Source organism: Rhipicephalus microplus, chromosome 4 (genome assembly GCF_043290135.1).
Source record: "Rhipicephalus microplus isolate Deutch F79 chromosome 4, USDA_Rmic, whole genome shotgun sequence".
In the NCBI taxonomy this organism is placed as follows: Eukaryota; Metazoa; Arthropoda; class Arachnida; order Ixodida; family Ixodidae; genus Rhipicephalus; species Rhipicephalus microplus.
Window position 1 is genome coordinate 44,340,830 of NC_134703.1, and position 144,179 is coordinate 44,485,008.

General features: G+C 43.9%; 1 protein-coding gene across 2 annotated transcripts; it reads right to left on the minus strand.

Moving 5' to 3' along the window:
• Positions 1 to 39,140: 39,140 nt before the first annotated feature.
• LOC119172631 (uncharacterized) lies at positions 39,141 to 114,550 on the minus strand. 2 transcript variants are annotated; one of them, XM_075892656.1, is made up of 8 exons: positions 114,138 to 114,550; positions 65,340 to 65,545; positions 63,456 to 63,591; positions 47,964 to 48,097; positions 45,636 to 45,846; positions 44,591 to 44,724; positions 43,338 to 43,560; positions 39,141 to 39,666 (listed from the first exon to the last, which is right to left on the minus strand). In XM_075892656.1, the coding sequence occupies exons 1-8, from the start codon at positions 114,241 to 114,243 to the stop codon at positions 39,590 to 39,592; spliced, it is 1,227 nt and encodes a 408-aa protein (XP_075748771.1). In that variant the 5' UTR covers positions 114,244 to 114,550; the 3' UTR covers positions 39,141 to 39,589. The 2 variants fall into 2 exon arrangements, with proteins under 2 accessions (XP_075748771.1, XP_075748772.1); XM_075892657.1 differs by lacking the exon at positions 114,138 to 114,550 and adding an exon at positions 71,300 to 71,420.
• Between the last annotated feature and the right edge of the window lie 29,629 nt (positions 114,551 to 144,179).

Here is a 144,179-nt window from a genome sequence, read left to right on the forward strand (position 1 = left end):
TATGTGGAAATTTTGTACATATGTATCTAGAGGGAACCGACATTGTATGTGAAAATTGTGTACATATGTATCTATCAGGCGAATATGAACTGTCGTGGGAAGAGAACTGAGTTTGCGTGTGGAATATATGAACCTTTTAACTGTATGTGAACTGACCTGTCAAGTTTCGTTAATGTGTACTTTCACATCGTATGTTGTACAGACTCCCATTTGGTGCCCTTATTGTTGATCTTACGGCGTATTTTGCCTATACGAAGAGAAAAGGAGTAGCCGGTGCCAATATAATTGCACAAACCTCTCCTATTTCGTTATTTCAATAAAAAAGGGGGAGGAGGAAAGAAGGAAAGAGAGAACATATACACTGCACGTATAGCAACGTGTACCACGCATCCCCTGAAGGTTATAAAGATGCGGACATCACCTGTATTATACAAATTAGATTGGAATCCATGATATTAAAAAGACTTGCAAGGACTAGCTCCAAAGTATTTAGACCTTACAGAGCACTTCGAGCTGATGGGGCGCTGATGAGATGCTGATGGGGTGCTGTAGGGTGCTGTGGGATACTGATCGTGGAGGCAGTGTAAAACCCAGTAAGGTGTCTTCAATCTTAGAGGAAATGAGAAACCAGGTTAAGGTTTCTCATTTGATGAAATACCAGGTTAAGGGAAGAAAGCTAATTATAGTCTAATTGTTCTATACGGAATTTTCGTTTCCTTTTGTTTAAAGCGATCCATCTTTGTGCAAACCCATTTTGGAATCCACACAATATTGAAATAAATAATATGACAACTTCGCGCGGTAGTAGTGCAGGCGGTGTGCCCAGCAAGTGGGCTTGCTCTGGGAAGCATATCGTCAAACACAGAGGAGGTTAGGTAATTTGCATGGGTGCCGCCTATAGAAGCCTTAGTTTTTGCACGAGCGTGAAATGCATTATGTCGCTGTTCCTGCATCAATGGATCTATATTGAAACGCCCTCGTAACCAAACTGCTTTTTCGTCACAATTTTCTTGCACATGCGATTGCTAGTTCTATCATACCGGAAAATAATCGTTGTAATAGTTAAAACTTCAGACGCTCCTCCAGTTATATTAGTGTATAGAATTTTTTTTTTAATTTTTCGTTCGTCGTTTATTGGCATTACTAAAGTAAATAGCATCGATATTGCGTTAAGCGTATACTGTTTCGTGCATGTTTAGCTTTACTATTAAACGTTAAATGATTAAATTGAAGTGTGGTTCCATAATATAAAAATTGTCATTGATAATATTTCTCAGAGTTTATTACTTATTTGTTGTTCTTTCCTGTAAAGTTATTGCTCATGAATGTACAAAAAATGATAGGACCGCATGCCTTAATATGTTTATGAGAGAAACGAAAATACATTCTCAGCTTTCAGTACTTCCACACTGAACGCTGAGGGAAAGTTTGCGCGAACTTAATCGAAGCGAAAATCTCGGGCGGCGAACATCTGCCGTTGAGGCGTCTTGCAGGCGTTTTGTTTGTCTTTGGCTGTAAAATAAAACGACCATCGGGCATGATCTTGGCGTGGCTGAGCTCCCTTGAGCAGGGACGCACTTAACGTTGAACAAAGCGTGACTCGTGAGTTAAGTGTAAAACAACGGCGCGGATGTTAGAAAAAATGAGAAGGTTTTCTTCAAGCAAAGTGAGGAAAACAAGTAACGCACAGCATCATCAAGCAAAGATGGGAAAGATAGGACAACAGAGAGATTGTACTGATGTTGTACGCATAAAACTTCGAAATATTTGGAGAACTCCAAAGGAGAACGATCTAATAAACAAGATAGGTCTTTTATATTCGAACAACAGTCACTGAAGATGCATCGTGTGTTGCTCCTAGTTTGCGCAGTGTCCCGGGTTTCTCGTTTGCTGCGTATTTCTACATGAAGGGGATTTGAATATATTTAGAAAACTATCTACAGCCATCGCTGTCTTCGTGCGCATGCTGACTGCAGTAAAATGCTGTCGGGTATGCACTCATGCCTTCTGCGACATATACGCGTGTGAGGACGCATGTCCGCTCAAATAAGAACAAGGAAGAAGAGAACGAGAGAGAAGTAGGTACACTCACGTATACGAGCACATTACGGTAGCACAAGCTTCAAACAAATGTAAGAGGATTCCAAGCAACGAATCGCAAAAAAAACCAAAAAAACTCACACCTATGTTTCTTAGTAAGGGAGTCGTTGAATTGCCAGAAAATAATAAAAAAGTGGATTTCGAGACCTTATTAGTCGGTTAATAATTTATAAGCATTCGTAAAGGTAGGCGAACTTACGTAGCCTTGAAGAGAAAGCGTGTTGCACTGCTGACCAACGTTTATAAACGCATGTAATCATCGTGAGATGTATAGAAAAGGAACGCATAGAAAGCTACACATAACCACCAGTCATCGAGCAATAACGCACTTCCCTAATGGCTTCTTTACAAATACTGTGCCAGTTCGAAAAAAGTTGCTATCCAGGACCCCAAGCGCCATGCTCCACAAAGCGGTGCGGCACACCCCCGATTAATAACTTGACTGCAATGTTTTCGTAAAAAGACGAAAACGATGCTAGTGTATTGTGAATTCGACATACATACATACATACATACATACATACATACATACATACATACATACATACATACATACATACATACATACATACATACATACATACATACATACATACATACATACATACATACATACATACATACATACATACATACATACATACATACATGCATACATACATACACGCATACATACATACATACATGCATACATACATACATGCATACATGCATACATACATACATGCATACATGCATACATGCATACATGCATACATGCATGCATACATACATACATACATACATACATACATACATACATACATACATACATACATACATACATACATACATACATACATACATACATACATACATACATACATACATACATACGCCCCGCCGTGGTGGTCTAGTGGCTAAGGTACTCGGCTGCTGACCCGCAGGTCGCGGGTTCGATTCCCGGCTGCGGCGGCTGCATTTCCGATGGAGGCGGAAATGTTGTAGGCCCGTGTACTCAGATTTGGGTGCACGTTAAAGAACCCCAGGTGGTCAAAATTTCTGGAGCCCTCCACTACGGCGTCTCTCATAATCAAATGGTGGTTTTGGGACGTTAAACCCCACAAATCAATCAACATACATACATACATACATACATACATACATAGATACATACATACATACATACATACATACATACATACATACATACATACATACATACATTTTATTTTCTGCTTTCAGTATTACGCAGACAGAGGGCGAAAAAACTGAGTCCGGTTGGAGAGGCGTTAGTATCGCCGCCGGCAGCAAGGGCCTCCTCTGTCTCTTCGAGGCGGGCGCTGCTAAGCTCAGCATATTGCACAGTGAAACGCTAAAGTATGAACGCTAAATCTTGAGCAACATTGTTGGGCGCTGCGGATGAGGTCGGCCGTTTCAAGTACCTGGTGCCGTTAAGAGTGTACAGACAGACAGGCAGACAGACAGACAGACAGACAGACAGACAGACGGACGGACGGACGGACGGACGGACGGACGGACGGACAGATGGACGGACAGATGGACGGATGGACAGATTTATCCCAACGACAAAGCGCTGCGCTCACGTTTGCCGTACGATTTGGGTACGACGATCGCTGTGGCATCACACAGTTTGCGGCACGTGATATCTCAGCACAAGAGCGTTAAAAGTGAGCATAAGAGCGCTCCAAGCAAGAAGCTAAATAAAGAAAAGAAAAAAATTCGTTTCGGAACCAGGAGTTGGGCTGCTATGCAAAGTATGCGGCCTAGAGACAGCAGAACGAGAAGAAACTATGCGGACCACGCGTTAGAACCGGGCGAGGCTGCAAGCTCCTTTCGGTCATGAATAGCGCTTAAGCGTTGTTGTTTTTTGCCTTGCTCGGCGGTGCTTGAACTTCTGGAACCAAATAGAAGCGCCGAATGAACTTTAGTTTCTCTAGTAGCTTGCTATACGTCTGACGCAGTGCTGCACAAAGAAGAGAAAAAAAAACAGGAATGAAGAAGCAAGGCAGGAGGTTAAAGTGGCACACTTGGTCGTCCACGTTTCTGAGGAAAAAAAAATAATATATGAACGAAAATCAAAACAATAAAGGGCCAGGAAGAACATTATCGTCATGCCCAATCATTGTTGGCTATAGTCTCAAGGTTTCACTCTGCTCCCCTTTTCGTAGTTGCATCAGTTTTCGAAAGTGCGAACAAACCGTTTAAGTGGTCACAGAGACCTGTTGAATCGCTGTGCGTCAGTTCCACTGCTCCATTTTATTGCGATGAAATCTTGCCCCAAAGGCGTTATTCTTGATGTGGATATTACATTTGTGCTGTGAGGTCTGTCCTGTGTATAAATGGAAGCAGTATTTTGTATATTTTCTTATGATGCATCCAACAGTCATAGCTTGTCGTACCGTTAGCGGAGGTCATTTTAAAGTTTGGGACGGGAGCATTTGGATTGTAACACTGCATGGGTACGTTGATTTCCGAGACAAATACGTTACAAAGCACCGTTTAGAAGGTATTAGCAGATATTGAAAAAATGCTATTGCTCACTCCTTATGCGAAAGGTTTTTTTATTATAGTAGCTATCCCGGTGAACAAAGTTACCTGCAGAATTAACTTTAGCACTAGCCCGTTTCGTTACTTAATACGAGTTTTAAATGTGGTGGTCACATTTCGATGGGGCAATCTTTCTTGTGCTTTGTAACACTGTGTTTCATGTTAAAAAAATCCGGGAACAAGAATACTTAAATTTTAAGAGCTTTCCACTGCCTTGCAACTATAGACAAGAAGGAAAACGTAATTTGACGTTGCTTTGCCAAATGTACTCGCAGCTGTATTACTTCAACTTTGCTTTTGAGCTCACTGCATTCATAGAATAATTAGCCTGAACATCACAAGAAAGGGCCTACAAAGATAGGCTACTGATTATTACCACACGTACTTCTTTCACAATTTTTATGTAGCCGATCCGTTACATTAATGCCTTACCTAACCGACCAGCGTAACTACGCTCTTGCGGAGGTTAAGTTGAAATGCGTTGGAACGTTACCAATTGTTTGAGACTGTATTGATTAAGTTACTCTCGCAAAACGAACTATGTAAAGTAACACGGCCGTCAGTGATCGCGCTGGAATCTTCGATCCCACTCGTATGATTCCCAGTGGGTCTCACAGCTGATCAGGTTATTGACGGCCGATCATTACAAGACACGCTGTAGTGGAAGACTCTGGCAATTTCGACCACCCGGGGTTCTTCAAATGGCACTGCTAGCACACAGTACACGGGCCTCCAGTATTTTTCCTCCATTATAATGTAATCACCAAGGCAGGGATTGAATGCACGACCTAAGGATCAGCAGTGGGCCACCGTAACCACTACACCGCCCTTGGCAGGCTTGCTTTAATCAGTGTACAGCGTGTATTGCTTTACCTTCGCATTTTAGTTTCTTGGCGCGAGTTCCCCATGAAAAGTTTCGTGCTTAACAGCCTGACTTCTTCCTTCTTCAACATCATGACCAGTATAACTACGCAGATAAAAATAACCTAGTGCACAAATATTTTATTGCTGAGGTGACGCATGAGGCAATCGATGGCAGAGCAGCACCTAGTAGCACGGACTTGGCCGCAAGCATGGTGGACAAGTATTCGGGATCCGATATAATCCACTCTGTACAGGGTTAAGCCAAAAACGGTCACGCCCGGATTACTTACGGTGTAGCTGTGCGTCCGACGTAGATCCGGATTTCCGGAAGATTTCGAAGTGTTACGCGTCGGTAAGAAATTGCGTACGAGTCGTTTACGCCAAAAAGCAAACAAGCAAGGCAGAACCGCGATTAAGTCTAGAGTGACAAAGTCGACGAAACAGGTCACTTCCCTTTTTCGGTCGTAACTTCCTTTTATTGCGATACATTTATTGGCACTAGACTACAGTAGACAAATAACAAGATGTAGCAAATGGGCAACGGGAGTTTTGTTTGTTTCATGGCATGCTTTTACTTAATCGCATACATCCTCATTTGGAGTTTAGTTGGTACTAACTGCGTGTTACTATTTAACAGCGGATTACGTTAGGGGTCCGGGAGCTTCCACATGCTGTCATCTCACGTCTACGCTTGGCGTCACGCAGCCAGAACGTTGCATAGCATGACCATGTATAGTTATGGGTCAGGAAAGGTCAGGAGGAAGGTAAAGGGTATCATATCAGTATGTGATACAGTACAGCAAGGGAGCGGAAAGTGATGGTGAATAGGAGCGTTGTGAGTGTGAGGAGGATAAGAAAAGCACAGGAGGGTAAAGCATAGCTTAGCCATGTGTAGTACAGCATAGCACGGAGGGAAAGAGAATTATGGGTGAGGCAGAAGTGGAAGAGGTGGTTGGGGGGTAGTTCATATCATAGTCATCTGTAGTAATGTATACCAAGGGGATGGTAAAGCGAATCGAGAGTGAGGAGGATGAAATGAAGGAGGGCATAGCGTAGTATAGCCATGCGTAGTATAGTGTAGCTAGAGTGTGAAAATAAAATAAAGGGGAGAATGAGGGGGTTATGGTTTGAAGGAGGATAGGAGTAGGAGAAAGGGCATCACTGCATCCCGAATGATGGTTTGCTTTCCCGCCATGGACGGCGAGCCGGCTGGCATATTTGAAAGGCCAGCGCACGTGCACCCGTGAAAGTGAACGCCGCTGAAGGGCAGGCGAATGACCGCTTTTGCGCTTCCTCCAGCTTTCACGTTGAGTGAAAGTGCATACGCCTGAAGTGCGGACAGCAGTTTGGCAGACCGGCTTGTCGTCCATGCGTGCGCCCCCAGATGGCATGATCACACTCGAAATCAGGTTTCAATCAGGTTTGATCACACTCAATCAGGCCTTATACAAGTCAAGCAATGCTGAAAACCAAGTCATAATAAACGAACAAGGTCGAAAAAAGCACAATTAATAAAAACAAAATGTGGAAATATATGAGCGCACAAGGTAGAAGGAAAAGGACTTGACTTGGGTTTCTATAAGAAAAGATTAGAGTGAACGCAAGCAAGTGTATCAGTGTTTCTTCGGTAGCAATAAGTGAAAAAGAGGTGTCTTTTCTGAGCTGTTGAAGTAGATAAACGTATACGTTCTTTTCTTTTGGGGAAGGGGGAGCGCGGCACCTTGAATTGACAGTTGGTTGCGCCTGCGCGTTTGTGTTCTCGTGCAATGAATGTTTTCTAATAAAAGTTAAGTTGTAAGTTGAGTGTCTTTCCTGTCAAGTCCTTTACCTTCTATCTTGTGTGCTCATATATTTCCACATTATGTTGTACCAACTGGCCCAGCATTCCACTTTATTTAACAAAAGCAACTAAGCAGTAATCGCAAATATTCCTAAGAATCGCTAAAAGCGCTTCGGGAACATGCAGCTGGTTTTCTTGCTGTGCGAGAGAGGGTGCCGATTCAACTTGCACCAGCGCTTCTCCGACGCTGCATCTGAAAGGTGAATCAACCGGACAAAACTCGCAGCAGACTACACGTATCTCAACCACCATAACAATCAGGATGTCGATAAAGCGCAGAAAGCATCGCCCATGTCACACGCCAACTTTGCGAAGCTCCCTAACAAGATTCTACGCGTACAGGAGAAACTTCACATACTTACCTCAAACGTTGACGTCATCAAAGATTTGTTAAAGTGATCAGTGAGAACTTTACTAACGGAAATCGGTGGGTGCTCATGGTACGCACTTTTTGAGGTTTTGAAATGGTGGAGCTTCATTCAGCGTAGAATTTACAGCTACACCAATAGCTACACAACAACGACATTTTTTTTTCAAGTTACGTGTGAGCTATTTGCTGATGAAAGAAAAAAAAATGGGTGAGACAGAAGAACCCATTGATGATCTCTTTGTGCTGGCCATAGTTGCCATCTGTCAACTAGTGCCTTTTCCTGGTGCTTTATTGGACGCTTATTCAATACGAATGGCGGATATAAATATATGTCTAATTACCAGAACTGGCTTCAGGCCTTGTGACGAGGACGATAAGGTGAAATTTTGACAATGCCGAGACGCCTGCATTGTTTGCAAAAGTTCTCTATTATTTAGTAGCAGAAGCCAGCCTGGTCCTCCGAAGTGCAGTGCCTGTATAAGTTGCGGATATTCGTCGATGTCGAGAAGTGCATCTGTTCACGGCTGTGGAAAGGACGTGGTAACCAACATTGGATAAGCACATAGCTGAACGACAAAGTAAGAGCAGCAAAAAGGCTCACTGTAATACAAATAACTAGAGATTCGCCGGCAAGTGGGATACCCAGAACCGAGATACAATAATCAATCGTCTTAATACCGAACTTTGACGTCAGAATAGGATATTTCACAGACTTTAAGAACCTAGGCTTCAATTTAACTCGAAGAGAAGAATTATAACCCCCCCCCCCCCCACTTGTTGCTTCAAGCCAGATCCGACAAGCTTCAGTAATGGGCCTCGCGACGACAGAAGTCCAACTTTTACAGTCTACTACCTATTATCATGCTCTGCGTCTACAATATTCGGGTAATGGCATCTGCGTGCTTAAATATCAGCCGTTCGAACTGCTGCCACTTCTATGGGCGGCCACTGACTCTCTATCGGCGAGCACTCAGGCGGGGGCTTTAATATGGCTGCATCAATAAAGCCTTCCTGTTTGCACAGTTTTAATGCTCAGCTCTTATCTCAAGCGCTTCCGCCGTCGTTTTAATTTGTTAGGAACAAAGAGAAAGTACATTATTTATTTATGCAAAAATAAAGCCAACAATGTTATGGCTTGTCTGCCAGGCTACAACGTACGCCTTTGAAGCTAAACTTACTTTATTCTTCTATATTTGGTACACTCAGCGGTGTTTATCAAGTTAAACAATCTAGATATTCACTCATCCTTGAAAAGATTGTTCGTTGGCTGTTGTTTTAATTCGCATACCTAGCAGCTATAACGTGGGCTGCGCATTAAGTTTGAAGCAGAAACATCAACACAGCCATGAAAAGCCTTGTTCGTTAGTCAAGGTCCAGCCCACTGTGCGTGGTGAGAAAATCCTAAACGTACACTGAAACCTTCACTTCGATGAATCCGGATGATAAACTAAAGGTAGCCCATAATGTTTGCGCACGTGCACTTCCAAAGTACTTTGCTACTTTGTGCTAAGTTTATTTGTTGCGTTGACTTCACATCAACCTATCTTCCTTTATTTAATCTTGCGTTTTACCTGAACTGGTCCTTAACGATCAGCGTTACGGTTGTGGATGACATTTTGCGAAAAAAAAAAAACACGGACAATAAAAAGGAGAGACCACAGACACCCCTCTCTGTGCTCTCTTTCTTCTTGTCCATGCTTTTTTTTATTATTTTGCCAAAATACCATTCACAATGGAATACCAACTCGGCCAACGCTCGGTTCTTCTAAAAAGCATTACTGTATTCCCAAGCATTGCTGCACTCGGAACTCCTCCTATACACTTTGTTTAGATGCGCGTAGCGCCATCTTTCGAATGAAGGAGTCAATCATCTTCTGAATAATTGCAGACTTAAGTGAAGCGCAATGATTGTTTCGGTCGAGAGGCCACGACGCCGTCGAGGAAGGGACAGCATATATATATATATATATATATATATATATATATATATATATATATATATATATATATATATATATATATATATATATATATATATATATATATATATATATATGTGCAGGCCTCGTATTTTAAAGAAGAACGATAGATGGATGTCATACATGGGAAAGAAACATTTACACTGTTGGAAGAGAGATGTGCGGATAAGTAATCATGGGGATCAAACTGAAGTTGTTACAAGAGTATAATCGTCGGTAGATCATCAAAATAACCCCGGTGCGGTGGTCTAGTGCATAAGGTACTCGGCTGCTAACCCGCAGGTCGCGGGATGGAATACTTTCTGCGGCGACTGCCCGTGTGCTCAGTTTTGAGTGCACGTTAAAGAACCCCAGATGGCCCAACTTTGCGGAGCCCTCCACTGTGGCGTCTCTCATAATCATATTGTGGTTTTGAGAAGCTAAACGAGACATTTCAATCAATTATCAAATCATAGAATTAGTTCTTTTCTCAGTAAATAAAATAAATGAACAAATAGTTCAGAGATAGCCAAAGTGCATCAAAAAAGCACTTGATTTTCTAAATAACATATAACTGTATAGTTTTGTTGACGACTAACCACCACTACATTTCAAATGGGATTTAACAAAAAGTTATCATGGGGATGAGTGTAGTTTTCATAATAACAATATTATTTACGTAATAATATAGCTGGGTTTGTTATACGCGTAAATAACCTTACATTATTTGAACGAAACTCATGCACTCTAGAACAAATTTCCTGGTGGTGTCATCAATGGGCCGTTTTATAAATAGCACCACCACTAGAAGAAAAAAGCCTTTCAAATGCTCTTTAGATATGCTTCGTGAGAGGTTACATTTTTGTATACATTGACACAACTTGGCAGCACTGTGTTAGTAGACGCGATAGAATTGTTTCAATGCAGTACAATTCTACTTTTATCAAATTATTAAAATATTCCCAATAATAAAAGTGAGCAAATGTTGTCCATATATGAATTCGTGTTGGGGAGAATACATTAAGATATTTTTATCATGTAGTCTTAGAAAATTCCAAGCACACTCCCTTTGAAGGCGGGAGCTGTGCCCTACATCTGTCTACATTATTCTGTACTGAAACATGAAAAAATCAGAGAACATGAATAGTACTTCTCACAGCTCAAAGAATAGGCACATCTTTATGCCCACGGCTGAGGCATTTTTTACTGCTAGCGTAAATGCTATGCAAGTGCCTTTCATTAGAAGTTCGGATATTTGCATAACACGGGGACCGGGTGTCCGGCATAAGGAAGGTATTATAATGCTACGAAAGCTCCTACAAAAGTCGCTTGTTACATGAAACAAAGGCAGTGTGTATCCCATAGTAGGGCTGGATTATTAGGGGAAATTTTTCCGTCTTCTTTCAAATTGACAGTCTGTAGGAAGTTTCGACTTGCTACTTTGTACCACACTGCTATCATAATATCACCTTGATGCACTTCAAAGCACATATTCTGTGATAACACACCTGGAGATTAGTAGTCTGTACGTCAATTTGTCATAAAAAAGCAGATATGAATTTTTAACATGAAATATCGTAGTGTATTCATCTCGTTTCTCGGTAATAACGTACAGCGTCGCAAGTACATTTTAATTGTAAACTTCCGTTGTACGCAGTGAGGGGGCAGCATTCGTATTAATCTAAAATAATGAAGTAAGCTACACTTCAACAAATGCTGGGCTCTAAAACAACAGACCACCGTCGAAATTAGGTAGTAGACATAACTAACCTGTGTGCATAGCAACTCTGAAGTGCTAGGGTAACCAAATAGATGGCAAATTTATTACCTGTCCGTGAGATGAATAAACGTTTTTCCCTTCACGTTTTCCTTACCGTTAAAAGCTCTTTGTATACTGTTTTTAAAAGAATGTACATACATTACATCAGCGCTTGCTATTCTGTGACGCAGTTTGAAACTTACGTCTCTCTTTATTTTACGCAAAGGATTTCAATACTTCTAAAATAGGAAGGAAATGCAACATGCTGATGGCAAATTCGCTGCCATCAATTGCAAAAATCGATTACAGAACTCAGCCGCAAAAGCGTCCAATAAAACGTGCGTCAAGTTAATCGATGGTGAAGATCATGCACATTGTATCTGTATGATTCCCTTTCTTGAAGGTGTTCAGGAGAGTATCTGAGTGCATGATGTTAACCTTCTGCTTTTCTCATGAAAGTTACTGGCTAGCAACCTTCTAGCTGCTTGGTTGATTAATTGAGTGAGCTAGTAAGTGAGTGAGAGTTTGGTCGGTCGGTCGGTTGGTCGGTCGGTCGGTCGGTCGGTCGGTCGGTCGGTCGGTCGGTCGGTCGGTCGGTCGGTCGGTCGGTCGGTCGGTCGGTCGGTCGGTCGGTCGGTCGGTCGGTCGGTCGGTCGGTCGGTCGGTCGGTCGGTCGGTCGGTCGGTCGGTCGGTCGGTCGGTCGGCCGGCCGGCCGGCCGGTCGGTCGGTCACAGTAAAGAAGTAATTTTGAGTACACAGAGCCATGTACACAGTAAAGTAATTTTGAGTACACAGAGCCATGTAATTTCTAAGTGCACGATCACATAAACGCTTACTGCAAAATAAGCAGTTATCTAGCACTCAGCATAAGAGTGCCCGAGACCTTCAGGTCATAGCGTTGAGGACGAAGACTAATAGAGTCAGCGCACACCTTGCAACGTTTTTATATCAAGCTATTAGATTATGCGCGGCACAGTTTCGACACAACAAAGGCGTGCCAACCTGAGCTCACTGTGACAGTATACGTATTCGCGAACGATGCACCTATTCACGCCTTCATCAACGCAGCGGTCGAGCGATTAAGCACACTTGACCAACATACCCCACGCTCATGCTTTCATTAAGAAGACAAGATGGGGCAGAAAAAAAACATGGCAAGCCCTGCGTGACGCGTTTCAACGGAATGAGTCAAGCATAACTAATTCAATAGTGCCGAGACAGTCGTAGCACTCGTGAATGGTGCTTTTCCGTTACAGGCAGCGTAACACACAGATGAACATGCAGTAGTTGAGGCACGCCCGCGCCAAGCAATTTGTGGCCCGTATTTGATCACTGTATTACTCCACGTATATTTAAGTATGGGGTAGCGCACACACTTATATGAAAAACACAAGAAGGTGGCAGGATAGGCGCTGTTTTGTTCCCTTTTTTTTTGCATTTCATCAATGTGTATATTTAACCAAACGGCGAATAAGTTCCAACTGACCCGCCTTTCAGTTCTATCACATACAGGTTAGGCATTGAACATTTCTAAGCACATCGCACGCGAAAAACAAAATGTTCTGGGATTCCACGTATGTACTTTGCACGCATTCATATACTCCAGGTGCTTTGTATCTTAGCTAAGACGAAGTAAGAAAACAAGGAGCGTTAAAAACATGGCGTTTGCTGTTCACGGAGAAAGGTCTAGCGAATCGACACCTTTCCGTAGAATCACAAGTTCAATATTTGAACTAGGATTGACTTGTTTTGAAGTCGATAGCCTTTCTGTTGGTAAATACGAAGATGCTCGTTTCGGTTTGCCTTACATTCGGTTTATTATGCAAAAATAGTAATGTGTTTTGATAGGTAAAAACATGAAAAGTACAAGTGTAACGATCTATTGCCGAGAAGTAGACACATTTGAAGCTTCTCTTGTACGCTGGTTTGTTGAGTGCCTGCGAGAGACCCTCACTCTTGCAGGCAGCCTCCCTTCCTTTTGATGGTTTTATCACGTTGTGCTCTTTTACCTATAAAGCTTTCCTTGTGGGTTAACTTCCACGCGGCTTTGCCATACATTCGTCCCCACAGAACATTTCTGTCTTCGCTGATGCTATAATTTCTCTTTTCAATAAAATAATTCTTACGTTGCGACATATTTGCAACTTCATATTAGCGTTGCTGTACATTCAGTAATCCGAGATCTAAATCAGCTCCAGCACTCTGCTTCAGTTTGCCAGCACCGTATCTTCAATACGAAAAAAGAAAGTTTCAGTAAACCATTCGCAGCAGTCAAGGGAATATGGAGGCATCACTAAGAGCACATTAAGCGCAAACGACAAGTGACATGACATGACAAGAACTTTATTTAGGTCCTGAAGGACAGACATCTCGGGGAGCTATAAGCCTCCCGCCATATCAAGTCGGTGGCTCCACCCACGGTGGAACCGGAAGTCTAAGTTCCGTCGCAATGGCGTGAACCCTCTGGACAATCTGGAGTTGTGTATGAAGGCTGCTGCTCTTTAGAGATGCATCCCATTGCCCCTTGATGGGCGGAGAGGGGTTAAGGGCTGGGCACAGCCAGAGCGTGTGATTAAAAGAGCATGAGTCGTGGCCACATTTGGGGCACGACTGTGAATGGCCGGGGTCTATTCGGTTAAAGAAGCGACAAGTGAAGAGCTTTTGTTTTTCGAATTTGTTTCAGCTATACATATGGCACTGCTAGCTGCACCGCTTGTCACTGCGTTCACTGTCGGAAATGAAGCAGCGATTGGACGGCGTCGTCCTCCGCTTCGCCGCGTTGAAGACGTCCGAGCCTCTCACCGTCACAGCAGCGCTCCGCGAGCCGGCGCGGGTCCTCGCACGTCGCCGTGTCTCCTGTGCACGCGGGCTTCCACTGGACGAGCCCAGCAGCGGCGGCCCTTCGAAGCGTGAAACAAAGACGGCACCTTTCTTTGAGCCTTGCACGCAAGGGCTGTGAGCGGACGGAGTGTTCCTGACGCGTGGATTAAGCTTTACTTTCTTCCTTCCCTGACGACGACGGCTCCTACCGGACAGTTGAAATCGGATTAGAAGTGTCCGCGTCTCGCCGCTTCAAGTTCTCTCTTCTCGGAGAGAGCTCCAGTTTTCCCGTGTCAAGGGGATTAGCCTGGCCCCTTCTTCCGGGATGGGAAGGAGGAGGGAAACTCAAGAAACAAGTGGCCAGCTTGTTTGTTTGCGTTGTGCGACAGCTGCTTGTTGTCGCTACCTGGCTCGGTCTGGATGTTATCTCTTGCGGACTCCTTTCCTAGGCGCTGCTCTCACGTGCCTTCTCGTAGTGTAAAGTGGACGTAAGCGTTACCTGGAGGCAGCTGAGAAAACGTGAGGGTAAATGGGTGGGAATGAAAGAGGACTTACCATGTTTTCGCTGTCGTGCCCCCGTTCGCTTGGTCTTCGTAACAACCTTCCGAGGTTTTAAGGACGCTAACGTAATTTCGAGGATATTTTTGTACATTTCTTTCTGGAGACCATTTCTTTTTCACTGCTCTTTTTTTACGTAAAGTGGAGCCTGTGAACTGCCTCCTGACAATTCTTGAGCTGCAGTTGTCCGAGAGACGCTGAACTTTAGATCCAGGCTTAAATCTGCTCCTGCTTCGCGCGAATTTGTTTTAGTTCACCTGAATTCTCTTCGGAAATGGTCCTTATTTTGAGCCATTATTGCTCACCTGTACACCGACTTGTGTTTTAAATTTGTTTCTTTTGTTCTCTTTAAGCCACGTGGCCTTTGCAGCCACTAATTGGGCTTATTTTTTCTAGATCCGAAGTCAGCGCGCGAAGATTTGATCCCGACGTGGGCCTAGGCTGTTACACAATTTCACAAAGACTAACGTAACGGCTAATCACAGTCAAGGTATTAACGTAAGTGGGATAACGCAATTGCTTATCGGTGGTAAAGCGAATGGCTGATGAGGGAGAGCGTTCGCGTCGTTGTTCTCGCTTTGATACGTTGACTCATAAGAAACTAAAGTTTGATATTTTGAATTTGTAGATGTGCCAGCATAAAACTTTTCCGAGAAGGAATAGCATATGCATCCATATGATTTACGAATGATGGCTTTCTGCATACGATGTTCTTGTCATTTATGCTACTGGCCTCATCACATCACAAATATTAGCCCTGGCTAGAAAACGTCCCGTAGGCTTCTACAACTTGCTCATTTCTTGCACATCGGTGACAACACCACAAAGATTCGTCACCACGGTGTTTTAAAGCCGCGTACGTGTTTGCCTACGCAGTGCATCACGCAGGTCGCGGGTTCGAATCCCGGCTGGGGCGGCTGCATTTCCGATGAAGGCGGAAATGTTGTTAGGCCATGTGCTCAGATTCGGGTGCACGTTAAAGAACCCCAGGTGGTCGAAATCTCCTGAGCCCTCCACTACGGCGTTTTTCATAATCATATGGTGGTTTTGGGACGTTAAACTCCACATATCTATCTATCTACGCAGTGCATCAGTTGAATGAAGTGAAAAAAAAAAGCAACCATGTTTACCTTTGTCACGTATGTACGTACATCAGAGGCATTAACAGCCGGACCTCGAACTTCTAGTCGTGTTTTTTGTAAACGAGTATTGTTGCCAGTTGCAACCAGCATTTCCGGGATATTAATCGCTCGTTGGTCGAAGGATCGATACATTGTCCGCTGCTTCGACTGTGATGTGAGCGACTTCACCAAGTGCACCTAATCGAGCCAGGCGGCAACACCTGTTCACTAACCGTTTTATTCTATGTTAACAATAAATTACCAACAGGTGTTCTGAATACTGTACAACGCTTCAGAGGTTACATGTGTCAAATATTTTTCTAAATGGGACTTCTGATTATACAATGGCATAATTCTGGATCTCTAAACTGAGGTAGTAAGCAGCGGTCTTCTGCCCCTTTTCTGTCCACGGTCGGCAGTCGTTAGGGGCAAAGCCAGAAATTTTTTCGAGGGTGAGGAGGGAAGCATTCAGCCACGTATATTACATGTTCTTGCGCCTGTTTCATGTATGCGTTATATGTACACTCGCAAAATGTAAGTTTTTGGGGGGTGGGGGTAGGGGGAGGGGAACTTGCTTATAAACGTCCTTTATAAAGTGCGCAGTTGTACTATCACTTTGCCGATAGAGGTTCACTGTACCGATCAAGTTATAAGAAGAGCTGTGGCTCAACCAGAAATTTGTCAAACTTTCTTAAATAAATAAATAAATAAATAAATAAATTCAGAGCGCGTAAATGCAGAGAAAGCCAGAATAACTGTAACAAGACAAATGCATACTGAGTGGTACAATGCATCGAGGACACTTTCATACACCTTAACAATCGGGCACCCGACTTTAATGCAGCCAACCTTCCCATGTTTTGAGATCTAAACAAAAAGAATCATAGAGTGAAAATTTAATCTGTTATGCACCGTACAGTAGTAAGGAACTCATGCCAATTTGTTTGTTATATAACGACATTATTTCTCCTGTGATAGATGGTAGAGCTATCTTTGATTTACACGTGCACTTTTTCGCTTCGGTCTATGTTGTGCCCTGAGGTAAAAAGAAGCCATAGGTCTGTTTTGGCCGTAGGTGCTATCTTTCACCGATAGATGAGAATGTTGTGACAGGCCTCAGAGTCGGCTTTCACCTGCGGTTGTCATTCCAACCCACTCTTTGTTGTCGCTCGAAGGCTTTCGTATTTATAGTGAGGCCTGACGCACTGCTCAGATTTCCGCTGGCTTCCACGAATCTTGACTCTCGTGCTTCCGGCAGTACTAATCAGAAAAAGCACAAGGTCAAATAAAAAAAAATTAGGCCTAGTTCATCAACCCTTTTAATAAACCCGCGGGGAAACCCCGAGCGGTGTCAGGCATTCCATTACCGGTAAGTCACCCGTTGCCCTTCTTTTTTTTACACATTGCAAACTTGAGCTTGACAGTTCACGACCACTAAAGCAAAACAGGATCGAGGCGTTCAACACTGGAATTGTGTACTTACCTGTAGTAGTTGACTGAGTGTTGGACTCAGCCACTTGAGTGCCAGAAGGAAGACAACGAGGCTTTTGGTGCAGAAGGACTGAGCCGAGCTTTTCTACTTGGATCATGAGAACTGCCGTTTTTTATTTTATTCGTGTTTTTTTCCTTTTGCTTCTTTTGAAGACCGACCAATACAGATCTCCCTTTCAGCGTTCGTTTCAGCATCGGGCTTGTGCCGCACCCAGTTACAAGGCACTCACCAAAAGATCCAGAGAGTGAAAGGACACGATACTTATCGGACTCGTCCCCCAAAACTGTTACGACTCTTTTCTCGCGGCGCACGTCTCTGGCAACAGAGAGCTGACGGTGACGTACCATGGGACAGACGAGCGTAAGAAACAGCATAAACAGGTCTCAAACAGATCTGCGTGGCCCGAGGGAATTTGCACGAACGCCAAAAGAGCTAGCCTTTCGATCCCTGTTATCGGTGGCGGGAAAGGTACACAGAGACGGTCCGCAATCGTCGCTTCACGGCAATGCTGCTTCCTGTCTCTTTATACTCTTTCTGTTTGGAGGGCAAGCTGAAGAGATAACGGGACGGTGAAACAGGATCCAGGGTGGCACTGGAGTGATAGCGTTTGCTTCTTTCACTTGGGGTGGCAGGTGATTCGCGTGACACAGTGTATAGCGTACCAGTTGTGCTGACTTCTATACACGAATGCTACACCAATGCTTTTTTTGATCAAGTTGGTCCATCTAGAAATAAGGAAGCACTGTCACAAACGGATACTCATAAGAACGACGACGCGTACCGGTTTATGTGTTGCCTCTATTGCGCGCGCTGTCTCATGTACTTGTGTTCGTACCCGTGTCTTCTTTGTCGGCATTGCTTTAAAACAGTGCATATACAACACTTCACTGAGGTTCGTTTGCGCTAATACTTCCCTATTTCAACACACAAAGAGGCAGCCTCGAAAAGAAGGACTGACTGCCATGTGCGGTATTAGTAAAATAAAAAGTTCATTGAATAGTATCAGTCAAACAAAGACAGAGCGAGAGAAGAGAGCAAAGACAGGGAGGTTAAACCAATGCACGTCTGGATTACTGCCCCGAACAGAAAGAATAGCCGGATGAAAAGAGAAGTAGAAGGAAAGACAGAGAGAAATTGTATCGCACACGCACTTGAAGCCGTATACCGAGTCTGTACGAGCTGTCACAAAGACTTGTCAGTCTCAAGTGCGGGGTGAAAGTACACCTAAGCCTTGCCTTCTGCGCAAGAAAAACATGGTTTTCTGAAAATGGCCTTGATGTTGCTGTACGTGGAAAGTGGTGCCGTGTGTCATGCTAAAACAGACGGACAATACCTGTGTAAGGAAGCGATTTGACTCGTAGAGGTTCTTGAAGGAAAAAAATGAAGAAAAAAGCTCGGAGCTGTTACTGTCTTCCAATACGAAGGCACTCCGCTAGAGTAGCGTTTTGGTGTGTCAGACATTTCAACACGCGAGAACTATACGTGTTCGTGAACTGAACCTTTTTGCACAGGTGGCGTAGCAAAGTTGCATAGGCAGGAGGTAGCTCATGTTTTTTTTTTTTTTTTTGAAGGTGAGCTACCTCAAGCTATAGTAACATGAGTGGCACTACTGAAAACTTCGACATGGCGAAAAAATGAACTGTGCGTGATAGCTTGAGCAGAAACCAGCTTTACATGATATCAGCCACATGCGTCGTGATCAGAACCATTTCAGTTTCCCTATATATAGGCTAACTGGGCCGCTTCTTCAACAAGCTCACTTTCATTCCTAAACAAGGTCGCCAGAGAAGAATGAAGACAATTATGAAAGCTCATTTTTTTATTTGGCGCAACGTTAATGAAAACCGGCAGATAATGAAGGACACGTTAATTGTATCACACTATTTATTGTAGATGTAAAGAAAATTAATTGGGCAAAAAGACAATTTGCCGGCGGCAGCAGCCGAATCTGCAACCTCTTTGTTATGCACCTAGTGATCTTATTATATGCTAGTTTTCATTCGGATTATGTCAGTGTGTCCTGGTACCACTCATTATTTCTATCTGGCACCCAACCCAACGGTAGCCGCCCCGATGACTACTGCAGCCCGACGAAGCACACTGAAGTGTTCTTCCCTAGTGATGCAACCATTTCGTTTTTGATCCATCCATATATCAAAAATATTCATCAGGCAATGTTCTGGATGGGGCAGGTCACCAGACCATCCCTTAGTTCAGACAAGATGTCGGTCTAAGTATGTCCGTCATATTGAGTTATTGCCATAGATAAGGAATCATTGTCATTTATCTACGTCATCATGATCATCAAACTCAACCTTTAAGTCTGTGATTTGTGAAAACTTTTGCCGACCCTCTCACTTTGTGTGACGTTCTACCTCGCGTGTCCAATGACTGAAGTTATTACTTTTCCCATTATCCTCAACCAGCCAATCAGCACACACTAAATGTGGCATCACCGATGAGTGATGATCTCATATCAACTCAGTTTCACGCTACCAAACAAGAGGCCGCGATTTCCAGGCTCGGCAAAGCCTCCACCATTCCAACGGACGCAAAATGCAAAACTGCACTTGTGTCGTTCATTTAGTGCACGTGAATGTTCATTGTACATAACCTTGTAGTAACTAATCAACAGTCTCCCGCTACGGCACACTTTGTGCTTCCATTGTACTTTTACCACACGAAACATTCGAACTGATTTTATTTTTCTGTTACTGGCTTCTAGAACATTTATCACAACGTTTAGTTGCCACATTCATGCGATCAATCCCCTCGCGTGTATTTCACTGTATGAAAGACTACAAAATGGCAACAGGTCTTTTGTCATTGAAATGGGCCACTGTTCATTTCATCAATTCCGCTATGGTGTCGAAAATCAGCTTGTTTTCCGATCCAATACCCCTTAACAAAGGATTCACGAAGAGGACTGGGAAGGGTCGTTCACTTCGAGACGCGGCCAGCTTTTAGGTCGTCAGCGGTAGGGTTGAGCGGTGAAGAGGAGGAAGGGGGGGGGGAGGGGCTTTTGCGGCAAAATGTGGTGATATGCATCTCTTATGGCAACGAGAAATTTAGATTCCAAAATGTTACGTCTGGATTGGGTACGCATTCAAATAAAGCTTGGTTTAAAGCAACCGTCGTATACAGAGTTGTATTGTGTTGGTGAAGGGGAATAACAGGGTGTTTCACAACTCGTCCCGACTGGAGATACAGATTGCAACCAACAACTGAATAAAAGGGGGTAGGCGCGTTCTTTTTTACGTTTCTTCTGTTTTTTTTTATATATTCGAGAGAGATAGAGTGAACGCACCCATGGGTCGTTTGAAGTTGTGGTTTTACATCCTGCTTTCTTATTTGCCATGCCACAACATTGGTTTTTCTTTAAATAAGTTTATTTGTCAGAAGTTCATCTCACTTGGCACATGAAGTGAGGTCTTCCGTTATACAACCAATCAGCATCGCGGTGGCCGATGTGGGAATGAATAAAAAAAAGAAATTGTAATAAATGTGTAAAGACATAATACTTACTCTGTAGAGGTTCCACATTCCCAATGCCTGTAAGATCACTGCCACCGAGCGTTCATCCGCATTGCATGGTTCCTCGAAGCGAATCACTGATATGAATTGATTCCGACTCGCCACCCCACTGACTACAAGTGCTCGGTGGCCGACTTTTTATACGTTTGTTTCGCGCCAACTCCAAGTCAAACTCTGGCTCTGAGAGCAATGAGGCATGTAGCACTGTGAGCATCCATCAAGCGTCGACAAAGATGACTCGGGACGCGCTTGTCTCTCTTTCCACATTCACTCTCCGGTAGGAAAATGACAATGATGAGGATAAAGCTGACGGAAACAACATAAACGAAGCTGTTCTAGCTCTAGGGGCGTTCTTGCTTCGATGCAGTGCGCCATGTTTGAACCTCTCACAACAAAAAACCACTGTTTCTCAGCCGGTTTATTAGTAGTTTTGTAGTGAACATTGTTTTATGTCCCTAAACTACGACATAATAATGAAAAACGCCGTAGTCAAGGGCTCCGGAAATAATGACTACCTGGAGCTCTTTAACACAAACCTAAATCTAAGTACAACAACCACGGTGGTATAGTGTGGCGGTTACGATGTTTCACTGCTGATGGGAAGGTCCCAGAATAGAATAACAGCCGTGGCGGTCGTATTTCGATGGAGATGAAATGCTAAGGGCCCGTCTGCTTAGCCTCGGGTGCACGTTACAAAACACCAGGTGGTCCAAAATTTCTTGAGCCCTCCACCACCACCTTCCTCATTATCGCTTCGTTGTTTTTGAACGTAAAATCTCAGCATTTATTATTAATATTATTAAGAAAACAAAGCATCGGGTCATCCATGATTATGTCTCCATGAGAATTCGGCCGCCATGGCCGGGATTCTACCCCGAAGCCTTTAGGTTCGAAGTACAGCAAACCTAACCACTGGACAATCGCGGCGGGCACCCTGCCGCCTTCTGTGATTTATCATTGTGAAATACATAAAAATGATGATTCTTATTCAGTTCGTAAATTATTTTGCGAGCAGGCTACTATGTGGTATCATTGTATATGGACACTACCACGTATGCCAGTGCGATAAAGGTACATCCAAACATTTTTCGTCTGGTTTACTGAACATGTCCAGCATTTAACCACGACCTTATCAATATTGTATGGCTGTGACCAGTATGTTTGTTGTTCGCTGTCATGGCTTGATAAACACAGTGCCTGTGCGATCAACAATGGCAAACAAAGAGTGTAAAAATGTGTTGATCGGCAAAAATGATCCTATCAACGGTTTGCTTAACTTGAAAGCACGTTGCTCCAGGTGACAAATGGTATGATAGACGAGCATACACGCCAACTGCGGTACGCTGCCCAATGCCTGCAAGCTGGCCGTTCTTGATTCGAAATGCCACTCCTGCCTCACTCGAATGGCATCAGACCTATACACAAGTCGATTTTGCTCCCGATTGGGTATATGTGAATGTGAGCTTCCCTTCGTGCATGTCCTTGCCGACCTCAGAGAAACGACAAGATGCAGCACCCTGAAAAAATGCCACTTAGGAGCGTTGCTTGCCTTTATAGCCCGACACTCTTCCCCTCCCGGTGGCCACGTTATCTCGAAAGCGGGGCCATGTCGCGCAACGAGCGCCTATGCTAATCAATTTGTTGTCCATGTGTGTGTGTGGGAGGGTATTTTTTGGAGAGAAATGTTACCTCCGTGCGTGCTCACCACCACCGCTACCGCAGCTTGGTGTATAGTCCTTGCATAATGGATGAGCATCGCGGGGGCCGTGGCCTGGACTCACGGGAACAATGCTTTGTAAGAGGTTCTCGGTGTCGCGTCCGCGGGTCTCAAATCAATAGCGACGACACGGCGACGACCACTGTGCACCCTCCTTCCCCACGCGTGGGCAACCCTCGTGCCTCTCTTTCTCGGCATGCAGGCCTAGTTGGTGGATGGTGCTCGAGCCACGAGGATGCGGAGTTCTTCAGAGTCGCGTTGTCTCGCGCTGCGGGGGGAGTGATGCAGCGGCCGCGAGACTAGAGAGTGGGCTTGTTTGTCCATCGCAAAGCACGGAATGTGGACGGTCGCTTGTTTGCCACGACTGGGAGATAGAAGGGGGGGGGGGGTGAAACGTTGAAAAAAAAAGAAAGAAGGCCACACCAAAAGTTTCGAAATCGCACTGGCTCTTAGAATCCCAACTACCGAACGCTCTGGCAAGCCTTCAAACTAGAGTGCTGCAGCTGCAACCGACCCCCGACCCCCCCCCCCCCCCTTCCTCCCGGCCCGCTTCCTGCCAACTCTTCCCTCCTTGCGCTATACACTTCGCCTGGTCAACATTCGCGGACGTACTACTCTGAAAGAGCGTATGCAGGCGGCGTAGTGCAAACTTGCCCATTTCCCTAGGAATGCAACGAAGCGAAGGCGTCGTAGCTAATTTAGACGCGAGCGGTGTTAAACGTGGTTTCGTTAGAGGACATCTACGCCATTGAGATGTGAACTGACCCGACCAGAGCCATTTCTCAGCGTGAAATTCAGCACACGAGATAGAAAGCAAGAGAGCAAGACAAAGAGACCGAGAGAGAGCTGTGTTCACATTAAACTCCAAAGAGAGCTGTGCATGCGCGGTCTCTATACAACGCAAGCACACAAGTCGAGCCCGCATAATATTCAGTTGAGGCCCCATTGTTGCTGAGTGTCTGTCAAGGTGATTTTGGTCGAAGATAGCTATCACGCTTATTTTAAACTTAAGCATCGTCCTTAAAGTTGAGCTGCTATTACGAGAAGACATTTTCTTTTTTTCAATCATCGTTGCATTTTGTCCCGCTACGTGACTTGTGGCAAGCTCAGACAGTAAATGTGTTCATATTCATAGCACGTTTATTACTTTTTTGTAATATGCTAATGTCGGACTTTCCTTGTTGTGAAAGTATAATTTCTGTCCCATATTTTATGTAGAATTGTTGGGCCCTCATATAACAAAATAATCTGGGTACTTTTAAGGATGCCAAGAGCACAAAGTTGGTGATATTTTTTACATGTACTGTAGTGACAATACACCTAGGCGTAACAATTTTGCAACAGTTATATCTTATATTAGATTTATTTCAAGACCATTCAGTGGTATTTTCTTTTCAATCGCACGCTTCAGGGCCTGTGTCATCATGTTTGAAAGTTCTGTCCTGTTGTTGCTCTTTATTTTTCGTTTGCGTAAAAACACAATACGGACGATTGTATGCTATCATGATTGTATACTATACTCCAACACTCATTCAAAATCATTTTGCCCATTCTGTGGATCGTGCTTCATGTTTCAGGTACAGGGACATTCAATTCGCCGTACCTTAATCCAAACGTTCTTTTCGGGGTTTTCAATGTTAGCTCCCAGTTTCAATATTAACCACTGTTTGGGCAACCGCAGGCAACTTTGTATGGTTGTTGTATGATGTATGGCTGTGTAAATCTTGAGAAAGAATGATTGTTTTCAGGTATGAATGGTCATCTCAGAGAAAGTCTTCAGACATGGCAGGGTATGAAGTCTACTGACCGTCGACTGAGGCGCTCAAAGAGCGCCGTAAAAAACCATGTAATTTCCACGTATAGTCATTCATTGAGGATCAAGAAATTTCTTACTTTCGTAGTGTCCTATCAACCTTTCTCTCTGTTGATCTCGTCGACTTTCCGTACTTTCCAACCATCACTGCGGTCGAATGGATAGCAGGCCTCACCAGTGAACAAGTGTTTCACTTGCCTGCAGCCAAAGCAAGAAAGATGTATAGCCCGATAATTCTTGCCCTTGGAACAACCTCTTTTCGAAAAAAAAATACGCCTTCTTCTTATCAACAAGCGCTATAGCTGAAGGAGATATTGAGACTACCAGCCCAGCCCATTACACCTACAGCACCATTTTGGCCCAAAAGCTCTAAGGAACTAAATGATAAAATTTTTAAATAAGACGCAGTGGGCTGAAAACTAGTTTTACCTGAATATCATATACCTATTTTTTTCAACATGAGTTACGTATTTAATGGGAGTCAGGTTGCCAGGAAGAGGTGAACAAAACGTATCGTAAAACGAGCGCCTATACCTGCCATTCGTGGGTGAAAGTACAGTAAAATCATTGCAGAAACGCTGCAAAAGATAAGGGTTTCGATAAGCGAAAGAGTATACGTTCTCCCCTGTTCTTCTTTACTTGTGCCAGAGTGGTGCTTCAGAAGCGTCGGCTGTATGCAGAGGGATCCACATAAAACTCTCTGCCGAGCGCATGAATGTGAGTGGGTGATTACGAGGCGGGTGCCGCGACGAAAATTGAGTGCACTTTGATGGCGCGGTGCGCTTTCGACGACGCCGACAACAATGACGCCAACACAGGTGCGCGTCGAGGCGACAATTTTTACGGTCTGCGTCAGATTGAAAATGTAGAGCGCGCTAAGGACGCCGGCTATCGCGCTGGCCGCCCGACGCGTATAAGTTGGCAATCTCTCTCGTCGGTCTCAATGTATATGAAGGGTGTACATATAGTCCACGTGAACGCGCTTTCACCTTGCTGAAGCGCCGGCTTGTTCACAAGTACCAGGCCGCGATTGGAAGAGATGTCGCGATAAAATAAAGGCTATATTGCGTGGGCTTCGTGGTACGCTGCCGCGGCAAGCAATTTTCGAGTATTTTACTAACAGTGGGCGTTGATGCGAAAAGGTTTGTGTAGCGCCATCGTCGCTTGTCCACGAACAACCGTCTGCGTCCTGTGCCTTGTGTGAGCCAGTTCGTGCCTTTATGCGCGTACAGTGACCGTTCTCAATACAAGAAAGTACCAGAGAAAGAAACATGGCGTTATAAAAGCACACATTCAAAAACGTTTGTCCGCTTTTTAAAAGCAGGATGATATGCAGAGAGAAAGGCAGGTCTCCTTGACAAGATATGAGGCTGAGAGAGACAAAGTGCTAAATATGCTGCATGGGCACCGACTTCGGGCTTGTGTGGCTTGCGAGCTTTTGTGCAGAAGCACAAGACATTTTCTGGCAGGACAAGTTACGTCAGATTGCTTTAAGTGTGTGTTAAAAGTGCTTGGAACGTACAAGAAACAATGCAGTTGCTTTGATCACAGGAACGTTACTCTGCTTGAACCTGTGAAGTTTTATCACTGAAGAGCCACTCGTGCACACGTTGTTACGAGAGGGCACAGCAAAGAAGACGTACAAACGTTAAAAAGAATGACTGCATATTCACAAAGTGATTGGTGATAATGGCGTGAAGCTGAGTTCTAAGGTGTATAATGTCTACGTTAGGTCGCGGATTGTATAAAGGACGGACAGATGTACAGAAAGATGGCCGCTTGGACGGACAGACGCATGGATGGACGGACAGGTGGAGGGGAGGACTGATGTAGTGACGGATGGATGTATGGATAGATGGTCGGGTGGACGGACGGATGATTGGGTGGACGGACGCACGCATGGATGGGCAGATGCATGGACGGACAGATGGACGGACGCACGCACAAATATACAGACGCGCGGATGAACGGATGGATTCACGGACACATAATGGTGCATATTTAAACAATATGCGTGCTATGAATGTTGTGTATAAGATCTTCACAGCACCGATGTTAGGGCACGCCGGGGACCTGCGAATATGACGGACATGGTGAGTGCTAAAGATAGATGCCCCGCCACGGTGGTCCAGTGGGTAAGGTACTCGGCTGCTGATTCGCAGGTCACGGGATCAAATCCCGGCTGTGACGGCTGCATTTCCGATGGAGGCGGAAATGTAGGCCCGTGTGCTCAGATTTGGGTGCACAATAAAAAACCGCAGCTGGTCGAAATTTCCGGACCCCTTCACTACGACGTTTCTCATAATCATATGGTGGTTTTGGGACGTTAAACCCCAGAAATCAATCAATAAAGGATGGATGGATGCAGGAACCTTATTTAGAGTCCAGAGAGACGCGACTAGCACGCAGTGGGCTTTTCCCACGTTGCGACGGGCTTAAGGAGCTTGGCTCCTAAAAAATAAGAAAGAACTGTGCACGTATCTTGGTCAAAATCTTCTCCGGAAGTGCGTGAAAGCTCTGTTTGCCCTAGCCAGTTTCATCTTCCCTACGTTATTACTCTGGATAGACCACTAAACGGGCGTGAACTATAAACTGATTAAGAACTGCTGTGATTTCAATTTTTGTTTTCTTGGGGCCCTTGCCGAGAATACTGTGAAATTCAGGTTTCTATAGGAGTCCAGAGAAAGAGACATTGTCAAAATTTACTGCATGAATAGTATTCCTCTCTGCATCATGAACTAATACACTGGTCCCACTTTAATATGAATGCCACTTATGGTTTTCACGGTGGTAAGACATGCTTTAGGTGGATCTTTACAAGATTTTTTGAGATCGTTACTCACTGACTGCGCTGTTGAGAATGACGGGATTGATGATCAAGTCTAATAAATATTCTGCGGGCGAGCCATTAAAATAGGTGTCCGGTAGTTACATTCGCACATCGGTGTTCGTGTGGCCTGTTGTGTAGCCGGTGTTAACTTAGTGTATCAGGTGCTGGCGAGGTGGATCTCAGAGGCAACCTATGAAAAAAGCGCGAGGTTGACATTTGCGCCACCAGGTGCCATGACTATCCCGGCCGCTCACAGGAAGAGCGCTTGGTTTTTTTTTTAATGAACTCATTCAAATAATTTTTCAAAACCTATCTCAGTAAACTGCCCCCTATTTTATTTACACTTATGCTTCGATATCATATGCATCCAATTAACCTCCTATATTCAAACAAAACCGCGGATTCTGTGTCATTTTTATCGATCAAAGCACTTTTTTTTAATTATTACAGCAACCACAAGTGCTAAACGGTAATTGCTTGGAATAGAAAGAGCCACTCAATGCTCGTTCCTATAAACAAGATCCATATAACATTCGGAAAAATATGGAAGGTCCAATCAGGGCTGGAGCAATACACATTTTTGCCTGGGTAAATTGAAACTCTGAGATGCAGCAATTTCAGCAGGGAAAACTTGCAAATCAATTTCGCACTTTTTTATAAATGTATACACGGAGAGATTAGTGTCAATGTGGGGTGGTCGGTATTCCTCTTTTCATTCACAATAATTGTCGTTGCGGAGCAGAAAACAAACACAGAGCCATACAAAGGCACGCAGTACAACGCTCACGGCCTCTGTCCAAGCCCGTACTTTAGATGCGAAGTAATGTTTAAGAAAACTTAAGGAGCCTAGTTTGCATCTAAAGTATGGACTTGGACGCAGGCCATTAATTTAGATAACTCAAGCAGCCTGTTTGGAAGCAACTGGACTATATGCGCGGCTACCAAATTTTTCTCAGCTAGAAATAATTCTATATACTCACCTCTCTATTCATTTGTTTTTCTTCTCCCCTTTCCCCTGCCCCAGTGTAGAGTAGCAGGCTAAAGCAAGCTATCGCTCAGGCCGACCTCTCTGCCTTTCTGTAAATAAACCTGTCTCTCTCTCTCTCAAGCAGCCTGCGCAACTGACCAATCTAGATTTTAGGCCTGAAGGACTTTTCTTCTAACCGGTGCCTAAAAAATAAAAAAAAACTACAACCTCGTCTGTCAAGACTATTGTCGAACGCAGAAAAAAGTGGGAAGGCAGAGGCGAGACAAACTTGGCGAAAGGTCAGGTCACCGAGTCAGAATAAAAGTTGTACCTTCAAGAGTTCTCACACCTCGTGGCTCCCTCGACCACCCCAGGAAACACCTGTTTGTGACGAGCAAAGACAGCAGCCTGAAGTTTACCGAAAGTCTTACCTCGCGGACCGCTCGGAGCATTGCGAACACCGATGCCAAGGCAGGGCTCTCCGCAGTCGTTATGGACAACATTCGCCGCAGGGCTTCTCTTAATGCGTCACTGCTTCGTTTCTGTGAACAACTGTTCATCAAAGCATTTGTGGCACGTGTGTACGTGTTCCTATTGTTTGATGTTCCAAGTCCCTTGTTGTAAATATAAGTAGCTTTGCATAATTTTTGTGTGCTTTGTTGCTGTAGTTGCCGTCTATTGTTGTTTATTTACCTATATTCTGATCCAAAGATTTGCTTTCTATAAGTTCTATGAATAAAATTAACACATGCAAACAAAGAGGAACGCTAAAGAAAGAACATTTTGCACATTGAAGCAAAATCACGTGACAATAAACTGTGAACAACTTCCCTGAGTACAACACACTTCTTGATTTAAGCCTGAGTCGCATGCGTAAGTGTGCAGTCAATGTACACAAGGTGAACTTTATTATTTCGGGATGACAGAGAACGCTTGATATTCAGGCAGCGGTGCATAATGGCATGTGAAGCTGGGCAACATTACGTCGCAGTGACGTGGCCAGGGGGTGGCACACTAGATCCCGACCCTCACACCTGAGCTTTTTTTCATTGGCATACATGCAGAGCGAAAAATGACCGTTTCAAAAGTGTGCCCCCCTCCAAATCAAAGAGGTCTCCTCTTTCCTCCAGAAAATATTTCTGCCTACGCCTCTATTACGTCATTAATCAATACAGATCAGTAATGCAAGAATCCGGTCGGGTGCAAATGTTTATTGTTTATCTGCCTGTCTTCATACTCTTCACTATGGCCCACGTTTAACGTCTTAGTAAAAGCGTTATCATCGCATGGCGTCTATCGTGCCAAATTATTTTGCACGTAATCTTATATCTTGAAATGTAGATTGAATCGCCAGAATTGAAAGCATTGCCTTTATGAACTTCGTTGATGAGCGGGAGCAAATGTTCAAGCAGATTTAGATAGCCTAGCAAATCCATTTCTAATGTTCACCAAGTCGGCATTTACAAGTCAAGGTGCATTCAGTTATTGTCTTGCGAGCGTGCAACGTTGCTATCCACATCTACGAACAGAACACTGTGGATGCACGCACATAAACACGCAGCCGCGAACGTGAGTATGTGCGTGGAAACGGTAAGTGGGGGCATGTGCGTGCGCGCACGCACATGTAAAGGGCGCGAAAAGAATAATACTCAAGAAACAAGCAGACTCAGCGCTGTGTCGGTGTGTTCGAGTATTCGGTCTTTTCTTGGGCTGCTTCAGTGTTTCTTGAGATGTGTTCAAGAAGAACTATCTTTCTCTAAAGTGGAACTGTAGAAGAGGGGTGAATGCAGTACAGGTTTGACTTCCGGAAAGGAGGAAAGGCCCTACCATTTCTGGTCGCATCGTAAGACTGACTATTTTTGTGCTAATTTAGATACTCCGGCTTTCTCTGGCATTATCGCCTGCAAACAAAAGCAGCGTAGAAAGCGAGGGAGTAGCTACTCTAGGAGATAAAAAAGGGAAGTAGTATCCAGGGTGTGCTCTCTTTATTGGCCATTTGATTAGCGCGGTGATGACGGGGGACACCACTGTACCGTGTAACCGCTTTTACGATCCCAGTCGTCGGGAAAGCGCGCCGTGCGTCTTTATTAGCCTCATGCTATCGGCTTCACTCTCTTTTCATCGTTCTATTACTTATTTTTCTTTTAGTATTGCCCGTCTGGGCTCACCGTATCTTCAGCAGCACTATTTCCGACGTGGTACATCTGAATCTCTTATTTGCCTTGCGGGTTCTTGGTGAGCTAATGAAATGACTTGGACCAGCTCGTCTGATTGTTCTGAATGACATTTTCAACGTTTTCTTGCGGTAACTGTTGTTGCACATTAGTATTATTCGGCCTAGCGACAAATAGTGCCTTGTGCGCAAAACCACCTCAGCACGATTTTTTAGTTAAATATGTAACAACAACAACAACAACAACAACAACAACAACAACAACAACAACAACAACAACAACAACAACAACAACAACAACAACAACAACAACAACAACAACAACAACAACAACAACAACAACAAGAACAACAACAAGAACAACAACAAGAACAACAACAATAACAACAACAACAACAACAACAAGAACGACAAGGAGAAGAATTCCGCAGGTGGCATCGTGCAGGTGGCACCACGAAGAGCCTGGGAAAAGCACTGCGGTACCATGTTATGCCGCAATCAAAGAGGTAGGAGTGAAATAGGTGCATTATAAGTAGTTTTTGCCTGTTTCTTACCTGCAGATTATGCATCAGTTGTTGCAATATTGTGTTGTGGAAAAAAAAAGCTTGTTTATCTCTTCGTACAGCAGATGTTTTATTACTTTTCCAAATAAAACGCCAGTAGAGAGTTTTAACCATGATTATTTTTTTGCTTCAAAGCCCACCAATCGATGAAAGCACAACACATTTGACAATACAGATCAAGAAAATAAAATACCGTTAGTCATTATCCTGTACCACAATCCAACACTTTCAGTGCTTTTCACATCCGGTCCTTTTGTGTAGGCCACGCTTTTAGCGCTGGCCGGAACGAGACGAGAAACGTGTTTCTGACGGGACGAGCAGCCTTCAAAATTTTCACTTGGTTTGATTCGCCGGTTTTGTATTCCAACGTCGTCTCTGTTGTGTGGCTCATTCGAAATTCCTCTTTCCGTGATGATTGCGTGGCTTAGACAGCAGAAGCACGTTTATACAACTGCGGCGATGAACATTCGAGCTGCGCTGTGTCTGTGTCTGTGTGATCTTTCGAATCACGCATTAGGCACAAAATGAAAGCGCGGACGCACTTGGCGCAGTAGAGTGCACGTGACTAAATTGTAGATATTCAAGAATAAGAAAGTCCTGCCCAAAAACTCAGGATGTCTTTACATATCTGCCACGTGCCGCTCGAGTTTTCATAAAAAGAATATTACGTTGTATTGCTATTTGATCTTCTTTGGCTCCTCAAATCCTAACATTCCAAAATATATGAATATTCAAGTAGTTCTGCGAGGTCAAGCGTGGAGCTGTACGTTTCATTTGTTCAACGATTTCTAGAGAAACACCGTAATTTTTTCGAAAGGCACTGCAATTATGTTTCAAAAAATCGTCTAGTGGCTTCATTGAAAGAGCTTATCGCCGCCCCATGGGCTGCCGTAGAAATGCTTACAGACCATCAGGTACGGGAGGTACAAAAATCTTTCACACACTTCCAGCTCTTTCTGTCTCCTTGCGTATCCTATTTCTCTGAAAGCTACGCTGGGAGTGTAATGACAAAATGGACGGCAGATGCCTCCCTTCATCAGCACGCGTCGTGATCTTTAGCCCCCCTTTCCTCGCTTTCTAAAGGGGAAGCATTCTATCTATCTATCTATCTATCTATCTATCTATCTATCTATCTATCTATCTATCTATCTATCTATCTATCTATCTATCTATCTATCTATCTATCTATCTATCTATCTATCTATCTATCTATCTATCTATCTATCTATCTATCTATCTATCTATCTATCTATCTATCTATCTATCTACCTACCTACCTATCTATCTATCTATCTATCTATCTATCTATCTATCTATCTATCTATCTATCTATCTATCTATCTATCTATCTATCTATCTATCTATCTATCTATCTATCTATCTATCTATCTATCTATCTATCTATTTGGCATCATAGCACAGCGCATGCTATGTATAAATTGTACGCCATGACGACCATGATGATGACTATCATGATGATTATGGCCACGAACAACGACTTTTTTTTGCAGTATATGGCGATGACACCACGATATGCTCTACTATGCATTTCGTATGACTGGAAACAACCAACAAACACCAGGAGAACGTACGCAGACCTCGTATTTGCCAACTTAAGGCTAGATACACTACCACAAAGCTGTAATAACGAAGGCAAAATTCAAATTATAACTCAACACAGCATATAATTTATGCGCAATAAACGTCGTATATGACTTACCCCGCTTTGTCACCTATTTTCATGCGTGCGTGGCCAATGTCACGGGTGAGTTACGGTAACACGGAACGATCTTACTGCTTCACCCACTCACCAACATTCACTCTGTGGATATGCCATGATTTTTTCTTCGAATGCGTGTCTTACCTCCATCGTGAACGAGCGCTTGGGCACGTGGTGACATCTCGTGGTGGCAGCAGTAGCTATGCAGCTCCTAGTGCTCAAATCCAACAGCCGTGGTGTTGGGGTAAATGGCGTGGTCATTAGCGTTTATGGCCACATTAGTCAAAAAAAGAGGGAACAATTTAAAGCTGACTTTGGTAATAAATATTTGTGAATTTCAGGCCACGCTGCAAGGCTTCATTAGAACCTCACGTAGCCACAGTTTCGGCTGGGTAGCCTCGGCATACGGAGATCACGCAGTGCTAAGTTTTAACATTTCATTCTCGTATGAGTAAAATATAACAACTATAAACACAAATGGGTATTTTCAGTGAATACACTGATCTGTGGCGACATTATACCGGAGAAGGTTGGAAGGGCTAACTTACCGCCACTTCATACTTTTTGATGAATGTCCAACACGAGTGCGTGCTTATGTTACGCATACGGCATCTAGACTAATGAATGGGCTGCATTGCTAAGAATAATCGCAGGGAAATTCGAATAAAAACAGTTCACACCCAACAGTAAGTTAACGCACGTGTGGTCGCCTATCTATCTAGCAATATTTTCTGGAAAACTAAGTGGCTGGCAGGACAAAATGATTTCTTCAAGTCCAGGAAAAAGGTAATTATGTATGGAGAAAGTTAGGACAGCTTACTAACCTTCACTTCTGCCACAAAGAGTACATTTAAATGTTTATTATAAATGAGCAAGAGAGAAAAATATTAGCATAACAGAGTATGTCCTACATTAGCTCAAATTAACCCGCCACGATCATGTAGTGCTGGGGTCGGGAACCTGCAGCCCACGGGGAAGATTTATGTGGTCAGCGTTACGGTACGACAACGCTCACAATTTCTTTTTCACTCCCCATCTGAAGGCCTACATCGCGCTTTTAACCTCAAATGCGATTCTCGCTTACAACTTACGCACATTGGGACTTTGTGACACGCATGCAGAAGATGAAGATCGTTTTCCGTGCAGTTTTGACAGTATTGCGGCTTCACTGAATTTTTCTCCTTGCCTGCACAGCCGCTCTCCCTTCTCCCTCCTTCTCTGATTGACTGGAAGGCCTCTGATGCGTCGGCTTAATCCAAACATTGTCCGCCACCTAAAAAGGTTGTCTAGCCATTAAGGTGTTCGACTGCTAACCTACAAAGGTCACGGGATCGAATCCCACACGCGGTGGCTTCATTTTGAATGGAGGCGAAAACGCTTGAGGTTTGTGTGCTTATTCAAGTGCGCGTTAGAACCCCGGGTGCTCTAAATTTCCGGAGCCTTCTTCTGGTGCGTTTCCCATAGTACCTGTAATTATATCGAGGGTTTCGTATGTTAAACACTGACAATTATTGTAGCATTTTAGCCGACATTACAAAACAGTATATGACAATTCGGTAGTGAACAAAAGGCTACTATAGCGGGCGTTTTACTTTGTAAGCCAGTTCTGGTACACATTTAGCCAACCATTAAAATATGTGTAGCCAGCATTACATATATTAGCTGGCCAACATTCGTAACCAGTGCGGGCTACAAGTATGAGTGCTAACATGGTAGACCAGGACAATGTGGTCCATTCGCCAATCGCATAGTAAGTGCAAAAACAATTCACTCGCGTATTAAAATTAAACAATCTCGTTCATAACACCCCCAGACAAACATTCGCCGGTATTGCAGACGATCGTGACTCGTACGGCCCAAACGAATGTGCTCTGCATAGAGAAGAAGACAAGTGCAAAAGTGAACGCATACGATTCGGAAGGCCGCGCGGCGCACAGCGGCAGCAGCGGAGATTTCTCAGGGGCCCCATAAAAACCCAGCCGAGGTGATTTGGTACGAGCGATGCTGCAGCGGGGGGTGCCATCGACTCGCTCTGACAATGCGGCGGAACCACCCTGTGAACGACGTTCCGACTATCGGCTATTCAGCTCCGTCTGCTGCCACCGACGCTGCCGTCGAGGACGTTAGCAACGTTAGTTAGCTTAAGAGTTTTTTTTTTTCACTCTTACTTCGCCTTCACGAGGAAAACTGAATATCTAGCAGCTGTAATGGTTCGAAAATATATACAGATGGGTGTGGCAGTTCATAGAAAAAAACTGCTCCCAGTACTACTTCATGCACAACTTCCTCATTTTTCTTTCTTCCTCGGGCTTCCTTTGTTTCGCTGTGCCGAATAACCTCCGAGGACCGAGAAAGTATGCAAATGACATTTAGCTCACACTCCCTTTTCTTCGGCATTTACGCAAAAAGGGACGAGTGCTCATGCACTTCTTGTTTTCTTCTAGTGAATAGCTGTTATTCTCTTCATTATTTTTATTTATTTTTGCGAGCGAACCTCTGGTATGTTTCAAAGTCTTTCATGCCACTTCGATTGACATCCTTCCCTCCTCCACTTCAACCCTTCTCTTCTAGTTTTAGTGCCTGTTTCGTCATCGTCGTCTCCCAACTTGTCGAGTGGAAATGACGCTCTTGCCCCGAAGACTATTTCCGTGCAAGGTTGTCTAATAAGAAACCCGCAGAGACTGACGAAAGCGACATTGACGACGACTACTGCTGAGCTTCAAGCCTGCGAAACCGCTTGGAAGTACAAAAAGAAAGAGAGTGAGTCCCCTAAACAGGCCTGCAGTCCGTTGTCAGATCTCTATTCGCGGCCACTCGGCAGTAAAAAGAAAGATCCCGGGTATTCAGTGTTGCCTGCCTATCGAAGTGAACGAAAAAGGGCGAATAGAACGAGACAAAGGAAACGGGTCGGTTGGTCTCCGAGAAATTGTGTGGAACAAAGAGCGAGAGACGGAGAACCTGGAGGAACCCTCTTTTTGCAGCTGAAAGACTGCTGCGGTTTTGTCTTTAACAAACCGCGATGATTGTTTAAAGCCTTCACCATCCTGGTCGCCGGTGGTGCCAGCTGTACCCCCCCTTAATGGCGCTGACAGGAGAAGTGAACGGCTAGGAGCTATTTCGCTGAGTGGTGAGGCTTTGGAGTTTGTGCGAAAAACGCCCCCGGCAGATCCTCGAGCCTAAACTATGTTTACTGACACGTTCCGTTGACACATATCGGGGCACTATCTCGCTGGAAAGTCCTGCATATCACTGCAGTATTTAACTGCATCCGTGAACGTCAGATGATGGGTGAAAACTATTTCCTGCGCAACAACACTGGCAAGTTTTTTTTTTTTTACTGGTGATGGGGGGAGATAGGTGGGAAGAAAGAATGTAGCACGACATCGACATAACAGAATGACGAACAAGACACGCGAAGCTCGCAAGTAGGATGTTGTTTCCGTGTGAATATGATTCATGTTTTTCTGTTTTGTTGTAATGTTCTTTTATATCGTCCCTGTGGTTTTGTGGTAACAAAGACAGCTCGTGGTGCTCGGAGGCTGACGCGAAAGTGGTGGGTTCGACACCATGCGTAGCGGCTGCATTTCAATGGAAGCGACATGCTAGAACGCCGTCTGCTGTGCGATGTCAGCGTCGTACGTTAAAGAACACTATATGGCTGAAATGTTCCGTGCCTTTCGCTAAGGCGTATTTCATGCTATTATCGTGGTTTTGGATCGCAAACCCCTTCAAAAAAGTTAAAGAGTGGAAGAGCTTGCGTATAGCTCCGTTCTTGTGAGCCTCAAGAGGTAGGTCCTCTTTTCTGTTTGTTGTTACATAACGCAAGTCCTCCCTGCCACCAAACAGCTTAGGGGATGTAGAAACGCACACATATGCATTTTGAAATGTCGTTGACTGCCTACTGCTTCAAATGGGCCGACAATGTGTGTTTAGAAAAAGTGGCTAACGATTTGAAGTACTTGGTACTTTACCATGAGAGATCATAAAAGCTGTCCCTCTTCGGCCTTACTTGAAGTTTAAATTGGAGTAAACGCTCTTCTTACGGGCGCGTGGCAATATCCTATAAAACTAGCAGTGCGTGTTCGAAGGTCTTGGAAAAATTAGTTGAGGGCTGGTGTTCTGGTATGTAGACAGATGAGAAACATAACAGCTCATTTCTTTATTGTTCAGACGTAATGACACTTTTTACACTTGCACAGTCATCCACGCAGCATCCAAACGTAAGTGATAAGACAGGGAGACAAACGTGAAACGCCGAAACTCAATTATAAAAAGCAGTCGTTTTGTTTTCTAAATTTATAGAACCAATCAGGCACACTGTGAATGTTTTGACATCATACAAAAAAATAACGCAGTTCTTTTACAAATGTAGCCCAACACACGATATTTGGTGACGTTGGCTGTCCGACAAATTTCATTTCTCACCATTACCATTTAAAGAAATGAACAACATAGTAAAGTGATACTTGTGACATTCACAGTACTAGATTTCGCATAGAGATATTTACATTATCGCACATTCAGTAACACATTCTCTCCGCATAACGTTAATACTCCCTGCTACCTCAACGTGTATCCTGGAATCAGATATTTCTGCTTGTTTCGGGGCACGTGACGTATTTGAATCAACATTTCAGGTGTTTTGCACAGTAACCTGAGATGAACGGAGAAAAATGATGCAAGCAGCAAAACCACTGGCTTCCCGTAACAGAGCTGCGTAGCATTTACTTGGGTTTTTATCTCGAACAGTGATTGTTTTTTTTTTTGCAACTTCTGGTGATTAGATGCAAACACTCTGAAAGCGCATGATGATGGATGGTAGCGCAGACAACGAACACGGACAAGAGAAGGCACATAGACACAACACTCTTGTTGTCCGTGTTCGTTGTCTGCGCTACCATCCATCATCATGCAACCATACCAACAAGCCCAAATCGCCACCCTCTGAAAGCGCGACAACACAAGCGGCGGCTCGTTACACATGCGTCATACGGCGAGCGTTAAAGTTCTCGAGAATAGTTAGTTTTGCATGGCAGGCTCGTTATTGGACCTTCTGGTCGTTATCATGAACAAACAGACGAGAGGAATGATTTTATACTTAGACGAAAACATAAAACTAGTTTAAATTTAGTTATAGAACAGGAATTTTCTGAGGCATTGCACTCTGGATTACGCGATGATGCATAAGTGGTTTCTCCGAAAACGGCCGGAAATACAAGGACCGAAAGTACAGGGGCGGCACGTGTTCTTTACCAAATCGGAAACACGACAGAAATATATTTTTACTGGGTATGTTCAAATGAGAAGGTACGAAGTATCCCAAAAACGTTACCGTTGACACAGGCGCCCATGCCACTTTGGGAAAACGTAGCCATACATAGGGGTGGTAGATAGGTACTCTTATAAAGAGCGCCGTCCAACCGACGAGGAAGCGCGTGCGAGGACAGGATGTAATTCCCATTGCGAAGTTCGGCGATTGAGGAGAAGTGAGGCGTTGTTCGATTTCCGGCAGCAGGAGGTGTCGAATCAACCACCACTCATCGCCGCATGATGGCCATATACAAGGAACACTGCTTCTCCGACACGTCTTTGTTAAAATAGAGCGCCCGTTTTCTAGAAGATCGTAACAGCTTGGTTGACGACCGGTGATCAGGCATACAATCACGGCTGATCGCATCAACAATGTGGGCGGCTTAGGGAGTAGTGGTTGGCGGATTACATTGCGGATGTTGACGGTACAAAAAAAAACACGTGAAAAAAGTATATGAAATAAACAGGAAGAAAATCTGGAATTGAAGCGTTCAGCTTGGCGACGAACTCGAGGACGATGTGAGAGACTGGGGTCACCGAAATCACAGGAACTGAAGAGAAAAAATTCTTTCGGCTCGTTTATCATTGAGATCTTTGTGCTCAGGCCTATACGGTGTATACTTTGAACAAAGTACTCATTTACGCCCACAGTGTTGTTTCGTACCTCTTCATTTGAACAACCCTTATATGTACATTGTAGCAGTACCGCAGTACATCATTATGTTGTCGTTCAAATAGTGTGTTTCTGTATGGTGGCCCATTACTGACCCCTTTTTTGTGTTTCCATTTGTGCGCTACCCAACGATAAATCATACTAGATGTTCCAAGAGTTTAATTCATTGCAACTTCACCACAAACTATGATCCTTCTTTTTTATTACGACTCCGGAAACTTTTAATTTGCCGTTTGTGTCTTCTTTGTAAAGCTTGGGTGAAAATTATGTATGCGCACTTAGGAAACTCGAATAATGTTCTTCATGTATGCAAACCACCAAGAAAAGACAGAAGATATCTTTTAGATGTTTGCTCATACAAGTTCCCGTTTTTTTTTTCTTACTGCCATCTTCCTAACTGCCATAATGCTGCTTCTGTGAAGTTCGCCAAAGTTATAAATGTATAGCATTGCACAAGGCGACCGTCCGTACTGCGCTTACGTCACTAGCAAGCACATCGTCTAATTCTCACAATGTTTGAGCGACGAAAATTCAATAAATTTGTTATAACAGCTCAAAGATACGACGCTGGTACTGTGCATCGCGGTTTTCCAAAGCCTGACGTGCCCTCTCGAACAGGAAGCTTACGATGAATACGCTTTTTAGCGCATTTTAACAATTCATCACGACACATGGCACATCCTTTGTAGGCAGCGTCTCGATCTATAGGTTGGCACGAACGGAGAGGCATGAAACGGTTTTGGTGGTCGCAGGGAATCTCGCAAGGTCTCAGCAGAAGAAGAACCATGGCTATTGCACGCGGTGAGTTTTTTTTTCTTGTACATCCCGAATCCAGGCATCGTCGCAGCAGTGTCCATCATAGCTCCAGAAGAACAAAGCAGAGAAGTAGACTGGACAGAAAAGGTGCCAGTATGGACATTCCTTCGTTGGACGCTGCAAACATTGTGGAACCCGGAAAAAAAAAGGGAGAAGAGAGAAAAAGAGAGCAAAAAATTGTCAGTGCGATTGACATATCACAAAGGACAATAGCGCTGTTTACAGTTCTCAGTTCCCTAACGAAAAGATCTCATTTAGTGTTTGTCAAGAAATTTTGTCGCAAGGCTAAGAAACAGACGTTAGCGCCAGACCGTTATGCAAGGCAGCTTCACCTCCGAGCCATCTTTCTCGGTATCAGAAAGTGTTTACGAAAATGCACATACATGTGTCTTCTTTCAATTTTTCGTTTCTGAATCTCTAAAGTGTCCTGACAGACAACTCAGGGATAGCCGACTTCACTGGCTAAAGTTCTTAACTAGTTGGAGCCACAAATCTCAGACTTTTGTGTACTGAAAATGCTGGATGCTATCCTAGGTGCTCCATATATGATGCGGTCTCCCTGCTTTACACTACCACGAAAAATAGGCCTTCTACTTAACACGCTATAAAAATAGGTGCATCATGGTGAACCACAATACATATTCAGCCATCTCTACTTACGTCCCAGCCACAACCAAAGGAAAAAAAAAAATGACAGCATATCCACTGGGTGAATGATGGAGAGTGCAGCGAAGCTGGGTCCGAAAGCCTCTGCCGCGCCGCTTCGGCATCCCTTTCTCGTACTGCGGGGTCTTGTCGGCGCCGCCGCACAGCTTCACGGCACGCTTCTGCCTCACGCGCTCGCACATCAGCACTCCGTCTTCGAGCACGAGCCGCCGCCGCCTTGTGCGTGTGATACTTTTTATCGGCAGACCGTGAATAATCTGCTGGCCGCGTCCGTCCATCGTCTGTCTGTCTGTTTGACGCACAGACGAACGGACGCATAGGGACGGATGCGCGGATAAACACACGCATGGATGAACGCATGGACGGACGGATGCATGGACGGATGCATGAATGGATGTACGTACGCATGTACGCACGTACGGACGTATGAACGCATGGACGGACAGATATACGGGTGAATAGACGCATGGATGGACGCAAGATCGTATACGGATGAACGCATGGACGGATGCACGAATAGACGGACGCACAGATGAATGAATGGACGCACGGACAGACGCACGGATGGACGGAAGCAAAAACGAATGGACGGCCGGAAGCACGGATGGAATGATGGACGCTTCGCCCCACTCATTAGCCTTCACTCCATGGATATGCTGTGATTTTTTATTATTTATCATACGACAAGTAACGTCCTCTAGTATCATACCATTTGCATTTGTCAGCGTATATGCATTTTGTTATGTGTACAAGTACCACCCTCTACGACCAGTTCAAGAACTAACGAGAGATGGCTACATACGATTACGACGGGACGCTCAGCCCACGCCATCAGAAGATTCGCTCCTAAAAAAGTTTTCCCCCTTCTCCCGCAAGTCTAGAAGAGCAATGCGGGCTTGTTGGTGAATCTTTTAAAAAGTTTGATGTAGCGTGCACGACACGCGGACACTGGAAAGTGCATAAGTGCTTTGTGGGTCCTTATGCGCCCCCTATTGACCGTGTGTCGGTTCACATTACGTTGAAGCAAAAAGTAAAAAGCTCTTATATCTCAGGCTCCTTCTTTGCTTTATTCGGAATATATTTCGAGAGTTACGCACAGTTGAATAACTGTCAAGTACTTTCGTATTTCCCTGCAGTGATTGAAACCTATTGTGAGCACCCAAAAAGGTAGATATATAGGTCCCTGTAGGCTTACAGGTGCTATAGTTCAATCAGGACACTTGCTTGAGTCAAACGAAAAATGATGATTTGTGATTTAATCCGCTTTACATTACATTAAACAAGAGGGTTACGGACGCACTCTACGAATTTATGTACTTGAATGTAAATATATCTTTATTTCCCCTTTGCGACTCACCGTCTGACTTTTCGCTTCACTCTCGTTCAGAAACATCGTACATATATACTGCAAAGCAAACTATTTCTTACTTATGCTCATCTCGTGGCATCATAATTATGTAGTTGTTTACATTAGTCGAGTAATCATTTTATCAACTATGATTGAGACCTTGGAAAGCATTTTCTCTGCTTGATATTTTTTATTTTTGTATTTACTGTGGTTAAAAGGCCAGGATGTGATATGAATTATACGATTGGCTAGTTACAACAAAAACTTTTACATATTTGTCGGTGAAGCGCTAAGTTAGCGCTAAATTAGCACTAAGTTAGCACTAAGTTAGCATAAGTTGGCACTAAGTTGGCACTAAGTTAGAACTAAGTTAGCACTAAGTTAGCACTAAGTTCTGCAAAACTTTGCTCAGCAAAGCTCGTTGGTCCACACACCTTCGTGCTGCAAAACGAGAATGAAAACACCAACGGTGAATGGACTCTGCGCGCTTGACCAAAGAAGTGGCAATAAAGAGATGGTTTTGGTTGCGTACGCAATACACTGAAGCCTTGCCACTCTGGATGTGTTGGAATCTCTGTTTCTGAGCCATGGTGTATTGAATTGTTAAAGCAAAGCTATGGCGCGGCGTTGGCTGGGCTATTTTAAACGTAGGTGGAGCGCACATAGGGTGGTTGCGGCAATGCGGTCTTGTGCATGAGATCACAAGTTCAAGCAAGATTAGAAATTAAGCAACGTGGAATGGGTAGGCTTGCTTTAGGAGCTCACGGGAATACACCAAATCAGGTAGTACAAAGTGATTTGGGATGAAGATCATTTGAGGGCAGGGAAGCTAGCAGCAAGATAAAATTTGAGAAGCGATTGAGAGAAATGGGGGAGGAGCGTTGGGCTAGGAAGGTATTTAGCTACCTGTACATGAAGAATGTCAATACAAAATGGAGGAAGCGAACCAGAAAATTGACTGGTAAATACTTGGAAAACAGCAGGGGGCCCAACCAAAAAAGAATTATCGGTTAAGAAGAAAGTGAAGGAAACTGAGACTAACATGTGGAGAATCGGCATGATTAAGAAGTCCGCACTAGAGATCTATCGAACTTTTAAGCAGGAAATTGCCAAGCAAAGGATCTATTATAATACTCGGGGTAGTTCTCTACTGTTTGAGGCCAGGACGGGAGTATTGCGAACCAAGACATATCGATCCAAATACGAAGGGGTAGACATGGTACGCAGTGCATGTGGAGAGGAGGAAGAAACTGCCGAACACTTGATAATGTTCTGTAAAGGGCTTCACCCTACAGTTCAGGATGATGGCGCAGAGTTTTTCAAAGCACTGAGGTTTAGGGACAGCGAGGGCAAAATAGACCTTAAGCAAATAGAATTAACTAGAAGGAGGTTATCTGATTGGTGGCTAAAGTCAAGACACGAGTGAAAATTAAACCCTTCACTGCAAAGTACCAGTCCTCAATCTCACTATTTAAAGGAAAAAAAAGAGAAATCTAGTTTTCGGTTCACTAAGTATTACGGCTTGGTGGCGTTAGCCACCACCCGATCTAAAGGGTACAGTCATATCAATCCATCCATCCATCCATGCTATGGAAATTGCGCAGCCGAGTTCTTTTGTTAACGGACGTCAAACTGGCAGCATTAACAGCTTCATTGTTAATGAAACAAAGGATGCATTATAAACCAGAGAGAGAGAGAAGGGCAGGGAGTGTAACAAGTTTGAAATAACACTACAATGGGGAAAGGCACGAGGGAACAGACGGGAAAAGTTTACCATCATCCGTGGGCGCCCTAAGTCCCGACATGGTTCGGTGTTTGTTCTTGATGCTGGCCTCGGCGCTGCTGGTGTTCAGGACGTGCGACAGAGAGACCATGCAGCGCAGGTGCATGCGCTCATCCTCGAAATGCTCTGGCCGCACTCTGAAGCGCAGACCGAGGGACGCAGCGTACCTCGGGTATCTCTGCAACTCGTACCTCACCAGGTACTCAGGACGGGCCTGCAAGCGGGAACAGTGACTCTGATGTTTATTTTACTCGAACAAGTACATAAAGATATGCAACAGGCTAACGAGGCATAGATGCCACAGAGAGGCCAAGGGTGACTACACACAGGGCAAGAGAAGCTTGGGTATTACTGTCAGTTCAAGCGCATGAATAAACAGAAAGAAAGAGAGGACGCTTGAACGTGCGCTTGAACTGGCAGTTATACCATGCATATCCAATTAGCCCAACTTTCGATTCTGTCGCAGGAGAAGCTTTGATCACGTCAAAGAAAACACATGTAATCGTATTCCTATGAGTAGACTTTCAAAGTACGTTGAACTTGGCGCCTATATGGTGGTAACATTTCATTATACAAGACACAGTTGACCTGGGGAGCAGTTATTGAGGAGTAGCCATTGCGTAGCTAGCACGACTATGCAAACATGAAGAGGGCTGTCAATAATGACAGATAGATATAAGTTGTCCCATCAACAGTTAGGACCTCCAACAAAATTATTGCGACAAAAGAAGAAAAGAACGAGAATGCATTTATTACTTACCATTTGTCGCCCCTATAGTAGAAATAAAAATCCTTGAACATGCTACAGAAGTCCAAATTGACGGTTGTGGAAACGGAACATTATGAAGAGTAAACTTATTTATTAATTTCTATTCGCTAAGCGTAAGGACGTTATCACTTTGGCTCTGTCGAGTAGAATTCTAAATAAAGCTGGGGATGGTGAAAAATTGTAACTGCAGACGTTAAAGCTAGTCGATACCTAATTGCACTAATTCATTATGCGAACAAAAGGAAGACAAGAGAGCCATGGCATCGAATCCTTTCCACGGCGAAAATGTTTTGAAGCGAAATTGCTCGAGGGTCGTGTACTTGGATATATGGGCCTATTAAATAACCCAGGTACTCAAAATTTCCGGAGCCCTTCACAACGCCGTCAACAACAATTATATCATAGTTTCAGGACGTTAACTTTTGCAATTATTATCAGGAATCAAGAATGATAAAATGATCTGTGTTGAACTTACCTCTTTGTCGTTTATGAACCACGTCAACTCCGGCGGCGTGTCGTACTCTGCCGATCTGCAGGTCAAGTTCACGAGTTCGTTGATCAGATATTTTTGCTTGCCGCCCTCGATCACTGGACTGTCGGGACTCTTTTCTGCAGTTGCCATTCCCAGGAAGATTGGGGTGACACAAATAAAATAAATGAACAAATACTCGTAAGAGAATGCAGTCTACAATAATCAATCGGATGTAACGTGCCACACACAAAAAAACATAATATGTAATTTCAGCACTGTTTGGTTGTTAATATAATTGTCCCATTAAAAATTATGTAGAGGCAAACTTTCTAAAATTTCACAAGTGTTCAAGATTCAGCGAGTTTATTTGTCGTATACTTGAAATCGTATAGCACATTACGTCAAAAAGAAAGAAACGCCCGAGTGGACCGACACAAGAGTGCTAACTTCCAACTGAAATTTAGAAGTGTGGCAGTTTGGGCGTCTCTCATAATCATATGGTGGTTTTGGAACGTTAAACCTCACATATCAATCAGAACACAACGATGACCTTCTTGTCTCTTTCTCGTTGTTCTGATATCGCGATATAACTATCGTTCTAACTGAAAGTTGGAAGCTAGCGTTTTTTTTTTCTCTTGGGTCAGTGTGCTCATCCGTTTCTTCTTTACTGTAATGTGCTATACCAGTTCAAGTATTGCCATAATTGTTATTTAATACCTAATAAAATTGCTTAGTATAATATAATCATAACAGCCCCAGAACTGATTGAGAAGAAAGTTTACTTATGTTGATTATTTAGTGGCCTAAATGACACATTTGCATCTTCAAGTATTTCTCTGAAACAACACAAAAAAGTGGCTTACTCTGCTAGACAATCACTCGCGATTTCGCCTAACAAATCTTAACAGTATCTTGTATTAGGCAGACGTCACTTGCTCTGAGGCAAAACTTTGAAGAACATTTTGTTAAGTTCACCTAGCGGGACTAAAACTTTCGCGCATTTCAACACGCGCTCCGATAAGATGATGCAGTGATCTCAGTAATTTACCTGGGTACGGTATGGATGGCTCCGTGTTGCCAGCAATGAGCTCTTCGCTGGACGTGAGATACACTTCGGAGATGACGCTCACGCACTTCAGCCGCAGCCAGCTGCCCGCCATGTGGTGTGGTCGCAGGGTGAACGACAGCACAGCGCCCGAACTCTGCAGCCCCTCCGAGTCGTACAGGGTCTCCAACTCCCGCACGTCTGTGAACGGAACCTGCGCCGATGACCCACGTGTTTTTATCACGTGTGTATGCCCCCACGTGTTTTTATCAAGCTGTTAAAAGCTAGACAAAACATTCAAATTATCATCTCTCGCCAGGTTTATTCATAGGTTTACATTTTGGGTCTATGCATCTTTACGTTCGTGCGAACGATGATGGCTGAGAATAGTCATCCCATCGCCCTTCGCTCCATCCACTGTAAGTTTGGATTTTGTAAGTTTGGCACTTTTCATGGGCTGAATACACCAAACCTTTTCATTTAGCTTTCATATACTGCAAATTGTCGTTCTACTGGGTAAATATATGAGCAGTTTAAAAGCTCTAAGTCGACAAGGAGTACCTAAATCCTTTGTCAATACCTTAGTCGATATCTACAGAGGCACCAGAGTTACTTTAGTTAATTACAAGAAAAGCGAAAAAATTGTGATCAACAAAGGACTCTGTCAATAAGATACCTCACCCCACGTTGCCTACCGCCTGCTTGGAGTGTTTAAACACCTAGAATGGGAAGAAAAAGGAATCGAGGTGAACGGAGAATGGCTCAACAACCTTCGCTGCGCAGTTTTAATAGGGCTCTTCAGCAACAATAGCAGCGAATCGAAAAAATTGATTGACAAATTAAATCCCAGAATTACTTTAAGTAGGGGTCAAAATAAGTTGACGAAGACAAAGATATTATAAATAGCCTGGCTATTCAAGAAGACTTCTATATCGAAAATCGTACATAGGGGTGTATACAGGAATATATATACCCGAGACAACTACTCAAAGCTACTGCTCACTGACGAACCTAATCACACACACACACACACACACACAAAGAATTCACCGAAAAATACCAATAGGCTAGAACGCTTTCGACATGAATTCCCAAAAAATTGAAGGAAATCTGGCACTGCCATGAGGGTTAAAAGTATACATCTGCGGAATACTGCCAGTTCTAATGTGTGGGGTTCAAACATGGGGAAGTAACAATACAACTAGAGCAAAAGCTGAGGGCCACGCAACGTGCAATGAAATGTGAAATAGTGAGAATAGCATCAAGAGATTGGAGGATGGTAAAAGGAGTTAAGGAATCGACAGGTGTTTCTGATATCTCAGTTGACATACATGGGCCTCGGCGGACCACGTGGTGCATCGAACGGACAATCGGTGGACAATGAGAGAACCAGAATGGTTACCAAAAGATGGGAAACGCAGTTGAGGGCTCAGAGTAAGAAGGAGTGGTGAAAGTAAGTTCGCAGGGATAAAATGCTATCGGTTCGCACAGGATAGGGTGAACTGGGTGTCAGTGGTAGAGACATTTGTTTTGCAGTGGACAAGAGCAGGCTCATAGTTATGAATAATGTGTTGCAAACGCCCAAACAAACGTGCTTAGTCCTCTATAGTTCTAGTCCCCTCCCAATACGTTTTGTACAATGTGGCTGCAGGCTTTTTTGATGGGATTTATGTAAAAGCCGTGAGCCATTTGCGCAACAGTCGATCTATTTCTCTTGCGGGGTTCATAAACGGCCTCAATGATTTATAAGACCAGTAATCAAGCTTGGTAGTTAGGAGCTTCTCTTATGGCCACCTAAATCTTTGAAAAGGGGAGGGGGGGGTGACTACTGTCTGTCTGTCTGTCTGTCTGTCTGTCTGTCTGTCTGTCTGTCTGTCTGTCTGTCTGTCTGTCTGTCTGTCTGTCTGTCTGTCTGTCTGTCTGTCTGTCTGTCTGTCTGTCTGTCTGTCTGTCTGTCTGTCTGTCTGTCTCGTGACCACTCCCAATATCCTTGTAGCAGGGCGGTTCCAAATAGTCATGACTATTTTGACTGTGTGCATAAGCGCTCAACGCTGCCGCGGTGTTCTAGTGGCTAAGGTACTTGTCTGCTGACCCGCAGGTCATGGGATTGAATCGCGGCAGCCTCGGCTGGATTTTCGATGGAGGCGAAAATGCTGTAGGCCCATGTGCTAATATTTGGGTGCACGGTTAAGAATTTCAAGTGGTAGAAAACTCTGGAGCCCTCCACTAAGGCGCTTCATAATTTTATGGTGGTTGCCGGACGTTAAACCCACATATCTATTAATCAAATCAATAAAGCAGAAACGCTTATCCATTTTCCCTAACACTTACCTCTTGGTCGTTTACGAGCCATACGAGCTTGGCAGGTGGGAGTGAGTAAGGTGCTCTGCAAGAGACATCAACGCGCTCGCCGACACCGTACTTGGACCGCGTGCCTCGAATGGTGGGCGGATGATCTGGAATCACTGTCAAAAAAAAGAAAAATGTAAAAAATGCAGGTTAAAGAGAAAAAAAGCACGTGATTTGCACGAGACGTCCGCCTACTTGGCCGCTCTTCACAAAATGACCAGAAAATTGTAGTAGAGAGAACGTTAGCCTGGTGTGTGCACGGATGTTTATTTGCATGTTACTTACAAGGTACAGTGCATCGCATTCACAAACTGCCACTTATGCGAGTCGAGCATAAATAGTAGCGCTCATTTACTCATATTATATTATGCACAGGCCACGGTTGTTACGAACTTGGTTCTCGGCATGAACAGTAACTGCCAAGATCACAATTAATGACCTCCGGCTGGTTGCAGTCTGTCGGTAATCCCAGCCATAGAACACCCTTTATAGAGCAATCTTCTGTAAGGTTGAAGAAATTTATGTGAAGTTAAGCTTGTCAACAGTCTATTACCAAAGATTAAAAAAATTAAAATGAAAGTGGTACCGCTCGAATGATCCCAATGATATACGTGTACAGAGGGCTCTAGCTGGCTTAATTTTCATTGCACATCATCGCATCATGTTTCGTTCATCGATATTCAAGTTCGAGGGAGACGATATTTTGCACACAGCAATAAAATTAGTCATACATCTGGCGTTTTACCACTGCTTTAGAACATTTCGAATGCAAGCGCTTACGAGTATTTTGTGCTATTTGAAACATAAGCGTTAGAACTTTCAATGTTTTAAAAAAGAAGCATTGCGTGAAAAACACAGCACACTATAGACAGAGACGACGACACCTGTGTTGTTTGCTGTGAACAATTCACCAACTAACTCCTAAATGTCTGGTACTGAATTTTCCGGGTGTTTATTTTGCCAATATATCTCTTTCCACAAGCCTGTCCGATGTATTGGCGTTAGGGAACCATTCTTAAATGCTATTATGGTCGTTGTTGACTGACCAATCTGTAAGTGGTAACGTAATTTCACAAAGAAACGTACTTCCGTATGTCACTTCGGCATAATGCGCGAGGACGTGAATATAAACAAAAAGTAAAAAGAACGGAAAAGCCCGAGCTGGCGAAAGCAAACATCGCGCCATCGAGGAACAAAACAAGGAACTGCGATCAAAGTACATGCAAGGCGCAACGGCTCAAAACTCAATTTCCACACGCTACATTAGGTTCGCGATCGCGATTAAGCAAAGTGCCCACCCAAGAAAACTCGTTCGAGCGACTTAGCTCTCGAAGAGCACTATAGAACAGCGCGTACGAGTTGGAGGGCTTCGGAATCTCGTTTTACCCAGTTTTCATTACTTATTTTTTTTCTCGGTGTCCCAACTTTGTCGTATCTGCGTGGTCTCGCGTTCAGATGCAAATTCCGGGGATCTGAGAGATGTAATACAAACGTGAATTTCGTTACAAAAGAAAGAGAGGCCGAGACAACCGTTGTACCGCGTGCCAAAGTGACATGCAAAAATCAGAAGTTATTAGGGGACCGCGGAGCGGCGGCTTTGAACCTAGCTACTGTGACGAGAAAGGATAAGAAAGAACAGAACAGAAAGAAAGTTGTTCTGGGTTGAGAGGTCTTCCGGACATTGATGAAAGTATAATATAAAATGGGAAAGGGTGCTCAGTGGAAGCGAAAGAAAAGCGAAGCTCACCATTTCTGTACGTTTTCGTTTTTTTTCGTTTCTTTATACTCGTTCAATGTACTTCCGCTTCCCGTACAAAGGCGAATTCCCTTATTCATTTTTCTCCGAAGATGAGAGGAGGGCTCCTTTAGACTCTCGCGGTTTTTTTTGCCACGGCGCTGCTTTCTCGCGCGATCCCCGTAAATAATCAAATATAGCGTCAAAGACATCAACTCTCAGCCAGTAAAATACACTAAGTTATAACAAAAAATTGAATGCAACAAAAAAAAAGTAAACGAGAAAAGGCCAAATAGCAGCAAAAGTTCCCGGCAATCTCCACGCAGCAAGAATTCACGTCCCTAAAGCAGAACTGAACTTGCAGCTTTAAACACCGTCGTGCTTTTTTTTTTTAATTCATGAGCTCACTGACCTGCGCGTCTGTTTTCAGCCCTTTACTGTATCTGTGGCACTCCTCTGCGGTAATGATTCGTACCGCGAAATGAAGCAAATTTGCGTAGAGGCACCGCAAAAAAAAAAATGGACATATTCAAATGACCGCACCGCTAACCACGACGACTTTCGGAGCCAGTGCGTATGCGGCGGCTGTGGTTGCTGCGGAAAAAAAAATACGGGAGCGGAAGATAAATTGCTGACTGCTGCAGGAAATGTGGGACGGTCAGATAGATGCTGTGAAAAGTCATCGTCTCGCGAAACCTCGCAACGATTACACGATGATAAGGACATTGCGAACTTTCGAATGATTTTCTTCTTTTTTTTTCTGCATGCCTGCACTGTGTGAAATGCATCCCGAGATCTCTTAACGAATGGACGCCGTCTAGTTGAGGCTCCATCGACCGTGGTAGCTGTTTCGTTCTGCTGGCATTTGTTTGTTGGTGTGAGGTTGCAGAACCCACGCTCTCGCACACACAGCGTGTGTCCTAGGAGCTATGGGGCTCGACTGCTCACCCGAAGGAAATGGTACAGAAACCCGGCAATGGCGGCCCAGTTTTCTGTGGAGCGAAAGTGCTAGACACCCTTCTACTTGTATTTAGGTACCCATTAACCGCAGGTACTCATAACTTCTGGAGGTCTCCACTATAGCTCTCTACTACGCTCATGACTGTAACGCTGTTTTGAAACGCGAAACCGCAACAATTATTACAAACCTCGCCCTTCATATGCTTAATTATTTGAAACATTTGAACGGAGAACGTGGCTTCTCTGTCCTCACAACCAATGTTTCCATGCTTAAAGTTTGTAATTGAGTCATTTACCATGGTCTACCTGTTGCATGGCATTGAGAAACATTCCGATATTGAAGACATAAAGTTGTCCAGACATGCTGCGAGACCGCTAACAAAACATAAAGATAAGGAGAGACCGAGAAACTTTTTTTCGTAGTGGTTGTTGTTTTATTGCTGCACATATACACGAAGACAGCCATACTATTACCAGCTATCCCAATTGGTGATGTTCGCCAATGTGAATAGTGTACACGTGTACGAACGGCATTTCCAGTGACTTTGGTCGTTCTAGTCGGAGATTCCAACTTGGACCCAGCATTTCGCTGGACCGCTTGCTCTGTAACATCAGAAATGAACAGCTAGAAGGTGAGAAGACCACAGCTTGATGGCAAATCAGTCGAAAACTTGAAGTACATGGACACCGATTAACGCAACTCAGTATTGCATGAGCCAGATAGGCGAAGAAAAGTTAATTGAGAAATTCATATATTGCTCTCACTATCTTTGTGTTAGAACTCATTGGATACTAATACTTCTTTTTCGCAAAATACCAACAGTTAGCTTTTTGACCGTTCTAATAGTAGTGTCGCTGACGGGTCACATAATCATCAAATGACTCACAACAGAAGAAACGGTTGAGTGTTAATAAGAGTGAATGGTGAAGTCATGCAAATAAGCTCAGGATACGATGGTAGAAAAGTGCAAAAAAACATCTGGTAGATGGACGACAACAGCATTTTTTTTCTGGAAGGGTTATAGCCACTAATACGTTCCTTATATCGGATAGGTAATGTAACAGTCAGGGTTCATGTTGTTTGCTAGAGTTACACGTCACAAAATTATGCTATGACTATGAGCGACGTCTTCATGGAAAACTCCGGAAATTTCGACAATCTGGTGCACTAACATCCCACAGTAACGAGCCTCAGTCAAGCTCGCCTCCATCAAAATGCAACCACCTCGACGGAGATCGATGATTCATTTATGATGATTGATATGTGGGGTTTAACGTCCCAAAACCACCATATGATTATTAGAGACGCCGTAGTGGAGGACTCCTGAAATTTCGACCACCTGAGGTTCAGCGTGCACACAAATCTGAGCACACGGGCCTACAACATTTCCGCCTCCATCGGAAATGCAGCCGCTGCAGCCGGGATTTGATCCCGCTACCTGCGGGTTAGCAGCCGAGTACCTTAGCAACTAGACCATCGCGGCGGGGCACCTCGACTGAGATCAAACACGTGAACTTAAAGTCAGCGGCAGGGGACCGTTACAGGTACCCTATTGTGGCGTTCAGTGGTGCACGGAGTTTCAGCAATCGTACAGTACGGCAAGACAGCCAATGCCACTTTGCATGGGTTGCAGTCTGTATTGGGATGCACTAGCGAGCACCACTTCCCGCGCATCCTTTGAGCCGATTGGGTCCGAGCCCCTCGTTGCATATGCAGTTGGGCCCAAAACACGTTTGCTAGCACCGAAAGGGCATCAACGGCTTTAAATGAAAATAAGTCTCGTCGGTACGCAGTGAGTTCTCTCTCTCGTTAAGTCTCAAAGCGTAAGCAGCAAAGTAAACAAGGAAGCGCGAGCTCATTTCACGCCTGGTTGACGCTCGCGAAGGGGTGCGAAGAAAAAAAAGCGTTTTCTAACACTCCCCTGAGCAGGTGCCGTGTTGCATACCGCGTCAGACACGTCAAAACAAAACGCCCTTGTTGACAACGTACTGCGCCTTGTGCAAAATTTCAAAAGCTTGAAAAAATATTGCGCTTTATGTTATGTACGTGCCGTCAGGAGGTCCCCGAAATAAATATTTAAGATATATAGAAGTTAGGAATAAAGCCGTTTTTTTTTTCTGAATGCTGGAGTCGGTGCATTGAAGTTCAAGCAAGCGATGAGATCCTTATTACGATATCGCACCATTTGGTTGTCTTCGTTTTGTCTTTTACGTGCGGCTGCGGTGGCTGCATTTTCGATGGAGGCGGAAATGCTGTAGGCCCGTGTGCTCAGATTTGGGTGCACGTCAATGAACCTCAGGTGGTCGAAATTTCTGGAGCCCTCCACTGCGGCGTCTCTCATGATCATGTGGTGGTTTTGGGACGTTAAACCCCGCTTATCAATCAAATCTTATACGTAGCTGGATGCCACTCAGTGCTCGACGGGGTGAGCGCGATCACATCTCAAATCATCATTCTTTCATTTCGAATGTGCAATGTTGGTAGTCTGGCTCGAAGGAAAGATGTTGGACGATGGGGAGGGGGGTTTGTAATCACAAACGCGTGTAGATTTCTCTCTCTTATTTTGCAAGGCAAACTTGTGTGTAGAAGAATTGGTTAACGATTTGGAGTACTTGGTACTCTACTATGGGAGAGCTGAATGCCGTCCCTCGGAATCTGTGGGTGTTGTTATTCGAACCAGAGGAATTGTGTTTGTTTAGGAGAAGTTGTTAACGATTCAGAGTACTTGGTACTCTACTATGGGAGAGCATGAAGCCGTCCCGAACTTTCCGTGTGACCCGTCCTGTGTATGTGTTTAGAAAAAGTGGTTAACTATTTATAGTACGTGGTACTCTACAAGAGCCGACGCACAACCATACAGAAATGCGCCCTTCACAAATTTTCTGGCAGCATGCCCATTTCTATTCACCGTTTTCTAATAATTAATGTCCTGTCGATCTCCAACTGGTCAGCATTCACCCGTTTCCGATATGCCAATCTGATCTTTTATTGAGGCCACTTGTCACATTGTCATACATACTATATTATGACCTAGATATGAACTCATGACAACATGACGTGGCAGTGGGGCTGAAGAGAAACTTATTAGGCAGAAAAAATTTACTTATTATTTATTTAGTGATTATTTATTTAGTAGGTAGGTAGGTATAAACTTTATTTTTCCTTTGTAAAGGAAAGGTGCAATGGAAGAGAGATGAGGAGAGATTGCTACGCTCGATAGTCCTCCGCAACCCTCTCTGCCCAACCCAGGATGGCCTCCTGGACGTCGGGTTTCAAGCTGCGCATGGCAGCCTCCCACTGCTCCTCATTACTAATTAGTTTTCGAAGGGACGGTGGAGGGGGGTGCTTAGGGCACCCCCACATGATATGATTAAGATTTGCTTTCTGTGCGGAGCAATATTTACAGGAGGAGGACGGGTAAAGAGAAGGGTACATGAGGTGAAGAATGTAAGGAGAAGGAAAGGTGTGAGTCTGCAGCTGTCGCCACAGTACTTCGCGCCTTCGTATGGATTTCGACGTTAGCGGCGGTAAGGATAAACGACCAAGGCGGTAGTGACTACAGATGTCGTGAAATGTTAAACGGCGATCCCGCGCAGCAAACGGTGCCGTTGTCGAAACGGGGCCTGGCTCTTCCAGCGCCTGCGCCCGGAACGTAAATCCTCGGGCGCTGGCGTGAGCCGCCTCGTTACCGGCAAGGCCCGCGTGCGCGGGAGTCCATATTAAAGCCGTGTCTTGTTGCGGGGGATGGGCCAAAAGGAGGGAGAGGGCTGTTTTGGACACCCTACCCGCTCCAAAATTGTAGATGGCAGTTTTTGAATCACTAATAATAAGTGAATAATTTGGAACTGTAAGGGCCAGAGCTATGGCTGCTTCTTCCGCCTCCTCAGAAGAGGAAGCAGAAATAGAAGCAGCAGCAGATATCTGACCTAGCGAATTCACAACTGAGAGGGCGAAAAAAGGACGAGTACTGTATTCGGCAGCGTCAACGTAGAGCACTTCTTTAGAAGTAGAAAATCGTTTTTCGAGAGTTTTTGCACGCTGTCGTCGACGTTGCTCGTGGTGCACAGGGTGCATGTTTTTAGTAAAGTAGTTCTTCGGGCACGCACAAGCATGATATTGCAAAAAATTGGCAGATCCCACGTGCAGTGGCAATCGATGGCATGCGAAGCACGAATGAGAAATGTTGATATGTCACTTTAAAATCAGCACAGCGTTACCAGGTGAAGATAAATGATGCCGTACATGACTTCCGTGTCGTAATTGTCATGTTTGGATGTGTCGTTTACCTTCGTCATCTATTCACGTCACGTAATACCAAATTTAGTATATGTGGAGCTAGCGAAACGGCCGCAAGCACATTATGAGCGTGGTATGTTGTTATTTTCTTCCATGACACGCGTGTCAGAATTATCATGTTTGCAACAGGCATATATTTCGTCATTCATAGACGTCACGTAACAACAAAATTGGTATATGTGGAGCAATATAAACGGCCGCGAGTGCATAATGAAGGGTCTAATACACTCCAATGTAGCGTTGACGCGCGCGCACGCTGGGCACAGCGACGCTACGTTAGCAAAACACGAGAACTCTATAGTCTGAGGCCAGGCGCGACCGGCGTCCGTCGGTGTGGCCCGACGGCAACCGACCCGATATTTTTATTTATTTATTTATTCATAATACCCCTAAAGGCCCTCGTGAGAGGGTATTACATAGGGGGGGGGGGGGGGGGGTTACATGAGCAAAATTACAAACAATAAACGTCAAAAACAAAAAAGGTAAAAAAATTCAAATTAAGTACAGACTAAGGTTGAGATATATGTTATAACAAGTAATTGGTAAAGACAGCAAAAATACAGAAAAGAATAGGCAACAAATCATTGGAATACAGATAAGTACACAGTGAACAACCTATGAAAATGCAAGAAAAAATAATCAATACACTTGATAAAAAAAAAGCGTGCACTCAAATACGAATAAAAAATATACACTCACTCATCACACCTCAAAGAAGCTGAATCAAGGTAAAAATACTACACACGTGTGCTCTGCACGTTATAGAAAAGAGGGAAAAACAAGTAAAAGAGCAAAAGTTAGATGATGTCAGTATTTTGAATTAGTTCTTCAAATTTCGTGGCGTTTTTTTTCTAAGGCAATGCGTGATGGTAGATTATTCCAATCGATTGTGGTACGCGGAATGAATGACTTGGAAAAAGCAGATGACTTACAGTTTAAGCGTTTAAGCTGCTGCATTTTAACCTGCTGCATGCGACCTGCTGCATTTCGCACCGACGCGTTACCCAGACAACACAGCGTCTCCCTTTTTTTCGTGATGGAGGGACGCCGGACGCGCTGAAACGCGCATGCGTGAAAGCAATGCCGAGCGGCGCACGCCTGCGACTATATGGCAAAACTGGCGCATGGCGTCGCAACGCCGGCGGGACGCGACGAAACGAACGCCGGCGAGCACGCGCACTGCGTCACGTCGAAGTGTATTAGTGCCTTGACTGCGGCATGTAGTCATGTTCTCACATGACACGCATCTCATGATTATCATGTTTGCACCAGTCACATACCTTCGTCATTCATTGGCGGCACGTAATACCAAATTCGGCATATGTGAAGCTAGCGAAGGCATGTATTCATGTTGTTACATGACACGCATGTAGTGATTATCATGTTGGGATGTGTCATTTACCTATGTCGTCCATTCGCGTCGTGTAATACCGAGTTTCGTACATGTCAAGCCAGTGAAACGGCCGCGAGCGCATCATGAGCGTAGTATGTAGTCATGTCGTTACATGACACACATCTAATGTTTATGATGTTTGCACCAGTGTCATACCTTCGTCATCCATTCACGTCCCGTAATACCAAATTTTATATATGTGAAGCTAGCGAAACGGCCGCCAGCGCATCATGAGCGTGGCATGTAGTCATGTTGTTATATGACACGCATCTCATGATTATCATGTTTGCACCAGTCGCATACCTTCGTCATTCATTCACGTATCGTAATGCCCAATTTGGTATATGTGACGCTAGCGAAACGACCACCAGCGCATCATGAGCGTGGCATGTAGTCATGTTGTTACATGACACGCATGTTATAATTTTCATGATTGGGTCTGTAGCTTGTGTTCGTCATGCAATCATGTCATACCATACCAGTTTTGCAACATGCCATGTGAACGAAACCACCGCCAGAGCTACAGGACCATAAAATGTCAATAATGACATTCATGATATACATGTCATGATTTTCATCTTATGACTAGTCACAAATGTTTTTCATACCGTCATGTTATGCCATACCAAGTTTGGTATCTATACCATTTTCGAAACGACCGGGAGAGCTAAAGTCGTAGGCGGCTAGATAGATAGATAGATACGCTCAAGGTCGCCGAAGTTCGCTAAGAAATGCTTCGCATTTGGAAACTTCTGAACTTTATTACTTTTCAAATTGCAAGCTCAGATATGAGTTGGAGCGAAAATGTTGCGTATGATGCCGACCAGGACTTAGATTCGCGCGGTGGAGTGAATGACTGGAATACAAATATACAAAATGTGGCGCAGGTAAAATTTGCTGAATGCCCTATGATCTATTGCACTTTCACGAACATTATGCTTTTTGTGTTCAGCGTCTCTATACTTCTAACAGTTGCATCGGGCAATGTGGGTGATGCTCGAAAACTTCGAAGTACATACAACAACTTGATATCTAATAAGCCTAAAACTTCCAGTGCCATGACGCTATGATAGCCTCCTTACATAAGACGCTGCCTGCAGATAAAACGTAGGAGCCGAGAAATACTTAAAAAAAGTGTGATGCATCACCGCCATCTCCTCAAAGAAGCTGGCGTTTGAGGCAGACTAAGAAATCAATCTACGAACACACGATTCATAAAACATACTTTATGAGATTTGTTATATAATTTCTTCCCCGATCACTTACTTGGCTGAAGGCAAGACCATGCTTAAACAACAACAAAAAACGTAATTGACACGTGTTTCCATTTTTATCAGTTTAGTACGATCATCAGTTCTGGCTTAACAAGTGATACTGCAGAAGTTGAGTGCTTTTACTATTTTCTTTTTCACGAAAAGCAAGTGCTCTTTTTGCTTTCGTTAACGGCCGACAGATTTCAGCAATCGTGATGGATTGTAAAAGATTTCGGGGACCATGGTCTTTAAGGTGTTTTATGGAGACTGAACGGGGCGCACATTAGCAGAACTGCATCTACTCTGGAAATCACTTCCAACTACCGCAAAGGCTGGTTTTTAATTCAGTAAAGAGAAAGAAAAAGCCAAATTGTTTTGAAGACCACATCGGCATATTACCACCCAGAGTTTTTTGGCAGTTCTTGGTGGCTCTATAAAAATAAATATTTGTGAAATGCGTTATGAAAGAAAATAAAATATAAAAAAAATCAGAGTGGTTAGCCAGCGCACTTTTGGTTTGCTACCCTGCAGTTAGGATGCATAAGGCAATACGGGACAGAAAAAGAGCACTTAATGCACACTAAGGCCCACATCCATAAACCAACCTTAACGTTAAATAATCAGTTGTTGCGTTGGTTGGTCGTTCATAACTGGCTGAAACACGTTAGCACAAAATAGAAACTGACTAACGAACTACGAAGTGACGAAGAAAAAGAGGCGTCTTTTTTTCTGTGCTTGTCGCTTTTTATTTTTCACTGATATGTGTCAGCCAGTTAACCTTTTCATTGTCTCAAGTCCTGCTCATCATACATATTGCACCCAAGGAGGATTAAAGAAAAATTGCTGGAGTGGAAGCTCCCGCAATTCCTTGCCAGCAGAAGTGAAGCCACCTTTTGCCACTGGCAAGGTGGCGGAAACATTCTCTTTTCTGATAGTGCCCACTTAAAGATCAAGTGGCTTTGATATGTTATGTAAATGCTACGTTTGTTCTATATTAAAAGATAGTTGTTCCCGACGAACTAACACACAGAAAGGAATATGGATGACTGAATATTCAAATTTTTTTGCCTCCAAATAGAGGCTCACTAAAGAAAACTAGTAACTGTAAGACGCACTTGGAGCACTATGTGACCTGAAGAAGTTCCCACATTAAAATTGTTGGGTGTGCTAGAGAAACGCTTCGTTTCTAATCGCTGAACGGTGATAATTTATCATGCCCCTAGTAAGATGGCCGCCACAGCCGCCATCTTGCCAGAGGAACGGCTTCACTTCTGCGCAATCATTTCCACTCCAGCAATCTTTTTAATCCTTCTTGGTTTTACCCCGAATGTGCGTTAACTGTGTAAATAGGGTAAACATGCAGGGCCAAAAATAACTGAGGTTGGTTTACGAACAGTGGCCTCAATTTCGTTCATGAAGCACATTTTTGAGCTGTCTCACTTGCATGATCAAGTGCTCTGACCTGCCTTGATCAAACGTTACTTACATATTTCGTGATGAGTGATTTTTTGTGGTTCTTGTTACTGTTGTTGCTAAAACAAGCATGTGGTTTTCAGCAGCAGTTTCGTTTCATTTTACTTATCAGTTTTATTCCTCCGTTTAACATGATAAGCACAATGTATAGATAGTCTTTCTTAAGTGGAAGCAGTGTTTAGCCAAGGAGCCTGATCACGCATGCAGTGTTAGCTTGTTTGGCGTTTATACTCCGACAAAAAAAAATTCAAAATAGTATTCAGTTTCTATGAAATAATCGCTCCCTACCCCTAACCTCGAAGTAACTTCTTTAATTCTTTGGAGTGAACCCAGAGCTGCTCTTGTGGGCCCAACGCCTGAATAGTCACGCTTAGAGCATCATTCAAGAAATGAAGAAAAAGAAAGAAAGAAAAAAATCTTTAAACACGCACGCACAACGCACTCGAACTACTAATTCGAGCTCGCGAAACAAGCAACCATATTGAAAAGCGCACACTAGGTAGATGTGGATATTGCTTGAAATGTTCGCAAAGCCGATATTATTGTACCAAAGAAAAGAACACGCGTTTTCAAACTTAAGCCGCATCTTTGTTCGCCTAGAAGTGGCGTTATGCTCTATATACTGTACGTATGAGCTTAAGCAGGACGGAGAAAGGCCATTCATGTTTTTACGAAGGGGGGGGGGGGGTATCCTTTTTTTTTTATCTTTGAGAAAGCAGGAAAGGTAAAGCGAGAGTCCGAAAGTATAAATGAAGCATACTTCGATTTGCAAATTCTAAAAATATCAGAATAGATATTCTAGGCATAACACTCTTGCCTCTAAATTATTTGACTGAAAGAAAATAAAAGAAAACATATAGTGTTTCCTCCCGCAATTTCAGCGGCAGCATATAGCTACCGGCAAGTTTGCAGGCTGAGAGGTTTCAGTGGCACTCCCTAAATCCTAAAGTCCAATACCCGGTGCGATATGTTTTCTTTATCTTCAAAACAGTGACGGGAAGTGCTAAGAGGTCTGAACACGTTGTCTCGTCACTGTCCTTTTAAAGTGAGGCTTTGAATGGTGGCTTAGCGTGTGACGTTATGTTGTGGGTGCGTTCATGAAAATGAAAAGTCCCAGTTGAAAAAGGTAAAGATTATCCGGCATACACGGCGGAGAGCGATGATGGCCGCTCATGACACAATAATCAGAAATATAGCTACAAGGGCTAGAATGTTCTTCGGTTAAGATACACTTATAGTTGCCATCAAAATGTAGAATTTCACTGTACATGCCAATCAATAAGCGCCTAACGGAAATACTGATGAACACATTCTGTGTGCGTAGGCCATAACTGAGGTTCCATGTTTTATGAGTTTTTTTTTTCTCTTCCGATTCGGAGGGTATTTTTTACACTTCATTTTATTTTTATTTGTCATAAATGTGGCATTTATCGGAGTTTACTTCTAGTAAGCCCACAATTGTCCGAAACCTGAGAGTTTAATTTCGCGTTGCACTTATCACTGAAACCTTTTATTGAACTCGTATGTGAACAAGAAAACTTCAGAGCCAACTAATCGTGTTACGGCTCTTCGGAAGCTTTGAACACGCTAACACATATATGTGCCGGCACAAACACTTGAATACAATATTCGTGCATTTGTGCGTTAACCTAAAACCTTGAAGCTTGTTGTACAAGATGCAAGTGTATTTTGCTATATGTTTTTCAAGTCTACCGCTACGGAAATCTCCTTTCAGCGCTTACGTTAGGAACAGGGAGAGAGAGATAATTCAGCGCGCAGTGAGAAAGTACTGGTCTTAGTGCAATATGAAGTCTAAAAGACGACAATGTTTCAGCAATGTTACTGATATTTTCGCTTTGATAGTTAACAAAATTACTCATCAGCAGTCTCGTGTCATCTATTTTAAAAACGACTAAAGCTTAAAAATTTACCCATAGCTTTCGAATGGCAAGTCGCTCACTCTTCATATTTGAATTCTCTATTTGAACAATGTGCTTAACGATTCAATGGGGTAGCTGTGCGCATCGCAAAAGTTATCCTCAATGTCAGTCTACGCTTTCCAGGGACAACAGCATAGTATCAATGAACATGTGCGACAGTGTTTGGTGGTCGTTCCTGTCGAAGAGATCAACAGACTTGCGATATTTGATACGAATACCTCAGATGGGTCACGCCATTGACTAAGGAGCACGTTCAAATGAAACCCCAGTATGGGATGAACATGGTGTACCACAGTACAATCTGCCCTAAGCTCCTCAATCACTGAGAACGCAGCACATGACTTTGTCTTAAAAACTTGACTTAAACAGCATGTCAAACAATGAAACACGAGTCTTTAACCTCGCAAGTTGTATCTTGGCTTCGCCGCATATCAGGAAATACAAAATGATATGCCTATAGTCTAGAACAACTTCTAAAGCGTCGTAAAACGAGAACCACACTGACTGGCACACAATCTTCGGGGACTTGAAGGTTAACATGGCCGCACACAAAAAAACCTAACTTACAGCGCACCTCCCGCCATGAATTTAAAAGGGCTGGCGAAAGCACAAGTAAATCGTGAACTGCGTTAAATGAGCTCGTCGCAATTCCACCCTCCAGAGCATTGTTAAGTGGCACGGACCTTCCAAATGAACGGCCTAAATTTCGGGATTTATGCGTTTCAAGTGTTTGTGAAGCTTCTACTTGCAAAAAGATCAAAAGGAGCGCAGAGAAACTACGTCCACTGAGGTATTTCCAACCTTCTGAAAAGCTCTTTGTATGAACATGCCAGTTTATATTGCGTTACACTGCCGAACTACTTGTGAGCCCATCACTAACGACCTACGTCCAAGGGGTCCTGCATGCGCTGACGTCTCTTGCTGTGGTTGCAACAAGTTGGTTGACGGTTGAATTTAGGACCTATTGTTGACAGACCTTGACATCGGCCTTACCGGTCTATGCAATAATGACCACATAGAATGTCGTTCAGATAAAGGACAATACAGAGTCATATTGGCCCCTACAATTAGTGTATCAGGTAATTCAAATTGTTAAAGCTTTTAACGGGGAGTGCTTCATCGGGTTTTTGTTTTCGGGTTTATTCGAAGACACGGAGCAATAACGTAAGGCAGTGAGCTACATTAAAATGAAGTAAAACATTTCACATTGGTCAGTTAAAAAAAAAACAGGTGGAATATTTATTCAGTTTTATATTTCATCAATTCTTTTGTTGACTATTGATAGACAAGCAAGCGACGTCTCATTGAATCTACTATAGTAATACGGGAAGGCTCAAATCACGACAAATTTTTACGCATAAAGCCTTCCAAACAGAATTGGCATCTGAAAGAATTGAGACTGAATTGACGCGTCCCATTAAAACCGCGTTGTCTAACAGTTCATCGTTATTCTCGTAAAGGTTTTGAATAATAATTGACTGTCAAATGTGCCATATTGTTAATTAAGATTGGCAAAGAAGCTGCTAAATTCTTAATTATTAGCTAAAAAAAGTTGTCACCACGCGATCTCTCAAAGTCTAGAATGAAATAATAGTTCAGCATTTAAATGAGAACAGATAAAGATACTTGAATCATTACGTAGTAAATTGGAAGTCAAAGCGAGAAATTTGTCAATGAAAAAAATTCATGGCCAAAATTCTTCGTTTACGCCTAAGAAAGACCAGACTTCGACATAATTAACTGGCCTGTTTGCATTATATCACATTGTTACCTTGAACAAACGCAAAAAACTTCAAGTAATATCTAATTACAGATGAATACGTGACTGACACCATGCACAGAACGTGAACAAGGGCAAGTCAGATTTGTTTGACTCAGTGAATTATACAGCAATACATAAGTACGAGGTGGGGTTACAATACGTTTTCACAAGCCTTACTGAACCCAAATAGTTGAATATGGTACACATTTAGGCCTTTTTGAAAATAAAGGCACGTGTGTATTGCATTAACGATTCTGAAACAATTGGTACAACTATGGGCGCCCGCCTATGAAGGGATAGAATTCAGTTCCTTTTCATGGTTCTGGTGCGTACAGCAAGCATCACGCCGTGAAGTTCTCCCTGCTTTTCTTTTCTACTAATAATGAGCATTTCACGGGAATATTGCAGGACATTGATACACTGTAGAGGTGCACACCGATGAATAAAGAGCATGAAACGAATATGGAGTATGTTCTCGCGCTTATTCGCCTGTGTGCCCCTCCAAAACTCATCATTACCCCTAATTGTATACGACCTAGCATTAGCTTGAAGCCCTTTTGAAAATGTTACCTAAATCATGATAACAAACTGCCGTTTAGTATTAGTTTTGAGCGTTACTAGTAAAAAGGCAGTGCGCTCAACGTTCAGCCTTTGCCCTCACCGAAGACCTTGACTTCCTTCTCCTGGACCACAGTCTGGAAGGAAGGCGCCTCAGCCGACGCTTCACAGCGGTAGTTTCCCTCGGTAGACAGGTTCACTGATGAGATGAACACGTGACCCTCACGAGACCGGGACATCTGGGAAGCAAGAAAATCAGTCGTTTTATTTTTGTTCTACTGATATTACTGGACACGCGTTGGTGTTTCATAATGACGTCATGCGGTGCTCAACAAAAGCAGTTGCTGAAGGGCATGATTGTATCCGGGTGAATGCGTAAGACGGCTTTATGCTCTCCCATAGTAGAGTTCCTCTTACTTTAAATTGTTAACAACTTTTTTTTTTAAATGTACACCATACAGGTTATGTGGAGGGGGGTTCTATATTGGCAAAAAAAATAATCGTAGTGGAGAAGAAGCTGGACTGTCAGCCTTTCAAGCTCCACATGTATGACTGAAGAAGGTATAGCATAGACTAAGCTGTAGAGACGAACCATTAAGACAAGACTTTTAAATGAATTCACAAAAAGAAAGCGAGAAAGCACTTCGTTTATACATCAACTTTTTAGGTACTTCATGTTTTAGATGCGGAGCATCTTATACTCGCGCCTTGTAGTGCGCCGTCCGCACCGCTTCTCGAACATTCGACAGCTGACGCGCGCGCATGCGCCGTCGCGCCGTCGCCCACTCTTCCACCATCTGTGCATCCCTTCCTCCTCTACACACCGCGCGCGCTTCACTCCTCCACCATCTGTGCACCCTTTCTCCTCTACACACCGCGTTCGACATCTACAATTCTCCTGATTTTCCAGTGGACGCGCATGTGGCGTCGCGCTTCGAGAACATTCAACAGCTGACAGTGCATTCGCCGTCGTGCTGTATATATACTCAAGGTCGGCGCTCGCTCGCTCAGTTGCCGCTCGTCGGTTGGTTTGTACGGCGCGTCGACGTCCAAGGTCGCGGTGAAATGAATTCCAACGAATCCACAAACACAATGATCGACGTCCCTTCGACCAGCGCCGCCATTTCGCATACGTGTGTACGTGTTCACTCATTTAACACCCCCTCCTACAACCACGTTAACCAATTTAGCCATCGACCCAAGTAAGTCGCAATTTAACACCCCATTTCACAACCACGTTAACCAATTTAGCCATCGACCCAAGTAAGTCGCACTTTAACACCCCGTTAACCAATTATATGGTCCGCATCCCCCTCAGTGTTCCCCCGAGGGAAGCTGCGGGCAATTTTTTTCTCCACTGTTCCGCTCCGACTTCATAGACATGTTTCCAACTTTGTACTAGCGGAGCACCTCAACAACGTGAATTTACACGAATCAGTATATTGAAATTACCATTGCTTGATGGATTGATTGATTGATTGATTGATTGAATGATCAATCGATCGATATGACACGAAATGATTGCGTTCCCTGTAATGAGTCCAAATGTCAGACAGACAGACGTATGAACGCATGGACGGATAGACAGATAGATAGATAGATAGATAGATAGATAGATAGATAGATAGATAGATAGATAGATAGATAGATAGATAGATAGATAGATAGATAGATAGATAGATAGATAGATAGATAGATAGATAGACAGACAGACAGACAGACAGACAGACAGACAGACAGACAGACAGACAGACAGACAGACAGACAGACAGACAGACAGACAGACAGACAGACAGACAGACAGACAGACAGATAGATAGATAGATAGATAGATAGATAGATAGATAGATAGATAGATAGATAGATAGATAGATAGATAGATAGATAGATAGATAGATAGATAGATAGATAGATAGATAGATAGATAGATAGATAGATAGATAGATGCACGCAATACGAGATGAGATGTCAGGCACGGTACACTCACATCCACCACCACACCGGGCAGGTCGTAGTTCTGCGCGGGTGGCCTGTCCCTTGGAATGTATCGGTAGAACTCGGTGTCGTTCTTGTACCACTTGACCGAGTACAGCTCGTCGGACTCGAGGTCGAAGCTGCAGTTGAGCCACATGCCGCGACCGTGGATCGCCGCCGATGGAGCGGACATCTCCAGTAGTCGAAGACACGATATGCCTGTGCGAAAATATGGCAGAAGTTACTAGATCCACGCGCACCAAGATGGATAATTTAAACATGAACAAAAACAAACTCTTCGCGAATTCCAAAGTGTGTCCGGTGAAAGACTGCGCACATTGAGACGTTGATCGTCATAATGGAACACCATGCTCACGCCCCCTTTTTTTTTTTGCATGAGTGGGAGGATAGTTGAGGGACTACAGGAGAGACGCATGCTTGTGAGAGCCATCGGACTAACTGGCCTGCTGCAACGAGACGTCTGACGAAGGAGAGTTGCGGTGTGCGCCGCTATGCCAGCACGTTATTGTTGAACGAGTATTTCGTACAGATTATTAACCAGGGAAGCTGAAACATGCGGCCTCAACGTTTATCACGGGCTATGATATATCGGAGCACTTTCAGTTGTACCTTTTTGATTTTTCAGTTCCTATCTTTAAATAATGTGTGGTTCATATTTTGATTTGGTGACGTTCACTTAAACGCTGCTATAAGCACGCTTAAAGGCTCTTGCGGGGTGGCACTTTATGCGGCGGTTGGTATCATCCCAAGCTATATGTAGTGACGAACCTAAGAAGAAACAGTGCATGCGCGGGGACTATTCGAGGTAGGGTGTGCTAGCGTCCCAGGCACGGACGGATGCAACTGGTCACCGCGAGTATGAGATATTATTGGCTTTAATATATGTGTAAAGTGCCGCTTTCGAGAAGCGTTTGCTAAATTGCTTTAAGACGGTTCATCATCTGCAACTTGTGCAAGAGTGTATGGATCACTATCCTTTCGGGCATGTCTTTCAGACGCAAGAACCACACCACGTGACACATGTGGATCAGACGATTAATCCCTCCCTCCTTTTTTTTTCGCAATCCAACACTGCTCATAGCGCCATCTTTGTGCTAAGCGAATATTTCTCTTTTGATATTTCTAGAAACGCTATATACAGTGTGATTTAAGCCTCGTTCGGGGGACACGACCAGATACGCAATTACTACTCCATACGTTTTCTCTACAACGATCTTACAATGTAGGTACACCTTGCACTGCGGGAGAAGGCATATAAGTATAATTAAAAAAAAAATAAAACTCGTGCCTAAACGCGTTCGCTTTTAGTGGCAAGTATATTTAGGTGCATCTTATTTTACTATTACGCTGGTCAGAACTAGCTGACCCCATATCATTTTTAGGGTCTAAACGGTGTGTACACTGTTCGGTAAGCGTGCAGCGGCAGCCCTTATGATCCGAAGTTAAGCCTTGCCAGATACGGCGTCGTTGAATGCAATCTAAATATTTCATCTTCTAGGATTCACGACGGCTCTCTGCTCTGTCACATGCCTTGTTCGTAGGGAAAGCTTCCCCCTCTCACATAGTCGAGCACATTGATTGTTATTTGAAGTTAAACGTTCTAAAAGCACCATATGTGTAAGAGAGACGCCGCTGTGGAGGGCTCCGGAAATTTCGATCACCTGGTGTTCTTTAATAACGCGCACCCAAATCTGTGCACAAGCGGGCTTACAGCATTTTGCAGCAGTTGCAGCCTCCACAGCTGTGATTCGATCTCACGACCTGCGAGTCAGTAGCCGAGTACCTTGGTCACTGGACCACCACGGCGGGGCATACTACTCCGCGATTTAAACGTATGGACCTTAGGACCTAACTTTGTCACTGAATATACCTTATGGGGCAACAATGGGGTAACGTATGGTTACTCACCTTACGGTACTCAGAGGTTCGCCCACTCGTCATTATTTACTTCGTGGAAATGCCTGGATTTCTTTTTTTAGTTCCCACATCTCGAGTGGGTGCCGAAAGACACCACTTTTTTCTACATGTCTCAAGGGTAGTTTTTAAACTGATATATATATATATATATATATATATATATATATATATATATATATATATATATATATATATATATATATATATATATATATATATATATTTATATATATATATATATATATATATATATATATATATAGGAGCGTTAGAGAAGACGCTCAATTTTTTTCGACGTCGGCGTACTGTTAGCGGTAAATGATATGTACATATAGCTCGCCGTTATTATGCCAACGACTGCATGGTGCGTACAACGGATTGATTGATTGATATGTGGGGTTTAACGTCCCAAAACCACCATATGATTATGAGAGATGCCGTAGTGGAGGGCTCCTGAGATTTCGACCACCTGGGGTTCTTTAACGTGCACCCAAATCTGAGCACACGGGCCTACAACATTTCCGCCTCCATCATAAATGCAGCCGCCGCAGCCGGGATTCAAACCCGCGCCCTGCGGGTCAGCAGCCGAGTACCTTAGCCACCGCGGCGGGGCTGCGTATAACTGAGTTGTAGAGCGCAGACCACTGCGAGTGAGGGTTCACTGGTCTCGAATCTCCGGTCGGGTGATTCGAAGCTTGGGGGGCGATGCTTCTTAGGGTCTTTAGTCTTGCTTTCCGTTGTGGTCACGGTATAGAAGAAGTCCAAACGTATTTGAGACACAGAAAAAGATTTTAGTCTAAATCATATCAATCATAATTGTGATGGAACAACTTAAAGCACCTACAAGCACAAACCCTTTATACTATAAGGTGACTTCAACGTAGACACTATAAACCTGAAACCAAGCTTTGTCGTCGACTCTCACTGTCCGCTGTCACAGTGCGTAGAAAATTGTTGCTATAGTTGAAACATGTGTATGCAAATTTAAAAAAAAAAGCTTACAGTAGAGGAACATCAATCAAATTTTTGGCAGAACAATATAAAACACTTATGCAATACAAGCTTTTTATACACTTCATGTTACTCAATTTGCATATTATGCAGCGACGCTCAGTTAAAGTACGGTTGTTCACCTTATACAATACCGAGGGCTTCACTCAATCACCAAAATCCGCTTCGTAGAGATAAGGGGATGTTTTTTGTGATTTATTTTTACGGTTATGGCGATTATATGAACACTCTTGGTGGTTTTTGCCGTGTCCCGTGTCCATCGCCATCTTCTCCTATGTGTGTATATCTATGTATATATACGTGAAAGCCACAAATAAACATAATTCAGAAGAAAACTTTTTCGAGGTGGGTGATCGAGATTCGAACTTGCGATACCTCGTTCCGCAGCGCACGGCCTTCGACAATCACACCATGCGCCATTTATTTTTTATTATAGAGAAGGGAACCATTCCACTGATATTTACATTCTAAAAATTGTAATAAGGCATGGTTAAAAAATCAAACAGAGGAGACCTGTTTAGAGCATCACTAAAACCACTGGTGGAAGAAAAATAATTTTTTCTTACACCATGACTGGAACGTTAATACATTCGTCGTACTTGAATTACTATGCGCTTTTCATCCTTCACGATGCTAAAAGTAGAAATCAAGAGCACGTGGCGTTGGCTGAAACGCATGGGATGCCACACGTGGTGAAATCAAAATTACGCGAGACGCAAAGTGTGCTGCATCATTGCGCGCTCTGCGTTTGCGTGGTATCACTGGCATCACCACTGACTGCTCACGCCAGTTTTCCATTTTGGGATTGTACTCGTGCCCAGGCCAGGGCGCCCCGTGACTCATGATGGTGCGAGCTAGAGGGAAAACGGCCCCTCAGTTAGAAGAGAACTTCTTTTTTTTTATCCAATGGCCATGGTGGCTTTGGTTCTTGTATCTTATGATAAAGGAGGAAAGAGACGACACGGCTAAATGACGATCCCACTGTACATCTTATATAGTGGTCAGGGTCATAATTCCGAGGAGGAAAGAGACGACACGGCTAAATGACGATACCACTGTACATCTTATATAGTGGTCAGGGTCACAATTCCGAGGCTAAAATTACACCGCAAATACCCAAGACACTCACGAAGAGAAGAAACGTATCACACAAGCGCTTAGTATTAAGCCCCAAGGAACCTTACTGCACAGACATAGATTTAGAACTTTGCATATATACATAGAACATTACCGCACATAACGATAGCTCTAAAGCAAACCTGCATCAAAGATGATAGCGTTTGCATACGTGAAAACATGGAATCATATTCCCATGGGTTCGGCGACAAACAACTAAATGAACAAGAAGAAAAGAGTGCGTTTGCGCTGTGCTTTTAGCTTCGGGGATATGTACCAACAAGACCCACATGAAGTTTCAATTTATTGACCGAAATGGACATCAGTAGAGAACTTGAGCCGTGGCTTCACGTGCCAATGCTAATTGCATGAGTACCAAATTCTGAAGCTCCATGTTTTACTAGAGTGCGGACGTACGCCTCCGACCTGTGCTTTGATATACAGGGCGTGATCGCCCATGCTCACGCAGTAATCTCTAGAGGAGAGCTTTGCACGTCTTTTGCTTTCTCCGCATATTTTGAGTTGGAGTTGTTGACCACGTGAAAGTCCCTTTGGTCGCTGCAGCGGCAACGCTTGCTAAAGGAGTGAATTGCTAGCCAGAGAATTTAAAAAAAAACAACAAGCTAGTACAAGTAACAACTGGGACAATTTCCATTTGTCCTGTGTATACACCTGTGCGTTCTTTTTGTTAATCCTTCTTTGCATTCGAGCAGTGCGCAGCAAGATTCTAGCTGCCTGCCGTTCCGTAGATGTGACATTCCATTTCTTGCTATCGCATTCGTAGCTTCGCCATTGTGGCGAAACATTCACTTCTCTTGTTCGCTATTGCTCGTCAGTTCAAATTGTTCCTCTCCCTTCTTGACGTAAACTATGAAGGATACTATGAACGCTCAGATGAAGAACATGAAGGCAGAAAAAAGAAAAAAAAGAAGGGGTTCACCGAGCGTTCTGTGTGCAAACACCGTGATATTATTACGAGGCGCATCGTAGTGTGGGGTTCAGAAGTGTTAAGATTGTGGTTTTCTTAGACGTCAACTGACATCGCACAGTGGACGATCACTTGGCATATCGCTTCAATCAAACTGCGACCGCCAGGTCGAGAATTGAACTCGCGACAGTCCACTCACTAGCTCAGTGCCGTGGCCACTAGACCAGCATGGCGTAATCTTATCGGGGCATGGTTTTCATAATGATACATTCTTTTAGTACTAACTTCTGCGTCCTCCCTTCAAGGAAACAACAACTAATACGTAGGACGCTAAGAAGGAAATGATGAAGGAAAAGAAGCAAAGGGTTTTTAAAATATTTATTTATTTGTTTATTTATTTATTTATTGACTCATTCATTTCTTCATTTGTGCAGCAACACAAGATTGTCAAGGTGCTTGTGGCAAAAGGTAAAATTGAAAGAAACATCACCTACTAGGCCTCTAGCATCACACATGAATTAACCGCCCAGAACACTCGCCCGCATGTGTTAAATATTGCACAAAAAGTACTAGCACTCACAAATAAACAGTATAAATAACATACAAAGTATAGTTTCATTCCGTAACTGAAAAAGAATTCACTACGACAAGATAGATCGTATCGAGAAATAATACAGAAAAATTATTACAGAAGTAATGGCACTGAAACATAAATCATTACTGACCTATCGACAGCAATGGTATCACGGGGTTGCATGGCAGCCAAGCTTTCGGGCGACAAAACAACGGTATCATTACGAGGTACGCCACTGTGAAGCATCGCAAATTTCGACATTGTGGCTTTCTTTAACGCACACTGACATCGCATTTGGCCCCCTTTGAAATTGGACCACCATGGCCGGGACTGACCCCACGACGAAGGGGTCAGCAGTGAACTCGGACTGGAAGTGAAGCATCAGATAACCATGCCGAACACTCACCGGGTTGTGGTTTTCATAACGTCCTCACTCATCTGCCTGAAGATATCGGTCCACTTTGGACGAAAAGTAAGGAGACTGTGGGCGCCATGATGTGACAAAGGAAGAGAGACCAGAAAGAAAGCGTTTAATTGTATCTGGGAACTTATCTTGCAGGATACTATGACGCATACTATGGACGCCAAGGAAGAGATGACAAAGGAAAGGGTTAGCGAGACGACCGAGGAGAAGTTATCCGGCTGAGCAACGCCCTGTGCCACGTTATCGGCGACACGCTTGCTCCGATTGCGGTGCTCGATGGCATCGTCGGCGATGCGTGAGCTCGAAGCGTTGTCCCGCGTCGGGCCCTTGGAGGCGCGGCCGCGTACGTAGTAGAGAACAAGGAGCCGCTCTCGCTCACCTTCATTTTTTTTTCTTCTCCTTTCCTCACTCAGCTTTCCGCACGGCGGCTCGACGAAGCGCCGGACCCCGCCCCTCTGCTCGGGGTCCGGCGCCGGATTCGCCGGGCCTCGACGTCATGACGGCCCACCTGGCCTGCCCGGATGTGCGAGATCGAGTCCGTCATTGTCGCGCTCCTGACGTTGCTGCTTTTATTGCTGCTTTGTTGCCGCATATAGAGCGAAAATGTGCGACCGACCGCGCCGTTGAGGAGTTGCGCCGTCCTTCTCGCGCTGCAGTTTTCGAGCCTCGAGAAAACCCAACCCGATCTTCTATGAAACCAATGATGGGTCGAAGCAGGGAAACTTTTGTCTGTGTGTTCTGGCCTGTTCTTTTCTAACGTATCATAGCCAAGTGGGGGGGGGGGGGGGGGGGGCGAACAGAAAGTTAGGCTGGGAGGTGAGATAAAAAAAGTTTGCGAGTATAACCCAGCCACAGCAAACACATGGCCGGACTGATTGGCGAATCATAAGATGGGTCTTTCCCCTGCACTAGGTGCGTTGTGAATAACGATGATGATTATGATGATGTTCACGAGTATGACGATGATGATCATGATCACAGTCATGATGATAGCTATCCATAGCTGCATGTCACAAGAGTTTATCTGTCGCAGTGTTCACTTAGAAGTCTTTTAAACTGTTCATCTTTTGCTAAAGATGCTTTTCAGGTCATGGCCCAAGTAATTCTTTCAATAAAAGGGCATTTGCCCAAACATTCTAGTATGTCCCCATTTTCTCCCCGTAAGCATGCCTAACGCATTTCAGAATAACCTGACCAACTTCCTCGTCAATTTATTTATTTATTTATTTATTTATTTATTTATTTATTTATTTATTTATTTATCAAATACTGTGGACACGTACTCCAAGCAAGGAGGGCAAATAAAATGGTACAACAATGAACATTTTGAAAACAAGAAGCACAAATAAAACAGGAACACTAACGCAGAAATAGGATCAATATATTTGGCGATACACCATGCAAACAAATTGTTAATAACCAACATAATGGTGTCTTTCATGCAGTCTCGTTTTTTATAGCCCACCGTCATGTTATTCTGATGAAACTTTGTGTTAACAGAACAGCAATGACTTATGCAGCTAAACTACAATCCTTTTTTATATATCAATTCGCGAGTGCCAAGTGAAAAATAAAAATAATACAAGAGAAGTCTTTACCCGGTATAGTACCCCTCACTGACACTGTCTTGGGACCTCTGCGTTAGGCCCATCATCAGGGTGCCAGTTCAGATAAGGAAAGATTTGTCACGTGATTGCGTTTAATTTTTGTTTCAATAATGACCTCGAGTGCATATCATAAACAACCAAAATTTTTCTAAGATGCCGGGACCGGTTCATACATGAGAGATATTCGCCACACCGTGTAGCCTTCGTGCACTCGTGGCACACTGCCGAAAGCATGTTCTAAAGCTGAATCCGGCTGGTAGGGTAACATTATTTGAAACAAAACGAGCGAATAAACTTTTCTTAGTAAGGATATTATGGCTGCAGAAGAAGGTAAGAGAAATAAGGATGCTAGGTACAAGTGCAATATGGGGGGTGGCCCAGCTATCTCTACCCATAGTTTAAAATAATGCCAACGCACTCTATGACGGCGCGAAGAAGTGACAGTTGCTGACTATTGCATGTGCTAAATCGCAACATTTTTTTGTTTGCCACCTAATTACTTAATTAGGCATGTTTAATCAACAAACATATGAATAAATTATTAAATGAATGAAAATGTTTACCCGAAGAAATTTTTCTAGCGAAGGTGGAGCCCTCCGTACAGGTCCCCTGCGGTATTTGCCATCTTGCGAACTGTGCAGACCGGTTCGCAAAGCACCCGATTGGACAGTTTCTAACCTTACACCTGGCAAGTATTACTGCAATTCTATACTGCATATGCCAGCTTTAGTTGGATTTAGGCGACGTTATAGAATCCCTGGTGGTCGAAATTTCCAGAGGCTTCCCCTGTACGGCGTCGCTCATAATCATATGGTGGTTTTAGAAAATTAAACCCCAGATATTACTTTATTTTACTGGTATATCTACAAAAGAAGTACCATGAGACATGCCCGCTTTCGCGCCTATGCACCCCGTGATTGCAATCTTCTCTAACGTTTCGCGTGCAAAATAAAACATAGACTGGTGTGGCTTACTACTGGTAACAGTGGTTAGCTGCCCACCCGTAACAAGTTCACGTGCTACGGGACGCCAAACAGGCTCAAAAAGAGTGTGCCACACTCGCCGCTATGGCTACTGGTGGCGCTGACTGACACACCCACGTTTGATTCACATATAAATCCTATAAAGTGGCTGGGGGGATTGCTGTCGTGGTAGCTCAGTGGTAGAGCATCAAACGCGTCATTCGACATGCTATTAATCACGTTGTTATAGAGTGCGCTGGCATCTTTATAAAGTCTGGCTCCATAATTGAGCGTCTTGTATACGTCAGGGATATCAAACACGTGGTCTGAACGTGACTTTCATCGATCTACATATTTTTATTTCTTTATTAAGTATGGGCATGCAATACAAAAGCCGCACTCGTTTAAGGTATTGTCTCTGCGAGGCATTCCATGTGTTCACCTTGTTTTGAAAAGTAATCTTCAAACAAAAATTACATTTCGCTATGGGTGTCGAGATTTGAGTCATTTTGGAGATCCGTGTCAACATGGTAGAATCTTTTGCAGCGAATCTCCGTCAGACATTACTTATATATGACATAAGAGAAAGTTATCTTTAAACGGCCACATTTGCTGGTGAGTTGTCTGTGCTCGCTCCTCCCCCCCCCCCTCTTCACCCTGCTCTCAACTCCTTCAATGCCACGGCACTGCGGGAATAATTTGCGTAACTGCCTGGCGCAAGTGGGCTTGAGACCCCTGTTGTATGTGAAAACCTATACTGACGCAATGTACTTAGCGGACAATCATTTCTAGACAATGCATTTTCACTGGTCATAGCAAGCGTATGAATTCAGTAGCCAGCGTATTTGTGGTGCTGCATGTATGCTTGGTAGTTCATGAATTAACCATTCTCGTAGCCTGGAATACACGACAGTTTAAACTTTGTACTGAAAATGCCTGACAGCATTCGAAACCTGTTTTCGCAACCTTATTTTTTTAAGACGAGGAAGTGTCTTTTTTTTTTAACTATTGCTCAGAAGCAGCCTGTCCTGGAACAAGACTTAAACATTGCAAATGGTTTTTATAAGTAGGTTAAAGCTATATTGAGGATTGACATGGCAACAAAAAATACACATACCTCGTGCTGAAGGTAAAAATCAAACAATTAGAATGAAAGCTCACAAACCAATGATGAAGGGGAGATTGTAATTATGCTTGTAATTAATGAAATGCCCCATGTAACTGTCTGGACAAAAACTGGTAATGTCAGCTACATAAAACCGAATTTTCTTGTTAATGTTTTCGATACCGACGTGACATGAAAAAAAGGGCATATGACAAACTCTGAATAAGGAGAATTTATCCTATATCCTATATTCTACTGCATGAGAAGTTAACATGTTTTTCATTTTATTTTGACTAGTTGTGAAAATAATATAGCTTTTAGTTTCTGGGCAACGACACTAGTTTCAGTCTCACGATGTCAACAAACAAAACAATATTGGCACACTTCATGAAGCTATCGCTTCATTTCTTTCAGCAAAAAGTATTAGCTTGTGCTTTCATATCTAATTTTTAATTGGGCTAATCAATTTCCGCGCGTGGCACTACGACAGTGCTCCAAGGCCTTGCGGGGAAAAGAAAAGAGAAACTTGACTTTAGCAGAGCGCCTTTTCTTTGTTTTTATTCAAAGGCCCCTAAGACGACATCCCGGAATTGTCTAATTACTCAGCTGCTTTGTGGTCACATTTGTCAATTCTCGCAGCTCGCTCGCCGCCAACGCCCGCATTTCACACACGCACGTCCCACACCTGAGAGCAGCGACACGTGGCTGGTTGAGCGGTAGTATCGAAAATGAATATCCTCGCATTGTCCGTTGGTATAGCGTACTCGTGGTATCGGACGCTTTACATTCAATGAAAGTTAACATATATTTTTCGGCGTGGCGTTGGGAAGGAGAAAATTGAGTTGCCTGCCGGCGACAGAAAATTAATTACGGCAAGCGCGACACTAATTGCGTGAAGCGAGCGCAGTCACTGAAGCGTGGCAGATTTGCGAGGTAATTTTCATTGGCGTTTTTTCTTGCGTAAGTTCATTGAAACTTTCAAAAAAAAAAATTCATTGAACGTGGAAGAAAAACTGCGGCTACGTTCATGCAGTAGATTTCTTTTTTTTTTATCTAAGCGTGGCGAATGATTTGGTATTGGGAAATAAAATAGTATACAGTAAGTTGTTTAAAGCAGGAGCACTTTTTTTTTTCGATGCACAAACAGCAAACGCAGTGTGTTGCGTAAACGTGCTGCAGTATTTCTGCTCTTTTGTCTCCGCGAAGTTATCAGAAAAGAAAAGGCGCGTCGATGCTAACAAGTGGTTCCACTGCCCAATTAGGAATGAAAGCTTTCTTGCAGAAATATTGCACAACTAAATCCGTGCTCATGATGCCATTTCGTTTATTATTATCCTCAGAAGGGCCATGCCATCCCAAAAGGTTATTCACACAACTGAGTTGGCGATAAAGCGATCTTATTTATTCCAGTTGCACCCGATATGGCGGTCCAGTGCACGTCACGGCTCTCCATTGCTTACTCGAAAATCACGGGATTAGATCCCGACCACGGCGTGTGCATTTCGACACGAGCAAAACACTAGAGCTCCGTGTGCTTATATTTAGGGACACTATACTGAACCACAGGTGGTCCGAATTTCCGGATGCTTTCACTACAACATTCCTCTAGATCATTTCATATTTCGGAGCGCAAAACACCCCACAACTATTTATATGACAATCGTTGCCCTGATGAAGACATGTCTTTTTGCGTTGGCTGTAGAGACGTTCGTCGTTTTGACGTTGTAAATTCCTTCAATTCTACCTTTTCTTGTGCAACCTTGTTATGTTTCAAAACTCTGTTTTTAGGTGTATAGCGTGACATTCATTTGATTTTTAAACGAACTTATAAAACACATCTTCAAGACAGCTTATATTTCATCGAGAAAGCGTCGAAAGGCGGCCCCATGCTAGTACTGAATAGTTTATGGGTTTTCTTAGGGCACAGCGGGAAGTGATGATGTAAAAAAATAAGAAAGCGAACAAAAAAACAGCAGACATGTAAACCCAAACAACTAAATGCTCAGCCCTGCGGCGTATAAGGCCATTGCTCGCTTCAGGCGCATTACTTTCATGACTTTGTACGATGTATAGCTTTACCACAGTGTGCGACACGTGAACCAACATACATAAAAAAAGAAGAAAGACAACGAGGAAGGGGGGAGGGGGATAGAATTTCTGCGCTAGTGCGGCCACTGCCGAACTGAATTAGTGATGACGCAGCTCATTTTGTTGAAACGTCCTGGTGGGTGAGGGAGGGCGTCCTCCCTTCCCGTACATGACGTCCACTCCTGCCTTTTTAATCAAACTGCTCGCTAGGGCGCCATGGAGGTCAAAGTTGCAGGAACCGTGACTCCGCTCCGCAGGCCTGCGGCGATCATGCATCTTCCTGTAGACTCGTCTGCTGCAGTGAGGATGAGCTTATCGCTAAACAGCTCGTGACCTCTGCTCAGGGCAGCATCGAGGTCATGAACCGGCAGCTCAGGGAGTTCGTAACCTCATCCTTCGTTACTTAGCCTACAAAAACTTAAAGATTATGAAGCAAGGTAATCGAAAGTACCGAAAACCTGCTGAAGCACAGTAGTGATATTACCCAAAAAGGAAAGGTCTGCTGTTTGCTGTTGCTTAAACCGAAGCTATGTTGACGAGTCATTTGGGACTATGCCGACCAAGGCAGCTTCCGTGCTTACGAATTCATTTTGAAGAGAGCGAAAGAGACGAAAGAGAATGAACAAGTAGAGCAGGCACGGCGAAAAAGTGTTTGCTCCCTCTCTCTCTTTCACGAAACGAAGAAATAGTGGCGATCATTTAAATGCATCCTGTGCGCTTGATATCTTGCTTAATTACCATGAAACTTAGTGGGTTAACTAATGAAGCAGGAATTAGAAGGGGGGGGGGGGGGCGAATACGTGTGAGAATATAGCAGTGATTCTCGGTCTCCCACATTTACATACGCCAAGGGGGAAAGCGAGGTAGTTCAACTCCTCCCCCCCCCCCCCCAATTATCTCCCCACCACCAATTTTGTTTTCCCAATTTTGCGTGTGAATGAATACACTCATGCATAAAAGCGCTCGCGAGAACATACGTACAGTTGAACAGCCACCCCGAAAACAAAAAAAAATGTTGCACACTCTTGGTCTCCAGCTTCGATTCCATGCCCCAATTCTATTTTACACTTTTACACGTGTAGAAATATTAGCATGTCCTTTAACCCGGCTGCTTTTAGTTTTATATCGTAGCCTGCTCAATTTAGATCGCAGTTCTGAGTGCCACAATGTGCCTGGTAGCTTCAACACCAATTAATTAATACTTATAGCCAGCACAACCGCGGGATGCTACTTCGTTTTGTTAATAATTTTGGCACCACCCAATCACATCGCGCTCTTCCGGTACCAGCTCTCTGCAGCCAGAAATGCCGATATTTTCAATGGTTATACACTGCAGGTCAGGCCGCCCTGTTCCTTTCACCCATGTACGAAAAGCACTGTGACAAATATCTCACACTGTCCAGAGACACATGGTATTACCACAGTAATGCTTCGACTAACTTTTCTCCTGCCCAAGCTCCCAAGGACTTCTCAAGACCCCCGTTCTATGTCGTAGCACGCAAATGTTTAAGGGGTGGCATTGATGCACTGCTCTCTAGGTAGAGCCACGACAAAGACACTTGACCAAAGTGAACTCCCCAGCTTGCCAGTGGCAGGTGGATGCTAATGCTAGAGAATAGAAGGTTCGATTAAAAAGCAACATGTACGTTACTTTTTTCTAGCTGACCTATGCGGCCTGCATGCCAGGTTCTTGTACATAATTATTCAATAGACATTGACCAGAAACTGCCAACGATTATTGTCCTTGTGTGTAAACAGTCCAGCGCATTTAGCAGGCAACTTGTTTACGAAGCACACTTGCTGCCGTTAGGGTGTCTAGGTTAAGTTTTTTTCTTCGTTTGCATCATATCACAGTGAGCACAACCGTCGAAATATATAAATAGTAACGGATATATAGATAATGCCATGTTTGCGTAGTGCTGCCCTCAGTTGCCTATTCAGTTACATTACATCAAATGAAACCTGGCTTAAGAGAAATCTGTTAGTCACAACATCGGTTTCAGCACTCACCCCCGTTTTACGAATATTTTCGCCCTAAGCTTCTATCTTCGTAATCCTGCCGCTTTTGCTCTTTTTTTGTACTTCGAGTTGGATGAGACGCGCTGTAGAAGGTGACTGCTTCTTTTTCTTCTGTATAGCCATTACTGCGAATTGTGGGGTGATATAATCAACATCTCAACGTACAAAATACTGAATTATCTGTGGCTACGGTGTGCGCTCATCGAAGAGCTTATCATGCGTTTGTGATTGATCTACGAGTGTGCTCTACTGTAGGGTCGGGTGAAACCATACATCCTTTAGATCAGCGTATTTATTAGCCGACTACCACCGAATACGGGAACGTTTTCGCAATCAAAGAGAGAAAGTATTCACAAAGTTTCTCGTTTCGTAACAATCCTAATTCTTGTCATAAGTATTAGTAAATAGGTTGACCTCTGAAGGAAAGAAGAAAACAAAAGGTTAAGGGCAAAGAGGTTAACCAGAAACGTGTCCATGCATGCGCCTATGCATGGCGTCCATGCACTGGTTAGTCAAATGTCTTTACACAGGCACGTGGGCATTGTAATTGAAAGGGGAAGTTTCGAGTGAGAGAGAAGGAATGCATGAAAAGGCCGGGGGAGTAACCAGAACTGCCGTAAATGTTACACACACCAACCTGACCAACCTCTTATGCATTTTTGGATTGGCACGCACATTGCATAAACCAGCGCAACACATTCTGATTCCAACTAGCTAATGCCAACTAAAACAGCGTCTACGCCACGTGTGGTTGGTTCAAATTAGGGCGCTGTATTTCCTACTAATCGTCTGCGGTCAGCGCGTCTTTAGAAGCCCGCGCCTTGCTCTCGGTAGATACCGTGATTAGTGACCGCCTATCTCGCCGCACGGTGAATGGGCTTGGGCAATGAGGAGCGAAGTAATAGAGATAAGCAACACGACCGACCTGCATTGATTAGGGCCGCGAAAAGCGTTAAAGGGTAGCGCGAGACAAAGCTCGGCCGGTGGAACTAATTAATGCGTCAGCATCTTATACCGACGTCATCCCCGCCTCGTGCCGAATGGCACCGGGACCGACAATAGGGAGTCCCACACGTTATCAAAGCTACGCGAGCTGCTCTGGCGGATGAGCCGCGACGGACGCTGCCGATTTGAAACGTGACGTCATCGTCGCGCGGCCATCAGCGCTCTAGCCGGGGCCCTCGTTTGCAACCGCAAATGGGGGAGCCACCGCTGCCGCCGCTGGTCTTATTAGTCGGCCAAGAAACGAAGCCACCTAATTGCACCCATGTCCAGTGCCGACGTTGGCGTTTGCTGACAGCGGCCATGATTAAGTGGGCCCCTTTCCACAAGCCCTTCCTCCTACTCTTTCCTCCAGGCAGTTTTTCGAGACTGCTCCGCGTTGGCTGTACCATTTGGCGCGTGTAGCCAGCCAAGGGCGGGTTTTAATATCGCCAAGGTGTATGCGACCAAACGACGACGCCATTAAACAGGGCACGGCAAAACGGCTCTCCAGCGACATTGCGCCTTCTTGCCGCCTCTTCCCTGTTTCTACGTGACGCCGTGACCCTGCATTTGTAGACGTACCGTCGCAGCTGGTTTCCTTTCGCGGCACGGCCGCTGCGCCACAGTGCCGTGGATTCAACCGTTTTGCATTTGCGTCTACAGCACAATGCAAGACAGCTTCGAAAAATGATTTCTCGTGTACTCTTTTATCGGGCAAGAACGATATTACAGTGCACCTGCCCTTCCATGGAATTCGTTGGTCGGATACCACTTTCATATATATAATAGAAAGTATACAAGACAGCGCGGCCGCGTTAATTTCTGTGCAATATTGAATAACAGGCGGCGCTGTCATATGGAGGCATGAAATGAGTTCAGAATGGCTGTGAAGCGACGAACAAACTCAAATGCCTTCTTTTTCTTTTTGAAATATCCAACAGGAAATTTTGTAATTAATACTAGGATATTTCTAAAAGAACCATTTTGTGAAAAAGCCATATCTGAAACCTAAGAAAATCTTGCTTTAAGATGTGTTCATCCGCACTCTCTTTTATTATCCTTTTTTTATGTGTATAGCGGAATTCGAAAAGCTGCCAAAGATGAGGAAAGCAGACAGAATTATTAGGAAGGTAAAGTCACTTAGAGTTTCCAAGTGCCAGAGAATGGGGTAACCTTCACTCCAAAGCTCTTATTTACGAGTATACGTTACAACACATATGAGGTAGCTTCACTGTTTAAGATGGGAACCTTTGTAAGCGCCCTTGCGCTCTTCTATTACCAACTGGCTTCAAAGAAAGCCTATAACACACCTGCATTTATTACAGCGTGGTTGTTAACCTCACTAGGAGCATCCAAATACATTATATGTTCTTACAGTTACTTCATCGAGAAAATTATTCAACCACACACAAGAAAGGAAACGAGAAAAAACAAGTGGAATGACAGGGAGATTAGCCAGTTGTTAGACCGGCTGGCTACCCTAGGCCATGGGAAGATGTAAAGAGAATAAAAGATGACGTAAAAGAGATACTAAAAAGAAAAAGAAAACTTGAGAAAAGAAGAAAAAAGAAGGACAATAAAACTGCCTAAAATATGTATCCAATACAAGTTATCCCCGAGAAACGCAGCAATGCTTTAAAAGCTTTCTGTACTGAGGTCGGACTCGGCGAGTTTCCCACTCTCTGTTGAATCTTTTATTCTACAAAGGGCGATTAGTAGGTCTGTCTAACGCATAGCAAAGTTCTTATTTTGGAGCAGCGAAACGGCGACATCCTCACAGAAGATGGGCGATCATTTCTTCGCAGCTGTAGTTATTGCACATCGAAGTGCTGGTCATTCCAGTCAAGAAGGAGTAGGCATCCGAGAAAGCCACATCAACTTACAGGTGTCTCGTAAGTGTCTCCTCGGGTCTAAATAATACTGATAGAAGTAAAAGTAGGAGATTAGAATCCCAGCTGCGTAAAAGAGCGTCGGTGAATTCCACCTAATTTCACCGAGTTCGCTAGTCAATAAACAGAGCCTTCTGGCTGTATCGATTCTAGATGTATATCTACGCAGTGGTCACGATCAAGTGTAGATGGAGCGGCCTCATCCGCATGGTCGTGGTATAAACGAATGCAGTCAATGTCAACAATTAATCACAGGCAAATGTTCTTTACCTCGTAAACTACGTTTAACATGTTAGAAAAATGTTTGGCGCTTACAAAATGTTCCTACGTCCTATGAGTGCGAAAAACCACTGTGATGTACTATCCACGTGAAAAGAGAGTTGAACCGTAGGTTATGGGATTTAACATTGTATGCCGTATTAAGTGGTAGTGCGCGATGCAGAGGAGCATCCAAAACGAGGGCTCCGCTAGCAATGCGAATTTCAGTCATGGTAATGAATGGCCCCTACAAACAAATAACAACACATCGACTGCAGCAGGCTAACAATCTAATGAGAAGGTATGTGTCCGAACGTAGCGATAATTTAGATTTCTCGTGAAATATGGTGTACTCGGTCCTTTTGTCCCTGATAGTACGCGTGTTCTGTCTCGTAACGTCATAAACTCTTCTCGTACGTTACTCCGAACTACGTTCATCTTCTCGTTCGAACATCTTCTCGTACGAACTGAATTAGTCAGTGCTTTATTCGTTCTAGTTATCGCTTTTCCTCCGCAAGCCTGCGTAATCCTCTTAGCTGTATATGGCCCACCATAAACTTGCCATTCTTCTCTGCTTCTCGCTTTCTATCCTTGCGACGTTGCGCGCCGGTCTTTTGTTTTTCCTTTCCTCGCGGCTACGTCCATTGCGCCTTCTCGAATCTTTCGTCAGCGTCAGTGTCCACAAGACTGAACAAAGTGGGCCGAAACTTCGCGCGAAACCTAATTTAAAACGAAGCGAAAAAAAGATATCGTTACCCGACGGCCCCGCAATCTAAAGTTCGGGCGTCGTCAAAAGGGACGGCGTATAAACGGGTCTAGCTCTGTTGCGTCCCGCCGACCGATCGGGACCCTGGGCTTCTTTGACCTCCCTCTCCTTCAGCGAGGGCGCTGTTGGGCCGGCTGAAAGAGGGGAAGTGCAGTACGCGAGCGGCGGGGCTTCATTGTCGTTTGCGGCGCCAGTAGCGGTGGCGCTGGCGCCGAGGAGATGCCGATACAAGGCGAAGCCCAAAGACAGACACGAAACAACCGCCCTCCCCCACTTGCACCCGTTTCTCGATTGGGAATCGGGGCTGCCGCCTTTGCTCTTCCCCCCCGCCTCTCCTCTATTCCCGGCTATGAGCTCCCGAAAAGGACGCTCGTGCGCAAACTATTTGGCACTTGCCTTTCTCTGGTCCTTATTTCTTGGTTTCTTACTTATTATCCCAACGTCCCGTTTCGGGAATCGGCTTTTCCAGACCCGCACACTGAGGGGGGTAGGCAGCCCGACTCTAGTGCGTGTTTTAAGTTCAGCCACGACCGTTGTTGGTCTGTTTCGGTTCTTGCCTTTTGTGAATGCCGTCGTCGTCTCCTTCTTTTCATAGCCGTGTAGCAACTCAGTGTTCTTTCGTCACGCAAAGCTGCCTCGTACGATAGTGATTGATGCACAAGAAAAGCGCCACCATTGGGATTCCGAGAATAGGACAGGATTATTGAGTTTTCCAGTTTCGAGAACGATTGCTGAGCGGAATTGAATGGTTTGAGGTAAGAAAGAAAGGACGTAGTAAATGACCTGAATATAAACATTCTGTTGCTTTTTTTTATGGGTTAACTGTTTTCTGAAGGAAATGCTGTGTTAATGATGTCGCGGTTCACTGGCATGCGTAGTTCGTTATTTCTTTATAGCCGTAGAACTAACTTTCCTCAATTCTACGCAATCATAAAACATCTAGGCTCTTGAGATACTCCCGTGTTTTATAAAATAGGGTGTTCAGGTCTCTAACTCCAGCAATGTCATCGCTTTCTATAACCCAGTGTATTCGATTGATTGCGATTCGTAATTTATAGGTGAGAAACAATCGTGCAAGCAAAATTAATACAAAGTTATGTTTCTTTTTGTGCATTAGGCATATAAAATTCATTTGTGTTCGCTGTCAAATATTATATGCTGCAGCACTATGCATATTAATAGTAAAATCACTAACGGTCGTATATCTCTCATCGAAAAAGATAATTATGCCTGTTTTGAATTGGGAAGCATGTAAACGCAACGTTGAAAGCGAATTACTGCTGCGGAAACAATAAGGGTAGAAATATTAGAAATATTCCTAATAGTTTGATAAAATATTTATAGCAATAGAGCGAAAGATAGACTCACTTTTTGTCAGATATGCCTAAAAACGAAAACTGTAATCTATAAAAAAAAGTGCAGTTTTCACAACAAGCTCAAGGTAGAAACGAACAGCGCAGTTAGTAACCCATCTATCTTCTTCTAAGTTTTTTTTTTGCTAGTAGTGCGAAAGTTGCTAGACATGTAAATTTTTGCTATGAGTATTAGGTATGGTTAGAAATGCATATTTTTGACCGGTCTCTGTTCGGTACCCCAAAATATGCACGTGTCATGTGGTTCTGGCGGGAACTTGTCACGTGGCCGACTATTGCATGTTCTCATGTGATTTTAGTCGTTTGACTTGTCCTTACGTCATGCCACGTGGTTTTAGTCACGTGACTAGTTGTTACGTGATGTTTCAAGAGTTAAGTCTCGTGAGAAGTTGGTACGTGACATTACGTGACGTTTATTGACGTACCACAATCTCCTGTTAAAATTATCGTGTTCCATAGCCAGAAAAGTTGCTCCACTTGTTGTGGGAGCGAAGCATGACATTAAGAAGTGAGGGTGCCGGTTCATTACCGCTCGCACTGCCTGCTGCAACAAAAAATTTTAACAGCTCCGCCATTAAAATTAAGTGGAGAAGTACTACATAACGAAAAACATCTTCACATTCAACTATTCACGTCAACATTCAACTATTCAACTATGCATTCAACGTCGATTGCAGCTTCACTGAACACAGCGATTTGTGCACAAACTTGCGCTGTGGTGTTGTTGTTTTAAAATAAAATTTATTGTAATAATCTCGGTAATTTTTTAACGTCCTATACGACAAGACCAATTCGTCTTTTGAGATCAACTGTAAGTCGCCTATTTGTACAATTGCTTTACATTGCTAAAACATTGTAAAGAGGGTTCTGCCGCTATACTATCCTTGATGTAACGAAGCCATAAATTAGGGTAAGGTAGAACACCACTGTTTTGTGGTGGGGCGTCTACACTCTAACATGGCAGCGTGGATATATTAGGAAAATACGCTTAAACATTACCGAGAGAAGACTTGAAGACTGTCAGGTGGTGAACTACAATTCAATGGTGCACGACACCTGTTGTACGCTGTACACTCGTTGAAGGATGGAAATCCGCGCGCGAAATGAGTGCTGCTAGAAATGAAGAGAAAAGTATTAGAGATAACCGATTCCGTGCTAAAAATAATATACAGGAAAATGTATCACAAGAATTGCCTTCCAATTAACATTTATTATGCACTTTCATTCACTTTCATAGATATTAGGACTTTGTGGTGCCTCTTCGAATTATGTATATGCTGTCGTGAATGACTGACAGAGTGGCATGTGATGTTTCCGGCACTGACAAAAATATCGAGCACCTGCTGTACCACTCTCCTCGTTTTGTCTCGGAGAGACAATCACTCGCCAAGGTGTTGCGGCGACTGAATTATTGGTCACTTTCTGTGCAGGTGCTACTGCAGCATCGTCCACATCTCTCTATAGTTCACACGAGGAAAACGGGCTCATCTGAACGCCTCTGACACACTGCAGTGAATTCACTGACTTCCTCTCCTTCTTTTTTAAAATGCGAATTCATTTTTTAGTCAGGCTATGTCAGCCATCCGGCGTTGTATGCGGCGGTGTCCGCGTGCCAGCTGGTGTTATCTCTCCGCTCTCACTCTCTCTCCCATAGCAACAGCTGCGTGTGCGTGCACTTATCCTCGCCCCTAGCAACCGGAGCGTTTGGCGCAAGAGAGTGTAGAGTAGGGTAGGTGCAGTGGTTTACCACTCCTTCTCTCGCCGTTCGCTCTCTCTCCTCCCTGCTCCCCACTCTCCTGTCCGCTCGCGCTTCACTTTCGACCATTCGCTGCCTGAGCGCCTCTCAGGAACATGCGGAAATGTGTGCTGAAGACGCCGCTGTGAAACGCCAACGCCGAGTCGAGAACGCTGGCACCCAACTCTCTCGTCCACTCGCTCCTCACTCTTGTGCATGCGCTGGTAGGGTGCCTCTCAAGGCAACGGCAGAAGTCAGTAAAGGCGAAAGTCTGACGGCAACGGTAGCCTCTGTCGGCGCAAGAAACGCATTTGCATTTCCTCACGCTTCCCATCGCGGAGGCGGGGGCATATTTTTTTCTCTTCCTTCTCTTCCGTCCTCTTTCTTTTTCATCATTCTATTCCCTTTTCCAAATAGCCCAGGGTAGCCAAACGAACGTCTTTCTGGTTAACCTCTCTGACTTCTCCATTTCTGTTTGCTTCTTTCTTTTCTTTCTTCGTTCACTATTTAGAAGTTAGAATTCATTCCCTTACAATGTAACCTTATCTTATTACATGCCCGCCACAACATTTATTTGCAAAGTATAAGCCCCAGCAAGCTAAGAATGAGTGAGCTATGTAACTTTGCGCCTGCTTAGTGCCAGACTAATTTCTCTGATGCTCGATACATGCACAACTGTTGCTTTCTCACAGCGCTCCAGTTTTCAGATAAATAAATGTTTCACAGTAACTACAAAATAATCAAAATATAGAAATCAAAATTAACCTCAACGGGTCTTATTCAGCGACTGTGACACTCCCGCGCTTGAGTGTGCGGGCGTTTTCTTTTTCTAATCATTTCTTTTTTCCCTCCTTTCATTTTTGTCTCCTTTCCCAGTGCCAGATAGCAAACCAATTTTTTTTTCTTAATCTCCCTGCCTTTAACTTATTCTTTCTTTGTATATTTGTCTATCTATTTTTCACTGCGGTGCAAAAGTTCCAGGTCGTCCGCTGTTAGATATAGGGTCGTGCATCAAAAGTCTAAAGTTGTAAAGGCCAATTGATTTGCTAGAGTTTTGATTACTACTTCTAAATGCGAACAAAACAGAATACAGTCTTGAAAGCAGTCCCCGTCTCTTCTCTAGCAGTTAGAAACTTTTCTCGTTTCTTAGGTCAAAGTAGGAGGAAACGTCAAAGTAGGAGCTTTACTCTGCATATTACCTATGCTTCACACAACGTGTGTTAGACGCCCGTGAAGTCAGACGTAGTCTGTGAAGTGCTCCCGTCGTAACAAAATAATTTAGGGTATATAGAGCTACTCTGATTTCATTTTCGTGTACTCATGTGTTACTACAATCGCTTGTTTACCATTCTTCCACTACAAATGTGACCACTATCACCTGAAGCCTTGCGAGGTAATTGAGAAACAGCATACGATGCAAGCGATGGCAACGTTAGGCATTATCGGTGAAAATTGACTGCTTCAGTACCAGATGGAGAGATAATGAAATACCCCGAGCTGCTTGACTTAGGTTTCTTGTAATGAAACCAGCATGTGGGTGTTCATTGGTTCTAGTGTGTTCTTTGGGTTGAGCGTGTGCCACGCATTGCCGAAGAGAATCTCCGAGTCCACGTAAATAGAAGTGCGTGGTTGATGTCTTCTTCAGTGCGTGCCACAACGATCGCAGCTGCTCTCAATCTTTCCGAGTCTATTGTGAATCCATTAACTTTCAGTAAATATTCTGGCAAATAATTGACCCTTATTTTAAACTTAATTTACATTGCGATATCATATGGATTCAATATAACTCTTAAATAGAACCAGAAGTTTCGATTTATATTCTTAGAAATCTTTTTATAGATGCTCGAAAAACCGGAACCGAGGGCTCACCGGAAGTAGTTGGAGCATAACCAATGGTGTCAGTGTTTCTTCGTGCCGCAAATGATCTCGACAACAAAGGTTGAATCAGTAAAAACTGAACTAGTCAACCAACAAGGAAGAGTACTTCCGTAAGTAATTGCTCGACCTCGCCCAACAGCTGGCGAAAATTCATTTCCCTACATTACCACCACCAGCCGGATAAAAATAACAGGTTGTACAAGGTGAGCGCAAGTAAACACAACAGCCTCCGGTCAAACAGGGAGTGCCGGACACCGCAACGTGTCAGCCACACGTACGTTGAGACAGGCATTCGCCTTGCCTACCGGGTGCTGCGTCGTTGCTCTCTAATACAGCGTTTGGACTTGGCTTTTTGTCGTCTGGCTCGACAACCTCCGGCCAACCAGCGCTATAGCCGCACCCTGCCGATAGGTTTCCAAATCAATACACACAGCACGCTTTGCCTCTGCTGCTGCTGTTTCGCGCCTTGTCGTGTGGCGTTATTTCTTCGGCCGAATGCTACCGCTGTCATGCGGGACGCTCGTAGGCTCTCATCAAAAGCTCATCAGTGATCGAGCTATGGGCAACCTTTCTGTTCACTCTTCGGGACGTCTTTTGTCATGGCCCTTTTGCAGCCGCTGTTCGGCGATTCGCGCCACGCAAAAGTGTCACCTGGCTCCTCGCTGCATCTTGGATAGGCCGATACTCAAAGCAGACAAACGCGAGACAGTAAAAAAAAGATAACAATAAATAACTCATCATAATATCAGTTTCGGCGAACGCCGAAGAATTATTCTACGCGTATAGATCGTACATATCGCAGCTGCTGACAACACGTGCCTGATGGGCAGGTGTTGTGCGGAAGAAAATAAAAATAAAAGACGGAAATTTCTGCTAGATCAAAACGCTTGTACCTTCGGCTAATATCTTTAACAGTGAACACAACAAGACGCCTCATGGTTCTATGAAAAGCAATAATTTTTGTTTTCGAAATGTGTTCATAAAATAAATATTGATGAATATGTCGTTGCACTCGGTGCTTTATCTAACTCATGAGCGGGAATGTTCGAACCCTGTCTTATCGGTAATTAGTGCAGCAGCTGGCGTTAGCCTAAAAAATGAAAAATAAACACCACACCAAAACCTGTTTTGTCAAACTATTTGTAACCTGAGTATTCTCACTATTTTTTGTTTTATTTATGTATTCATATTCAAACTAAACCAAGTGGTCTAGTGGCTAAGGTACTCGGCTGCTGACCCGCAGGTCGCGGGATCAAATCCCGGCTGCGGCGGCTGCATTTCTGATGGAGGCGGAAACGCTGTAGACCCGTATGCTCAGATTTGGGTGCACGTTAAAGAACCCCAGGTGGTCTAAATTTCCGGAGCCCTCCACTACGGCGTCTCTCATAATCATATGGTGGTTTTGGGACGTTGAACCCCACATATCCATCAAACTAAACCGAACAACGTAATTCGAACTTTTGTGGAACGTGCTGTAGGAGATCTTGCATTTCGTCAAAGTTTTGTGCACTCAATAATCTATTTTTCTTAGATATAGGCTACGTACAAGAAACCTTTTTTTTCTTTGTACGAAACGTGCAAACGCGAGTACGAGGCAGGGAGCAATGTCGATACTGAAAGACGCCCACAGTGAGCGTATCAATGCTAGTTCTTATAAAGGTAAACACATTGCGAATAGGCATGAGAGGAAGTAATTTTTCTTTTCTAAAAGCCCCAATCCTTTAATAAATGAACAAGTTACAAACACATACGATATCCCCCTAATGTTCCAATCGTTCGTCTGTGTCACCAGAAAAACGACAGCGGGGATTCGAGCAAGAGATGGATTTGAGAGAAAGCCCGATAACTCACCGCCATGTTGCTTACGCCTCCTGTATATATGTTGTCCGAGTGACACGGTTTATCATATACATTCCACAAACAAGGTGACTGCTTGCAAGCTGGAAAATTCTGTTACTTTTCTCTATTTTCTACGGAAGAGGTCTCTCGTCCACCGTTTTTGTAACGTCTAGGCCAGCTGGGTCTGAGGTCTTTACGTCAGACCGTCTTCGTTTTTCGAAACAAAATAAAACGTAAGATCGACAACGCTTCTGAGGCCAGCCATTTTGTCCAACAAGGACGTCCAGGTCCACCGATGCATTAACAAGGAACCTTTATCCCACTCTTTGCTTTATTTCGAAGCGCACTTTGAAAGACAAACGGAACTGTTGGCGCATACAGGTTAAACTGAAAACCTACGGCATTTTTTTTTTGTTTTATACTAGGACAGTGATTTAGAAGACAACACAATAATTCTTGGCAGACTTCTTAGATCAACTAGCAACGTTCATAGTTTTATTCCTCCTTAGAAATGGAAAGTTCTCGAACGTCTTTCGCATTTGTGTTTGGGATTGCTGTCGCGAAATATGTGAAATCAAATCCTGGTCATGGCGATCACATTTCGGTGACGGCGAAATTTCAGAGCCGCATGTGCACGTTACGATTTAGGTGGTCGTTAAAGAAACCCAGGTGATGTATGTATTTGTTAGGTGGTTACCAGAGTAAATGTCGTAACTATCAACCAGCAGCTAGAGTAGCATGTGAGGCGCATAGCCAGTATAGCATCTCCAGCTTTTCATAAAAAAATATTATCTCTTTTTTTTTCGAAATTTCTATTTACTCTTCCTCCTCCTTCAAAGTGCTCCACAACGGCATCTGTCATAGTGATGTCATGGTTTTAGAGCATAATGCATAAATTGCCCTGCCATGAGCATGGCCAGCCTCATAATAAAGATGACTTCGTCAAGTGTTGATGTTATATGACGTAGGCCACAATTGTCCAGCGTGAGGCAATATATTCTTGTGGCACAGCTTTTTCGTGATTGACCCGAAGGTTTTCTCAAAAAAAAAAAAAACTTACCACACAAGTAGAACTCATTCGAACAAGTTTGTGGGGTATTCATTGTTTGCAATATTAGCTTTGTAATACATACCTGGAAACGCTTCGAAATATTTTGTGTGTAAGAGAACCCTGGATAATTATACTGGCAACATACCTAGCAGAGTAGGCTGACATAAGTTGAAAGTCTAGTTATACCTCTGCAAAATTACTATATAATCCAAGCAAGCTTGTCCTATGGGCGTAGTGAGTTTTTGCTTCCAAAGTGCATCCACGAATGCGTCTTTCGCATTGGTTAAAGAAGACCGAACATGTTTGAGTTTTCCAAGTCTCGCCTACGCTTCTCTTCCATCTGGCGTCGTCAACGTACATATCACGGTTTCTTCTTTGTCTTTTGTTATTTAAGACAAAGAATGTCGAAAACAATCGTCTTTGTCGTGTTCTAATCCAGTCAGCGTTTCGCTCTTGTGTGTCTGCCTTGCATAGTCTACAACCAAAATAAACATCATTGGCAAATGTCGCCATGCTCTGTTGAACTCTTTGCTGTAGAAATTTTGTACTGCATAGCTTTCAACTGATGTTTATCACTAGATCCTTCAAAAATAAAGAAAAACAGAGTGAAGAACTGTCTTTAACTTTTACGTTCGATATACAGTATAGTAAATCAAGAGGAGAGTTTTCCGTTTTGAAGAAAAAAAGTTTTGTGCTTGAGCGTACATCTAAACCAATTTTCTGTACTCTTGCACACACGTTCACTTAAAGAAAAAACCACAAAGCAGGTTTCATTTTAGTGAGTGAGTGAGTGAGTGAATAGAGTTGAGTTGACAGAGTTCGGTTTAGCTTAGTCATCAATCAATTATTCGATTTAATGCAAAATAGTGCCGTCCGTATTTCAACTGTCATCGCAAAAGTAAAGAAAACAAACAGTCGGATTGTTACCATGTGTGTCACTTAAAACATTTACATAGGTAATTCAAGATTTTCACTGAGGCATGTTTACCTCTTGAGAAAATAAAAGAAAGAAAAAAAATAAAAAAGAAAGAAAAAAGTAAAGAAAGAAAGAAAGAAGGAAAGAAAGGAAAGATTATTGCACGACCTTTCAAGTTCTTTACTTCCTCCATAACACCTTTTATTTAGCTCCAAACTCTAAACCAGACTATGTAGCACCGTGCCCAGCAAAGCATTGTGCTAAGTTATCACTGTACGTCCGTGCTGTCCAAAATTATCGGTAACGTATTACTTAACTTACTAGCGTCACTATGTACTTGCGCATTAGTTATGAACGCGCTCGCTACACACGCTTGGTACGTGCGCCAGCTATAAATATAGCGAGTGTACGCTTTTTAAGGCACATGCATGTACAATTACTGTACGCTCCAATACTTTCATATTTATTAGTCTTTATACCCCACCGTGTCCTTTCTTACAACAGGGGAAATGCCGTTCAGTATACGAAATACCAGCGTGTGACTTTAATACAAAGGCATTAACTCAAGTGCGCTCGACGTCTGCAGAGTACTTGAAACATGCGAAGGATATTCGTCTCCTATACACATGCCTTTCTGCATTGTGTTTGACGTCTGAAAACAAGTCATTTACGTTACGTGTCAGCATCTTTGTGAAAATGCTTTAACTTTAGTGGCGCCAAGTAAAATGAACATAGTTCAATGAATTCGGTTCATCACGAAGGCAACAGCCTACCATACGAGTCGTTGGAAAACAACAAAACACGTTTTTTCTCCTGAATTTCTGTTGATCACTTCGGGTCATGGATTTAATGATGTAGTTCTTCCCAAATATCCCGTATATTTTAAAAATGTGATGGCACTGATACAGGGACTTTACTTCCGAGGTGATGGTTGCGAGAAGACAACGTCTAGCTTGTCTTCTACTTTAAACCAGGTAAAAAAGAAGTATGCCCGTCACAACACATAAATTTATTATTCCGGTTGTGATTTAAAGCCGTCGCAAGAAAATACGTGCACTTTGTAATTTTTAAAAATACCGCGTGGAGTGTTTCCTGGTGTCAAGATACTTCTTTCGCCTTTCGCGTCAGGCGAGGAGTGCTGGAACAAACATAACGTGATCCTTACGCTGCCGGCTGTGCAGGACATTGCTGCCACCCTCCCCGTCTAAGAGAAAAGAGATAAGAAAAATATCGTGTCTTAAGCCAAGGATTGGGGATAAATATCTGAAGGGAGGGATTTGGCTTTGAAAGTTTGTGAAAGCAGAATAAAAATTTGCTATTAGGAGCACTTCATTTCTTTCCTGCTTCTTGCGTCTCCTTGCTGGACAGAGACGTGGACCGGAATGATATTGCTCTTCAGAGACTGTCCATCCTTGAATGAAGTCACATTTTTGTTTGCGTCAAGATCTCCTCTTATGTTTTCCGGTGTTCGCTTGTACATTGAAAACACGTTGAAGAAACCGAACAACGAAAGGCATGCTGTTAGGATCTGTACGAAGGGTCAGCTTTAACAAACCCCTGTCCTCTCCCCTTCCTTTTGTCCCATAGCCTTTCCCGCCGAACTAGACAAGACAGGCGGTTGATGGTGTTCGGACAAGCACGGGAAGGACTTGAGCCCGATGAAGGCTTATTTTCTAGGTAAAAAGAAAAGAAACTGTGAAGCATCTCGTGCTCATGTTTCATTCCAGTTACCCTATACATTTTTCATGCACTCCCCGCTACGGCACGTTGCCAGCTTTTTCGGCTTAGCTGTTATTATCTTTTTCTAGATCCTGTTGTTCTATAGGTGCATCTCTTGAGATATCCTGTCCCTGATGCCGTTGCGACTGACGAAGCGTAGAGCCGTTGGTCAGAGGAATGGAATAATTCGACCGTGAAATGAATGTTCCAAATTGTGCTTCCTTTTTTAATACTATAAGGCAGGCTAGTCACAACGTCTTCTCTTTCACAGTAAATTCTCGGCAAATAAATAAGAATTAACACAGGGTGAAGACATCACAGAGTCATTTTACAGCACTGTACGTCAGGCGCTTGCTCAGCCTTATGAAAAATATAGAGACTGCATTTAGTACAGGAAAAATGAAGTTTCAACGTCATGCCACAGTGCACAATCACCATTGCAAGACAGTAGTCAAACGATGAAGCGAGAACGGTGGCGATCGAACGGTCCTGCTGGTATCACAACCGTAAATATAGTAGATAAAAACGTAACCCACCTGGCGTCACTGCCTTGACGAGACTAACAGATAGGCACTGACATGTATACATCTAAGTGCATTAGGCGTCTAAAGTCGGCAGCTTACTGGAGCCTCGTCGATTTGATCTTGGCCGTGGTGGTCAATTTTGATGAATGCAATGTGCTTGGGCTTTTTATACACTGCGATGCCAGTCTAAATAAGAAACATAAAGTTCTGAGAGAGGGAACCGGCCGAAGCAAATAGTGAAGCAGGAAGCCCACTTTCCAATGCAAATCCGGGCAAAGGGACCTTCCTCATCCAACACTACACACCCGGTGCTAATCTTTTTCTTTTAGGTTTTTTCTTTAGGAGAAGCTTGTCTCTGCACACGTTTTCCCTTGCGGCGATTTGGGGAAAATGAGGAAGCGTCTCTCCCCGCGTGAAGTGCCACTCCCGCCTCGTACATGGCGCTACGGTGAACTCGGAGGAGTTATTGCGCGGGACGGAGCCAACAAGTGATCAATGCCTTCGAGGGGGAGTGAGTCAGCAACGATGTCACCGCCCCACCATTCATCATACTGTGCGTGCGCTACCAACGCTTTTCTACGCGCTTCCTTCCCTGCCTGGTTTCTTTGACACGCTGTTTTAACTTGCTACAACAGTGTTCTTTGTACGTTTTTAGGCCTGTTCGTCCCGAAGAACGCGTGTCGCCGCTTTTTACTTTTGCCGCGAATGGTGTCGAAAGAAATTTGCATTGCAAACGACTTTTAGAACCACGCGGGCGTTGTTTCACTTTCGGCCGGCAATGAATGTTTAGCGTCCGCCAACAGCGTTCGCAAATGGGGAGGTCATGAGTGATTCCAGCACTCGGTGACACTACAGTACTAGGCACCGTGGGAGCAGAATAACGAGCCTTGTGGAGAACAATGTGGCAACTTTTGGGGTGAGACTTGTTGTCCTAAGCAATACAGTTGTAGTTGCTGGTGCCATGGATGGCGTTGTTGTTATTGTTGTTACCACAGAAGTATAGCTCCTTTTTTATTTTCTACTTCTTTTAAGTGAGTAGCACTTCAGAGATACGACTTGTTGTCCCTCCAAAGATCTACTGTGACGTGGTCACGCTCACAATCAAGCATTCAATACAAGCCTGAAAGATGGCTAGCGATACTCAAAACCGGGTTAAAGTAAACGAGCAAGGTCTAAAATTATATAATTAACTGCAATCAGCAATGAGTGAGTGAAATAATTAATGTATAACTGCTAAAATCCTTTGGGCACGTGCCGTTGACTCTTAAACCGGGCGAGAGAGGACGCCACCACCTTACAAAGTGAATAACGAAGTCTTCAGCCTGCTCTTATCGGGGCTTCCGCACTACATCTGAAATCGGAAACAACCTGACGGAACTCGTGGCGAATGACAAGTACGTAAACCACCGTGAAAAACAGAAAGTTGATAAAGCGCATCAAAAATCAACGCGCATGTTGCACACCGAGTTCACTAATCTCCCTAACAAAGGGACCTTACATTCAGTAAAACTTGTAGCAGGGCAAGTTGGTTCATACTACTGGGTAACCTGGTGTGTACAAATGCAGATGAACGACAACGGAAAAACATAGACAGGGTCTATTCTTTTCTGTTGTCGTTCGTCTGCATTTGCGCACACCAGGTCACCCAGAGACCTTACAGGCTTACCTAAAATGATGACGTCATCGATGGTTTCCTAAACGGAGCAGGGGGCACTCTACGAACAGGAATCACTGAGAAACCGTGCTACGAACTTCCTCTAGATTCGCAGTAGTAGAGTGGCATTTGTTTGATCGAAATGCCCACCATCGAGTCATGTCGGAAAACGTAACCATGGGTCATATTTTTGCTTTTATTCTAGTACTGTTCTTTATTTCAGGGTGCGTATATAAAAAAAAGTGTCTGCTAAATTTCAGCTAATACTGAATCTCCTAATAATACTTCTCTATGTTAGCGTTTTTTCGTGGCGAGTATCCACTTCTGTTCATATTATGGCGTAATTACAAATCTACTTTTATTGTAAACTATTATACGTCAGCGAACACGAAAAATGTTCACTCACTTAAAATCTAGAACTTCTAGCTTGTTTTCGGACACGCTTTTAACAAAAATAGGGTGGTTGCTTTCTTTCTTCATTTATGTTTCCTGTTTTTTTTTTGGAGGGGTGGGGAGAATGCTTTGAATTCGATGCATCTGTTATCCCATGGTAGTAGCAGCGCAGTGCGTACCGCATGAGAGTTAATATGATATGAGTACTACCAACAAACTACTCCCGTGAATGAAGGAGATAAATCAAAGCAATGTAAAGCAGTTTATGGGGAGGTGCCTTACACCATGGTCAAGTAGTAACTGTTCCGCGAAGAGGAAAAAAAGAGTTTAGTCGACATGATGCTTTTAGCCATAAGATTACGTATATCTCAAAAGACAAAACGCGCACACAATTATTGACATGGCCGTATGCCTTCAGGACGTTATAAAGCTTCGAATCATTTTCACTTGTAGTGGTTTTTTAAAGTTTAGTTCGTTGGTTTAACTTAATGTTGGAGCCTTTATTTGTACGAAGAAGCTCGAATTACCTCATCTGTGACTTTATCTAACAAGTCTCCCTTTTGTGCGTAAATAGCGCAGGGCACTTCATTTTTGTGCTTCTCGCTAATGATATTCCTACTGCCGTAATCACGGACAAGCTCCTCCTTCTTACCCTTAATATAAGATATGCGGAGGGGGGATTAATCTTTTGTAGAAGTTCAGTCTGTCTTTAAAAACTGCTTCTCACATGGCCACTGCACACCTTATTGTGTCCGGATAAGAAAATGGGCATTCGAGCCGCTTAATTTCAGCACCGTATTGAATTGCAAAGCCTCCGCGCAGCAAACTTTCTCCTCTGCTGTCGCCCGTGCAACTGGCACGCACCGTCACACCTCCAGCACTTTGCACTTTTGGCTACCAGTTTTCATCTCATCGTCACCCAGTTGATAACTGAAGTTTGATTTAAACGTGTATTAGATGGCCCAAAAACACATCATTACAGTGATTATTGATTCAAACCTTCTGTCTTCATCTCCTTCTAACTGCGAAGCTGTTTAGACAATCGGCAATTTTCATGGGGACATATAAAACAAAAAAAACAGTCGTCCTCGTAAAGAGGTAGATACCATAGCAACAGGGTAAATCCCACTATTCACAACTGGTCTCCTAACAATAAAATTGCGAAACTTGCTCCACAAATGGCTGAGAATCAATGGCGGTGAGCTGAATACCACAATTACGTACAGCCACATAATACTAGCAAACGTAAAAGGCAACGAGGGATTCGAGAAGAGCCCTAAGCGATGGATGGCTAACGCCAATGATGATTAATCCTGTAGATCTTTGAGAGAAGTGAACGCTTGTTTTCGGCGCGAATTTCTGTGTCTGGCGTTTCCACTACGGCCTTCTCTCTGTAACCGTCTATGCTTTATGTAGAACCTCCATGCACTGAGATTCAATTGATGATTATATGTGGGATTTAACGTCCCAAAACCACCATATGATTAGGAGAGTCCTCGTAGTGGAGGGCTCCGGAAATTTCGACCACCTGGGGTTCTTTAACGTGCGCCTAAATCTGAGCACACGGGCCTACACCATTTCCGTCTCCGGCCCCGCCACGGTGGTCTAGTGGCTAAGGTACTCGGCTGCTGACCCGCAGGTCGCGGGATCAAATCCCGGCTGTAGCGGCTGCATTTCCGATGGAGGCGGAAATGTTGTAGGCCCGTGTACTCAGATTTGGGTGCACGTCAAAGAACCCCAGGTGGTCAAAATTTCCGGAGCGGTCAACTACGGCGTCTCTCATAATCAAATAGTGGTTTTGGGACGTTAGACCCCACAAATCAATCAATCAATCAATCAATCAACCATTTCCATCTCCATCGGAAATGCAGCCGCCACAGCCGGGATTCGATCCCGCGACCTGTGGGTCAGCAGCCGAGTTCCTTAACCACTAGACCACCATGACGGGGCCTGAGAACCAATAGGAACAACATATCACCACCTAAATAGAGCCTAGAAACATCTTAGAAGAAACTAGATTAGTCTTCAAAATTGTCCAGTTTTGCTGTTTTAAGCTTTTCGCGGCTTACATGTAGTACAAGATTCGTCCACTTCTTAAAACAATACGACGTGGCAATGTCTTCTCTAGAAAGATGCCTGCCACGTCGCACGCTTTCCCACGGGAACGGGAGGTTCCTAGTAGTTCAGTGCTTTGTCCGCAAGGAATGCTCGCAACCAACACTACTATTTCCACTTAATCCGGAAGTTACACCATCACAAAGACACGACCGTGTTGCCTCCAAGACGGCAGTACACATTGCTTTAATCTCAGAGGCTGCAAGGTATAAAGTGACAGCCACGGCTGCCGCGGCGAGTGCTTGCAGCCGACACTGTTTAAGGTCCCTAGATAAAACAAGTTTCCAAGGTAGCTTCACTCATTATTCTCCAGCAGTCGTCATCACTCTCTCGCTTACACCTTCTCATCTCTGCCGTCCACGTCTGTAATTGGTGCAGTCCTTGCACGTGATCTTCAAAATGGCTGGTGGTGTTATTCATTATTATACTAAAGGTTCAAAATGATTACGCATGCACTTAAGGCTCCAGCCGGATTCTCGCCGTGACCAAAGACGAAATCGTAGCCAGAACATTAACTGAAGAGCAGGAGCGTTTTGTGTGCACCAAGTCGGCCAAGACTGTTTCGCGGTGCTCTTTCAATGCAACATCCGCGTTTTTCAACAATGCTGGGTTGCCGTAAAACAACAGAAAACGGTTTCACTCTCTTCAACCTACTCGTGCTATTGGAGGTGAAGCACTCCGTGAAGCTATGAAACATTTCACGCGAATGCATACGTGAGACTCCATCGACGTGGATCGGCGAAGCGAGATTATTTGTTGGTTTTTATTGAAACGTCAGACGTGCGTGTAATGCGCGTCTAGTGCATGCTAGTTTTTACAAATACTTGTGCGTATGCAGAGAAGCGGCAGGTTGTAATCAACGCACCGTCAGGAACATTTCATGGTTGACAAGTTCACACTTGAGCCGAAACGCGCTGCTTCGAGACACCACACGTAGAACTCTCACTTTTCAGGAAGTTCCGAGCACCGCCCCAGAATCACCTGGCGTCACAATTGTCCAAATGGGCACATTAAAGAAAATGGCAGCATATTCATGAAGTGAATGCTGGAGAGTGGGGCGAAGCATCCGTTCGTCCTATTGTTCTTGCTTCCGTCCGTCCATGCGTCCGTCTGTGTGACCGTCTGTGTGACCGTCCGTGCATCCATCCACCCTTCTGTGCGTGTGTCCGTTCATGCATCCGCATGTTCATCCGTGCGTCCGTCCCTGCGTTCATCCATGCATCCGCCCCTGCGTCCGTCCATGCGTCCATTCATCCGTGCAGCCATCCGTGCGTCCGTCCATGGATCTGTCGGCGTGTCCGTTCATTCATCTAGTGAACACTCCAAGTACCACCATCTCGCATCTTTTCATCATATATTCCTTATATAAAAACACCGCCATCCAGCGGACATTCCAAGGACTAAACAAGAGGTGGCAGACCTACACTTTCTTACGGCTTGCGCTTCTTTTCTACTTCCCCCCTTTAACCACCTCAAGTTCGTGGTATATACTAGTTCACTGTATTCATAACACTGTGGCCCAACGCTAGTTAAACCTTTCTAAAACCAAGGAGGTTACGATAGTTATAGCGCGAGAACAAAACGATGACACAGAGACAAGAAAGACACGAAAGACACGAGCACACGAAAGACACGAAAGACACGAGCACACGAAAGACACGAGCGCTCGTGTCTTTCGTGTCCTTCTTGTCTCTGTGTCATCGTTTTGTTCTCGCGCTATAACTATCGTTAGCATACCGCTTTTAAAGACGATAGTCTTTCTTGGGGAAATTCGGCGCCATAATTTTGGTCTGTCTGTCTGTCTGTCTGTCTGTCTGTCTGTCTGTCTGTCTGTCTGTCTGTCTGTACATTTGTCTGTTTGTCCACTCTTAACGACACCGGGTACTTGAAGCGGCCGACCCCATTCGCATCGCCCACCAGTGTTGCTCAAGATTTAACGTTCATACTTGTGAAATTGTCAATTAAAAGCAATTATTGCGCATGTCTGGGGCACCATAACAACACGTATATATTCTGCATGTGCGTCTTTCACTGGAAAAGACATACATAGGTAACTTTAGGGACCGTAGCGCTTATCACCATGCGCTGAACATGCAACGCTTGCATGAAAAGACGAGTGTTTCCGATGCTTTCCTAAGACGAGACAGTGGTGGCACCTACCCGTCGCCTTGCGTTTTACACCTCTGAGACGGGTGCGCACACCCGTCTCAGAGCTACGTGCTTCATTTCCAAGAAAACTATCAGATAACGCTTATGTCTCACGTGTTACGTGACTTGATGCGCTTGTTTGCCTCCACTCTAACGCAGCACCTCCAGAATACCATTCACCGATTTTCTTGCGCAGAACATCGAATAAATGTTTTGTTCACTCTTTCCACACACACAATACTATCGTCTTTCGACGAAATTTGCAGATTAACATGCAGATACGGGGCCATATTTTTTTCTCGTTGCTTGACGGAGAACACCACATGCACCATTGAAAACCAAGCAGAAACTGCGGTAGGCAGAGCGTCTTTTGCCTACCAAGACAGCACCACCGCATTTTCGTGACGTAAGTCCAGTGGGATTTGTCCATAGAAGTGCACAACGTTGCCAGTGAAGTAACGCACATTTTGCTTGCTCTTGTGTTGTGCAGTTAATGTTGATAAAGGTAACCCTTTATTCTACGACTCATTTCGTTTTATTTTGTTTCATTTACATCTATTTACCGTAGCAACTGAACCAAAACATTCTCTTTTTAATGAAAGTTTTGAACCTTCCAGGGGGCGCTTCAGGAACGTAGGCGAGGAGGAAAGGTAAAGGTGTCGTTACCTTAGAAACTTGTTTCATCTAGGGACCTTAACACTGTTTGGGGAAGTGGAGGAGGAGAGGACAGGAGAGGTTCGGAAACCAGCTCTTCGCTAACGTCGCAGGCATCTTTCTAGTGGAGGAATTGAACGTGGTCAACGTGATTACACGGCAAAAAAAAAAGCTCACCTTGGCACTGCTGCTCTATCCCGTCTGGATAGTGGCTAGGAAGAAGCGGGGGTCTTATAAGCTTGAGAATTTGGGTTCAATTCACGGCTGCAGTTTTACATGGCCAAAACCAAGAATGTCAGTGAGGCTAGAATTTTCTGTAACGATTTCAGCGTAACCGCGAGCATGGGGGCGTGTCGTTGATAAAGAGTGAGAGATAGAAAATAGTGGTACTGATTGCACGTAGATGTAGCTTCCAACATACATTGGTTTAGAGTTCCCTTTGGTTGCAATTTCCGCTACGTAAAACAGGTTCGTTTACTCAATAAATCAGTGGACCAAATGGTGCATACTCGTGCAACTCCTGCATTTGTTTTTGTTGCTAATAACTAGCCTGTCTTCTAAGTCACCCTCTTTAGGGTGCTTGTACATTGTTTTCAGTCTAATTATTGAGTGTAACTTTTTCGATGAAGCATGATCTTCGCAGTTATTTCTGGCAACACCGTTAAAGAAACTTACAGATGCTCGTTGAACAATGTTTGGCTAGCGGGATACCATACTGTGTCTGACAGAATGAAACTGTGGTGCAAGTCATTATATCGGCTGAAGTTTTAATACAAGAGTTTTCTTTTCAGTTAAACTGTAAATAATTTAGACGAAGTTTGCGCAGGTGTGATGCTTTCGTGAGCGATTTGTCAATCTGCTTGAATAATGTATCATGATAATGATGCTGAATAATGTACCTACATTATTCAGTATCATTCTTATGATTCTCAGCCTTTGTTACTCCACTAAAGAGTGAAGGCTTCTCCCAATGATCTCCAGTGTACGTTATCCTGTGTGAGGAGATTCCATTCTATCCCTTCGAACTTCCTAATTTTGTCACTAGAGTTGTTTGCCTTCCTGAAAGGTCTAAATTATCCTTTGTATGTCTAGACCCTGTAGAATGAGATGGCTAGCAAACCACGTGAGCGCAAAATACTGCTTGTCGCACAATTAAAGATATAAATATGTTTGCAAGGGAAATCGTGTGCACAGCCTCGGTCTTACTCTTGTAAAATATTTCATTCAACCAAACAGCCGGCATCGTAAACACTCCGAGATCGACGCATGCGGGCCCTGTATACATCATCGCTTATCTTTTTTATGGCGTCACTTGCGGCGGTAGCACAGCGGGACGACAAAGCGTAGACCGTTATCGAAGTGTATACACAAGCGTTCCGCATTGACAATTTCGAACGCGGGCCGAACGACAGCGAAGAGGCGAGCATTGGGTTGGACGCAATGGTATTGCCCGGGGGGCCCCAGAGCAAAAACATTGATTTGATTTTTTTTCTTTGCAGTCAGAATGAGCTGCTCTTCAGCGATACATTTCAAAGGACCACATGGCCTCTCTTTTAGCACTGCATTGATGATGGAAATCAGCAAGAGGTACACGTGAGCGATAATAAAGTGGAGGAGGGAAAACAGTGAAAGCAAGAGCAGGAACTGAAATAATCTAGGCATGTAAAGTGAAAGACGGGGTGCACGAACACACGGACGTCTTGTTCGCGCTGTCGATGGTGGGTCGTTTTCAAACGGGCAAAGTGGCTCTGCGAGAGAAGGGAGCGGTCCGGCCGCCGTCAGGCACGATTCGCGTATCTCTCACAAAGTCGACGCGTCTCGAGGTTGCGAATTGCCGGCCATAAAACAGTTTCCTCTCATACCGCCATCATTTTGCTTTTCGTTTATCATTTATGCTTCGAGGCTCGCTCGAGTACGCAGAAGCGTGTACCTCGCCTGGTGCGTCGCTCGAAGGTGGCGAGATTAAGGAATTTTGAGAGGAGGGACCATAACTAGCTAGGTTCGTATAGATGCCGATTAATGAAATACAAAATGAATGTAGTTATTTAGAAAGAAAATATGTGAAAGAACTGAAATTCGTTTGCGTATTCACTGATGCTATAAGGAAGGAAGGAAAATAGGAGGAAAAGAACGGCATGGAGGTTAACCAGCCTATAGGCAGCCGGTTTGCTACCCTGCGAATGGCAGGGGGATGGGGAGATGAAAGATAGAGAGCAGAGAGGGAAGAAAGATAAACACAGCACATTCAGCAGCACCCGCGCGCACACTCAGTCGCAGTCCAGTCTTGTCTTTCGCCTTGTGTGACATTGCTGTTACAGCCGCTTGTTTAATGCTAGAAGCTAATGCTATAGCATCAGCTTCTAGAAGCTGATGCTATAGAAGCTCATGCTTCTAAAAGCTGATGCTGATGCTAGAAGCTGACAGAAGCTACACATGAGGTATGCAAAGTGCCCTCGCGCAGCAGAAGCATTATCTCTTAGCACACGTAACGCCATCATATTTACGAATTGTTGCCTAATACTTGCTATAATATTCGCGATTTTTCAGCACGTTTTCGTGCTAGAATATAGTGCTCTTTCTAATGCACCTCCTTTCAGTGGGTCAGTTTCAATGAGCCTCAGCACGCTGAATGGCGTTTACGAGATTTGTGATTTCCGTTTGCGCTTCCAGGGAACTGTATGGAAACATTTGTAATGTGAAGCGCCCTATTGCCTCAGGCAAATAAAGAGCACAGGAGTACAAATCTCCGAGTTTTGCGTTCAGCAGCCACGATATGATGATAACACGGGTTATGGTGTTGGGCGACGAATTCTTTTCGGCCACCTAGAATTTTTTAACATGCAATGGTTTTGAGTACACTATTGTTTTGAAATTTTGCTCCCTCGAGAGACAGGCCGTAGAGGCCATAGAGGCCGCGTTTCGGTGTAGTCGGAATACCAGAGCGTTAAAGAACCCCAGGTCGTTGTATTTTTGCAAGCCCCCCCCCCCCCCCTCCCATCTTCTACGACGTAGTCATTATGATATTGTGGCTTTCAGACATAAAACTGCCCGATTTGTATCAAATCACGAACAATATCACACCGACTCCTGCAGTTGAACGCTGCGGAAAAAAAAATCACACCAGTGTGACTTATACTGGTAGCGATGTGTTCCCTACCACGAACCAGTAATACGTATCCTTCTGCACTCAATGCTGTCATTGCAATGTATGTATCGATGAAAATAAGTACACTTGGCTTTCTTAGACGCCGCCGCCATTTCAAGAGAAGGTACTTCTGACATTCCATTTACAAGCTATTCGATGGTGGTCCTGAAAAATGGTGTTCCGTCTGTGTCAAAAAAGCCTTATTGCCATCATCAAAATCGGTAAGTTCTCGGAATTTCTTTCTTACTTTCAAAAGCTTTCACCACCTTGAGCGTTCATCTTTCTCAGTAAATAAGCGATGTCCCATCGTAGGTTGGGATGGACATGGATTAGACGTGGGTACTATGAGCGCAGCTACCAAGTGTTTCAAGTGACGGAGTGCAAAACGTTGTTGAGAATCAGGAACTGAAAGATTGAAGATGTTACTTTCCCAGTAAAAAAAAAAAGAGGGGGGCGGAAAAAAAGGGGTGTCTGCAAAGTGAAGCTATCTTGAGTTTTCTTCAAGCAGAACTTTCACGAACACGCCGAATTGACAAGTCGTGGTTTCTATGGCAGTTTGACTAGTAGCTGTATTGCAGGCTGAAAGGAATCGAGAAATTTGACGAACTGAGCGTGCACATAACTGTAGGTGAAAGCACTGCAGGACTCAGTGGGGATCGACGTCACTCTCTGTATATATCTAATGAAGGCTGATGACAGCAGAAAATTTCAAGCACTTCTTTTTTTCTTTATGCGACTGCGCAGTCTCTGCCTCTTATGATGATGATTTTGTTTATGCTGGGAAATGCTCATTCAAAGAATAAAAATTGGCACATCCCACGTACAGTGGGAATCGATGATACGCGAGGCATGAATGAGAAAGGCTGATACGTCACTTTAAAGTTAGCACAACGTTACGAGGTGGAGGTAAATGATGCCATACATGACTTCCGTTTCATGATTATCATGTTTAGATGTATCATTTACCTTCGTCATCTATTCACGTCATGAACGTGATACCAAATTTAGTATATGTGGAGCTAGCTAAATGGCCGCGTGCACGCTATGAGCGTGACATGTTCTCACGTTCTTACATGACACGCGTATCAAGATTTATTATCATGTTTGCACCAGTCGTATATTTCGTCATTCATTGACGTCACGTAACACCAAATTATCATATGTGGAGCTAACAAAACGGCCGCGAGCGCATCATGAAGGGCCCAATATACTCCAATGTCGCGTTGACGCGCGCACCCGCTGGGCACAGAGACACTACGTTAGCAAAACGCGAGCACTCTATAGCCTGACGCCAGGCGCGAACAGCGTCCTTCGGCGCAGCCTGATTGCAACTGGTGCGAAATGCGGCATGCTGCATTTCGCGCCGACGCCATAGAGAAACATTATTCTATGCCGATGCGTTACCCAGACAACACTGCGTCTCCCTCTTTTCGTGATGGAGGGACACCGGACGCGCTGAAACGCGCATGCGACAAAGTAACGCAGCGCAGCGCGGTGCCTGCGAGTATATGGTAGGACCGGTGTCTGGCAACGCCGGTGTGACGCGACGAAATAAACGCCGAGGAGCACGTGCACTACGTCATGTCGAATTGTGTTGGTGTCTTGACTGTGGCACGTAGTCATGTGCTCGCTTGACACGCATCTGATGAATATTATGTTTGTACCAGTCACATACCTTCACCATCTATTGGCGTCACGTAATACCAAATTTGGCATATGTGAAGCTAGCGAAACAGCCGCGAGCGCATCATGAGTCTGGCATGTAGTCATGTTGTCACATGACAGGCATGTCGTGATTATCATGTTTGGATGTGTCATTTACCTATGTCGTTTGTTCGCGTCGCGTAATACCGAGTTTGGTACATGTGAAGCTAGCGGAATGGCCGCGAGCGCGCATCATGAGCGTAGCATTTACTCATGTTGTTATATGACACGCATCTCATGATTATCTTGTTTCCACCAGTATCATATCTTCGTCATCCATTGCGGTCCCGTAATACCAAATTTGGTATATGTGACACTAGCGAAGCGGCCACGAGCGCATCATGAGCGTGGCATGTAGTCATGTTGTTACATGACACGCATGTCATGATTTTCATGGTAAGTTCTGCCACTTGTGTCTGCCATGCAATCATGCCATACCATACCAGTTTTGCAACATGCCATGTGAATGAAACCACCGCAAAAGCTGCAGGACCATGAAACCTAACTCATGACAGTCATGACATACATATCATAATTTTCATGTTATGACTACTCAAATATGTTCTCCCTACAGTCATGTTATGCCATACCAAGTTTGGTATCGACATCATTATTGAAACGGCCAGGAGAGCTAAAAGCCGTAGGTGGCTAGATAGATAGATAGATAGATAGATAGATAGATAGATAGATAGATAGATAGATAGATAGATAGATAGATAGATAGATAGATAGATAGATAGGTAGGTAGGTAGGTAGGTAGGTAGGTAGGTAGGTAGGTAGGTAGGTAGGTAGGTAGGTAGGTAGGTAGGTAGGTAGGTAGGTAGGTAGGTAGGTAGGTAGGTAGGTAGGTAGGTAGGTAGGTAGGTAGGTAGGTAGGTAGGTAGGTAGGTAGGTAGGTAGGTAGGTAGGTAGGTAGGTAGGTAGGTAGGTAGGTAGGTAGGTAGGTAGGTAGGTAGGTAGGTAGGTAGGTAGGTAGGTAGGTAGGTAGGTAGGTAGGTAGGTAGGTAGGTAGGTAGGTAGGTAGGTAGGTAGGTAGGTAGGTAGGTAGGTAGGTAGGTAGGTAGGTAGGTACGCTCAATGTCGCTGAAGTTCGCTAAGAAATACTTCGCATTTAAAACGTTTGTACTAGCTATAGCGTCCACAATGGGGTTTATTATTACAACTGCCAGTTGCACGAGGAGCAAAGAAAGAGAAAAGTGAAAATAGCGGGCACGCTATTCAAACATGAATGATTTCGACGGTGCTCTTATGTCAGCGTATTAACATTTCTCTACGTGCGTGTACGTCTTGTTCCGACTGCGCGTTTGCTTTGAAATACTGACGTAGTCTCTGTTAACGCGTCACTCGAATGTTCTAGAGTGAAGAGCATAGGACTGTACAACGCTGAAAATTTGTGTTTCGTTGCATAGGTAGGCTACATTATGCTGAAAGCATGAAAGCTTGCAGCATGATAGTGCATCAAGTCGAGAGGAGTTAGAACGACCACCCTCTCAGCGAACAAACTGTAATTCCTTTCGCGTATTAAATTGAAAGAAAGGCAAAAGTAGTAAGTTTCGTAGGGTTCATTAATGACAATTACAGTCAAGTACATGGTGGTCCACTGTTAAATGGAACACCGGAGCATGTAGCGGCATCTCTGTGCCACCACTGGGCAAGACCTGCAACGAGATTAGCAAAGGCGCATTGCACGCTCTGAACCGTTCTCCTTCAAGTTCTTTATTGATACAAGTTCTTATTACTACATGAAAATACACAACACTTGTTAGACCCATAGCCGCTAGCTAGTACGGGGTCTAATAAAACGTACATTCAAAGGTCGTCGTCCGCTTCCGTATGCTTCTGTGGTTCAAATAGTTTCACAGCACATCGTTCACGAGACGAACGACTGCCAGGAAAAGTGCTCACCGCGTCTGCACGAAGCTCTTTGTAACAGCTAAATCGTCGCGAAACGAACCGTTCAAGTGCCAAAGAGCACGGCTTAACGCGTTCATTGCGCCTGCGTGAAACTCGTTGCAGCCTCAACCCGGCAGTGGCCCCAAGCTGCCGCCACACGCTCAGATGTTTCCTTTAACAGTGAAACGCTGTGTGTGTGACTAGGCGCAACAAAGCTCTCTCTCTATACACTTCAAGTAGAAACATTTTACATGGGACGTTGGGCAGTGCCAAATTTATTTCATGAGAGCCCATAACTTGTTTGCTGTAATTGCTTAGTAGCAAGTGAAATTTAAGTCTTCCGTCAATCAAAATTTTCGCGTACAACTCACTGTAGAAAACATGGTCAACGAACTCGTAAGCTTTCTCGAAAAGACAGCGTTGAAAACACAACAGGGTATAAAAGAAGTGCTATAAAGGAAGGAAAGAACTAAAGAGGGGTGAAAGACACGCTAACTAGTCCAGAATAACTAGTATGCTACCCTACTCAGGGGACTTGGGTGAACTAACGGGGCAAACATGCGCAGAGTAGAGGCCTCTCTTATTTATTGCTAGCCTACTCCCCATGCTTCGACACCTGTATTTACGCGTGTTTGCAGCTGTTTGTCATAGTATTTGTTCCGTTTTCCTTAATAGCTGATGATAAAGTAGGTGGTTTGGACCGGAGCGTACAGAGTTAAAGAAACTGTGTTGGCGGAAAGCAGCGCCAGCTCTTTGTGCATTGTTGACTGTGGCCGAGTAAACGAAGGGACCTGTGGTTCACCGCCTTCCCCGGCCACCGGAGTTCTCGTGGGAGCTCAATTAGCCGGGAGTTCAATTCTCTTCGGCGTCGGGTGCCTTATCGGCTCTCCGAGGTGCGAATCGTGTTGGACCGAAGCAATGGGCAACGCTTATGGCTGAGTCGCCGCTTCTCCTTCGAACGCGTTCGCGGTCGATATTGGTGCACCGAGGAAAAGATGCTAAAGTGGGCAATGCCCGAAGAACTAGCCAGAACGCTGAGTGCTATTCGAGTAGTGAACCAAAAACTCGACGGTTAGTTCTTTTACCGTGTCTCTATTTTATTATTTTTCCCGAACGCAACTTCTTTCCGCGATTCAACGAAATGTGCGTAAGGCGGCTTCTTCCTAGCGCTTTGTTGTCGCGAAGAAAGCCAGCTTGCGGGTAAAAAGCTAGTCTCGTACATTTTTTATTTCTTTTTCGTTGGATCCGGTTCTGCTCATCATTTGATGAGGAGGGAATCGCCAGAGGCACGTTCGGACTGGAAGATTCATTTTATCTAGCGTACTCCCTAGCGGCAGTGTATCTTCACTTGTGTCAGCTGTACCGGGGATCCCGTCTAAGGTAACTGCGGTGGCTAAGTATTGCTGAGACGGGCATCTACGAAAGCGCCGAGCATGCTTGATTGACGAAGCACCTGCGGCAATGGCTATGCTATGGCTTATATGTACTCCACTACGCTCATCCACAATTTTTTGATGACGCGATGCCTTAACCAGCGACTTTCGTTTGCTGCAGTTTCGGCGTGTGATAAAAAAGTGTAGGAAACAAACTAGCGTGTCCTAGCAGCTGCGCAAGACGAAAAGCCTCGATATTTACGGGCAGTACGCTTAGCAGCTCTTAGTTATGTTAGGAACAAGGTCTTTCATCGAGCTGCTTTGTTTGATGATTGCTTGCTTTCGATTCTGCGTGTGCAATTCCGCACGAAGTGACATACGTTTACGATTGATTGGCGATTCGCTGTTTGTGGTCGTACGTGCCAGTGATTGCAGATACGTGATCAAGTATAAGTAGTCACCGTTCTCTATAATATTTTGGTGTCGCAGTCAAAGCGCATTGCGTAGGCGCAACAAAAACAGCAACAAAAATTACCTTCATGTAAAAAATGACTCATTATGGAGCAAAAATATTGCAAAAATCCGCTTTTACGAGTTATTGAGATACTCACTTTTGTACAACCTTTGCCTCTTAAAGGAACGATTGTGAACATTTAAATTTTTCTGTTAAATTTTATTCCTTCATGACTTTTTTATACGGATGTCGAGAAAGCCCATAATTGACTTCAAATAAATGCTCTTCCTTTTCCGTACTGGTAGTGCATCATAATAGCTGCAATCATGTGTACCATTTATGGTGGGATGTATGAACCTCGTTGTCTGCAGAATCATTGCCATTGATCTTACAATGACAAGGTAGCCTCTGAAAATTGACTTGGTGGCCTGTTTCTGTGACGTGGTGATGCAGCTTGACAATCTCATACGTCAGCTGTTCGTGGCACCTCGTCAAAGAACTGACTGCATGCAATGCAAGGTCGACCTCTAGTCGGAAAACACATCACAATCGCTCAGTTTCTGTGATGCGATGTACTCTATAGCATTACGCAAAGCCGCAAGTTCTGCCACTATAGACATAGTGGCATGTCACAGCCTCATTCGCAGGGTTATTCCTCGAGCTAGTATAACCACGACGCAGTCTGAAACAGACACTATGGTCGGAACATCGACGTATATTTCTGGGGGAGGCGGAAAAGTTGTAGGCCCGTGTGCTCAGATTTAGGTGCACGTTAAAGAACCCCAGGTGGTCAAAATTTCCGGAACCCTCCACTACGGCGTCTCTGATAATCATATGGTGGTTTTGGGACGTTAAACTCCACATGTCAATCATATCAATCAATCGAGCATCAATGTATATGTGCAAGTGGTTACTGTATATTTTGTACAAGGGAAGCAGGCTCAATTGTTTTCGTGCTGGCGAAGGCAAATTTGATTCCTTCTGCAGTCCTGGAATTGTAAGACGTACTTGTGGGAGGGTCAGGCACAACGGAAGTTACGTTGTTTCTGCGCAGGCGTATAACCTGAAGCAAGCGATGCACGGTGTACACAGAGAATTGTACCAAATATCGTATGCAGCCTTTCAGTAGCGAGGCTTCACAAGTGGTGAGAAGGGTTTATAGCTCACCCTTCTGATTTCTCTGTCAACACAGCAAGGCAACTTCGTCACCTGGCACGTAGTCTGTGTCTGCTGGAGTGGGACACCCCAAATACAAGACATACAAGACATACATAAACTCTCAACTAGAACTTCGACCTCTGTCTGGGCTTTTTCGACATGAGGCTTTGCTTCGTTGTCGGCTTTGGTTGAGGGTTGCCTTCGCAAAAGCATGTACAACCCTCGTTGAATTGACCGACAGTGCGAAATGCGAAGTCTGCGGCACTGAACAAGACATCAGCCATCTGCTATGTCGTTGCCTTTTATTTGCCTAAGGGAGACTGCTGCTGGATCTCCGTCCTCGTCTTTCGTCGGCTCACAAGGCAGACAGAGCCCTCTTGCACTTTCTAGAGACCACTGACGCATGTCAACGTCTTTGACTTTTGCATAGCACCACTACTGCATACGCGTGATCCAATACACTACGATTGGCTCCTCTCTCTCTTCTCTTTCTTCTCTCTCACTCTTAATAATATACTTCCTGTTTCCATTCTTTCGGCGAAGGGCATCGAACCGGGCACGTACCTGGTTAACATCCTTGCCTTCTCTCGGGTTGTTTTTTCTCCTCCGTGTTTACCACTGAACAGAAATTCAATGTAGACTATCTTATCACATGGTATACAAACGGTGTAGCCTTAGTGAGAACAAGTTTACATGGTGAGCTTCATTTCCTAGCGTGTAAATACTTGAAACTGAATCAGACCTATGACTCGAAGTTACTGGTTTCAACAGATCTTCAAAAATGAAATGGAATATTTTTATAAATGTTAGCTCTGTTTAGAGCTGTACAAGCAGATTTAAGGCGCATTCCGAGGTTAAGAAATAATGTCGAAAGCGTCACAATGTACTCTAAATTCAAAGCATTCCCTTTAAAAGCATTTACGTGACGTCTTTTTAGCTACAATTTACTATTTAGTTAATTTCTAATATGTAATTTATCACAGACAAAAATTTAAAATAATCTTTGTTTAGGAAGTGTGTAGATGGCACTTGCTTCATGTATATAGATAAAAACTAAGCACTTGAATCAATAAGTGGGAACTTCAACTTCAATCTTAACCATAGGACGTTCTAAATGGAACTTACGGAACATTGGCAGAGTACCCGACCTACAATTCATTTGAGCGAATACTTTGAGAAGTGTTGTAGGTGTGAAACCAGGCTATATAAAACTAGGAACGCTCTTTAAGTCAGCTTATCGTTAAAACAGCTCTCCCATTTGAACAGGAAGTGTAAGCGATATTTGAAGCCATTAAAACCGTGAACCATTATCATTTCCTCTGAAACTTGCTTGTTTCGAATTACCATTTATTTCACTTCGAATGCCATTAGCTGTCAAACGTTTCTAGATGGGTGGCTGGTGTATGGTTGGCTGGTGTATGGCTGGTGTGAACAGTAACGAAGGATAATACAAAACATAGTTATATGCGCCGTTATATACAGAGCTATATACGTCAGACGAAATAGCCGTAAAATAACAAAAATACTGTCAGGTTACGTAAAGCTAGCCTCATAAGGGCACTGGACATAAAAGATAAAATAAAGAAAGCATAACATATGCCTAGTTACGATCACAGTCGCAGTCAATTCCTATAAAGCAGACGATTTTGGGTGGAAAGTGCACCGTGTTGGCTTGACACAATACTAGCGATTAAAAATTGCTAAGTGAACAAACTCAAGTGTCTCATACAGATAATTATAAACTATAGAGTAGAATGTCTACTTTTTTATTGTTCTAGGATATCGTGCGCACTTGCACGAAAATACGGAGTGCGTTCAGTCAGTTTTCTCAATTCGTTTTTTGAACGCGCAACACTTCTCGCACGATCTGCCCCTGTTCGTAATGTTTTATTTACTACTCTTTTGGAAGGCTAATTACTGTCAACACTGACCCACAAATCTGGATGATGGCTAATTGATTAACATTCAGGCATAACTTCAGTATTAGAAGCTTTAAGCTGCTGCTCTCGTTCGTAGATTATGCAGGAAGTGTTACCACTCTAAAAATAGGAGGCCAACTTGCAACGTCATCTTACGTTTTAAGAATTCATTTTTATTTGTAGAGGGCTATATAAACACTAGCTTTATTATTTGTACGTATAAATGAACCACACTGATGGTACTTTTCTTGATATAGTTATACATCTACTAAACTAAGCCATGTCCACATGCGTTAAAATACACTCGGAAAATGCTTTTGCCTCTACGCGCGTGTTAATATCAATTGAGCGCTTACGCATGGATGATTTAAACGTTGGTGTTTCAAACTCTGAACCACTATTCCTTGATGAGGGGCTCACTGCAGTAGCGCTTCCAGTAATAAGAATGTATTCAGGCAAGACTGTCCACTAAGCCAGTGATGTGATAGAGGTAATTACGCCACTTATTTAACAGATCACAAATCTTACCTGGACATTCCGTACGTACAAGGGCCGTATTCAATTCAATTATGCTTAGCTATTTAAACAGAAGCTGTTCTTCAGATCACTCTCACCAAAATATAGTCGTAAAAATGATACGGCTTTTTGAGAGCATGTGAAAGTTCATTATCGGCAGTCAATGAAGCGGTGAAACACAAAAGAAACACAGGTAACTTAATGGTAAGCAAAGTTTATTCAACAAGGTGCGTTGGTTTCTCCGTGTATATTATTTAGATACACGCCAGCTTCTTGTCATCCGTTTTCGAGTCTCTCGTCCCTTTCAAGTTTTTTCTTTAAAACGTTCTGACAATGAAGGTCATGTAGCTTGCCCGCTTGTACTTGTTGCTTTAATTAATAGTTTGTATCAGATAATAAGGGAAGAAAAAACCGATTTTTATTAGCTTCGCGCAGCTATAATAGATCGTAGAAATAGCCGATGCTGCATCGACAATGCGTCTTCTAGGGATCTCCAATGGTTATTGCCCTTCTCTGAATAAACTAACTGTAAATATCCACTAAATTATTCATATTATCAAACGACGTAGTGTTCGGCCGTCTATATATTTATATTATTCCTATATATGAAGCGTTCCGAAATCTTAGCAACTACCTTTCCCAGTGATACGAATACGACCGTCACGTACACGGCGATTCCTTGTTTTTCTTCGTGGTTAAAGACACGCGCCTGTGGCGAGTTTAGAGAGTTACAGCGCTTGCTTTATTGCAAATGTGCGGTGACGCTTGCGCTACCATGAAGTGAAAAACCATGTTCGGGATCTGGAGAGGGTTGGGTTCAAGAAATAGATAAAGACCAAAAGAACTTTATGACATGCTTGCCGTAGCACAGCATGGATTACGGAGGAGGTGGGGGGGGGCGCTGGACACTGTCCAGCGGGTGCGCATTAGGAAGCCCCGCATTACGCACTCTCACCACGCTATACCTCTCCCGTGACTCACCTTCGACGAGGGTGGTTATCCACAGCAGCCGACAGCAGAGAAATCCCCCCAACGCGATGGGCACGCGTCGACGGGCAGTCGCGACGCTGCTGTCCGATCCGGTCATCACGCTCACAAACAGCACTCTATGGTTTTTTTGTTTTGTTATTTTTCCGAAGCCCCCACGGAAGCTGCTGCGTGCGTGCCCCACGCCTGGACAGCGCCGGCGGGTGTGTCAGAGAGCGCGCGCCCGAAGCTGCACAGCAGCCGCTTCGTTTTTCACCCCTCTTCCCGGCGGCGTTCCTTTTCTCCCGATCGGCGCAAGCAGTCCGGCAGCGGGGAGCGAACGACAAAAACAGGGACGGCCGTGCGAGTGTGCCGCGCGGCTCTCCGCTCCCGGTTCCGACGCTTGTGGCGCGCTCGGGACGCCCAAGTCGCGGCGCTTTCCAAAGAGCCCGGCCCCGTCTTGCGGGTCAGCCGCATCGGCGTCAGCGCCAGTGGCGCCGGCGTGCGGTGGCGGCAGTTCGGTTTCGAAACAGCGGCATCAAGCCGGCCGAAAACGGGACGCTCGTTTCTCTCGTTTGCCGCCGTGGTGTGCTCTTTACTTCTCTTCCAGCTGCGCTTATCTTCACCTTGATTAGTGAATTTATGTTGTGTAGTGATGCATTGCCGTGCAAATAAGGTACTATCTCTTAATCATCAAAATCTTTCTTGTTCATTTTTTTGTTTGTGGTTTGCCTTGTCAGGCCATAGCACTTTTACATAAGCTAAGGATTGGCTATTTGTTGCTGCACGAGCACTTGTACCACCGAACACTTGAGCGACTCGTTTCAGCGACCAGCATTGGTTGCGCGAAGGTCCGGCTTTGCCGATTAAGGCATACAGACCGATTAGGTGTAAGCGTTTGACCCTCAACAACCACCTCTTTAAGGCAGATTGGGGTATCTTGACGTGATCAGCACCATCGAGGTCTGGTGACTTCTAAGAACCAAACAAGCCTGCCCAACCACTTATAGCCGTTTTTTCTTTATATTTTTGCTCATTATTGATTGAGTTATCTTTATTTCTTTTCTACTCATGTACCCATTTCTCTCCTCCTAATGTACGTTGTCTAACTTATACCATTTCATCAAACAACAGGCAGGCGTTGGGACCACTCCAGGTCGCAGTTGGCACCTTATCTCTCTCTCTTTCCCCAATGTGCCCTTGTGTATTTATGTGCGCATAACAAATATATTATTACATTCTTCTCCTACGTGTACTACAATACGAGGTGATATTCAAGAAGTATAGCTAGATGAGCGTGTAAAAATTAACAAGTGTCACCGAACCATGACGGTTTCCTGGAGGTTTGGGTGCTTTCCTCTCAACAAAATATTACGGACACAACTCAAGGTTAGGTTCTACGGGTGAAGGTTTCACGCAAAAGATTTCTCTGGTTCATGGATGAGTGCGCGCTTCAAAGCAACGTCTGCATTCTTGAGAGGCTTCTTCAACATTGTCCCTAATTACAAACCAAGAGTGTTTGTTTCGGGGCCCAGGGACGAGCAATCAGTATACAACCATGAAGAACAAGTAGCGATTTATTCATGGTCCCGTGCTCGTATATACCGCTTTAGGTTGGTTGCTTATTAACAGGCACGTGTTAAGATCATTCGAAAAAGGGTCATCCAGGTCCGTTTGTGCGATCTGACGACACAGTGTTGTTTGAAAACTATATAAGCGCGATCCCATCAAGTTATCAGTCCAACGATGAGAGCTTTTTTTTTAAGCATTGGTAAACTCTCACTATTGACTCGATTATTTCAAATGCTGGGGAGGATAAGAACTCTACCAAGCCTTCATCTTTTTTTGCTACATTTAAGAACCTAGATCGAAAAGGGTTGCATATGATTTTGAAATATTTCGAGAGTCGCACAAATGAAACATGCGTTAACTTTGTTGAGTTATGCTTAATGCTTACGACGCGCAGCACAAAAATTCCGACTGCACTTACCAGTAACACTGTTCGTTAATCATCGGTTGATTTTTATCCGCCCTTGAGTTTGAGTCTCAGGGAAGTGGTGACGTAAACTGCGATTCGTTTAAATGTTGATAATAATAGTAGGTGTGACAAATACACCCCATATTCTTCGAAGCCCTGTTACGAAGCCCTGAAACAATCGTTATGTATCAATCTTACGCGTTTCAAGCGTTATAGACTGGCTCTTTATGGCAACTCTAATGAGTCCAAGCGTTTTGAGTTCAATTGTCACAATTTCCCAATAATGTGCAGTGTTTCATTTTTCCCCTCAGTCCCAATTAATCGAACGACCCGAAAAAGCCTTCATCATGCATGGTTAATCTCTTCTCTAACATTTATTCGTTAACCGATCTTCACGAGGTGGGAACAGCGTCAGGCATACCTTGCAAAATACAATAGCCTTATGCAGCGATCGCGTAGCTATGTTCTATTAATGCAATAAAGGCAATACGTAAAACCAGCAAGCTTGTGTTCGCAAAGTGCCTCGTTAACCATAGGAAATTGGTGTCTCTATTTTATGCTTGATAAAGGACTGATAAGTGTCTTCACATTAGTAATACGCTCATTTATGCAGGGTGTGTGGCAATCAGGCGGCTATACGTCTGAGAACGGTTCTTTTGGAAATGAAAAGCAACCATTGCTGTAGATAAACAACATGTTAGCTGTTGTGGTTCGATTTATGCAATTAATGCAGTCCTCCAAATGTTTTTCCCTTGCGTTCCTCTGTTTGTGGAGGGGCAACTTTGTGATCATGAACTCCCACGTGATATTGAGAAACCAAATCAGTAGGAAAATTTTTAAGAGTCGACTTTTGACGCTTTTAGCATTGATTGACAACTCGGCACTCTATATTTTTATATGCTTCTTGTATTTCTTTGATTGCAAAACTCTGCTGATAACCTTTTGGTCATTGGAAGTCCTCTGCGAATAGCGATACTATATCTACTGCGAAAAAAAAGCACAAAAAGTGCTTCTTTTGTGCACTGCGTCAAAAAAGTATTGCGAGAACATTCTACCATGAAGCGATATAGAACAGTGTGTGAACAACGTTTCTACTTTGCGTGGATGTTGCTTGTACTACCAATTATTATACTGTTTACAACTGATAATATGAAATTTATTTTTGTGAATTCCATTGCTTTTGTGTACATTCATTGTGACATGAAGACGTTTTGATGCTAACTGCATCACCTAACGTCAGTTATCACCCCATTCACAGATTTCACTTCATGCTATTTCAGAAGCAATTTTCACAGCTGGTATCATTTATCGTTCATGTAATTAAATAATATATTCTTTCCATCTAGAAGGCGAAATATAATACGTGTTGCGTGGGGTGGGCATTCATAATGAATGAGTGAATGAATGAATAAACGAATGAAAAAATGAATGAATGAATGAATAAACTTTACTTAAAGTCCGGCAGTTTTCACCGGGCGAGGTGGGGGAAAATGGGATTAACCCTTGTACCTTCCCACTCACCGTCGATTATGATAGTGGTGCCTCAGGTGACTGCTCGAATTCCTTGAACCCGGGTGGCATTTTTAGCTTGCCGGACGGCCCAAAGCTGGTCAGCCAGCTTGTCGCTAACTTAGAGTTGTACTAGCAAAATTTGCTACAAAGCAGGCTCTAACGAACTAGGAGTCACAAAATCATTTCTAGCTAGCATCGCGCCAACTTTTACACACGATGCGAGTTCATGCAAATCGGTGCGAGTGCACGTCTGGCAAGCCTCCTGCGTGACCCCGACGTCCTCTGCCCGGAGGCAGCTTTGCAGATGCTGCGTTAGTTTTTTGTCACGTGATCACAAAGAACGGTGGCAATCTTCGCGCCGGGCAGAGCTTGGGCGCCACGACGTCGCTAAAAGTGCCTCAGTATTTCGACGGCGCCTACCACTGTTTTTCAAACGTGGAATAAGTTTATAAGCAATACAAACGAATGTGAATGCAATCTTTAAATCAAACGTGCAACAATGTGTGGAATACCATATAAGTGTGTCCGTCAACATACCACTTCTTGCCAGTATTTCTAATCACAATCGATCACTCGAACGTGTGTCTACTAAGGCTGGCTGTGTTGGGGATTTTCAGTGTCTCATAATAAGAAGAAACACAAATATCTCATCTATCTGCTCTGTTTTATCTGTTTTGCTGTGGGGGAAGTAGGGGTCCATATTAACCTCGGCTACTCCATGTCTATAAGTTCTGCAGCGAAAAATATATGATTGAACAAACATCGGTACCGCTTAAAGTAGACTCAAGGACAACCAATAAACGGGACGCTTAAAACGCGTATTTTCCGGGTCATAAAACGAGCAAATTTAATGGAGATGCTAGAAAGGACAGCTTTGCCATGCTGTCCAGCGAAAATACAATTACAGTGAAAACGCCTCAGGGCTCAGGCTGCCTGCAACTGATCGGCCACACTTGTTACGAGCACCGGCGAGCAGAATTTCGGTTTGGAAACTTAAGGCAGTAAGATAGTGCAGGGACGAGAAAAGAAAAATGAAAACAAGGGTGCCCTCTCCAATAAATTTATTTTCTCCTGCGGAAATTTACGCTAGTGTATTTTGTCAACAGCTGCATGTTGCAGAAAAGCTGCAAGATTGGGTTCACGTGAATGAACTTCAAGGCTGGATCTACATGAAAAAATATATATATCCCTCCTTAACACTTGGACATTGCCGAAGAAACCACAAAATGAAGAGCAGCTCAGGACACTGCATGCCGTCAACGGGGCAGAAATGATGCATTTCAGACGCCACAGAACGTATGCCAGAAGCATGGCGGGGGAGGCGAAGCTTGGCTAATAAATCAATCAATCAATCAAACATTTATTGTGCATAAAATGGCAGTTACAATGTGGGATTATAAATATACAGAGGGGAATCTCAATGACAACAGACTGCCCATGATACCTCACATAAGGAAAAACTAACGAAAGTATGCATACCACAGATACATATTGTCACGGGGTCGTGACGTGGCCGAAGACAGGAGAGTTCGTGTTGGGATTTAACTGTTTATTTGGGCGAACCTGTGCCCGGTAAAAGGAAAGTCCAATTACAGCAGCAGTCTCGCACAGATAGCAGTCTCGGACTGGTAGCGGCGAACGGAGCGTCGGCCTTCAATCAACAACTGACAAGCGGTGAAGCGCGTCGGCATTTATACTCTTGCCGTCGAATGTTCTAGCGTTATCGCTGGAGGTGGTGTAGGTTCCAGAACAATCTGTACCGTTCGCACAGTGGGCGTGATCTTATCGAAATGATCTACTACAGTCCGGAACCTTCTCAAAAACTGTAGGCGCGGTTTGCGCTAAGAATCGTGTGGTGTTTTGGGACGATAACAAAAACTTGGGAAATGGAACGTGGCAATTTTTACACAAAATAATCGCTGTGACAAAAATATTGGCATGGTCGTGTTATATTCTGTCTTGTTCTATGTCTTTAGATTTCCCTTCCAAAAATAACATGAATAATATTGTTCGAAAAATCACTGATAACTTGTTGTCACTTGAAGTTCATGTGTGAGAAAGAATTAAGAAGCCTATGAAGTATTTGTTTACAGAACAACAAAATTTCAGCAGTGAGTCTTTTTTCTATATTTTTTATATCACGCGCGAACTCAAAACGCAAAAAGCGGTTTAACACGGAATAAGAATGGTATGGTGCACGAGGCTCCTTCTACTTGATTGGCTATATTGCCTTGTGATGTCAGATGCGTGGTCGGTCAAAGTATGTTTTTGCGAAATCTTTCACTTCGTGGATTGGCAGGGAAAAAACTGGAACCCTTTATCTTAATGAACACCTTCGGCAAGGTGTCTTTGTAAAGCTTTGGCACATCGTCACTGTTTCTATACATCTTAATGTGAATAACATTGGTGTACTCGTGCATTTTCTTCTAAGCTATGATTAAAAATTGAACTAGGAGTGCTCACACAGCTCGGGACAAATCGTGGCCATGCGCAGTAAAGATTATTGTTTACTTACAAAATACAACTTACCCTATTACAATAAATGCGCTGACACCTATTTCTTTCTTTTCTCTCCCTTTTCACCTTTACAGTCCACTTTCTACTCTCCCCAACGAGAAGTACCTAAGCAGACATGATTTTGGTTATTCTGCCTGCCTTCTTTTTTTCCTTAGCCTTTTTTTTTTCACACTTTAAAAGTAGCAAAAAGTAAACAGAGCAGGCAAGCTGCACAGTCTACAACTGTGGCGCATATACTGCACATATACTGCATTGACACACAGTCTCGGCAGAAGCAGCCTTAGCAGATTAGTGGACAGGTAGTAACCGCCGAGCTGAACAATGAGATTGATATAACTAGTCGAATAAGAATGGAGCAGATAACATTCGGCAATCATTCTCAAATCATGAATGGTAATCTGCTACTAACCCTCCAAAGGAAGGTAATTTACAGCTACATCTTGCCGGTACTTACGCACAGAGCAGAAACCTGTAGGCTTACAAAGAGGGTTCCGCTTGAATTGAAGACGACGCCACGAGCGATGAAAAGAAAAATGATAGGTGTAACCTTAAGAGACAAGAAGAGAGCAGAGTGGGTCAGGGAACCAACTGATGTTAAGGATATCATGGTTGAAATCAAGAAGAAGAAATGAAAATGGGCTGGGCACGCAGCACGTAGGCAGGATATCCACTTGGCATTAAGGGTAATGGACTGGGTTTTCAGAGAAGGCGAACGGAGGATTGGGAGGGAGACAGAAAGTTAGGTGGGCCGGTGAGATTACAAATTTCACGGGTATAACGTGGCAGCGGAAAGCACAAGACTGGATTGATTGGCGGATCATGGCAGAGGCGTTTGCCCTACAGTGGGCTGATAGTCAGGTTGATTACGACGATGATGATGACTGCATTGACACATATACTGCATTTATCAGTGACGCCTAAACCCTTTTGTATTTATCTATTAGTCTCGCGCACGCGCGTTCTCTCTCCAACATCTTCATGCATCCATTCCACGGAGGAAGGAAAAGGTAAGGAGAGGCCCTGACGTCACTCGTTGTGAAGCCGCGATGAAGCCGGAAGTTGGCCATATTGAGTAGGCAAGTTCTCCTCTCTTGTTTACATATAAATGCGAAGCAGAAGGCGCGACACCCTCTCCGGCTCGGAAAGCACGTGGGCTGCGCAGCGCGTGTGTCGTGACGATCCGAAACTAACGGAACTGGGCTCATCACTCTGAGCCAGCGGGACACCTTCAGCGAAATCGCTCCGTCCGAGTAATAACAAAGAGTAACAGCTCGCTGACAACGAAGCAACTACGAAAGAACGCGCGCTAGATGCACTGACAACGGCGAGTGCTTTCACGTCATTAATTCAGCAACTGTACAGACAACACGATCGGTCGTGCGCCTTCTACGGTTGCATTCCGCCACGCGACTGACGCAGCGTCCTGCCACTGTGTCCGTGTTCCGCGTGAAACTCACCTGCGTCAGCATTCTGCGACCGTGGTGACTTTGAGCACGGTGCTAGTGACAGTTGAACGTGGTTGCTGTTACGTTGAGATTACATGCAATGCTGGTGGAGAGTGTACCAAGCGGAACAGAAAAGGTGTTTTAATACGCACATGCAAGTTGTTACTGTACACACACAACACGAAACTGCGTATGTGCACATGGTCCTCACGGCGTCTTGCTGGGCTCAACAGCGTCGTCCATTGTCACAAGCAGGAGCACTGCTCAACCGTCACTGACCTGCAAGGCGTTCGTCGTCATTCAGCTTCGTCATGGTGCCCAACGCCATTTCGCTGAACACTAACTGCTTCATCCGCGTCATCCGCCGCACGACACATGGATATGCACTTGTTCTACGCACTGTTGAAACCCCGTGATGAACAAAGAGATTTGTAAACGTTGCTAAGAGTAATGTAACAGCCAGACGAACACTGCGTAACCAATAACGCGGCGCAGAGCACAGATATTGTCCGCCACGGCTCAGCACGAGACCTGGGGAGGCACACATTCCGCCGCCAGCCGCGGCCGCTCACTGCTAGACCAGCTTCACTGCGCAACACGTAACCATAACAACGCCGCCATTGTACCTACTGAACATGGCCGCCATGATGTCATTTCCGCCACATTTTTTACGCCCTGCGCCGGCTGGGCATGCCCTCTCCTTACCTTTTTCCTTCCTCCGTGCATCCATTCGCTCGACGTCTATACTCGTAGTTATATGGGAAGCTTTTCGCAACAAAGGCGGCTATTGAATGCACTGCCCAATAGCCCATAGAGTTTCCTAATATACACTAGAGGGAACTCGGGCGCTAGTGTCTATGCGAGCTGCAACTCACGGCGCTTCAGCGAGCATGGTAATGATTGGTAGTACACACATTTGTCTAATTTTTGTACTTCTGGCCTGCTTCTGGCTTCATGTGTGTTCGTGTGGCTTGAAGCTCTTTTTTTTACGAAAATAAAATTGGCAAATTTTCACAGTTTGCGCTTCACAGCCTTATTTTTTGGCTTACCATTTCGAATCGGGTCACAAAGTTCAAAAGGGTTTGTTTTTTCCTTCAAAACAAAAACGTAACCAGCAGTAAACAAAGCTGCAAGTACAATTCGCCGCCCGCAAGTACGAAGACTAGGCAAATGTGTGTACTACCCATCGTTCTCATGGTCCCTGAACGATCGCAGCGCCAGAGTGCCCTCTAGTTAGTTTTAGGAAACTCTATGCAATAGCCCATACACTGCGCTCTTTCAAGCGTGTGTAGCCTTGCAAATTGATTGGCAATATTTGAGATCGCACCAAACGAGAACACACATGCAGCCCAGTGGGAGCGTTCATTTGTATTTCAAAAGCAAGTCATGCCGTGTGATAGTTTTTCTCTCTCTCTGTTTTTCTCTCTCTTCATTTTAATGTACTTTCAATAGAGCGCAAATGCCACAATGATCACGCACCCATGCCCAGTCGTGCGAATAGAGAATATTGAGTAGATACTCCGGACGTGCTCCTTAAATTTCCATATTTCTGTGATCAGTGGACGACATTCACACACCGCTCGCTTTCATAAGAATATTTTTTGTATTCTAGTTGCCTATGTTGGCTTTATCTCTCGCTACAAAAATGACCCTTCTAAAGTTTATTGCAGCGGCATGTGCGCTTTATCCAAGGTTCATTTTTATGCACTGTGTGCAACAGTAGTTGCTGCCTGTTAGTAATGCCAATAATTGTTGTCGGGTAAAAGCAGTCATGAATATTGCGTGTGTAGTCTCATTCACGTAATGTTCGGAATCAAGAGCCAAAGGTCAACAGCATCCGGATCTGAGAAATTGATAATGCTCAGTATGCGTCTTTCTTATGCCTATTCGTACATGCTCATTTAATGGCTTTATTTCTCATCTAGATTCGAATATTTATTTGAGTCGTTCAACACCTACTGGCCATGTGGTCGCGAACAGATCGCTCTAATGTGGCTTAAGGCATGACCCCACGTATCCACGCGTGGCGCATCGGCGCTTGCCCATGTGACGGGGCGTCTAGCTCTTTCGCACATGGAGAGGAAAGAGAGACGGATACGTCTGCGACGAATACGTGCGACGAATACCTGGAATCAGGCATTTACATTTGTCTATACCTGCAATCTGTTCCAATGCGAGTGTCACGACCACTAACCAGAATGGTTGCAAATGTTATGTCCACGGAAGTCACGAGGTGACAGATCGCAAGTGGTCTCCACCTTGGAAGCCTGGCAAATTGGGCTAGTTCGTATGACGTGATGATAGTTGAAGCACGAGAACAGAACGACTACAAAGAGTCCTTCTCGTCTTTTGTCCTTCTTGTCTCTTTGTCGTCGTTCTGTTCTTGCGCTATAACTATCGCCATGGTCTCCACCATAGTGGATCAGTGGCTACGAGGCTCGGTTGCTGAGTTGAAGGTCGTGGGTTCAAATCACGGCCTTGGCGATCGCATTTTGATGTGAGCGAAATGTTACAGGCCGACGTAGTGTGCTCTGTCAGTGCACATCCAAAAACGACAGACGGTCGAAATTTCCGCAGTCCTCCACTACGGCATTTCTCATAAATTTACCTTGGTTTTGGAGTGTAGAACCTTAGATAAGAATATTTCTATGAGGTCGCAAATAGTCGCAAATGGCAGAAATGAAGCACCCGCCTACGCACATTGCAATCCGTGCTCATCTATCAGTGTGACATCTCGAAGTCGACACCCATCTTTCGCATATTTCCCACAACGATGCCCTGATTTTACCCCATAAAAGTTGGCCAACAGAGGCATCACGTCCTCGTTTCTCTGAAACCTCGGCTGCTCCTCCCCTCGCATTCGTGCTCGTGGCGTCAGCAATGCCGCAAGCGCTGCTTTTCCGCAAAACACGTGGTCTAAAGTCGTCGCGGCTGCTATCTATCCGCCCTGGCACAGATATAGAATTCTTCGTATACACATTTCTCCTTCGTACCGTTGGGGCGCGCTGTATCCCAGATCGATGCCCCACTGCGCGAAGCCTTACTGCCTTCTTTTTATGCATGCACGACCACGGCGATATGCGCGTTTGCAACAACCTTTATTCCGCGCGTTCCGGCGCTATTCTGTTCCACATGCCGTAGTACACAAAACGAATTGTTTCGCTGATGGAGGAGAAGAACGATTTCCTCGTCCAGGCAGTTTCGCTTTTCTTTTCTCTGGCTTCTTTAGCATTGAATTTTTTTCGGTTTTTTGGGGGGGGAGGGGGGGAGGAGAGGATTTGGTTCTGTCGTGTGATGTTCTTCAGTTCCGTATTGTTTGCGTGGTCATTTATTTATATTTCCTCGCCTTATGGCGTAGTAGAATGGTCAAGCACTAAATTGCTTCTGCGATGGCTCGCGTACTCTGGGACTGTGTATCCCTCCGGCTTTTTTTTCCCAGAAAGCGAAATCAATCATGCGCGTAAACAAGCAGAACGAACGCTCGACGCACTCTCACATAAATAAAAATAAAAGGGAAGAGAAGGGGGGGGGGGGTCACTCCGCGTTCGAGTGAAGTGAGAGCACGCGTGGAATACGAGACCAAGGGGGACGGCAGAACATTGATGCCCCTTGGCACGTGGTTTGTCTGCGCCGCCGAGTGCAGGAAATATAAATGGGGTGGTGGTTTCGCAAAAATAAAAGCGCCTTTTTGTATATATCTATATATTTCGGTTGTTTGTGGCCTCCTGTTCTTTCTTGTCTACGGCGCACCAGCTGGCGAATTACCCTTTTATTTTTGTGTCTCGAAGACCTGTCTTGATCGTCCGAATTGCTGATGCTTGGAAATGGTTTTATGTGGTATAGTTGGCAGTTTCAATCCTAGTCGAGACAGGGGTGGGAGAGGGGGAATTTTAGATGTACTAATTTAGTGTGCGTGTGGGCGTGCGTGTGCGTGTTTGCGTGCTTGCTTGCTTGCTTGCTTGCTTGCTTGCTTGTTTACTTGTTTGTTTTCAGACATCCACTTGTATGCTCAATTATCCGTTGCCTTTGCCCGTTTCAATAATGACATATAAAATGTTGCTGTGAAGTTTCTAAATGGCTTGCGTATGCTGGCTGAAAACACAGAGACGTGGGCTAAGGGCTACAGCTTCCATTGGTGTGTCGTCAAACCGGCATACTACGCTGCATTACTAATGAAATGGTAGTCTGAACCAGAGAGTGAGAGGTACAACAGAGCGCATGGACGCACCGCGCAATATTATGAATATTTTAATGCATTTGAATGAGCGTACATGTTCGTGCACATTACAGAGAGATACTACAGAGTGATGCTAATGGAAGATGTTTAATGCGATCTTCCCAATACCAATGCTCGTGTAACAAATGCTTATACCTTCTTAATTTAACGTTGCAGTAAACGTCGTTTCACATGAAGGACTGACGCATTGAGACAGTGTTACATTTAGGATAGCTTTACCATATATATCGCTACCTCTAGATAGAATTGCGACAAAACTGTGGAAAGAAAGAGGGCAAATTGATCTCTTCACCACTCTTAGCCAGAGTCGTCTTTGTCATTGTCTGGCTGTGTATAGCTAGTCTCGGTGACAAATAACACATTCTTGATTGTCAGAGTGCAAGAATAAAATAAAAAGGAAATAATGTCAATTAGAATAAAAATTTAGAAAGTAATGAAACCTTCAGTAGCTGCGGAGTAGCATTGAACTTGAACGTTAACATTCACTCACATGTCATAATAAAACAATACTGTGTAGTAATACAAACCAGTGCATAAGACCTGATGACGTAGTACAGCGTTGAAGCTCGGATAGAGTCAGTAGCGAAACATGAGGAAATGTAGATTAAACGCAAGATCTTAAACATCTATACCTTATAGAAAAGTGGCCGTTGGTGGTTTTCATGTAGTTATCTTTCTTTTTTTCAGAATCACAGTAATATTCGCGTGCGAACGAGACATACAAACTTTAATTGAAGTGCGGACAGTTTTACTGAACTCGCAAAAATTTTCCGAAAAATTGAATCCAGCGCATGAACAAAAATTAATAGACAAACAGTCGGCGCTGTATCATGCCCTCATGATACAGTCGGCGCTGTATCAATCATGTCCTCACAACGGGCGCTTCGTCTCGCAAATGTTGGCTCAGTGAGCGGATGAAAATGAGAGCGTGGCTGAAAACGTCGAGCTGGCCACAAGGATGCAACAGCCGAGGAAAGTGCACGAGCGACCGACGCGAGGCTTAGTGTCCGGAAGCGCTATTGAGCGGCACTTCTTGCGCGGCAAGGACGATATAGCGCAGACGGGGAGCAAGCGGGAAGGAAGTGCCGAAAGGGGGAAATGCGGGTCGCGGAAGGCGCCGGTCTGTCGGGGCCTCGGCTGGCGTCCCGCCAACGAAGAGGCCCGAAAGGACGTTGACTGACCTTGAACTAGATGACTGCCCACTCTGGCAGCGGCGCTGTCGATCAAGACACGACGAGAGCACAACTGCGCGCCTGCAATCACTACTCTGTCTAGAGCGCTGGGGCTTACGCGCGCGTTTTCGAAGTTGCCTGACGACACGAGACGCCTAAACGATGTGGTGGGCCCATTCGCGATGTATAGGCTTTTTGCGACATCTTGCTCTTTTGGGTCTTCGGACTTGATTGAAGTTTATTGCAACTGTATACAGCCGTGCCCTGCAATGGAAGGGAAGAAAAAATAGACAGGGAGTGTAGATGGAAGTTTGTGTTACTGGAGCACCCAGGCAAGGCGGGTTTATAAACATTGGTTTAGAGGGAGGGGGGAATCTTCCTTTCATCCCCTACCCGAAAACAATTCTGGCTGCATCTATGTTTTTAAACTTTCTGAATGTGCGCCTATTTTTCGATATACAGTTCAGTTAATCATGAGGCGCTTAAAAAAATGCTGAACTTCGTACGAACTCGCTGCATACAGCACAAAAATAAACTTGAGAAGTGCGAATGATTGCTCGGTCGTTTTCTAGTGACTTTCGCTATTGCATAGGGACGAACTTCCATATAGTGCAAAGTCGATTGCGTTGCTTTCTTCTTTACTATAAAGAAGTTTGAACAGCCAGTTGAAATCATATGCCCAGATTAATTACCAGATGCAAGGATTTAAAATACGAATCTTTCTTCGTTTCACCTATGAAACGTGCTCAAACTGAACATTCGTTGGGACTAGTATACCCTTGTGCTAGCAATGTAGTCCAGTGTTTATGAATACTTGCATATGGTAGTGATATAGAGCTACGTTTGTTAGAAATATTGCTACACTCACTCACAGCTCAATAAACATGTTTTATTACAGTTACAAGCGAACACTCCTACGCTTACAAACGACAACCTCAAATGCAAGGAAACACTTAGAGGACGCCTGAACTCCCCATTCAAGAGTAGAACGCGAAAGCTTAATTGGGCCTCTTGATCATTGCCTTCTCCAGTGCTGACCTTTCTGGCTTTCAACCGTGCATTTTCAACTGTGCCGCGAGGAAACAACCGTCTGTGTGCATAACATTGGCTGTTTCAAACTATCCCAGAATTACTACTACAAATACATTTGCGCGGTGGCCCCTACGCTATAATTCTTCCTTTCGCATATCAGTGAAGGGCTCACTACGCGTCTTTAAGACAACCTACGCAGTTCTTCACATTGTTCATGCTTTTCATGCTGGTGATGAATAACTAAGGCTGAGGGCTTCACAATGGGCGCATTATTAAAACACCCACTCATTGCACAATTAATTTATTAGACGCCTGGTGCAAGACCACGCACACGGCCTAATTTTGGTGCTCACTCGAACCAACGATTTTCATTGTTTTATTTTCATCTGTTCTGTTCTGCGGTACGAAAAACGCAGATTTTTCCCTCCTAACCAATGACGCTGACACCGGAATTTATGCGAAACGAGCTTTTAACGTTATTGTGAGAACAGCGAGGTGGATATGTGAGCAAGAGCTCCTGCTACAAAATCTCCAATAATAGTATTTAGGGTGCTACATCCCAGAACCCTGATATGATTATAAGGGACGCCGTACTGAAGGGCTCCAGAAATTTTGGACCATCTGTATTTTTTTTAACGTGCACTCGCATTCCCTGGTACACGGGCCTGCACCATTTTGCCTCCGCAGAAATGCGATTGCCGCGGCTGGTATCGAATCTGCGACCTTCGAGTCAGCAGCTGAGCACCGTAACAGCTATTCGAAGACGGCTGACTGCATCCACACGTCCTGAAGCTTCTTCCATTCATTACTGGTTAAATGTGTTTATGCTGCTTTAGCACTCTTATAGCAGAAAAATGTAAAAATAGAGAAAGTGACTATAATTGTAATGACAGCGTTAATGCATACACTCCAAAAGTGATAGACTACAGTCTCTCACTTGCCATGCTCTTGGTAAAGGGAACACTTTAATGAACTTCTCTATTTGAGTATTGTGCTGCTTGAAATACGTACCCAAGGGCGTAAAATTTTGTAGTGTTTTTATAACTTTACTTGCGATCGCCATTCCTCTACCTTACAGAGGTGGCTACTGTTTTAAATACATACATACATACATACATACATACATACATACATACATACATACATACATACATACATACATACATACATACATACATACATACATACATACATACATACACACACACACACACACACGTAAATACATACATACATACATACATACATACATACATACATACATACATACATACATACATACATACATACATACATACATACATACATACATACATACATACATACATACATACATACATACATACATACATACATACATACATACATACATACATACATACATACATACATACATACATACATACATACATACATACATACATACATACATACATGCACACACACATACATACATACATACATACATACATACATACATACATACATACATACATACATACATACATACATACATACATACATACATACATACATACATACATACATACATACATACATACATACATACATTTATTTTATTTTCTGCTTTCAGTATTACGCATACAGAGGGCGAAAAAACTGAGTCTGGTTGGAGAGGCGCTAGTATCGCCGCCGGCAGCAAGGGCCTCCTCTGTCTCTTCGAGGCGAGCGCTGCTAAGCTCAGCATATTTTCGTCACCGGAATTTCGCAGAGTCTTGGATTCCTCGACAGCGCTCCTTTGTAGCCAAGCCTACCCATCGTGGCATCGGCCCGGTAAAAAAAATGCCTAAACTAGAGACAGAATATTCTTACGCGTCTGTCCTAGTGTTCTTGTGATGCACTTCCACGACTCCTGACGTACACGCAGCCTGTGCTAAACATGTTCAAACGAATGAATTGTTGACTCATGTGTTGTAGAAAACAAGAGAGGAAAAAGCGGCACGTAGAAAACGCAACCTTCTCTCTTTTGTTTGAAACTGCCCAGAAGCCGCCTCTCTGGAAATACGAACTAAGAAGTCAATCTTTCTGCAAGCAGAAAAATGTCGACGTCTGCTGTGAACGTCACGCTCTACAGTACTAGGTCTAAGTGTGTACAGACAAAAGTCACATGGCGCCCTATTCCTTCCCACAGGATGACTACAAACCGAAATACGTGTTTTTATCTCCTTTTCTTTTCCTTTTGTCGAAGATGGCTGACATGTCATCGAAATGAAGCAACGGCGAGGCCTGAAAACCTGAACTGCATTACGGAAGCCTCCAGTGCACAGACAACGAACTACACTTTAACAGCTGCCATCGCACAGCATCTAATATGCACAATGTGTATAACATAGAAAAATGAGACATAGTATGACGACTCGCGACCTCACATACTGTGAGTTACCGCAGGATTCCACAGAAACACTAGATGTGCATGTGATAGAACTACGTTAGTGATTTTTTTTTCATCGTAGAAATATTGAAGTAGCAAACTTTAATATAGGCATTTCGAGAAGTCCTTCTTAAATGTAATTTCATACTTTCCATCGTATCATCTTCGCAAGCTTCTATCTCTCTACATACTAACCCACACTTTGAGAAGTTATCCCGGCAAAATATGCAACATCTATCACTAAGCTTTGAGAACGTTCCTTCGGGATAATTCTGTATATGTAAAGAGGTATTTTTAACCACATAGTGGGGTGGAAAAAAAACGGGGGGGGGGGGGGGTTAGAGCTTAAGCGATGGGGCTCAACTGCCTTATCTAACCATGGTACAGAACGTTACAAAAAATTAACAATCGTAGTTACATACGGCAACATTATCCTGGTCTCCAAAAACGCTTGCACTCGCCCCACTCTATAGCTCAATCTCCACGCTGAGGTGATCGGAGCTGGTGAGAATGTGGGGCCCCAGAGCCGCATGCAGTGCTGCAAAACGGCAGAAGCGCTTCGTTTCGGCTGCCAAAAAATATTGTAGAGTAATAGGAACTTAGAAAAGAATTCATGAAAGGCTGAGATGAGTGTCGAATCTAGTTTCAGGTTTGTGTCGGGAAGTTTTGCAATAAAAGTGCCGACATAAACAATCAACGCTCATCTCTCACACTCTTACTTATTGTTTCCTCTTTTTTTTTCAATTTTCTTCCTCATTATTTCTATCGTTTCGTTCTTATTCTTTCTCATTCTGTTTCTGTTCACACGTTTCTATTTCATTTACTAATAGAGAATTTCAAAGAATAAATCATTGGTATATAAATTAACGACTATCTTTGGTCTCGCTACATCTGTTGTTTGATGGTCGTTTGATGCAGCCTCACAGCGCAGTGCAGAACTGCTCATCTTTTTAATCGCACTCGATGTTTACGTGCCCAAAAATAACAAATAAAGTTTGGCTAGGGGCGGTCATGCTACCTTAATGCACATCAGCCGCAAATTGCAGTGCGTGAAACACCATGTCCATGTGACCTATATTAAGAGTAATGGACAAACTAAGAGGGTTTAATACGTGGAATGAAAAAGAAACCGGAGCACATACTGAACTTCTCCTCTGAGTTCTGAGTATATCTCATTTAATTGAACTCTACCAGAGTTAACTACACAGTAGGTATAATGAAGAAAAATGAGCAGTTTGCTTATCATACTGCTGATTTGATAAATTAGGGCAGACCCGTGCAAGTAATGTTGAGGTCATTAATCGCATGATACTTACACTACACGAAATGACAATAACAACAACTCAAAGCCCACTATAAGCACAGAATAGCTTAAAACCATTCCTTAGAAGCATTGACAAACATAATGGACTGCAGTCGACTTAATCTAAAACCACCGCATTAGTGCCGCACTCAGTAGCAATTCACATTTTGTCTTCTGGGGGCGCGCACGGTTAACGCTGCTCTTTGTGCGCGCACACAAGCTGCCTCTTTCCTTGTTTATTTCTCTGTTCCTTCCCTCCCTCTTCCCTGCGAAGGGTACCAAACTATCTGCAAGCTGGTTAGGCTCCTGGCTTTTTCTTTACCTTTCCCTCACTCTCTCTTGGAGAGTACAAACACTTAGTTGAGAGATATCGTGTTGTCATATCCATTGATAATTCTTTACCCAAAATTGTCATAGACACAGCGTATTTGATTAGCCGGCACGGTGGTATAGTAGCTATACCACTGCTATAGGGTACTTGGCTGTAGACCCGCCAGTCGCGGGATCGCATCCCGGAGGCGGAGGCTACATTTTCGATGGAGGCGAAAATTATGTAGGCCCGTGTGCCCAGATTTGGGTGCAGGTTAAAAACTCCAGATGGCCAAAAGTTCCGGAGCCCTCAGCTACGGCGTCTCACATTATCACATTGTGGTTTTGAGATGTTATGCCCCACATATCAATCATCAATCGTTATATTTAAGTTCACGTTGAAGAACCCCCTGGTGGTCGAAATTTCCATAGCCTTCTGCTACGGCGTCTCTGATAACATATGGTAGTTTCAGGACGTTTAACTGCAACAATTATTATTAGGTATTTGACTGATGCGTTAAAATTTTCGTAGCTCAAAAAGAACGCCCCTCTTTAAATAAATTAAAATATATTTTATCGTTGTTGTTCATTTAATTTTCATGGCCACTATCTCTCTCTATGGACCATGCAGTGTAGTTGTTATAGAGATGCGTATTTGGATAACAAGCTGGGAATCGCGGCCTGTTTGACAAGTTGGCACACTATGTAGCAAGAAGAAGCAGGATAAATACGTCAGAGTTTGCCTGGCTAGCGTAGTGATTACGTTTTTCGGCTGCTGACTCACAGATCGCAGGTTCGATTCCGGCCAAGGTGGTCGTATTTTGATGGAGGAAAAATGCTTAGAGACACTCGTGTACTGTGTGATATCGGTCCACGTAGAAGGGGGCTTAAATTTATGAAGTCTTCCTCCCCAACGTACCTCGTAATCTTATCGTGGTTTGGGCTCAATAAACCCCGCATGTATGAATGTGTCAGAATAACGAATAAATGTGAAAGTTGGTTTGGGTCCTTTATAATGCGTAAGCACTGCTTATGCCGAAATCAGAAAGTAAACAGGCCATGCACTGTAATGACCGGAAAAGTCTTGTCACACGAACACACAAAATCACGAAAATAATGTTCAGTGACCTTAACTGCTCGTTAGGGCACCTGTATGTTGAAGCGTGTTTCAAGTTATCAATACCGCGAATGTATGTGCCACAATACAATATACTACTGCAACGATATATGCAACATACGTTTTATAAAACGGTAAACATTAGTCGCTGAGGAAATGAATTTTATAAAACCTTCGGAAGAGCCCACGTACCTTAGGAGTGGACATTATGCGAAGCATGCGGAGGAAAGGTGACCGTATTGTAATATTTATCGAGTTACCTGTGATGAATTGACACTAAATGTATGCACAAATAATGCACGCAGTGACCTATGGTTACCAGTCGCAGGTGTTTATATAACCAGCTGTTTGCATTTGCACAACAATACCAACAAAAACATGACAATTAAGAACACCGGAAGTGATAAGTTGATATGAAGTATTGGGGCTCGCGAGATTGGTTGCATTGGATACAGCTACTTAAGTCAACTTGAGTGGATGGCACCTAACTAGAAACGACGTTAACTTCACGTGACGGCTGTATCATTGGAATACATATATAATGTTTATAAAATTCGTTAGCTACCACTGCAACCACAATTGATGTTTCACGAACATTAGGGTGTATTTGCAAAGTAATTCCGACACCTGGCTTGGCTCTGTGGTAGAATCCTCGATCTACATGCAGAGTGCCGGGGTTAAATTTCTGCTGGGACCCTGACAATTATTATTTACATTTGTTGGTTTAACGCTGCTGATGCCATCTTTTTAACGCTCACGCATTAAAATTACTGATCTGTGTTCTCGCCGTTCTTGGGTAGGTACTAAGCGTCAGTCACTTGTGGCACATACCCAGCCTCGGTATGTGCCACTGTTTGGGGAAAAGTGTTTGACAACGTACGCGACGGGGTTTTGACATTATTCATGTCTTGACCAGAGCTTCATAGTCTTCGAGTCATCTTGCCCTCCCATACTAATTTTCGTTCACATCAAGTTAAGGAGTTAAGGGGAATAGATAGATAGATAGATAGATAGATAGATAGATAGATAGATAGATAGATAGATAGATAGATAGATAGATAGATAGATAGATAGATAGATAGATAGATAGATAGATAGATAGATAGATAGATAGATAGATAGATAGATAGATAGATAGATAGATAGATAGATAGATAGATAGATAGATAGATAGATAGATAGATAGATAGATAGATAGATAGATAGATAGATAGATAGATAGATAGATAGATAGATAGATAGATAGATAGATAGATAGATAGATAGATAGATAGATAGATAGATAGATAGATAGATAGATAGATAGATAGATAGATAGATAGATAGATAGATAGATAGATAGATAGATAGACGGACGGACGGACGGACGGACGGACGGACGGACGGACGGACGAATGGACCTTGCCGTGCTAAAGATATGCTTCGCATTTTAAAAATTGGCAGGCTTTACCTAAATTCACGCCTCTTCAGATCACTTTGAATGCACTTTCGACGATAACGCCTTTGTTAAGTTAGGCTAGAAAAACTGCCTATATTCCTGCATTTAAATCAGGCGTGATTTCTTTGCAAGCACTTTCAAGTAGAAGACAAGGGAAGCCCCGACTGCAGTTTTTTTTAGGGGACGTTTCATGCCATGTTCAAATATTTTTGTCTTTTTTTTTATTTCTTCGGTATGTCAAGTCAAAGAGAACATATGCTTAGTTCTTGTTCATATGAACTTCATTCGCTCACCCAAATTCGAGGCTGGAAAATTTGTGATTCGTGCGCTGTTGGACTGCGGTGAGCCTGTACATCGTGTGTCCTACAGTGCGACGTATCTTGTGTAGTTTTAAGATATTCCTGGTATTGTATATCTTATTTGCTGGATGTGAAAGAGTAGCTGGTGCCGTCATTAAATGGTCAAATTTCTTCTATTCATCATTACAATTAAAATAGAACAATGACTAGCTAACCTACATTTCTGTTTTGTGTAAGAGTATTTCCTCATTGTTGTTGTTGTTTTCACTGCAACTAGGCCATTCTATACGCTAGCTTGACAAGAGAAGGGCGTCGCATCGTTATGCATGTCTGCCGCAGGTATATAGCATTTTTACAAGTTTATTTATAAAAGCTACTTTTTGCAGCTTGTCGGCACCCTTAGTCTATTCTCTCGTTTCTTTTCACTGTCCTATTTCAAAACACATCATACACTTCAGAAGTGGGCCACAGTACTCGTACCACGTAAAACAATCAGCAAACGAAGATAACCGCAGAACTGGTCGTAGCCCTCAGTTTGACAAGGCGTCCGAGGTATTTGCCGTTCTGTCTGGTTGTAACTGTCACCCTCTCGTCGAGAGAAGAAAAGACACACGTCGACGCGATGACAGCTGTCGAGCTGACACGCGCCTGCTTTCAGCATGCCGTCGTCTTCGGCGTTCTGCTACAGTATGTGGTCAACTGTGTTCCCTTTTACTGAAACCTGGAGGTTCGCCTACTTATTCATTCTTGCTGGTGTTATCTTATTTGACTCTTGTTTTCCCACACCTCCAGAAGTTGTTCGAAAAGTGTCACTTTTCACCAGACTTGGCTGACCTGCGCGTTTCTGAAACGCGAATCACACACACAAAAAAATAATAAAACTTAAGGTTGTGTGCTAGAAAGGTAGTCCTGATGCAAGGCGCGCCGTTGTGGAGCACTAAAGATTAATTTTGGGGACAGACACTCTAAGAAGTGAAGGAGAAAATTGGGTATCGAGGTTGCTTCTTTGGAGGAGTAACTAACTTGCCGCACCCATTGCACCATTTTGGGAGCAACTGCGAAGGAGTAACCGAACTCTCGCGGTTACTCCTCAAAAGAGCAACAGTAAGAAAAAGAAAAAAACTGGTTTTGTTTTTGGTTGGCTTAACCAGCCTTATGAAGTGCGTGCTGACATTTGATCGAATTCGCAATCGACATGCAAGCATCGCATTCAGAAATAATTTTCGGACATTTGAGCTAACACACGGGATTCGAAACCACGACCACTATGTCAGCGTGCGCGTACACTGACGACTACACCACACTGCGCTACGGTACCGTTTGAAAGGGAATAGGCTTGTGTAGGCACCGATGGGTCGTTTGCACACGGCGCGAACATTTCTGCAGTATACTTCAAAAAACGTGCGCCTTACTCCACAAGCAGAAAAGTGACCCTCCTTGCCGTTCCGTGTGCAATCTTTAGCGCACATTCCCTCTTTAGGGGGAGCAAAAAGCCCTTTTCGGAGGTTACTGCGCAGTTCCTCCACAAAACACTTTAGAGTGTAGAATCTTTAAGGTGCACCTAAATTTAGATACACCTTTTTTTGTCTGTCAGTTTACTCCCACCGATGTGTACATGCCGTGGCCTGCACTGGAGTGGCACCCACAACCATCTAAATTCACTTTCTCTGCGCAGACACACAAGTACAAGCTCTGAACTATGAAGTTCTTGTAACAAGTACAAATATGTGCCAAAAAAGGCTACACTTTTTAACGTTCTCTTTGTTCTGGCTGCAACTACTAACCGATAGCTGTCCACACGACAATGTCGCCATAGTCGGTGACCGTGTGTGCAGGACCTCACGTAGTCGTTGCATTTCGTCAACGCCTTTTTACGATTGCGTGAAATTGTTGAGACTGGCTGCAGGGATGGCTTCGTAACGTTGTTTCGAGAGAGAAGGGGGAAAGCGGGACTACTGCTCGCTGGAAGATGAATGGCTGAGCGATCAGAACGCGACATATACGAGCAAGCCGCCTCGGTGCCTCGTCCATTCCCGCTGCTCTTCTCGTGCGGAACATCGATCACTTGTTGTTGGCGCCTGATCACGCGCGCATTCATCTGCCCTCCTCCTCCTCCTCTTCCTCCTTCCAGAACCAAATCACGTGGTTCCCATTGGGTCGAAAGAGGAGCATGGCGGGACCTCACGCTCGAGCCCTTCCATCCTCCGCCTTAACCCCCTTCCCCTCAAAATAAATTCAAGCAGAACTGCAACCTAGGAACACAGAACGTGGAAACACGTGCCTCAGACGTGGGTTTCATTTGCATTGTAAAACCAGAGTTTTGCACTTCGCTGAGTCTCCGCTATAGCTGCTGCTTGGGGCTGGTTTTTCTGCGTTGCCATATCGGCCCTTGCATCTCCAAAAGGCGTTGGTACTGTCAAAACAGACGCTCTTAGATTGTGGTATCCGAATTCGATTACGCTGTTGCGTTGCTGTTACGCTCATGTGCACAACGAGTAGGGCTGTGGCGCCAGCTTAGACTGTTTCACATTGTCCTCCATTGCACCCACGCCGCAGCATACGAAGTGCCTAACATTTGTCAAGGGAGATGGAGAGGCGATAAAACGAAGAGACTACTTAGAAAGAGAGCAAAGCTAAGCTGACACTTTTTAACTTGCACTGTAAATCAAGGGCCTAGTGATCTCGGCGTGAATGACGTGCTCGAGGAAAGGAAACAAAAAACCGCCAGACCTGCGCGGAAGACACAGCACAGTCACAGCTAAAGCTAGAAGAGTGGCCTTTCAGAGCCTTTTCACAACACTCATTGTGTAAACTACTGCAAGCACACTCTGAGAAGCGTGCAAACACATTCTTCTGAGAAGCGTGCTATCCGCTAAACACTTGCAAGGAATTTTGTGCCAATTGTTCATGCAGTGGCTGACGACCATGAGGAATTATGGCTGAAGTGGGTATGCACCACAGTTTATAGGGGAATAAGAACACGCTTTTGAAATGCGGAGCAATTGGACGCTCCCCTCGTTACGTTATTCACATTGTGGAACGACTGGTTGTTCTTTCGCTGTTTCAAAACACTTTATAAGTCGTAATAACGCGATTGCTTTCCCGACATCAGGCCTGCCTAAGGCAAGTTTGCCAACAAGTCACAAGCACCAGCGTATACTATAGCTCAGTGATAGAATACTAGGCTAGCATCAAGCGGACCCGGGTTCGAGCCCCACTGTGTCTTTAGTGCTAGGTTTTCCAACAAGTCAAAAGCACCGGCGTAGTTCAGTAGTTGAATAATGTGCTGACACCTAGCAGCCCCGGGTTTTGGGCCCCACTGTGTGTTTGGTGGTAGTTTTTTTTCTAATTTAATGTGGTTATGGACACCGGCGGTGGCGGCAGACAACTGCGCGCGACCCGAGTTGTGATCTCATAACAGCCTTCGCTGTAAAAAATTCCATTTCTGAACTAAGTAGCAAAGCCATCTGAACGATCGAACTTGTGTGTGAAGCAGTTTATTATTGCCTAAATATTTGCTCACATACCAGCATCGGTGTGCGCACAGAACATGAGCATAGAAGATATTCGGCCCGCCCCCCTGCCCAATTATCGAGGAGTTGCCATGTCCTTTCACTGAATGCAAGAAAGCTGACCACACTTCCATGTCTTAATATCTGCTTCTAACCCCAGTCCCCTTCAACCCTTGGACAACAATTCTTGCCTGTCGTAAATAACCCGTTTCATTCATCTCACTCAACTATTTGCAACGAAGAGGGGAACGAGCAAGCTGGAGAAATACATTCCAAGTTCCTTCGATCTCCAGAAATTTGAACAAAGGTAACAGATGTCGATAGGGGATGCTGTGGCTAAAACATACGGGGGCTTTTGAACAACTGCACAGACAGAACTGATGGGGACATTCACCGAGGCAAAAGATGCGACACTTTGAATGTCTTCTTTTTTCTTGCGTAGACAGCGCTGCACGGCTTCGAGCACGTTCCGTGCACGAAGCGTGAATGAATCTTGTCGGATTCCTTTTCCCAGCCTGAGGAAATCTGCCTTTTCAATGGCTCACGTCCGAACAGGGATCTAGGGATTTCGGTGCGTGTGGTCAATGCATTGGAAGAAACATTGACTGTACTGGACAGTGTCTGTACTCTCGCGGACGCTGTCCAATGGAAAACTGTATGCTGGAACTTGGCATACGGGAACTTGGCATATGTATCTGGAACTTGGCATATGTATCTGACGCGGAAAACTGAAGTCTCGCATTATTACAAGGCAGTTGAGTGGTATTCTACCACCGTTTAATTGAGCAGCAATGGTCCATTCATCACTATGGCGTTGCTAAGATATCAGCCTAAGCATGCAACGATATCATTGCTAATGAGCTTGCAACCGACAGGTCTCTGCAACTGCTATTCTTCACTCACACCTACAAGTGTGAGCACTAGTGCTTTCTCTACATTCTTGTTCCTTAATTTTTTACTTTCTTCTTTCGCTTCCTTAGCTCCTTGACTATCACATTGGTTCAGTGGTTAGGGTGCTTGGTAGCTTCGTATTTTCACGAGTGTATTTCAATGAAAGCGAAATTCGAGAGGCCCGTATATTTAAACGTATACGTGCAGGTGCAAGAAATCCAGATGATGGAGAATGTCGGAGTCATTCACTACTGCGAGCATCGTAGTTATATTGTTATTTTGGCGTGTAAAATTTTAAGGATTATGCTATCATTCTTTATTTTATTCTCTCGCAACAGTTTAGAAAACATGATGGGCGCCTGTTTAATCCCTTACTTTCTCTGCTTTTATCATTTTTTCTGAGTTCAAAGCGAGTTCCCTGTGTTGATGTGTTTTCATTTCCAGTCTCCTTCATTACATTTTTCTCATGCTCTACCCATCACTTGCTATTCCCCCTCTACACTATCTATCTATCTATCTATCTATCTATCTATCTATCTATCTATCTATCTATCTATCTATCTATCTATTTATCTATCTATCTATCTATCTATCTATCTATCTATCTATCCATCTATCTATCTATCTATCACTCTGACAAACATGCTGAGTTTGATCGCGCCTAATTCTCTTCCGCCTGTACAAGCAACAGCTGCGAGATCTGAGCGCGTCCGTGACTCGGTCTATAAACACGTTCTCGCCATTGTGTCCACTACGGCTTCTCGGCTGGTTTCCGGAAAGCTTGTGTACGACGCGAAAATGCCTAGCTTCAGTGATTCCTTCGTTCTTGGAACCAGCTGCCTGATTGAGTTCCGGCGGAGAAGTCCCGTTCTTGAATCGGTCGGGTTGCGACAGAGGCAACAGTGCACGTGGCGACAAGGATAATTGACGAGGTTTGCGTTGCTGCGAAGTACTTCAGATGCGAAGCTGGGAGCAGCGTGGCGTAAGGTAAACAAGGAAATGCAAATATCTTTGGGGATAATTTGCAAGTTGATTTAAACCCACTTTATTGGTTTAGCAAAATACAACGTAGTGAAAGCGAGCGGTAAAATGAATGTTTAATCTCGAAGCGGTGTGTTATCGTAGCGGTATTGCGGTATATTTGCTGATCTGTTCAGCGTAGTGAACGCTGATTTTCATTAGTTTTAGAATTGTTTCTATAGCTTCCTTTAAATGTTTGGAAACGTTTCATGCGTGTATAAGTTTTAAAGGTTGGCCTGATGCCCGCAGGTTTTTTTTTACTGAATGTTCTCCAAATAGCTTATGCATAAAATTAATTTTGTGCGCTCTGCAAGACATGCATGCTGCATGCATCTGGATAAGCTTCATGTTTTAAGCTACTACATGCTATGAATGTGCGGTTTCAGTTGTGTCTACTTCTACGACTGCAATGGTCTTATGATATCAAATACGTACAGCTGATGATGAGTATGCTCACCTAAGTCCTCATAATTCTACACTATTAGTAAGCAGATACGCTGTTTCAATTTCACTATATAGGCAGCCTTCTAGCGCCCAGTGTCCAAAAGTCCGAAGTACGCGCATTCGAGCGTCACTGTTCAACTACGTTCAAGGCGACACTCATGCACGCAGATGCTCCAGCATCAACATGACACCTCTTAACCGAAGCGGAGAGCTCGACAAAGGCGCCTCATTTTTTTGCCGGCAAGTTTGGTGATACGTGCATAATCCTGCTCCGACGAGATTTAACATCAGACAAGCTGTAAACATTGTCGTTATCTTCTTTCGATACAAGAATGAGTTTCAAGTTTTTTTTATTAGTTGCCCCTGAGAAAGAGAGAGAGGCTTCAATATACGGAAAGCACAGTGGCTAATGATGTTCCATGACAACAGCTTCTAAAGTACAAACATCGGCGTGTTGACATTACTTTGCAGCAGTATCACTCGTGTAGCGCACCGTTATCGTGTCTCTTGTGTTACACTACACTGGGAACAAAAAAAGAAAGATTTTTAAACGACCCTAAAACTTTTCTCTTTTTCCGGATTAAGCCTGTCGGCATAATCCCCGATGCACACGGTAATGTAAACATTGATGGCGTACGCTGTGCGATAAGCGAAACACTAAGCCCGTATGTTGCTGCGGTTGCGTCTTTCGCTTCGCTTTTTTTTATTTACTCCCTCTACTTGTTTCCCGATCATAACACTTATTAAACAACGAACAAGCTCGTTCTATTACACGCCTGGCCACTTTGATGATAAAAGTCGGCTTCCCTTAATCTAAAAGGAACATTGAGATACCAATTTCCTCCGACTTTGTTTCGTGCGCAGTTTGCTGAGTAGTGTGCAACTTGCTTATTATATGTGGCACTACCTTTGTCTCTTTCTTTTTTCCGTCCTTCGCGGCATTCTTTCCTTGAACACGGCATCAAAAAATTGCCATTATAGAGGTTGTTTTCAGCTGGTATGCTCATCAAAAGCATAAGAAGTAAGCTGGATAGACAAAGAGTGGGCAGAGACGATGAAAAAGTTAGATCGCGTGTATTTATATTTCTATATTGCCACAAACGAGCGTTATCATTTTATTGTACTCAATATTCTCTGCTTCGATAATAAATTGTTCATTCATTGTCATGATGCTACTCAGACCAGCGCATTTGTAAACAAAGAAAATATCAACAAGGAAAATGGCCTCACCGTCGACTTCATTTATAAGGTCAGCAAAGTATGGCTGAATACACTTTGTTTGGCATATGTATTAAGATTTATCTAAGCGCAGTCAACTTAACTCAATGTCCATAGATATGTTTTTCATAACAACTTGCTTTTTTTAAATGTTGGCGGATTACTGCAGGTCATTAACTGATGCATTATTTATCGTAATTTAAGTAACCTTTCAGTGACGTTTCTTTCCTGCACGAGCGTGCTCTAAATAAACCACAAAATTTATCAAAATATTCCATCATGAAGAACAGTGTGAGAGCTTAAGGTGTCAAATTCCAGTGTAAGCATAATTTGTGATCAAAGTGATCAAATTAGCGATCTGTGCCTCTCGTGATCACACTGAATGTGCAGTAATGTGCCAAGTTCGTATGTACGCACAACATTGTGCTATCTATGCCAAATGCATCGTATACATTTTTTATCGCAGGCAAAGCTCTAGTCGAGACTCGAGAGGCAAATTCGTTCTGCCGTATGACACATTCAACAATTCAGTGAAGGAGGTGCCTGCAGTATCTCGGCACTCCAGGTTGCTTCCTCAACGTTAAGTTAAGCTGCCAGTTATGACATTCCTTCACTGCTCCAACGATCTTTTTTTTTCTCTCAGCATGACCCAGCATTTACTAAGCCTAGCTTTATTAGATAGCGAGACCAAAACGAGCGAACAAATAAACTCCGAGGAAGCGTCGTAACTGTGGGAGAGTGAGGTGTATGGAGATCTACTCATTTTGACAGCCTTCATAAAAACGCATTTTTCCTAAACGACCCCGGAACACGAAAGGCCATCCTTTTTTTTTTTTTTTGCTGGCCCGAATGTCGTTGCTTCGAGCTCTGTCGTGACGGTCGCATTTGGATGGAATCGAAATGTTGAGGTTTTTATACCGTGGCATGTCCGTACACGTTAAAGAACACTTAGTAGTGTAATTGTCGGGGCTCTCCTCTACGGCGTGACCCATAATTTTGTTGTGATTTAACACGTAGAACACAATTATTTTTATTAAATGCAATGAATTTTTCGGGGTACTGAAGGTACCTTAGCATATCTATCTATCTATCTATCTATCTATCTATCTATCTATCTATCTATCTATCTATCTATCTATCTATCTATCTATCTATCTGTCTGTCTGTCTGTCTGTCTGTCTGTCTGTCTGTCTGTCTGTCTGTCTGTCTGTCTGTCTGTCTGTCTGTCTGTCTGTCTGTCTGTCTCTCTGTCTGCCTTTCTTTCTTTCTTTCTTTCTTTCTTTCTTTCTTTCTTTCTTTCTTTCTTTCTTTCTTTCTTTCTTTCTTTCTTTCTTTCTTTCTTTCTTTCTTTCTTTCTTTCTATCTATCTATCTATCTATCTATCTATCTATCTATCTATCTAACGTCTACGCGCTCTCAAGATGAACCCGTTACCTTGAAGTAAACCTAAATTAGTATCTGAGGGCCAGATAGTTCGACGAGTTTGACTCACTAGTCATGACATTAATAATGTTACAATCCTGTCGCGTAAGTCATCAAATTTTTTTCGCAAGATCCACGTGGCACGTAGCCGCATACCACGGACAGGTATGTACCACAAGTATGCCGGTTTGTGCCATAGGTGATTGACAGTTTTTATCTTTCCAGGAATGGCGGGGAGAGACACTAGTAAGTTTAACATGAGAGCTGTAAGAAAAAGCATTGCCAGCGTTGACCTATTAGATACAAAGAATAAATGTCAGGGTCCCACCAGGAGTCCAACTCCAGCATTCTGTATAGAAATGAAGAATTCTAGCACAAAACCACGCCGGGTCTCGAACCTACTTTTCTAATAGGCTCTAATGTTCGTGAAACCTCAGTTGTATTTGGAGTGCTGCCCATGTCATTTTATAAACATTACATATGTGCCCCAATGATACCGCCGTCACGTCGCGTTAACGTCAATTGTAGTTAAGCACCCTCCACTGAAGCTGGTTTATGTAGCAGTGTCCAGGGCTACCATTCTCGCGAGCACAAACGCTACATGTAAGCTCACTGCCTTTGGTGTTGCTCATACCCACGTTGCTGTTGGTGTTGCTAGGCAACATTAAACAACTGGCTATATAAAATCAATGTGTTGATAAAACTCACGTCTGTTCGACGTATGTGTTTGCATAGGACATTCGTGCTTATATTTAGCGCCATTTTGAAACTTTTCGCTAAAACAATATTGTCACCTTCT

Coding starts and splice junctions, on each gene's coding strand:
- LOC119172631 (XM_075892656.1), bottom strand. CDS start 114,243: ATGACCGGATCGGACAGCAGCGTCGCGACTGCCCGTCGACGCGTGCCC. Junction 45,847..47,963: donor GGCTCGTAAACGACCAAGAG/GTAAGTGTTAGG, acceptor TCATCGGCGCAG/GTTCCGTTCACAGACGTGCG. Junction 43,561..44,590: donor GGTTCATAAACGACAAAGAG/GTAAGTTCAACA, acceptor TCCCGCTTGCAG/GCCCGTCCTGAGTACCTGGT.